Source organism: Myripristis murdjan, chromosome 16, assembly GCF_902150065.1.
Source record: "Myripristis murdjan chromosome 16, fMyrMur1.1, whole genome shotgun sequence".
In the NCBI taxonomy this organism is placed as follows: Eukaryota; Metazoa; Chordata; class Actinopteri; order Holocentriformes; family Holocentridae; genus Myripristis; species Myripristis murdjan.
This window is the reverse complement of record NC_043995.1, coordinates 15,023,255-15,144,529: the sequence shown is the minus strand read 5'-3', so window position 1 is coordinate 15,144,529 and position 121,275 is coordinate 15,023,255. Positions and strand designations below refer to the sequence as shown.

General features: G+C 42.1%; 6 protein-coding genes and 1 non-coding gene across 10 annotated transcripts; 4 read left to right on the top strand and 3 right to left on the bottom strand.

The window, feature by feature from the left end:
• The first annotated feature begins 228 nt into the window (after window positions 1-228).
• fez2a (fasciculation and elongation protein zeta 2a) lies at window positions 229-7,423 on the top strand. 2 transcript variants are annotated; one of them, XM_030073409.1, is made up of 10 exons: window positions 229-621; window positions 1,927-2,035; window positions 2,224-2,340; window positions 2,563-2,695; window positions 3,614-3,879; window positions 4,343-4,423; window positions 5,221-5,296; window positions 5,391-5,456; window positions 6,029-6,056; window positions 6,787-7,423. In XM_030073409.1, exons 1-9 carry the CDS (start codon window positions 302-304, stop codon window positions 6,037-6,039), a joined length of 1,179 nt encoding a protein of 392 aa, XP_029929269.1. In that variant the 5' UTR covers window positions 229-301; the 3' UTR covers window positions 6,040-6,056; window positions 6,787-7,423. The 2 variants fall into 2 exon arrangements, with proteins under 2 accessions (XP_029929269.1, XP_029929270.1); XM_030073410.1 differs by lacking the exons at window positions 4,343-4,423; window positions 6,029-6,056 and having other exon boundaries at window positions 6,787-7,420.
• A 1,864-nt stretch (window positions 7,424-9,287) lies between these two features.
• clec3ba (C-type lectin domain family 3, member Ba) lies at window positions 9,288-10,982 on the top strand. Its single transcript, XM_030073438.1, has 3 exons — window positions 9,288-9,467; window positions 9,641-9,739; window positions 10,222-10,982. Exons 1-3 carry the CDS (start codon window positions 9,371-9,373, stop codon window positions 10,620-10,622), a joined length of 597 nt encoding a protein of 198 aa, XP_029929298.1. The 5' UTR covers window positions 9,288-9,370; the 3' UTR covers window positions 10,623-10,982.
• Window positions 10,983-12,821: 1,839 nt separating this feature from the next.
• On the bottom strand, window positions 12,822-23,699 carry cdcp1a (CUB domain containing protein 1a). Its single transcript, XM_030073354.1, has 9 exons — window positions 23,479-23,699; window positions 22,102-22,317; window positions 20,374-20,727; window positions 19,844-20,209; window positions 18,525-18,716; window positions 17,656-18,024; window positions 17,190-17,546; window positions 15,163-15,250; window positions 12,822-14,355 (listed from the first exon to the last, which is right to left on the bottom strand). Exons 1-9 carry the CDS (start codon window positions 23,546-23,548, stop codon window positions 13,875-13,877), a joined length of 2,493 nt encoding a protein of 830 aa, XP_029929214.1. The 5' UTR covers window positions 23,549-23,699; the 3' UTR covers window positions 12,822-13,874.
• Window positions 23,700-25,606: 1,907 nt separating this feature from the next.
• Window positions 25,607-27,285, bottom strand: tmem158 (transmembrane protein 158). Its single transcript, XM_030073435.1, has one exon. The coding sequence runs from the start codon at window positions 26,967-26,969 to the stop codon at window positions 26,271-26,273; it is 699 nt and encodes a 232-aa protein (XP_029929295.1). The 5' UTR covers window positions 26,970-27,285; the 3' UTR covers window positions 25,607-26,270.
• A 10,448-nt stretch (window positions 27,286-37,733) lies between these two features.
• lars2 (leucyl-tRNA synthetase 2, mitochondrial) lies at window positions 37,734-79,515 on the top strand. Of its 3 annotated transcripts, XM_030073333.1 has the most exons (21): window positions 37,734-37,920; window positions 41,231-41,475; window positions 42,869-43,000; window positions 51,798-51,889; window positions 51,989-52,049; window positions 52,153-52,242; window positions 52,576-52,719; window positions 55,558-55,665; window positions 57,327-57,486; window positions 59,090-59,194; window positions 60,619-60,734; window positions 61,426-61,709; window positions 65,287-65,385; window positions 67,998-68,135; window positions 68,272-68,375; window positions 69,750-69,929; window positions 70,155-70,324; window positions 71,333-71,410; window positions 71,564-71,675; window positions 74,513-74,640; window positions 76,285-79,515. In XM_030073333.1, exons 2-21 carry the CDS (start codon window positions 41,242-41,244, stop codon window positions 76,462-76,464), a joined length of 2,715 nt encoding a protein of 904 aa, XP_029929193.1. In that variant the 5' UTR covers window positions 37,734-37,920; window positions 41,231-41,241; the 3' UTR covers window positions 76,465-79,515. The 3 variants fall into 3 exon arrangements, 2 of the variants coding, with proteins under 2 accessions (XP_029929193.1, XP_029929194.1); XR_003929617.1 differs by lacking the exons at window positions 71,333-71,410; window positions 71,564-71,675 and having other exon boundaries at window positions 76,285-76,422; XM_030073334.1 differs by lacking the exons at window positions 71,333-71,410; window positions 71,564-71,675; window positions 74,513-74,640; window positions 76,285-79,515 and adding an exon at window positions 70,912-71,266.
• Window positions 79,516-81,851: 2,336 nt separating this feature from the next.
• On the top strand, window positions 81,852-102,307 carry limd1a (LIM domains containing 1a). The gene is made up of 8 exons (XM_030073376.1): window positions 81,852-83,614; window positions 89,072-89,173; window positions 93,646-93,713; window positions 95,588-95,650; window positions 96,628-96,758; window positions 97,839-97,890; window positions 99,954-100,022; window positions 100,839-102,307. Exons 1-8 carry the CDS (start codon window positions 82,384-82,386, stop codon window positions 100,977-100,979), a joined length of 1,857 nt encoding a protein of 618 aa, XP_029929236.1. The 5' UTR covers window positions 81,852-82,383; the 3' UTR covers window positions 100,980-102,307.
• Window positions 102,308-114,599: 12,292 nt separating this feature from the next.
• Window positions 114,600-114,672, bottom strand: trnar-acg (transfer RNA arginine (anticodon ACG)). Its single transcript has one exon. It is a non-coding gene; the product is annotated as a tRNA-Arg (tRNA).
• Between the last annotated feature and the right edge of the window lie 6,603 nt (window positions 114,673-121,275).

Here is a 121,275-nt window from a genome sequence, read left to right as displayed (position 1 = left end):
TGGCCGTTTTTATTAGAATGAAAGAAGGCGACGGAACCGCTTCAGGGCTATGATGTAATAGACACAAATTATACAGCATTTGTCTGATTGGTTTGTGAAATGTACACTAAAATAAAAATATAATTGGTTAAGACTGGGGTAAATAACGCAGTGCTCTGTGTGTGCGTGCGTGCGTGCGTGCGTGCGTGTGTGGTGGGGGGTGACCGGCAGAGAGGATGCTGAGGCCTGCCAGTCGTCCGCCTGCACATACATCATTTATCCGGGGCGGACACAGGACAGGACAGCAGAGGCTGGCCGGGCTATGGCGGCGCAGCTCGCACATTTCGACGATCAGTGGCCGGATGTGAGCGACCTGACCATGGTGTCTGACCGGGGGATACCGCAGAAAAGCCGGGCGAGCCAGCCGGCCGAGCGTGCAGCGGAGGGCCGAGAGGACGGAGTGACTGAGCCGCACAACAAGAGATTCCCTGCGGGGGAAACGGGAGCCCTCCGCTCCATGGAGGACCTGGTGAACGATTTCGACCAGAAGTTGACCGAGTGCTTCCGACATTACAGCGGGGAGACAGACCCCGCGGCTGCGGTGAGCATTATTGCCGAGGACTCGCTGCTGGAGAAAGACGAGTGAGTGTTTTATTCAGTGTTATTACAAAAGAGAGCTTGTCAGTCGTCATTACAATGTGGATGGATCAGCTTTCAGCGGCGATGGCAACATGCTTATGTTGCAGACTGCAGCATGCCGATGCTACTGACCAGAGCTTATTATGGCGTTCAGACTTTCTGTGGTGCTTTTATTATGACAATACCCTAAAATGTGCCAGGCAGCTTAGAGTGTTTACATGCTGCTCTTTTCCCCGCTGGATCTGATTATGCTCAGGAAGGGCTCATTGTGGCTCAAGGATTGGTTCAGCTCGGGACACACTGTTATTAAAGATAGAAAGACAATTTCTGCTTTTTGTCTCTCGAGGGATTCCGTAACTGTCACCAGCACCTGAAAGCAGAGCCATATAGAAGGTCTGGCTGACAGTAAAGATATAGGTAACTGATACTGATCCCCAACACACACACACACACACACACACACACACACACACACACACACACACACACACACACACTTCCTTCCTTCTCTCTCTCTCTCTCTCTCTCTCTCTCTCTCTCTCTCTCTCTCTCTCTCTCTCACACACACACACACACACACACACACACACTTCCTTCTCTCTCTCTTTCACACACACATACACACAAGATCCAAATGATGATTAAATTACACAACACTAAAATTAGGCAATGCTACCATCCAAATGTTGTTTATTTGTCTGTATGTTCTTCAAAAATGTTTGCCCGTAAGGAAAGAAGGTCACTGCAAGCGTGTGCACTAACTCAGCTCATTCAGCTGACACATATTATGAATCTTTTTTGTCAGGGGCTTGGGCTTGCACTGTGGTCAGTAGATCACAATGTGGACAAAGCCAGTGGTTGGGAGGCTGTGTTTGTGCAGGAGGTGGTCATCGGGGTTTTAGTGATATCCTCAAATCTCCTCTAAAATGGTTTAGTGCAGTGACATTATCATTTCATAAACACCAGTGTTGGAGATTACAGGGGTGTGTCATGCTTTTTTGACCTCCTGATCAAAATTGTGTGGTCTGATTGTGATATTTTTATGGATGCTTTTTGTTTGGTTTGTTTTTTGTGGATAAACGTGATTTCTGCTGTATCATCCCATAAGCAGTCACCACCTGTGCTTTACTCATATACATAATGTAAGATAGTCATTTGAGAAGCTTTTTATTTGCATTCTGCGCTGAAATGTCACTTTCACTGGCAGAAATACACACCACACTCACTGAAACTGTGACTTTTGCTCAGAGTCAGGTGGATTAGAGGTTGAAAATGCTGTGATTGTCGTGTCCTCTCATCTCCCCACAGAATCTGGAACTCTTTGACCAACAACTACGGCAAGGTGATGCCGGTGGACTGGAAGCAGTCCCGGACGTGCTCCCTTCACATCCCCATGTTCAACCTGGAAGAGAAGCCAGTGTGTTACGCTCCACCCTGCCTCCTCCCCCTCCCCCTCTGCCCTACTCCATTTATTTTTTTTCTTCATCTAGCTAACCCCCCTCCCCCACATGTGCCATTTATTCCCCAAATCTCAGATATTCATTGTGCCAGGGATTTAGTGTTTTGATTAAATTCCCTCCCCCTCCTCTGCTCTGACCTGGCTAGAGAATGGGCAACGTCACGGCGGAGCTGTCAGACGATGAGGAGCTGAGGGAGCAGCTGGACATGCACTCCATCATCGTTTCCTGCCTGAACGACGAGCCTCTTTTCACAGCCGAGCAGGTAAGCTGGAAGAACATCATGCTGCGCCTTTCGTGTGGCTGTAAATACAGAGGAGCAGACGACACGGCATAAATCTATCTGTGTTTGGCTCAGACAGATTTAACGTCTGGGCTGATGTTCCCCGGACTGGGTTTGAGTGTTTGTTATCGGATGTGTGTTTGTGTTTGTGTTTGTGTGTGTGTGTGTGTGTGTGTGTGTGTGTGTGTGTGTGTGTGTGTGCAGGTTATTGAGGAGATCGAGGAGATGATGCAGGACTCTCCCGACATGGAGGCAGAGCAGAACCCGTCTCAGTCGGACCTGTCCATGCTCTCCCTGGACGTCCAGCGCTCCAGCAGCAGCCCCAGCTTTGAGGACAGTGAGTGTCCACTGATCAGGACTGTGCACAACAACGCTGCGTTCACTTCAACTTGCAGCGTGGAATTTCCAACTTCTAAATTTCCGACCGGCTGCGATGTTGCGTTCATGATGTCAGCTTGGGAAAAATTGATGCTAACAAGAGGGATTTTCATCCAGGGTGGAAACCAAAAGTGTGCAGAGCAGTTTTTGCTTAAATACCAACTAAACAATCTATTGATTCAGCTTTTAACACCAACAACAAAGGGTGCTTTAAAGGTTTTCATTTTTATTTTGTGCTGACTTTTTGTTACTAATTTCAGTTTAGTTCATTTTCAAAGCAAGTTTGCAAGTTTCGCTTAGTTTTTATTTTTTGAAAATGTGTAGTTGTAGTTTAGTTTTTATTAGTTCCAGTGTTCCAGTGTTTTACTCTTGTTTGTAGTTTGTAATATGAGGTATCTCTCAGGGGTGAAAAAGTCAGAAAAGTTTAGTAAAAACAAAACACCATACAGTTTTTTAAAAAAAAAAATGTATTTACTTAGGATAGATGAACAACCAAAACAAACAAACAAACAAAAAAAGCCAAAAACTAAAGAAATTTCATCTATAATTTTTGTTAATATTAGTTAATATTAGGGAAAAAAATCACAATACAGTTTCAGTTAGTTATTGTTTTTTCTATTAAAGCCTTGTTTTAATTTTACTTCACTTAACAAAAATGTTTTTTCACACCTAGTTTTTGTCATTTGACTCCCAGATTTCCATCATGTTTGTTTTCAGAGTCAAAGAGAGTTAAAGTGAATGCAGCATGAAAAGGACATGAAAGGAAAGAGAGAGAGAGATCCATCAGTGGGTTTGATGTGCTCGGGGTGTCAGATGTGTGTTTGCCTGTGCATAATGTGTGTGTGTGTGTGTGTGTGTGTGTGTGTTTCCTGCGCAGGGGTGAGGGCCATGAGCATCGCAGAGCTGAACGAGCGTCTGGAGGAGACGGAGACGGCGATCAGGAGGTTCTCCGAGGAGCTGATTCAGCATCTGGCTCTGCGGGACGAGCTGGACTTTGAGAAAGAGGTGAAGAACAGCTTCATCTCGGTGCTCATTGACGTGCAGAACCGGCAGAAGGAGCACCGTGAGCTGCTGAAGAAGAAGAAAAAACTTAAGAACGGAGCCGGGAGCTCCCAGGGCCGGGTGGAGAAGACACTCGCATCAGTCAGTACTTGATCTTTTTGATTTGCTTTTGTTTTTGTACTTGCAAAAGTAAATAATCATTAATCAGCCTAGTTAAACCCCTTCATCTTCATTTCTCATCTGTCTTTCATTTGTTTATTGTGATAAACTACTGACTGATTATGATGGTATTTTTTGTGTTTTGTTTTTGTTTTTTAATTTATTATCTCTGCTTTTGCGTTACGCTTCTTTCAAAAATGCATATCAGTATCAGCGATGAGTTGGAAAGTAACATATTGGTATTGTCTGCAAAACCCCTTCCATCTCTTATTTATCTGGTCACTCAGCTGCAATCAGCAGCGACTCCCTTTTTGAATCCTTTAATCTAAGAACAACTATACTTCTAACAAAACCAACCTGTGATATTTTCCTGCATGTTTCCCCACCTTTGACCTTGGCTCACCTCTTTCGTCCTGTTCTTCTGCTTTCCTTCCTTCCTCTTCAGCGTTTCAGCATGGAGGGACTCTCCACTGTCATACAAAATGGCTTCCGGCAAACTTTTGGGAGCGGGTGCACTGAAAAACAGGTTACTCTCTATCTCCCTCTGTGCCACTGAACACTGTATCAGCGGTTCTCAGCTGGTGGGTCGTGGTCCAAAAGTGGGCCACAGGTCAGTTCTGAGCAGACCTTCAGTGTGCAGGTGCACTTAGTGAAAAAAGGAAAAAAAATTAGAGGCAAATATCAACAGCACTTTTACCTTGGATTACTGTTTCCCAGCATAAGAAAAAAACCCATTAACAAAATTAAAGGAAAAAAAATCTCTTTTTACTGGTACACAAATAAGAAATGGAAGCAGCCTTTTATTATATATACATGTTTAGGTGGGAATCTGAAAAATTGCATCTTCATCAGCCAAAGCAACAATTCAGCAAACTTTTAGAAAGAAATAAAAAATAATTTGTTTTTGCTGTCAGATATTTAACAGTGCATGAAAGCATTGTGGATTTCAGTTTGTAAAAACCAAACTGGACGGCTCTTAAGTTAGACTGCAGGTGGAAATGTGACCTCATGACTGAAGACGAGCGAGGAGCCTGAGGCTAACTCAGCTGAGAACCGCTGCTCTACATCGATCTGTTTCCTGGACTGAACCGTCACTTTTCTTGTAATGAGTCACAGCTTGTCAGGATCCTTTTTCCAACATAATTACTTTTCTTTTCACAATCGCTCCCTAACTGGATCTCCCAATAAGATTAAAAACAAGTCCAACTGCATTTGTTGTTGTTCTAAAACTGTTAGAGGTGCATGGCATTTCCATTATACCTCAAATATTATCTCAATTTCTGTCTCTCTGATTTCCTCATATTTTCACCCGATGGCCCACAGTATCTGACCACCGTCATCCCTTATGAGAAAAAAGGACATCCTCCCTCGATCGAAGACCTCCAGATCCTGACCAAGAGTGAGTCTCATCATGTGATCATGTGAACTTGTTGACAGTTCAGATCAAACAGGCTGATCCGCCCTCTCCTCTGTGTGTCTCCTGTTCCCTTCAGTCCTTCAAGCCATGAGGGACGACAGTGACAAGGTGCCCGGCCTCCTGACAGACTACATTCTCAAAGGTGAACCGCTCACTGTCTTGCACATTTTTAAATCGACAGGTTAAAGTAGCAGTTCACCCAAAATGCAAAAAAAAAAAAAAAAAAAAAAAATTCCCCCGGTGCAGTCTTTCCTGATCTTTTCCAGATATTTTTTGTGTGGTTTGGGGAGGTTTTCAGTTTGCTGCCATCTTTTCTGTCTCCCTTCAACCAAATACAATAGAGGTGGATAGCTGTTCTTTTGTGGAGTTCAAACTATCAAAACTTTTTAATGTGAAAAAATCAACAGCAAATCCACACATAGATAGATACTTAGATAGATAGATGGATATTTGGGTGAGCTGTTCCTTTAATCTGTCTAGACTGTAATACATGCTTCACATAAACCACTGGATCAATGGCAGATCAATATTTTTCTAGTTTCCCAGTGACTGATGACCTGAACTCAAAGCTTCCTGTTAACAGTCGCCAACATTTTACTGTACTTTGTGTGTCTCTTTTCTTTCACATACATTCTTTTCATTCTTTTTATGTTTTCTTTCTCTACTTTCCATGATCTGCCCTACCTAAATCTATCGCTGCATTGCTCTCGCTAGCGCTGGTGTGAGAGCAGTGGAAGGAGAGGTTTGTGACATGCAAATCCCCAGGCTGTGACGTTCACTGTGTGGAGAGCGCCCCCTCTTGACCATTGAACCTTAGTGCAAATCTCATCCCGCCTTGTCCTCTTCACTTCCTCACTTCTCCCACTATGACACAGTGGCTGCTTACGGCATGAGAGATCCTCCTTTCTTGTCTCGACCAACCCTCACTGCTGATGACTCACTGCCACACCCACATCAGAGTCCGGGTGCACTCACCTCTTTCACTCTGCACTCACTAGACTTAGGATCACTCTGAAAAGATCGACTGAGAGATACTTAGTCTGTTGTTGTTGTTTTTTTTTTTTATAATTATGATGATGAATGTAGCAAGTAATGTTAGTCTGCCTTGTGATGTTCTCATGCCTGACTTCCTACAGTTTTTCCCAAATGGCCTCTACACTTCCCTTTAATGCTGTTTAACAAGCACTCGTCTTTCCTTGCCAAATATTTCTCCTTCAAATCACCCAGTCTGCTTGTGAAGTTGCTTTATAAGGTTTTTTACTTTAAATTTTTGTACATTTGGTTGTGTAGAACTGATGGATATAATTTGAACAAACCTATCTGTCTGTCTACCGTTAGTTATTAATCTATCTATTGGCTATGTGTTTTTCTGTACAATTTTTTCCTGACATGCCAAAGCCTCAGCTCTGGCCAGTCACAGTCATCTGGTCATTATTTTAGCTCATATTCTCATATGTCTGGTTTCACTGCAGTGCTTTGCCCAACATAGACCAGAAGGACGGTGCCTAAACACTTTGAAGAGGCTTCACCTAGTGACTGCTGTTTACCATGGCAATGACAAAGATGAAGAGGACTCGCTGTATTTTTATTTATTTTTTTGCGACATAAGCACACTTAATTTATTCCTGCATGTTTTCACCTCAACTTTTTCCCTTTGTTGTATTCTATTCTTCTCTTGGTTGTATTTATTTTGTGTTGAGCATGCCGATTTTACAAACCTAGTGTGTTCCTGCTTATTTACACTTTTAATATTCTTTCAGTGTTTTTACTTTTCTTGCACTGTATCCTAAAAATGATAAATCATGTAAGAAATATATACAGATACTGCAGATAAACTAATACGGGGCTGCAGTATTTGGAAACTGTAAGTTTTGCTGGATAGACTTAAGAGCAAAGCTATGCCTTTATTTGGCAAACTCTAACTGAAGCATTTAATGTACAATCAGAGTCCTCTTCATTAGGTCCACCTGTACAATCCAATGCAATGACATTGTGGAGAATGTGGAAATTTAACTGTGTTTATTATTGAGGTTGTAGTTTGCAGAAGTCTTGTGCTAGACTACATTATATTAAGAGGTGTTTGTAATTTTTTGTCCTCCCTATTTTTATACATGAGGGGGGACAGAATATTAGAAACAGCTCTCAGTAAAATGCAGTCCAGTACAACAGCAGCACTAACTATGAGCTCAATGCCAAACACAGAATTGAATGAACTCATCTATTACTGTGACAAAAAGAAAACCTGAGCATTATAGGCAGCAGAAAAGTAAACTTTATCGCCCAACAGTTGTATTAAATTGAACATGTGTACCTAATGACGCGGCCACTGAGTGTATTTACCTAAAGCATGTCAGGCTCCTGGACTGATGCAACAAAACACCAGTCAAGGAGGTTCAAAGACACTGTGAACACTGCATTTAGCCAGGAGACGTGAGAGCTCAGCAGCTGCAATAATAGGCAATAATAAAAATATTAGTTTTTGAAGCATCAAGTTTGTCTAAAACCTAAGAGTGCTGTATAACTCAACACAGCTCCCTGTGCCGATGCAGACAAAATGTACTGTATGCTTTCCTGCTTTGTGGTCATCTTAGCAGTAACCATATACACACATTATTATTACCACATGCAAGAAAAAGTGTTTATAGTCAAGGAAACATAATCCAGACTGTAACAGTTTAGCTCTCACACAACTAACTTACTAACAAACTATGCATTTGAGTGGCTACTGAAACGAAATATAACTCATGCACTGTCTTCTGAGACACTAACGAACTCTGAATCAGAGACTCGAGTGGAGACCTGCCTGTTGTGCACAGGGCAGCGCACATACTGAGTGGGCATTGTTTTATGTATTTCTATCTAGAAGAAGATGTCAAGCTGCCTTTGCCTTTGCCTGAACTTTTGTACATTGTAAATGACTTATTTTCAATGAATGTTGTATTACTGGTCTACTTATCTGCTGCATTATTTATTTGTTTTGTAAATATTTTGTTTCAAATATATTGATAAAATGACTTGATTTAAAAGAAAACGGTTCATTGTTGTGATTGAGCTGTTTGTGTTCATAGTAATAAGGCAGAATGTGTACAGTTGTTTGATCTAGAGTTAAATATTTGCAAGTAATATGCGGTAGTCCAGTTCATTGTTATTTTAGTGTCTGTCTTAGCTGCCTGTTCAATGTGTTTACAGCCAAAATGTGGTGATTAGGTGAAAGCATCTGCTTGGTATTGTGTTATAAAAATTACATATGTTCACAGTGAGTCAAATGTGGGATCAGCAGCAGTCAAGTCTGTGTGCTGGCACAAGTCACTGAAACCTCTGATCGAGACGAAACAAAAACAAAACTCTGCATTCCCACAAAATTGGTGATTCATTATGTAAGGCTCTGCCACGTGTCAGCTGTACCTCCTCCAGCTTACTGAGGAGAACCAGATGGAGAAATCCCAAAACATCCAACTTGTGGGCTGTTACAGCCATCAGCAGCACCATATCAGGCAGCTCGGACATCCAGCCAGGAGAGACTGACTCCACAGGTCAGTCACCAGACAACAATGAATTTTGATCCATTGGAGGTAAAGTAATATAAGTTGATAATTATTTGCAACACGCTTTGCAAGAGTTTACCGCCCCCTCCTCTAATAACAGTATAAAATAAGTTGATCTGAGTGGAAGAATCTGAGAGGGGGGCAGGCTTCCACAGAAAATATTTCCTCCTGTAAGACAAAAACAAATACAAAGTGCCGCCCCTGAGGTTCACCAGTGACCTGCACACACATGGAACCAAAGTCATGCCTGTCCTGACAATGTCAAACGCCATGCACAACCCTGTTCACCATCCATTTCAAAAGAAACACAAACAGCTGTTAAACATCTGTCAAACATTTGTTCTCTCTGAGATAAGACTTCCTCATTCAACTGTGTGCCGCTGCTCCAGGCGTGTAAAACACAGCAGTGTGATTCCGGCCAGCCCTCAGAGCTACACAGCGCTTTGCTGGGGCACTGTCGCGACACCAAACCAAAGTTTTACTGTGGCAGTAAAGTAGTTGTCAGAGCATTATGGATACCAGAGCTGTCTGCTTGGTGTTTTGCCTTCTCTTGCTGGCACACTGCACACTCCAGCAGAACCCGTCCAAGAAGAAAAATAGCAAGAAAGGTAGGATGCATGTTTACTTGATAGTAGTAAAAGGAATCAGTGTTACTGCTTGTTAAATCTCAGTGCCTTTTCCAGAATAGCACTACTGAGGAGACATTAAAGTTGATAAATAATGCTGAGTGGATGTTATGAACAAATGGTTGCTCATTTTCTTCCCTCTTTAACTTCAACAGATGCTGCAAACAATGCTGCAATTGAGGAGCTAAAGAAACAGATTAATGACATTGTAGCAGAGCTGAATTTGCTGAAAGAACAGCAAGCCTTGCAAACAGGTACTGTACCTGCAGAGAAATGGCAGCACAGCGGTCCTCTGTAATGTGTTGTAATGTGTTTACACTAAAATGCATCACAACAGAAGAAGCTGCTTTGTATTTGCAGTTCCACCACTGACCACTATTCCTCCAGTTTAGTTGTGGTAACACTTTATCTTGAAGTTGTGTTCATAAGACTGTCATAATTGTGACATGGCTGTTGCCTGCTGTCTTTAACACTGATGAATATTTGTAACTGTTGCCATTAAGTTTCATGTGGTCAGTTATGTTATGTTGACATTGTCTTGATTTATGTCAACGTGTCATGAGAGTAGAAACATAGTCATTTCTTCCACACGCAGTAGGTCGTATTGTGTGGGATGTGAAAGGTGATGATGGCTGTTATTCATTAGTCGGGGTGAGCGTCATGGAAGCAGTGGAACATGAGTGATGCAGAGCGTAGAATCTGTCCCACACTGACTCCTCATCATCCCCCCTTTCAGTTTGCCTGAGAGGCACCAAGATCCTTGGCAAGTGTTTTCTGGCTGATCCCGTGAAGAAAACCTACCACACAGCCAATGATGATTGCATCGCCAAGGGGGGCAGTCTGAGCACCCCTGTGACCGGGGACGAGAATGACCAGCTCTACGACTATGTGCGCCAGAGCATCGGCCCCGAGGAGCACATCTGGTTGGGGATCAACGACCTAGTGACCGACGGCCATTGGGTGGACCAGTCGGGGTCCAGCGTGCGTTTCAAGAACTGGGAGACGGAGATCACCCTGCAGCCGGATGGAGGCCGAGGCCAGAACTGTGCCATCCTCTCCACCACAGCCAATGGGAAGTGGTTTGATGAGAACTGCCGTGCTGAGAAGGCCTCTGTCTGCGAGTTCAATATTGTCTAGGCGCAGCCACTGCTTTGCTCTCATTTAACAGTGAATGCAGCTTGCAGAGAAACTGAAACATGTAGAGCATTTGAAAGCTATAAGGTACATAACTTGCAAGATCTTCAGGAATTATTGTATGTGCTGCCCTTTCTTAGCCATTAGCTCACTGTTATATGATGATTATCCAAAACAGAATGAATTTACACAGCGATTTGGTATGTGCTGTTAGGGAATGGCCTGTTAAAACTGTATAAGCTAAAACCATCATTGGATGATATATAATATATACATTGATGTATACTGTGGTTCAGTAGGTTTGTGTCCTCAAACACACTCAAACACTACATAGCCTTCTGCTCTGTACCAGCCTGTTCAATGTCGAGGAAAACACTACTGAATAGCATGCGTTTTGTACATGGATATTTTTAATTTTTAACAATATCCCAACATCTGCTGATCAGTTCAATAAAAATGTTTATTTTTACTGGGTATCAATCATCTTACGTTTCTTTTTTAGTGCTATTTTCCTCATGTCTCTTTGTTTCTATTTCTGAAGGTGTAAAATTATGCCGCTCTTATTATGTAGTATTAGCAGAGCTATGACTCCTCCTTAGCCTTTTCACTAAGTGTTCTTGATTATGCGAGACATTTTTCTTGGGAGTGAAAGGGCAGCTATCATTATAGGACTATTTTGTTCCTCAGAGGGAAAATTTTTGGCAGTTAAAAACGTACCCATTAGCTTAGTACAAAAAAAAAAAAAAAAAAAAAAAAAAAGGCTTGGCTGCAAGTTATTCCAACTAAATGTATTTAGTTTAATGGAGATATTTATCTGGAAGAAGAAAAAAAGATACTAGTGGCCTTTTGCTTTCATGTTTTTTTTTTTTTTTTAGGTCTGCTGTTTTCCTAGATGGTTACTTGGGCCAACAGCAGCCAAAGTGTTTCTACAAATAAGACCTAAAAACACAGGATGAAGTGTTTCATATATTTTTTATCTGCTCTGGCCTGTATAATAGCTGCAGTGTGAATGCATGCCGTCAGCTCAGGGATACTCAGTTGTGAGCTAATTCATATCAGAGATGTGTTTTCAGAGCTTTATATTTTAAGGAGTGTTAAAGTAAACTCACAGGCCAAGAGTAAGACCTGGACCAAGCTGCAAGACTAAGACCATGACTATTTTGTTGATGTTGTTTTCTTACTTTGTTGATTTGTCTTTTATGCCCTTTTCATGCTGGTGGGGTCAGCTGAATTACTGTTGTCAAGGGTGGAAACGGTTTAGCATAAGTCCAAAAAGTGACTTCATTGAGAAAAACAGTGACATTCAAGCCAAACGTGGTTTGCATCATATATCCTCCACCCACTAACCCACTCCCACACAGAGATGTGATGTCAGTGAGTATCTAACAGGAAAGGAGACAGAAATATTATTAATCATAGGATATTTTTCAGAAAGCCTTCACAAATGCAATAGGGGAAGACTGTCATAATTATAGTCCTGTGGGGCCAAGATTTGTAAGGTGTAGACATCCCCTCGCCTAAAAACGTGTGATTTCTGATTTCCTTAGAATTTACTGTTGAGCCTTTTGAAGGTGCTCACCTGTTGCACACCTGTGTGGCCATGAAGGGGTCTCCTACCTCTGTGGTCCTTCTCAGGATTTCTCAGGAGGTTTTTTTGCTCGCTATGATGACTAAGTTGAGGGGTGTCGTCTTGCTTGTTGAAAACTTGTGGGCATGTAGAGCCCTTTGAGACTTTAAACAGTGATATTGAGCTTTAAATACACTTGAACCTGAATAAAACATCAGTGCTGGAAGGTTAAACTTAACCTGTGCCGACTTGTGCTTTTCTGCAACATCCAACCCTGGTTTCTACTTTAGTCCTCACTTGTGTTTATTAGCCCAAGGGACAGACAAACCCTGTCTAAATGAACGCCTCCATTATCTTCACTGATCTCTGCACGGGTGTGTTTGTGGACAGAAAATACCTTCGGCTCAGTGTTTGTAACAGTTTGTTAAGCCTTTATGTAAAAATCAGTGTTTAACTGCATAGCTCTTAATTAAGAGCTTTCAATTTAAAAATGTTTTTGTGCCGACATCAAAGAAAAGGTGAATTTATTTCATCAGTTTGTATTTACAGCAAGACAGCAGCTTTCTACAAGCAGTGGCAAACATCTCAATCTAAAGTTTTATTTTCTAAATTGTATGAGGCAAGAACATCTAAGAGCATGGCTTCACAAAAAATTAATACATTTCAAGTCTGACTGACAGGAGCTCAGAGTACAGATATAATTACAAACAGATTAACTGAGAATACACCATTTATTCTGTGTGTGTGTTTGTGTGTGTGTGTTTTTCTCATATTTGCCTTAGAAATTTGACTTGTACTTTTCCTCTGGGGGAGCCTGTGGATTTTATGGTATCTTCCTAGTCAGTCTAATGTGGAAAAAAACTGCTCTGTGTAGAAACGTTTTGATACACTGTAACTGCTTGGCCGCTTTGCATTTTGTGCATACATGCCAGGTACAAAATACGACCCGATGGTGAGCCGATCTGTTCAGATGAGCAAAACAGCAGATGTGGATTTCCATGAAATCCAGGAAACCTGCAAACTGTGAAAAATGACAAATGACAAACTGTGAAATACAAAGTTGCACAAACACTTAGTTTACTTGAATGTAACACGGCAAAGAAAAAACAAAGTGGCATTTCTTTGTGAGATGTAACTATTTACACACTGACTGCACATAGACAGTAAGACAACTTCAGCTTCCTCTACTCTGTGGCTGTTGTTCAGGCACATTTTACTGTTTAATGATCAAAATGAAAATATTTGTATTTCTTAGACAATGACATATAAAAAACATCTGTTATATACACATGATGTTACTTTTATACAGACATACATGGTGTAACTAACAAAAAAAACTAACACCACACAATGTAGCTCACAAAAAAGACATTCATCACTTAAAATCAACTTAAAATCAAAAGAATATGAGCACTATTAAGGCATATCTGGCACTGAGAGAGTGGAATAGTACTGCCATCAGAACAAAGGTATCTTCATCTATGATGAAATGAGGTAACTAGCCGGGCAGGTTTGAACAAGTTTAACTTGTATGACTGGCTCTTGTGAAAAACTACAGCTGAAAATGAAAATAAAGCCTTTTTTGCACAGCTGAACTGCAAGATATCACATAGTCACATAGATGCCAGGGAATAGATATTACAGAGTGCATGTTGTCCAAGCAAAAAGGAGCAGGCCGAATCTTCTCTTCAGTTCCCTCCCTCTGGATCCAGCCTCGGACCCAGCTCTCTGCTCCCAGTAACATCTGGAAAATGACCCTCCTCACTTTGTCGCTCAGTGTGGTAAAGCTCATTGTGGTAAAGCTCATTGTCCACCATGTGTTGGCCTTGGCTTGGAGGCCTGTTTGGAAGTGGGGGAGCATGGTGGGATGGGGGCCTGAATGATCGGTAATCATTACCTTCCACCTTATTGGGGACGGTGGTCATGGAGACTGCTGGCTTGGGTGCGTCTGTGGGCCCTGTGAATTCCTGGTATGTGTCATGTTCTCCATAGATGCCCATCTCCTCCCCCTTTCTCAACAGGTGTGTGTACACCAGAGTGTCTTCAATGGTGGCATAGACATGCGAGTCGTCGTCGAGGGATTTGGGGATGCCGTTGGGTTCTGGCCATGAGCTGGTGCCATTAGGATTGTAGATGGACACCTGATGATGCAACTTTTTCTTCTTCTTCCTGATTGACAGGAAAGATAAAGGCAATGAGAAGGAATTAAATTCATATCAATCACAATGATCAGTTATACAGTTAAGAAAGGGTGTGCGCAAAAGAATGCCAAGTAATCTTCCAATATCAGGCTAAAATGGAGAATCTGTATCTGAGATATTTACCCAAGACTATTATCTAATACCAAAAGCCCTGAGTAACATGTCTAATTTTTCCATGTTTGGTACACAGAAGCCTGTATTCAAATCGATGAGTGCTACTAATTGTCAAATCAGTGCTTGTTGCACTCCTGGCCAGTTTAGGAGCAGCTTCCCTTTCTCTGTGATCTTTCCCAAGAACCTTTTCTTGCCCACTATGAAGGTTTAGGTGAGGGGTTTGCCATTTTGTTTTCTATCAGCTGTGGGCCTGCAAAGCCCTTTGAGACTGCAACTGTGATTAAGGGCTCGAAATAAACATGAATTCAAACTTAAACTTGAAAAAGAGGCGATCTATACCATTTATTTTGGCCAGTGACCCGAGAGTAATGGTCCACACCTATTCTGTTCAGTGAAAGCAACGGATGGGATCGGTACTTGGTTTTAGTCAATATTAAAAAAAATTGTATACAGCACTGGTGTCACAATCAAATCAATACCAGGTACACAAATGGCAGGATTTCTCTCTTGTCTTTCTTCCTGGTCATTCCCACTCGTTAATTAATCATTAATAGCTATTTCAGTGAACTTTTTTTTTTTTTTTGGAATGAGATAAAAAGGCATCCTTACAGACACAGAAAGAATTTACAGTGATGATACAGTACCAATCTGCTGCTCTCACCTGATCACCACACAAACCACTGCCAGAACGATGCTAAAAATGGCCAGTAGAGCAGCCACCACACTCAGGATGACAGTCAGCAGCAGATCTAGTTGACAGCAAACACACAGAGACAATCACACAGAGGCAGAGACAATCTTTTCTGTCCTGTAATGGATAACTACACTGTAAAAAATTACCAGCATTTCACAATAATTAACAGTATTATTTTACAGTAACTTGTTGCGATTAAGTTCCCCTGTAATATCCCAATGAATACCTGTAAAAACTACAGTATCCTTGGATTTTACAGCATTTAACTGTTATTTTACAGTAAAATCCTGCAAATCAAAACACCCGTTATATCACAACAAGGTCTGTAATATCACAGCAACACAGTAAAAAAATGCAAGGATTTCACAGCATTCAACATTATTATTACAGTGAAAGTTTGTATCCAAATATTCCCTGGTAAGTCACATGACATAACCAAACTCAGCACTGAACCTGAAGAGGCCATTTCCCTCTTCTCTTCTGGGCTGAATGGAGAAGGTGAGCTGCATGCAGAACGTCTGTTTGCAGTACACCCATGCTATTTTAATTAGCACTATTAGCTAACTAGCTAACGTTAGCTAGCTGTAGCATTTGCCCGTGTGGTCTGATATAGGCTAACTAATGCTAGCTAGCTAATGTTAGCGTTTGCTATTTACCACAGCCGATCTTATTATTTAAATTTGAATACCTAAATACTGTACATTATGCTTTTACTGAACTGTTGAGTTTGCATATGATAAGATTATGAAGGATGATGACTCAACTTGATGCAATACATAAGTCTATTTAAAACTGAAACTATCTTTGCTTATTAACAGGTACTTCTTGGGCATCAATCCTGAAAGAGGCTCAAAGACCAGGAAGCGGACAACAATGAACCCTCATATGAGCACCTTTTGAGGAAACTAATGAACTTTAAGTGGGCATCATGTTTTTTTTGCTGCAGCAGTTGTCAGGCTCAGTTTTGAGTAGTTCTTTTTGTACTTTTTTTTTTAAGACAACTTTGCACTTCAAGATTTTTGTACGACGCTGTTGCGTGTGGATTATAGAATGTTTGAGACTGAGAGGAGCACCTGACCCCTTCACGACATCCCTTCATCGCTCTCTCCCTTCCTCTCTTACCTTGCCATGTAGGCCTCATTCCCATCCTCTTACTGTTATTGGGACACAGCTGGGTGGTTGAATGGCATGTTTCTGCACAGTTTCTCTGCATTTTAAGATGGCTTTGAAAAGTTTGACTAGGACTAGGAAGTTGAATTTCTTGAATTCTTGAATTTCTTGGCATTTATATTGAATAACCCTTTATTTGTAAATAAATATGCCATTGGGCTAACATTGACTTTACCTCAGAGTTGTGTGTTGGTGTGTTAATTGTACAATGATTGTAAATTCACAGTAAATGGAAACTTCATCTGCATTACTTTCACAGTAAATTACTGGCCAATTTTTGCATGATTTCCACAGTATACATAGTAAATTCACAGTATTACTGTCAACTTGTGCATTACTTTCACAGTACACACTGTAAAAGTACAGGGCCTTGTTGTAATGATGTACAGCAAAAGGTTGTAATTCCCCAGTAATGTACTGTAATATCACAGTAATTGCTTTGTCATTGAAGCTGTGAAGTTACAGGACACAGTTGTGCTTTTACAGCAATGCATTGTAATATCACAGATGTGAATTTACAGTAAATTGCTTTGAGTACACTTCACAGTATATTGCTGTAATCCTTACTGTGAAAGTCATGCAAAACTTATCCAATAATTTACTGTGAATTCACAGTGAAAAATTTTGCAGTGTAAGAAATCTGTGTAATTCCATCGCTTTGATATCAGATTTCTTTCCTTAAAAAAATGGAAAATGTTTTAAGCACAGAGTTAGACAAACATTAATGAACTTCCCAGTGTTTGCACAGAGGTTAAGAGGTGGAAGAAGCTAAAAGTAAATAAAAAAGAAAGAAAAAACAACCTTGGAGGCGGGTTTCCTCTTACTTTTGTTCTTATGCAAGGTGATCTGTGTGACAACACTGAAGCTGTCTTTTTCAGGCAGACAGTTGGACATGTTGAGATAGAAGCTCTTGTAGACGGTGATCTCACTGTCAGCCTCCTCATCCTCCCTGCGGCTGTACATCTCCTCCTGGGAGCCCAGGCTCTGTACCCAGATACTGGCGTGGCCTTTGCTGCACTTGGGCTGGCTGAGGTTGGCAAACATTAAGTGAGCACCCATCCCAGAGGGCACAGAGACAATCCAGGAGACGGTGGAATGTGGCTTCATTCCTCCGGGCCAGCCAGGAGTGGCTACATGGACAGGAATGCCTTTCTTTGGAGACACCGTGAATATGTACCTATCTGAATGTGCATCAGAAAGAGGGGAAACTAAATATCAAAATATCAAAAGGCACAATACATTCATTCATGACACATGACTCAAAATACATGACTTCCAACTCCTTGTTACCTGAAATCTCTTCTCTGAAAAAGGCACTTAGCACAGGCTTAGGGGACATTTGTGCTTTATTCCCTGTACTGTAGGCAGTGACTGTCATGTTGGTGTGGATCTGGACCTTCTTGATGGCTCCCTGAGAGCAAAAGTGTCCAAGACATGTGCCATCATCCTCAGCCAATTTGACAACGATGCTGTCATTACATGGCTGCCCAGGTAAGGACTGTCTGAGGGTACCATTGGGAGAGCGGAGCTCTACGGTGCCATGTGGAGGTGAGCGGAGGGTCCAGGTCACATTGCTGAGGGGGGCAGGAAGGCAGTCCGGCAGCACAGGCACAGTCAACAGGACAGGAGCCTTTGGACAGTCTTTGAGTTGGTAACATTCTGAAAAAATGTGAACAATTACAAGACATTACAGAAGGTCATGAAGGTCTTGAGAGGTGTAGCAAGTGAAAATTAATTTCTAATTTTAAAGAAGTACCAGAATGTAAATTGGAACAGCTGAAAAGGAATAAATCTGGCCATTTCATGCTCACATGGGCATATTTAGCAAGTGATATCTGTGATGCACAGATACCGTCAGGACTGTTTGCAAGGAGTCAAAATACAATCGGTTAGAGTTAGGGTTATTAGAAATTCAAAGAAATGGATGATAAATTGGACATGACTGGTGAATTACAAAATGAGGTCAGTGGCTTTGATGAGCTAAAGCCACTTAAACTTTTCACCATTAGAGGTCAATTTAAAACATATACAACTACTATAGTAGATAGAGATAAACCCCAAAAATTTCAAGTCCTTTTTCAAGGACTCCATTCCCAAAACATTTCAAGCATTTTCAAGACCAGTGGGAGGTAGGGCTATATGATTCAAACAGGAGTTACCTATGACTGTCCTGGCAGTAATGTGCAGGTCTTCAGGAAGGCAGTCCTGGAGCGACACCTGAGTAGTGCTGCCTGGTGGAACAGTAATCTTCTCCTGGGTGACAGATTTCATCTTCAGCTCACACTCAGAGCCCGGTCTCTTCTTCTCAATGTAAAGGGAAAAGCCCTTCTGCGAAGCCACACTACACACCACTAAGGAAAACATCATTACAACAGATGAGCATTTCCTCTCTGTCTGCTAATCTCTGACACCCACACACACAGAGACAGACACTCATCAACATGTACGCAACTGCAATGCAAGTGTGTATCTCAGGTGAAATCATTATTTCGTCACAGCCAGGTACAATGGCAATTTCAGTTTGAGCCACAGCAGGGTGTGATTCCCCTTGGTTTGAGGAAATATTTCTTGGTGATCTGCCCTTCCATTCATGACTCGGTGATGAGGCAATCTCAGAGCTCCCCAAAGTTAAGACATGAGAGCGTAAATAAAGGCCACAAGATGAGTGAGTTGGTGAGCCACTGTGTAAATCATGGTTCCTATGCTTATTTAGACATCAAATCAGACATCAATCTTGTCAAGTCATGAAATCATAATGAAACTATTCTCTTTATAACTGAACAATTGTACTACATCAACACAAATTTCCATTGTAAGGTTTCCCCCAAGATGTGAGGTATTGTAGGACGATGGCTCAGATAACAACTGTGAGGTCCTTCCACACCATGTCATCCGTACTCACCGAACTCAATATGGCCCATCTTTAGATCAGTCAAAAAAGAGGGAACATCCTATCATAACCATTGCATAACCTCATCTACTAGCATCTATTATCATAACTGTCACATCTTGTACTTGCATTCTTTAAATGTATTAAAAAAGAAATAAATCTTTTAAATTAGACAGCATTCGGAGAACAAAAATCTCCACAGTACTGCACAATTCTCCATCTTGCTGATACACCTACATATCATTCCTCTCACTAAAACTGTAACCCTGCAAACACACCCATTATTTGGATTCAGATCTCTATCTCTGTTAGGTCCTTTCTCATAGCAAAAAAACAAAACAAAACAAAACAAAAAAAACAAACAAACAAACAAACAAAAAAAAACTACAATAATCTAACAGCAGAAATCTCAGAATTGTATCAACATCAAAACCAAATCAATTGCTCTCTGACCCCAAAGCCTACCTGTCCATCAAATTTCCTACGTCTTTGACATAGCCTACTGGCAGACAGACAAACTAACTGGCAGGAGAGAATACAAAATCCCTTTATCTTAAACCTGTATCATAACGTCCATAAGGAACCAACCTGGAGAATTCATCTTAGCAGCAGAGACCTTGAAGTTTAGGTTGAGTCCAGGAGAATTTTTATGCCTCCTGTCCATCTCACAGTTCCTCAGGATCAGGGAGAAGTTCCCCTCAGTTTGGACTGGCTTGGTGTCCGTCATCGAGAGTGAGAAGTTCACATTTCTTTTGCTTTGGTACTCCAGTGCAGGCTTCTTTCGGCATTGGGGTAGCATGTGGTTCGAGAATTGAACATACGTTTTGTGTTTGGCTGGAACTTGAAAGTCCCACTCTATCATGTCGTCATCAGAAAAACTGTTGGGGTAGTTCGGAGAGAACAACTCTGAAGACGAGGTCCCCTCTGGTACAAGCACTTTAATTATGGCAAGGGCTGAGATGGAAAACACAGGACACAGGACCATCAGCACATTTTTTTTTTGTCTATAATAAGACATGCAATCATCTCTATGGTGTATTACACTTCATTGCCATATTGATATTGTATATCAACACTTGTAAGAAAGAAAAGTCTGACAGACACACAAGAGAACTCACATTTGATTTTCTCCCCAGTGGACACATCAAACTTGGCATTTTGCAGCTTCTGTTTGGCAGGAACATGCAGAGAAAACCTGCCCTGATTCAGTACCTGAGCACTAATGATTGTGCCCTTTTTGCAGTATTTCCCGATGGACACATTCCCCCTGGCCTCAAGAGTGAAGGTGTGTTTGTCTGGACAGCTCTCTGAAGGATTTATCTGTCTCAAACCCATCTTGGTGAAGTCTATCTGGAAGGCTTGTGCCGTGGGAGCCTTCAGGTTCCAGGTGAATGTGCGGTCGAATTGTAGCAAAGGAAGGGAGTCAGATTCGGTCAGGACGATATGTCCATTACAGGACTTTGTGGTACACTCTGAGGACAAAAATTATTTTGGTTACATGAGGCTCAGTAGTCATTTTCAAAAACTGAAAACCCTGCAAGTGATGTTCATTATCTTAAATTCAGATTTCTTAATACCTTACAGGTTGAGGAAACTCCAGCATTCTGCGATTAAAAACCCTTTGTGAACCCATTACCAAACTCTAAAAAATATGATGATCAAGCTGAAGACAAGGCTGTTCTTTCTTGCTCCTAAAAAGCTACCATAATTAAATCCACTGTTTGTCCTTTACACATAGTGTTTCACCACTCCAGCTAGATACCATTCGGTACTGCACGAGGAAGCTGTCTTGGTCCCCGCATCTTCTCTGTACATGCTCCCATTAGATACATAATGTCAACTTCTGTAGTTATGCTGATGACACACAATTACATATTTCTATTTAGCCAAATGACACCGATCTCTTATGCTCCATGTCTGTCTGTCACAAATGGATAAGGCCACTTCCTTCTTTCAGCTGCTGCCATTAAGGGTCGCCACAGTGAATCATGCATTTCCATCCAACAAATGGATGAGTAATAACTTTTTAAAGCTTAATGAGGATGGAAATATTTCTGGCTGACCCCAAAACCAAAAGGGATGCACTTTTTAAAAACATATGGAAATGTAGCTTCCCAGATTAAGTCAGAAGAAACAAGCCTAGGTGTGATTTTAAACTCTGATTTAAGTTTTAATTCTCACAAAGACAAGGTGACTAAGACAGCACTCATTCCCCTGAGAAATATTGCTAAGGTACAAACAAAATGCTGAAAAACTAGTTCATACTTTCATTTCAATTAACTCTTTTTATTGGTCCATTTTCAATTGAGACACTGCAAACTTATTCACAACTCTGCTGCCAGACTTTTAGCTATGTGCTGAAACTGTGGAGGACCATCCCCAAAGTCACTAGAGGGGATCGCTCAGTGGCTACCTTTAATAACACCTGAAAACAAATCTATTTAACATAGTATGCATCTAGCTGCGCTTTAATTTGATTTATTAATTCTGTCCATTTTATTTTTTAATACTTTTTTATTCTATTCCATCTTTATACATATGTTATTGTTGACTTTTTAACATTTTAATGATTAGAACTATTTAAATTTTTTCATGGCTGACTTATTTTAAAACACCTTTAATCTGTCTTCTAAGTCTTTGCTTGCTACTGTTCTGAATTGTTTTTTATTTTTACATTTTTTTTAAACTTAGGCTTCATTTTGTTATGTAAAGCACTTTGAGCTGTATTTGATGTATCAAAAGTGGCATATAAATAAAGGTCTTTATATTATTCTTATTCTTATTTTTATTATAACACTGACCAAACATTACCCATCTTTTGCATTCAAACACTAAGAATCTCTTACCTATATTTCGTACAATTTCCACACTGAATACATCATGTGGTTTGGCACAGTTAAACTCCACTGAGTAAGCACCATTGTCTCTTAGCAGGGCAAATGGTCCACATTGTCGCGAACGTCCCGCCCCAGAGCATACAGTGCACCCTGACCCCTTGTCCTGACTCCTGCTAATGTTGAAGGTGCTGCCTTTGCCAGGGGTGATGGTCAACGTCTGGGCGCCTGAGTAACACAGAGGGAACATGAAATTTTTATGAAGGAAAAAAGAAGATAAAATAAAGGTAAAAACCACAGCGGCATCATTTCCCACCAAAAGTTAACGGTGATAATATCATGACAAAAATGAATGAATGTCAGAAGACTGTCTGAAATGAATGTCAGGAAGTCTTTGCCTCACAATGCTTTAGAGATGCTTTGCTGCTGACAAAGTCGTGTATGACTGGTTCGAGAGTAGAGATGAGTGTGATAGTTTGGCTTCACTCCCTCCATGACTAACCAGACAAGCCGTGAATGTACTGAGCGCTGATCAAACACAGAGTTGCTCACACAGCAACTAATGTGCTCACAAAATTTGCATGAAATCCCCATTGTCTCAGAGATCCCCCCGAGTGTGTGCCCCGCTGTGTCTAAAATGGACATGGCTCTATAATCAGTGGTGCAGTGGAGGGGATACACAGGTGTATGGACTGTACCCACCTCCTCTTCTGGCAATTTACAGAATACCCACCTATCAGCCAAAAAGCCAGTAAAATATTTAGGAGAAAATAACCAATTCCTCCTTAGTGATTTGTCAATCTACTACCTCCACAACTATCACTACAACCTTTCATCTGACAAATAGCACACCATAGACATCACCCCTCGCTGTGAATATTATGACAATGGCATTTTGTGTTCATTAAATATATAAAAACTGTTCAGTCCAGTCATGTTACACTCAGAACTGAGCAGTTCTCAGCCAGACTGGGACTCTAAAATGTTTTGTAGTCTTTCACTTCCACTTCTGTCCAGCTCTTGATACTCAGATGTTTGTGAGGATGGGAATATGTGTCAAAAAGCTGAATTAATAATTAGTTCACTCAGTTGCACTCATTCAGGTTCCAACAATTCATCATCAGGAATGTTGTTATGCACCATTTGTCACTGATTATGTTACACGTCTCTCAATACAACACCTCTCGGCTGTCATCCACCATTGATTTTCTAGGGTAAACAACACCAGGCCTGATGGTATATGGCAAATGAAAAGCCTGGTGAGAATAAACAATAATATAAGAGATATTATTACTGCTTCTCATGACAACAGTGAAATTAGCTGGATTTACCATATCAGATATATGTAACTGTAAACCAGGCTTACTTTCTGATTAAACTGGAACTTACCTGATGCGTTCAAGACGGCGAAAGTAAATAGGAAAAACTGGAGAGCGACTGTGACTGCTGATAAGGACATGCTGTCCGAAAATTAAAACTATTCCTGAGGGAAATCGGTGGAGAGCAGCGCATATTTTACAGCTTGTTTTCCTCCATACCCGGGACCATCCACCTATTCAACCGGATCTTTTCTTTTTAAACATGGAGCAGATGGTTGTGAAGTAACAATCTCACACTTCCGGTTTCTTCCAGTGTGTCAGCACCTCGTCCAGGTAAAGGCGTGGCTTTTTTTCCCCAGAACTGAATCAACTGTAAACGAGATTCAGTTTGCACATAAACATACTCTAGGTTTTACATGCCACAGCGGATTTTCGCGGTGCTGTTGTCAAACATATTAACATTAACGCCGAATTTCATAAGAATTTCTTTGACCATGCTACACTAAGTTTTTTTTTTCTTCTTCCCACTCACACCTTGATTAAAGAGTCATACAAAGGTTGCATGGTCTGTCATCTAGGTAGGAGGCAAACGGTTCACACTGAGCTGTGTTTGCTCAAGGTGATTACTCAGGATGATGAAGTCCCTCCTGCCTAGGCATGTCAGACGCCCTGCACTGCCAGCCAGAGAAGGATACACGAACTGCACGTGCGGGGATTACAGCAGCCACATTATTGTTAAATATGGCACACAAATGAAAACTGTTATTAAACATGAGATTACACCATTATTAGAAATTGAAATTGAGGTTAAATCACGGTTGTGGATCATAGTAATGTACTCTCATTAGCCACTTATTAGTTACACACTTGAACAATCTAATACAATACAATGCATCTGTTGGGGTATAAAGTTTGCTTTCATGATGTCTATAATGCTCAGGTTTTCTTTTTGTCACAGTAATAGAGGTGCTCATTCAGTTCTATGTTTGGCATTGAGCTCATAGTGGTGCTATTGTACTGGACTGCATTTTGTTGAGAGGTATTTCTACTCTTCTGTCCCCCCTCATGTGTATAAATAGGGAGGACAAAAAATTAGAAACACCTCTCAATATAATGTAGTCAAGAACAAGAACTCTGCAAACTACAACCTCAATAATAAACATAGAATTAAAATTATACATTTTATACATTTTCGACAATGTAGTTTGTACAGATGGCCCTAATAAAGTGGCCACTGAGTATATATTGAGTTCCACTTTGTTTGTGGAGGCAAAGTTGCTTAATTAATATTATCTGGAGACATGCTTTTTCACCACCATGTTGGAATTTTCCAATTGGTTACTACTGTGTTTGGGTAATAAAAATCTGTAATTGGTGTGAAAAGTCCCAGTGCAAGACTGTGCCTGATGTTAAGACGGAGAGAGGGAGTGAGAAAAAGACACCAGACTTGAGTCCCCTGACAGATGAAGGGGATAATTACAGCGAACAGGGGGGATAAACTGGTGAGAGCAGCCTGGTGGAGTCACTGTGATTTCTCTCCCTCCCAGGTGATTTAAGCAAATCTGGGGCAAAATCAGTCAGTGCTTGGGGTAAAGCTTATGTCAGGGCGAAAATGTTTATTTCTGTCCGTCCTTTGTCACGCACATGACTCACAATGGGTGGAGATTTTATTTGATTAGACTGAGATAATCTGATTATTGTTTCACTGGACGTCTAGAGGTATAATGGATCATTGCTGGGCAGTCACATATAAAGTAATCTACAACAGAATAATAAAAGAGTGAGTGGGGACTAATTAGGTAATAACACGGATATACCCCCCACCCCCCACCCAACACACACACACACACACACACACACACACACACACACACACACAGAGAGAGAGAGAGAGAGAGAGAGAGAGAGAGAGAGAGAGAGAGAGAGAGAGAGAGAGAGAGAGAGAGTTTCATACAAATGCCTACGTTATTCCTCCAGCATCGTCATTACACTGAAACATAGAAATCTATAGGCCAAATTTAATTGTTCATTTGCAGAGACGCTACTTCACCTCTTGCCAAAGAACTTGAGCAGGCCCGTAAGCTGACAGTGCTGACTCACGGCTTTTGCTCTGGGAACCCCAATCTGTATTCAACTAAACGAAATAAAATCGGAAGTGACTTAGACTACTGACAGAGTCTAGAGAACAGAGAAACCTATTAGATAGCCTATAAACAATTTTATTTTCATTTTACTCGGTGTAACATAAATACAAATAAGCACTTATATTGAAGTTGACGTTATAAATCTAACAATATAAATAGCTAAATTTACTCTAAGTCAATCATAAACAACATCTATTTCTGAGAATATATTGAAAAAACCTATCACATTTACTCTAAACGTGACTACATACCGGGTTATATGTCTGACGGCACGCCTTAAAGGCAGCCCAAACTTTCTTTGTAAAAGTCCTACACATGGGATAAGGCATAAATTTCTATAAAGATTAAAAACTATACAAACACCGTTTTAAGAAAAAACGTTTGCACAGTTTACGATGACCTAATTTATAGGAAGGCCTACACGGATAAAAAAACAAACAAAAAAAAAACAACAACTAACAAACACACTGGTGTAGTCCTACCGTTATAGCCTAGTTAAAAGGCGACTGGGCCAGTTACAAGAATACAGTAGGCTACTTTACCCCATAGGTTGTTCTAACGAGGACGTCTAAGGGTAAATTAACACCTTGAAACTAAACCATTTTGTTCAAAACGTTGTCCAAACCTCCACAGTCTTTTGTTCTGGTAACAGTTGGATGGCTACAATTAGTAGTATAGGCAGCACAGGGTAGTTTCCATGTAATCAAGAGCGTTTTAATTATCTCGGTCGTCTCTGCTCCATCCCATTGGGCAGAAATCCTGCAATGATAGGGACCGGCCATATGAGAGCAGCAACACTCCACACAATGATCACCAAAGTCATGAAACAAGCCACAAGTGTCGACTCGATGGGTTTTCTGTTCAGCCTCCAACTTTTGTCCCCCTTCAGCTCGTCCAGGCTGAAATCGACGCAGCAGAAGCTGACTTGATCCCCGGTCTGCTGGCCCCTCGACCGGCCCTGGCCAAACCTCCGGTAACGGGACAGCCCGCAGCCGACGCACAGCCGCAACTCCTGCTGACCTCCGGTGACCCCGAGGTGCTCGATGACGACAGGCGAGATCGCCCTGTTGAAAGACGCGGAGAAAAAAGCCCTTCCGTGGTTGTTGGTGGTGTAAATCAGCACATCACACTGAAAGCCGAAGTTGCTGTCCCAGCGGGCCACCAGCGAGGTGGGCAGCAGTCTCTGGACGCTCACATTGCACTGGGACAGAGTCTGCAGGGAGGCGTCGGACGAGGCTTCGCTCTCCTCTACGGATCTCTTGGAGAAGCGCACGTCCACCTCCAGGTTGGCAAGGAACCTGTTGGAGGAGTTGATGGGCGGCAGGAGGAGGTCTTCGTCGCTCCAGCCGTGGCATCGCTGGACAAGTCCGGCCACCGTGGTCAGCGCCAGCAGGAGAGTCGGAGAGTTGTTCAGCATGGCACAGGACGCGTCTCTCCTGCTCGCATGGTGCTCTGAGGACTGAGGATCGGGAGAGGCAGGCGATGGACGAGGGGTGCAATGTTTGAAAATGCCCGTCGCCAGTCGAGCTAAAAACGCAGCCCCGTTGGAGAGATCCAGTCCCCTACCCGACTGTCATAAATGGAAACGTCCAATGCCTGTCATATGCGCGCATCCCCCCCTCCCGCGGATTTCCCTCCTGACTTGTTCTCCAAATTTGCGCCGTTAGTATTCCATTACAGGAGGAGTGAGCGGGGCATCATGCATACTACTGTAAGATGCTGCCCTCCTCCCGTCTGAGCCTCTCTCTCCCTCTGACGCTTCAGGTGTGACCGCCGAGCGTCAAGACGAAGAAGAGCCACCTGCGCAGGGACATCACTGTCAAGCTAGAAAGAATAAAAAATGAAACTTCCGGAATAGGCTATTAGAAAAAAATCACACCCTACATATAAAAATAGGCCAGATAGACATATAGATAAGCTAAAATAATGTAACACAGAGGATAACATTGTTATTTCATCAAAGACCCATGTTTTGGTTGCAATAACAATCATATCTGGGCACATGGCTGCAGTAAGTCTGCATTATATGTGGCTCTAATAAAAGCTTGCAGATACCTGGTGTATTCTGGGAAGTGTCAGATCAAATGTGCCAGTCACTCTGCCCTCTTTGTTGTGTTGAGCTAATTGGACTGTGCTCACACAAACCTCTCTGGGCTCAAAGTTCAACAGGACATACTGATGACAGAAAAGCGAGCAAGAGGCCAGGATCGCCCCTCCTCAGCCCGTGCGGAGTGTCAAACCGGAGATGATATTTTAATAAGCAGGCCTACCTGCTTGCTGCATTCATCTTTGCAAACTGTGCACAGGGTGTGCGTTTAGCTGTTTGGTAGTTTTTAGAATGATTCTAACATAATTTGGCTTATGTATGCAGGGGGATACCTCTCTCTCTCGCTCTAAATAAATCAATATTTTTAGTAGGCAATATGAATCAAGTAGACCAAGTGAAAATCGATTTGAATCCCTCAAAACACGCACGTACACACGCGTCACTGCTTTACCATCTGCACTCGTGAGCCACTTACATTTCCTCCAAAGGGACGCTTTTATTTCGAAGGCGAAAGCCTATAATTTCCGGCACTTGTCTTTCTGTCTCGGGTGAATTGACCCTGGCGGAGGCAGAGCGTCTCCAGCTGTGCGCCGCGCAGCTAGACTTCCAGTGCGCGCTGGGAGCTGAGTGTGGATCAGGCGACCCCGGCAAACAAGAGGTGCTGTCATTTTATTAAAGCCCGACGCCAGTTACAGCGTACAGCACAAGCACATAGCCTACTGTGTGGCCCCACCCCATTAATTTGATCATGTTCACATCTTAGGCATTCATGGCTGATGCTCTTATCCAAGCCGACTTGTAGTAAATGTACCAGTGGAAGTACAATCAGTTCTCAGATCACCAAAACTGCAAACACTCATGAATAAGGATTAGGAGCCATAGCGCAATGTTCCTGTGAGCATCAAGCCACCGTGAAAGCAAGAAGTAGCAGACAGGGAAAACAAATAACCTAGAATAATAGATTAAAAGAGAAAAATATTGTTCTCCACGTTTGAGCATACGAGTTTTAAAATACAGGAAATTGGGAACTGAGGAACACCCTATAATGGGATTTTAGTCATCTGAGAAACACTGTGGGATTGAAGAGAAAATGGCAGAGAACTGAGGAAAGGTCACTTTAATTCTTTCAACAGAGGTTTTCCTCTGAGTGACGCTCTAACAGCCTGCAAGGTAATGCATTAAGTGTCTTTCCAGTGATACCAAATGCATCAACCACAAATCAATTTTATGACTGCAAACATCTTTTAAACATCAAACATCAGTAAACATCATTAAAATGTTCTTATAAATTTTGCACAATCTTTGTCTTCAAAGTGCCAATATTGACAAAATTGGTGCTTACACATGCCACTTACAGGGCATCAGGATTGGCCCAAATCCCACCCTATAAAAACACTGTATACACTCTTGTTGGTATTTATCCCTCACTCTCAATGATAAAACAACAAGATGTAGGCTTATGGATGCTGGAATTTTGCAGCCAACCAAGATTTTTTTTTTTTTTGCAAGGACAGACCTCCGTTTAAAAGTATGCATCTGTTGCTGCTACTTTTAGTATAAAATAATATCTTGATTTTTATACAGTTTTTCTTAATCTGGAAAGATTCATAAAATTATCCTTTCTATGTGCTTCATCGATGACTAGCCGATATAACAGCTCTATGTGAACAACAGACTGTTAATAGTTTATGCTTACGCTACTGTTCTGTAAGACAGAGTAAGTGATATTTAAGTTATATTAAATACTTGTGTGGTGAATTCAGACTATCAATTTTATATAATTACCCATTCAAACCAGTTATTCAGCCTTAAGTGATTGCTGAGTTCTTTTTCCCTAGTGTGCCCACTTCTTAGTAACAGTGCTCCATTACCTACTTAAAGGATTTTTGCACATAATAGCCATTTTACAGTAATTACAGAACTTGAAGAGGTTTGTAAATTTCCACTTTAGATTCCCATGAACAAGTGTATCAGTGCAGAAAGACAAAATTAATTTCTCTTGAGGCTGTGTAATCAGGTTATATGCTCCATAATCCCATTATGATCCCAGTTGTTACAGTACAGGCTAAAACCCAAGATCAGCTTGTAAACCGAGATTAGTTTATAACAGTTAACAGTTGAAGTTGATGCTTTGTTAATGTTTTCAGTGCCTATCCGTTTCTAGTTTGTATCAAGCACACATCAGAGAAGTAAACCCAGCAGTCTGTAATCCCTGGTGTATTTGTTCATCTGTCCACTGCTCTGTGTATTCCTGTGTGTTTGTGCTTGTTTCACTCGGGCACATTGAGCGCTCGGGGGTAGCCAGCCACATCAATAAACATGTGCTTCCACCGCGCTCCAGCAGCAGGGGTTTTGTACACAGTGTGTGTCACCTGTGCAGCGACACTGGCCTGCTGCTGTATTTGATACTGAAGAGGAACCAGCCACCCCTCCCCTTTTTTGTCTTTCGTGCACAGTGCTCTAGTACAAACATAAAATATGATTGCAATTACAGCTGGGGACACAGCTGCAGTTAATCTCAATTTTGTGCAGTTCTAATAAAAGTTTACACATTGTAGTAGCACACCTGGTCTATTTTGGCAAGTGGCATCTCAAGCTGCCCTCATGGTGTGCCAGCCACTCTGTGCTGTTTTGTGTTGAGCTAATTGAATTGTGTTCACACAAATCATGCTGGACTCTGAATTCGAGACAATAGCCCTGATGTGACCAAAATGACCAACACTCCAGCTGCCCATTCCTCCTCAGCTTGGTGTGGTTTTGATCAGCAGAATGTCAATGAGAAGTGATGCAGTAACGATGCTTTACTTATTTCATGCTTTTCTCCACACAAAAATTAGACTGGATATGCTGTTAAATTGTCTCTGTGTTTTATGATAGTATACAGTGAGGACAGTAGTCCTTCCTAGAGAAAAAAAAGATCCCCATTGGTCAGTCTTGTAATTGTCCTTGCATCTTGGTCATAATTTTCAATTAGTGAGTCATATGACACTTTATGAGGATATTGGCTTTATTTGTTAACAATGCTCTCTAGGGCAATATATATCATGCACCAGAAGAGATGAGTTAACCTATTGACAGAACTGGGTCATTGACTAAGGGCTAAATAATGATTTATTATTCTCTTTCATCTTTGCCAGGAAATATAAATGACACTTGTGTGAATCATTCTTTTCTGTGCTGTTTAAATGGCGTAATTTGCTCTGGAGGACTGCCTCCGTGCATTTGATGTGAGGACCAGCTGACGTGAAAGACGCCGGTCGCCTTTGGCCTCAATTTGCACCTGAAAGGCCCCCCACCCCCTTAATTATTAGACTCCACTGTACTCAATCTTTTCCTTAAAAACAGTCATGTACTTGTTTCACTCTCTTTCTATGCACTCAGACGGCTCAGTGTTGCACACAAACACTCCCACACATTTCCAGTTGCTAGCCCCTCCACATCAGATATGCTCTAGACAATGTGCTGGCGAACAGAGCAAAAAAATGTAAATGACTTTCTTGTTCATTAATTATGCTATAAAAATGTAAATTGCTTCGGTGCCAAAAATGCAAATGGGACAAAGATAAAAGTCTCTTGTGCCAAAGGAGAATGTATAAAAGATTCATTTTCTCAAAATGTGCCTCTTTATACAGGAAACCAAAAGGAAGACCTGTTAGTGGCCTCTATCAACTTTGAGCTGCAGCAGACACTATTAGTCTGACCCACCGGTTCACACAGACAACTGACTTAATTAGAAGTTGAGGATTGGGTAAATGCGTTTTCATAGCCTCCATGTTCGAGTTCGGCCCTTATATCTGAGCCTTGTGAATCCCCTGTCTGTCTCCAGTAGTCCCTGTCATACCACCAATCACTGCCGAGCCTCATCACCACGGTAACAAAATGTCAGACTCAGAAGTGGAGGAGGAGTGGGTGTCTGCTGATGAGGAAATATACAGTCTGTTAGCTGGCCATGCTGTTAACAATAGCAACAACAACATCAATAATAATAATAACAACAAAAACAACAACAACAATAACTATAATACTACTACTGATAATAATGATGATGATCATTACTCCCATTTGCTCATATTCCCAATAGTAGTGATGTGTTTATTTTGCTGTTCTTGCTTCACGTGGCACCACTTAATGTTTTTCATGGCACTCTGAGGAATCTGACTACTTATCCCGTTGATTAATGAGAAATGCTCACTTACTCTACTTTTGCACTAATTGGTAAGTTGCCCTGGATAACAGCGTCTGGTCTGCTAAATGCCTGAATTGAAAATGTAATTGTTACAGCGCTGTTGCTTATAAATTCAGTTTTTCTTTCATTTTGATACAACTGATATTTATCTCAAATTAATGAATTTATCCCAACTTCATAGTGCATGGGTGTAAATAGAATGAGCACAACTACTTGGGCATGGTGACAAAAAATTTGCCTCTGTACCTCACTGTTTACTTTTTACTGAGTGCAGCTACAGTGTACATTGATGCATACTGAGATATAAGCAGGAGATTTGCATCAGGCATAGGTGCGTAACTGTTAAATAACGCAGTTTCGGAGTCAGCACACTAAGAAAAAAACTCCACACAATGACAAGACGATATGAACTCTTATCTCCATCTGATTGCCACCTAAGCGCCCTTGCGCCTCTCTTGAGAGTACCTAGGAGACTGCTGAGGGGTCCATAGGACTGAAGAGGTGTGTGCTAATTAGCAGCTTGAATTACCAAGCAGCCTGTCTGAGAGCTGGCAAAGGGAAAGGCCTGTGGAAGAAAGGCAAAGCGAAGACAGGACGAATGTGTAGATTTATGGAATATTATACTGTATTTCTCACACATTTTTTTCCCAGCACAGATGAGTCTGACCTATATAATACTGCAAGACATCCTTACATTGATCACAGGAAGTGCTCATAGATCTGGCAGCTTAGCACCGACGTGTGATTGAGTGAAAAAACAGCATTGATTTTTTTCCCCCCCATGTCAACTGTGTTTTTAAGTCCGTTGATCGATTGGTATTTTGTAAACCATTTAGAAAAAAGCAATTCCTTTGATGATAGCATAATTAAGGGATGTCACACTTCAGGCACAGATGATGGAGCTCTAGATGAGGAGGAAAACACAGTTGTTAAATCAGAACAAGAAAAGAAAATTGCCCTCTAAAAAGAGAAACATTATTGGAGAAAATGGTATAAAGAGCTGTAGTTACAGATTCTCTTAGATCTGTTAACAACTCTAGCTCCGTCTCTCCATCTCCTCTGAGCCACCACACGTCTCTCTCAGGCCTTTGTCTTCCATGGGAAAAGATCAGTGAAGGACATCTCCTGCCTAGAGGGGCTATCAATGTGAAATAGTTCCTGGAAATAACATCACACTTATCAGCCTCTCTGAACAATGGTCACAGGCGTGCAGAAACCTATCAGCCTGCTCCTGGCTGGTCTTGGGGAGCTGAGATGATGCGAGATTGCTTCTCTCCGGCGCCGCCACCGGCCCCACTACTCATCGGAGCGGCAGCGGATGTGAATCACACATCTGTCCATGAAAGGTCACCTTGGACAGGTGAAGACAAGCAAGCCCCCTGCTCCCCTCATCTACTTCCTGCCTGACACATTGCTGCTTTCGCATACTGTGTGGTCGTTTGTCTTCTGGTTCTCTGCTAGTGAAATGTAATTGTCCCCCAAAAACAGGGAGAGAGTGGGTGATTACCATGGGTTGTTTGTCACGGTGGAAACGGGGAGGCGGGCATGCAGGGGAAGCGGATGTGAGTAGAAAAGGAGGATGATTGGTTGCTTTCAAATATGGTTACTTTGAAAAACAACAGCAGTCCTGCTAGTACCTGAGATTCAAAGGCAAAACTCAAAAATGTGTAACTCCACCAATTTGTTGACAGTGCAAACAAAAAAAAATCCCAGCTTGATCAAAAGAATTTGTCAAGATCAGTTCATTCCTTTCCTCTGCAGATGTAGAAAAGGTCATCCATGCCTTTATCTCCTCCACACTTCACTACTGCAATGCACTTTATTCTGGTATGAACAGGTAAAGTATACACAGACTGTAGCTGATACAAAACGCTGCTGCCCGGGTTTTATGGAGAAGCAATTATATTACACCAATCGCTGTTGTCTTTCACTGGTTACCTGTGAGTTTTAGAATTAAGTTTAAGATTTTACTGCTTGTTTTTAAAGCCTTGAAAGGTCAGGCTCCTTGTTTATTTGTTAAATTTTGGATCTTATAATGTGTATTATCTATTTTTATTGTAAAGCATAAGGTGCTACATAAATAAAGTTATTAGTATTATGAAATTAACGAATATCCAGCTAAGTTTGCCATCAGTTTAAATATAAAGAGGTTGAAGAGTGAGACAAAGTTCAGAGAAAAAGAGAGAGGAAGAAGGGTGTGTCTTGTATGAAACTAATCACTGGCTTTGTTTTAGTGTAGGGCTTTGTTTTAAATGCCGTCCCTCAGGATATCAGGCCTCCATCTGTTCACATTATAGGACACCTATCATTTTTTCCTCATATATGTCATATTGTCTTATTGCTCTATTCATTTTTTCTCAAGTACTGACCTTGGAGTTTCACTGAACACAGATCTCACAGCACGAAATCAGGGAATAAATTTTGTTCTTATGTTTGTGGCTTAATTACTTAACACTCAGGATCCCATTTGTCCCTTTACCCAGTTTGTTTATTTATATATATATATATATATATATATATATTTTAATGTTTGTAGGTCTTTTCCCCTCGTGGAATGGCATACATTAAGTATGGCTTCACAAATAGAGTAAGTCTGTTTTACCTGCTAAAAAAAAAACGATTATCTCTTAAAATACTGTAAAGTACATTTTGTTATTTTGGATGGCTCTGGCACATAGCTGATCACCACGGTGCATTGTTTAGTGACTGATCTGTAAAAGCTGAGTAGTTTTAGTCCCGAAACTCAAATTTGCCACATATTTAGGCTCAAGAAGGTTGGGAACCAGAACTGTAAAAGCTTGACCAGTTTTACAATTACAAATATTCCTTTAGGCTAAAAATAATTACATTTTTTTTTTCTAATGTAAGTGTAGAGTGTCCCTATAATTATATGGCACTTCAGGGAGTCAGTCAGACATGTAGGGTCTTCAATTTGTGATATCATCCATGTTTCTCTGATTTTTACATCTGTAACTAGAAAGCAGTTTCTGCAACAATACAAAATAGGCATAAATGAAGACCTACATTGAAAGGTTAATATTTATTACTCATTGCTCATTAAAATACATGGCCCAAGGGTTGCAATTTGATATTAAATATGTAATTCCACTGTCAGCACTGATATCAAATTATCAAATGCATCTGAATTAAATCTGAAGATGTCTGAAGATGAAGATGTCTCACCCTCTCCTGCTGGCCTGGTTTATATTGATCCTGAACATGAAAGCATGTCATGACGGATTGAGTTCAGGATTAGTTAACCTGTTCAATATCCCCAATCCACTTCTGATAACCCATCATTTGCGGAACCAATAGAGCATACACTCACTGTGAAATTCCCTTTAAAACAACACACTCCTTCTGTTTTAGGTTGACACATCTTGGCACAATGTTGAACTATATTTTCCAACTTCATTTAACTAATTACATACTTTATGAGGTGTTATTCAGGAGTAATTTATCCATTTTAAACATGGTATCAGAATTAGAGCACCCTTATTGTCACTGTACAATAAATTCTAACTTATTTTGCATAAAATAAGCTACAAATGCAGCACAAAAGCTAATGATGTCTTTTTTCAATTTGACCCCCCTCCCCAGTTCCACTCCTCCAACAACACCGACTGCATGAAACATATGCACAGCGGAGTGAGTATCAGATTCATTCATCAGCCAGCCTCCCTCTCAGTGCGCTGTCTGGCTGCGGTGCGATGACAGATCCTCGGCTGCATGTGGAGAGTCAGTGACTCAATAGTGTCAAAAACCCATTTCCCTCTCTCATTCCTCCTCTCAGCCACATCCTGTTGTGCCCTGGGCAGAGGCGCCCATTTAACTCTGATATACGACGGCAGGCCGGAGCACAGCCCCAGGTTTAGCTCACTGACGTCAGACTGAGGAGCTATTTTCCTGCTCACTGTACTCCACCCTGATTTTTTTTTTTGCCCTCACCAGCCCTGACTTTCTTTTCCCTCTATCTGTAATTCAGATCAAAGGTAGGAGCTATAAGGAAAAAGGCTCATAGAAAAGAGCCACTGATTAGACACTATCACCTCCTCCTCCTCCTCTTCTGTGGATCTCTCCTCTATGAGAGAAGATGCAAGTGAGTGGAAGCACTCTCCTTCAGTACAGTCAGCAATCACGCCGCACACTTCAGAGAAATAATGCATAATGAAAGCCCTGCAAAGTATCCCTGCATGCTTGTCATATCATGTGATTAAATCAGAGAAGGTAGAGTCATGTTTTATGTCCATTCACTCTATATGGGCATATGATTTGATGTGATTTTGATTTGATTTAGATGGAAGAAAATGGAATGAAATAAAAACAACAATTGGAGTATGGCAAGATAAAGTGTAACTTCAAACACTTCTTTACATTGTGGTCCTCGGTGGAAGATGTAACATACATCTGAGACACACACACAAAACACACGGCCATCAGTGTCACCTGCTCTGTGGAATTTGGGCATGCAGCTTCTGTTTCGACTTTAATCATGTGCACTAGATAACAAGAAGAGTGTTTGGAGGCAGTAATTTAACTGCACATAGAGAAGTCAGATTAAATTTTGATGGAAAAAAAAAAAATACTCCAGCTCTCCCTCCCTCCCACACACACACACACACACACACACACACACAAACTCATTCACTCAGTGATATTTGATTGTCAGTATAAACCCCTAAGCTTGGAAAAACCTGGTGAGAAGATAAAAGGGTTGCTAAGGTAACAAGCAGAGCCATCGAACAGTGAAATCATGCATGCAGCGATGCCAATGAATGAAATATGAAATTAGGAGTGATAAGATATCGCCTACTGTGTGTACATTTATCAGACTGACAGCTGTAGTTATTGCTGACTGATACAGATGCAGAAAGGGCTTCCACATGACATCATGTGAAACAAAATGTTAACACATGAGGAAAGTCAAAGTTTAGAGGCTGCAGGGCTGACGGAGAATGTCACAGCCTGGAGAGCGGAGCTGGAAAAGGACAGTGAAGTGCTCACAGCTCCGAGGGAGGGAGTCACACGCTGGAGGAACTGATGTGTGTACAAAGAGGTGCGTTTGAACTGAAGAAAATTAATATGAAATGTGTAATCCCTTATTTCCTCATCCTTTTGACTGAGCATCTTTGGTCTCCTTTTACTTGGACACACACACACACACACACACACACACACACACACACACACACACACAGGGGTGTAGCAGACATGGAGGATGTAGGGGGAATATGTCTAGATATTGTCAGAGGTCGCCCAGTTACTAAATTAACCTCCGTCTCATCCCTACTAAATCTTTTTTTTTTCTTTTGAAACTTCTTTGAAACCTTTTGAATTCGCAATAAATTACCCCCCAAAATTAGCAAGAAATTAGTCAAAAAATCTGTCTATCAATCTCTCTATTTATCTATCTATCTACATCTATATTTTATTCAAATTATTTATTTATTTTATTTTATTATGTAAGAATCTGACCAGAAAATGAGATTGACAACACTGAAAATAAAATAAAATAAAATAAAATAAAACAAAATAAAATAAAATAAAAAACAAAACATGCTTAAAATAACATAATAATTATTCTTAATATTGTAATACTAAATGTTTCATTCCAGGAAAATTACTACAAAATTACCCCCAAAATTTATATAAAACAAATTTTTAAAAAATCCTCACCCAAAAAATGAAAAAGAAAAAGCAATAAATTGAGAGGAGATTGAGAAGGTGATAATAAAAAGTGATAATAAAATTAATAGGCTCCTGGGTTAATATGCTGCATATACACATGCAATAATATTTTCATGTAAAACACACACACACACACACACACACACACACACACACACACAGGAAAAAAAAAAACGCGAACACTGTGAACCCGCACGGCTCTTGGATTGTTCCTGTCGAGGAAGCCGTGTTGATAAAGTTTCTTCAAAACCAAGATGGCGGCGCGCATGGTGGAGTCTTGAGCCATGGAGCCGGGTCAGTTTCAGTGTGTGTAGGACCCGAGGGAGATTTTATTTTAACAATGAGACTCACCGGCATTTTACTGTAAACACTGTAACGACGAAACAAGGATCTGGAAACGTAAGAGACAGCCGCTTTACACACGTGCGCTGCTGCATCCTACATTGTGTAAGTGATACTTGACACACACACACACACACACATACACACACACACATACACACAAGCAAGCACACACACGGGGCACACTTCCGAGGCTGAGAACAACTGACTAGCTACTTCCACTTTGAAACACACACACACACACACACACACACGCGCGCGCGCGTTTGTTATGAACATTATGAACTGCATGCTAATGGCGTGTGTGTAATGTCAGGCGTGTTTGCATGAGACTACAATGTCATGACTCATTTTGTCAGAATTTTTAAATAAAAATTGCTTGTCACCTACAATTATGGCATCTGTCTATCTGTCGCCCTCCCTCCACTGAGAGGCAATAAATGATAATATTGACTTTTGACTTATTGTCCAGCCCTAACGTGGAGATGAAGTGATTTCGGATGCACGCCGGGTTTGATCCCATGACAAAGCATCGCCTGGCTCTGCCGCAGCTCATTGCTCATCTGATGGTAGACAGGCAGACAGACAGACAGGCAGCAGTGTTTGCAGAAGCATTCAGCCAGCCGTTCCTGCAGACACTCCAGCGGATTCACTCAGTCACCATAGAAACATTTTCTCAGTCTCTCGCCTCAGCCCACTCACATGCACAGGCAGAGATGCACACAACCTTGAGTGCATGACTCTCTGAGCCCCAGCCTCGGGGAAGAGCGTTGGCTGCCGCGACGCTCGGCCTGCACTCCTGAGACTTTGGTGAGAAACACATTCCCACATGCAGGTGGGTGGTGCGGATCAGAGCAGAGATGGTTGCTGGTTGATTTTGCACACACTTGATGCAGCAGCGCAGAGTTATCCTGGCCAGCTCTGTGCACAGTGGTAAATGAATCCTGATTGGCTGGCTGGATTCATAGTGAGCTGTGTTAAAGCTTCACATGGGATGTTTTGTCGATCAGATTCTCATTTGTGTCTTATAAAGCTTCTTGTGGTGTTATAGAAATAATTTCATGATTTAACGGTCATTAAAAATAAGAGTTGCCTCCTCTTTGCTGAGTCTGTGTGACTCAGACTGGGATGGAAACCCTGCCTCTGCTGCTGTAGAGACGTTGTTGTGTCCCCGTCTGAGATTCACATGGTTTGTTGCTGAGGAAATATTCTCTTGATGAGGCAGAAATTGTATGAATGCCTCAGGTTACCTTGGAAACTGTGTGTCTGTTTGCGCTGTGTAAAAGAGGGAGATTTAGGTCAAATGTGATGTCTTGCGTGCACTTGAAGTATCTCACACTTTGACCCACATAACAAACTCTGGTGCTCGTACAAACTAACTGGAGCCTATAGCGAGTAGCTTAAAATAGATGTCATTATAGTGTTTAGGCTGTTGAGTGTTGAATTTTTCATTTTAGTTTTGGTTAATGTTATGTTTTCATCATGATTAAAAAAGCCCTCCACCCTGCCTCCCTACATGTAATGGCAAAATAAAGCCGCCATGTAAAGATAATTGAGTGGTTTACATCCCATCATGGTCATGGTCATGAAAACACTTGGCACACACTCACATAGCCATAATTTTGGCCACCGTGGCTCAAAGCGGCGTTAGCAGTGACTAATTCTGAATCAGTTGATTGAAATGTCAGTCTGAACTAACAAGCAGGCAGTTTTTATCAAGAACAGCCTGTCCAAAACCTCACAGAGCAGGATGCTGTGATCCGATCGCAGCGCTTAAATCTCTCACAACACATAAACACGCCGTTTTGTGAGTGACATGGTGCAAAGAGCACAGATGGTTGTCCACTGAGCTGCGGCAGAAAGTTGCATTATGGGGTGAATCACTGGTTCATTCTGCTGCTGTCAACAAGTGGACGTGTTTATGTGCAGCGATGTTCTCCACGGTGGAGGGTTGGGCTGGATCTGTTTTGATGTGGGGTGCATTCAAGTCCCCTGATTCCCTCGGATGGCAAAGGAAGTGTCAGTTATTACAAATACATTCTGAGGGATCATGTTTATTTGGGGTGTAATGGTTTGTATTGCTGTTGTTGGTTCTGTTTGCAGTGTACAGTAGGCCTAACATACATTTACATACATGCATACAAAAGCGAAAATACATCATCCAGCTCTGTGGAACTGTTAGCTCCCGATTCTTTTGTTGAAAGCCCAAGAAAAGACCGGAGTCAGTCTTCAATTTTCTGATGCAATATTTATTATGGTCACATATAAAGCAAGGCAGCGCTGGGCTCAGAGTGACAGAGCTCTCGCAGGATCTCAGTCAGAATGAGCCTCGATATCAGGAAATGATACACATTTATGTTCTTGGGCTGGGCCTGCCCCGTACAAAGGTTGGACTTTTAGACGCAACCGAGAATAATTGGCCAGTTAAGCGGACATGGACAGGCCAACCACTGTCCACGCCTTGTCTCTAGAATGTGTGATGCTATGTGTGTGAATGTTGACTGGGCGTGTATCTAATGCAACAGACCTAACTAACAAGATAGAGAAAGTACATCTGGCTCCTGCTGTGTCTATCCTCTTCTTAGCAGTCAAGCTGTCCTGAACTATGCAATACACTGGATAATGCAAGAAACATTGAACTATAAGGCCAATTGTAACAGAAGAAGTGCAAGCGAGACATCCACTTTCAAAATAAAATGAATCCTTTTCATTTTGATAGCAAAGTGCAAATGACTAACCCGGTGGTGGGAGGTACATTTCAGAAGTTACAAAGTTCTGTAAATCCACTGTGAAAACAATCCAGAAATGTGTTGATGTTACAAAAGAAAATGTACTTTTGAATATGGAAGTATTTTTAAAGCAACTACTCCAATTTGACTGAGCAACCTACACTTGTAGTGGAATAATATTTGAGCAGGTGTATCTATACTATGACTCAAGTGATGTGGTTGTGCATTTTGTCCACCACGGGTGATTTTCAAAATTGACATTTTTTTCCCATTCAAAGATACTTCAACATTAAAGAAGCAGACAAAAAACTTTCATCAATTATGAATGCTAAGTATCATGAATGATTCGATTCAAAGCATTTCATATTGATTCACACTGCGGTCAGAGCAATTTATTCTGTTTATTTCTTGGAACAGATTGATGTATTTTAATGGACAGAATGTATAATTGATGCATTATGGCAATGAATAAATCATCACATCCGTAACCCTGGTGGATAATTGCAGCTAAATATTGCATTTTGTTTTGTACACTTGGACAAAGAGCTTGTGTTTCCTGTATTTTTGGTGCTTACCTGTTGACAAAACACTTGAGGTAAGTAACTCGCTGTTAGTTACGACCCCACAACCCCACTGACCCGCCGGGCCGTCTGCCTACCAGCTCATAATGTTTGTCTTTGTGTCAGGTGACAGAATCATGCAGGTGTCTGTGAGGAGGCTGGCGCTGCACCCGCTGGCTTTGGCCCAGTGTGGACGACTCGGGGGTGCTGTCCCGAGACCTGCACCCCGCCTTCTGATCCCCGGCACGCGCACACTGTTCAGTGACACGGGAGTATGGGAGAAGGACTATCGAACAGAAACGAGACGAAAAGTAGAGCAGTGGTGGCACCCTCGCATCATGGAGCAGTGGCGGAGGGACACGCTGGAGGAGGTCAGAGGGCCTTTGTTACATTGCTGTTGACCTTATGAACTAACCACAGTCATTATCTTGGTGACACAATGCTTATGTAAATGAAGATCCCTCATACTGTTAAAAAAAACTGTCAGTAATATTAAAAGAACAGTTCCCTCAGATACAAAAAGGTATTTTTCCCACTTATCCCTAGTAAGCTGTCTATCCCGATGGTTTCCGAACCACAAAACAATGGAGCCAGATGGGTGTGTACGGTTTCATTAGGAGCAATTTCCAGTCAAGAAACGCCAGCAAACTGCAATTGTCAACTTCTAATTCATTCTTGCAATTGCGATTGAGTTTTTCACATGTAAATTTTTGATAGTTTGAGCTCCACAGAAGAATATTCTCCCAGCCCTATTGCATTGGGGTACCGGGGGACAGGGGAGGTTGTGGTATATTTTTTACTTTGTGTGAACTGTTCCTTTAAATAAATGAAAAGGGAAGCTTAAGTCTAAACCCGCTGTTACACCAATCAATTTTTGGCTAAGCATACCGTCAGCTTGGAGAAATACATTCCATTGAGAGACTGTCTAATGGAGGAGTGTTGAAAATATGCACATTTATTAAAAGCACCGTTAGCCTTTTATTGAATTTAGCTGAATCACCTACCAAAGGTCATTACGCATCCCTTCCAAACAGTTCCCACCGGCTCTGGCCCTTGCAGCTCACAGTCGACCCAGAGTCCCGGCTGATTAAATAGCCTAATCAGTCAGTGATCAGAGAGATTCATGACAGCCATGCTCCGAGTTCATTTGTTGAAAAATTCATGGCTCAGGTTTTCTATAATCATGTATGGCTGGGCCTTACCAGCTCTTACTGTGTTGCTGTGGTAACCATGTTGTGACCATAAAGTAAACCATTCATAACCAATGCTGCTGGGTCGTAGAATATGACACTGTAATCGGGATGTGTGAAAGGCCCATAATGCATCATGAGCCAGCGTCAGTCGCACTTCTCTTTAAGATGTTGCTCCGTGTTGACTGGTGAGTGATTAGTCTTGTTGTGACCTCAGCAGGTTAATGCGGCATCTCTCTCTGGGACTGTTTTTCCTGATTGCTTTTGCAAAGGACTTATTCAGAAACCCGACTTGCAATGGAGAAAAAAATGTTCATGCTTTTATTGTAGCCTGTCGGTCTTAATGAATAGGGAGTGTAGGATCTCACTTTTCAGCTCTTTCTGCATAAATAGCCTTGAACAGTAAACACTTACCTTTGTTTATGCTTCTGTTCTCCTCTATGGGTTATTGTATGTCATTACAGTCTTATAGAAGTCCAAGATCAGCCTTGCTCCCTCTTTTTTAAATGTTTTATCATCTTGTCATATGATATTGTTTAAGTCGTGTATTTTGACAACCTGTTCCTCTTCCTAGGGTTCCCGCAGGAAGAAGTTTTATGTCCTCTCCATGTTTCCATACCCATCGGGGCGCCTCCACATGGGCCATGTGCGTGTGTACACCATCAGTGACACGATTGGCCACTTCCAGAGAATGAGAGGGCATCAGGTGCGTCTGTTTTTATCAGCCTTGCCGCCATCACTGCCTCATCTCCACTAACAAGCCGAGTTAAAACGTGCAGCGCCTGAATTTAAATTAAATTAAGCCTGCGGCATTTTCATTTTGACTTAAGTGCTTAGATTGGAAAGTAGACTGGTTATTAAGCTTTAGGCTAATGATGTTGTCTTTGTCTTACTTAAGTGTCTCTTCTCAGAAGATAAGAGATGAGGAATGTTATTAATCCAGCTATGACTTGAAGCTCAAAACTTTTGATTTGTCTTCAGGTTCATCCTTTTGTTTTTATGTGTCATGTGTCTCACCAAGTGTCTTTTTTTTTTGTTTTCTTTTTACGCTGATTTTCCACGTCCCATGCGACTTCACTGTCACAACTCAGGCCCTCAAGCGTGTATAGCAGTGTAGAAGAGCCAAGGTTGCTTATCCCATGACTTTCTCTTTATCTGTTGCTCAGAAGATGCTGTTGCCAAGATCATTATGGCTCAGACATATATTGACGTTTCTGTCAGAATCACAAAGGCCGTCTCGTCATCAGAAGAACTTAGAAGAGCAGTTTTTGGCTCAAGGCTGTCCTCTTACCTCTGTGCAAAACTCACACTCGAGTGTCAAGTGGATTGCACTTTTATTTTTCACATTCAGGCAGTTTGGTCAATAGACTTGAGCATGAATCACTGACCCCACTAATTTGTGGAGTTGTAGACTCAAGTGTACACTCAAGTGAGAGTTATTTCATGACCAGGTTACAGGTTTTAAGCCTGATTTGATCACTTTGGCAGTAAAACCATCATCCTGTGCTGTGGCAGTATTCACCTAGTCAGCCACTCATTTACTGTCAGTCCAGCTCTCCTAAGCCTCTCCTAATCTCTCAATGACATCACAGATTTGCTCTTGCTCTTATCTCTAGTTGACAGACACTCATTCATGTTCATAATATCACACAATGGTGCAAGATAAGGTATTGTTGTTGCTTCTCTGCACACCTTTTTTCTCATTTTTTCATGCATATCAGTTTCCTGTTTGATGCTCTAACTGTACACAGATGATAATACACAGGCATTATTCACACTGCCATTTCCCTGTATGCATGGTACCATCTGTGGACTTCTGAAGACTATATGATGTGAATGCGGTGCACATTTGCATATTGTGTACATTGTTTATATTTGTCTATAGCTTGATTTTATATGGTCTTACTTTTTATCGTTTTGATGCAACAAACGAATTTTCTGGCAGGGATCAATAATGTATCCTCTTACCTTGTCAAGTGAAAACTCCACTTTTGGTCATGATCCCTTGAGTTTATGAACCCTCATTAGATAAAATCAGCAACGAATGATCATCAGTTTGAAAACAAAAAATGTTTTCTTGGTTCCTGAAAATTGGACATGTGGGAGGCACAAGGTTTTTAGCCAAAGGTGAGCTGTGTCTGGCTTTGAGGCTTGGTGGGACCTAATGGCAAAAGCACCTGATGCGATCACCATGCTATGTAAATTACTAGCTGTTTTTTTGAGACATGGTTGTTTGTATTTGCTGCATCAACAAACCAGTGAGAGCATACCCAGCTCTCTGATGTGGCGTGCCAACAGAGAGACTGAAAGCGGGTTTCATTCTCTGCATCTCATCCTTGCTGTGTTGATGCTTTGTTTCAAATCAAAGATGTAAGCAATATCGAGGCTCCGTCATTTTATTTTAATTTATTGTATTTTATTTTATTACTACTGTGTTTACAATCAGTTTCCTGTGAACTGGGGATGACACACACATCTCTCTCGAAAAGCGGTGACCAGTGTATGTCAGCCAAATCTTGCTCATGCAGTCACCCACACACTCGGTGACGACCTATGTTTAGCCCTTTTCTTTTCCTCTGTCTTTGCCGCTGCATCATCCATCCTTGTCTTTGCGATGATGAATCACTGAAGCCGGTGTGACAGCCAGCAGCTGCTGTCCGTTGTCCTCTCCTCCTTTCCTTTCCTCTCCTCTCCTCTCTTTATTGAAGACTTTATTGAGATAGGTTAATGGGCCTTGACAAAGTGTTGCTGGTAGCGAGTGTGTCATAGTAACATGTCTCCCATCATTGCTTTGTAATGAGTACATCTCCCTGCCCAGATGACAGGGAAACGGATAGGGAGTTAGAGGTCCCATAGACCAGAGGAGGCAAATTGGAGAGGAACAGTGATAAACATGATGGTCTACATCTTTAAAAAAAAAAAAAAAAAAACTTCCCTGTCTCCCAGCACCCCACACCCATGGGGCATGATGGTCTTTGGTTGTGAGACTGTCTTCCTTCCAGGTGTAACCCCGACCCCCCTCCACTCCTCCTCCAATCCCCCTTGCACTCCTCCTACCTCCCATTCTCTTCATCCCCCTCATCCTCTTCATCCTCCTCTTCCTGGCTGTTTGTGGCGGCCTTGTGGCTGTGTCACCTGCCTCGGTCAAGGCCTCCTGCTGCTTTTATTGTCTTTTATTTTGTGTGTTTTCTTTTGTAATTCAGCTGTATTGTTTGTGGTTTGGCCACCTACTGCACACCTGTCTGTCCATGACGGGTTGTCCACTCTCTGTGGTTCTTCCATATTTCCTTGATCCATCTGTGGGGGTTTTCTGTAAGCAGTGACTTTAGCCTCTAAATAAACTTCAACCTGAAACTTGGAGCTCAAGTCATCAAAAATATAGACAGACACTCGCTCCTCTGGGATAAAGACTTTTGTTGGGAACTATTTCCTGATAAAGAACACTAGCGAATTCTGAAGTAAAAGTGGATGGATACTGTTTGTCACTGCTCTCTGGCAGGAAGTCGTTCCCACCAAAACTTACTTATGCATAATTACGGCACATATCTGTGTCACTGCTTTTGAAATAGCTGTTGCTGCTGAGTTTTTACATGTTGATTTTTGAGGATATCTATCCAGCACCATTGTATTTGGGTGAAGGGCGACTGGAAAGCTTATGGCAAATATGCTTCTGGTATTTTGGGCGAACTCCTCCTTTATTTCCCTAAAATTGGGCATGTGTCAGCGATGACTGCAGTGAGGTGTTTTTGACTATTGATGACTGTTTGTAGGCACATGTGGTGGCATGCGTAGGTGCAGGTTTCCAAAATTTGTCCGTTTGTTTTTTTGTGATTAAGCTGTAGCTTTGCGCTGACTTATACTGGTTAAACCTTCAGAAACTCACAAACACGCAGCACACGCACAGTAAAAGACACTGTCCCATCCGTATTTCACCATAAACCAGTTTCTTTTCCTGGTGGATTTTGCTCAGACTAAGCGGTGTGTCTCCCTCACCTGAAGAGAGACTCCCAAACTACATCACTCAGTGTCCCCAGCCGTGGTTTCACATGACTGCCGACTGCTCGCTCCCCAGCAGTCTGCTTTCTTCCAGCATCTGTCAGGAAGAGAACGGCGCTCCACTGTATGCACACACAGTTTTATTCACTAGGTAATTAAGGAAGTTACACATTGTCAACCATCACACTGTAGATGTTTTCTGGTTTTCAATATTTTAACCGTGAGACTTGGCTTTCTTCTCATAAAGTATAATTCTGTCTATCTTCTACCTAGACCAGTTTTTTTTTTTTTTTTTTTTTTTTACATAATAGTGATCATTTGTCAGTTGTTCCACTAGAGAGCCCAGGCACAACTTCGTAGTACTCTAGGTGCATGAGGAAAAAACAGGTGAGAATAAAAAATTCAGCAACACTGGAGTAAAAAAGACCATACAATTTATTGATAAAACCAACATGGTTCTGCAAAGCATTCCTCAGCGTTCGAACATCAAGCGAAAATAGCATCAGCCCTGTATGAAGGGTATAAAACCTTAAAATCAACCAGTGGCCATGCAGGAAGATCCTCATGTGGCTAATTATCCAGTGGTGTTCATATACAGCCTTGGGAAATTGTCTGGCCTTTCTTATTCAAATGTGGCTGGATTCTTTATCCTCTACCACAGAGCTACTTATATTTTGCTCGGCATGGTGTGCAGCTCGACGGTAAATTCCAAAAGCAGCCAAACCATGTGTTTTTCAACACACCGGTTGTGTGCTCTGTCTGGCATTTCAGCAAAAGGATGAAAATTACCTGAGGTCCGGCCTTTCTCATGCAGTTTTTATGCTAGCCGGTGCTATAGCTCCCTGTTCAGATTAGTTTGTAAAGTGATGAAAATAAAGATAGTAATGCACCGATACTACTATTGTTATTGGTGTCCAGTCCCAAAAGCCATGAAAAATGTGTCAGAAATGAAAGCAGAAAAGAAAAGAACGTCTTCATCTTACTCTTTTTTTTTGGCACAAAAACTTTTTTTTCTCAATTATTTTGTCCACTAGCCTTCAAATTTATTCCAACCTACACTTTTCAGTGAAAGCATTGCATCTGACTGATACTTGGTATTTGTCAGTGATTAAAATTTGCCAATACAATGCATTAAACATATATTCGTCCTTATATTTTGAGTGCACATAGGCCTGTATTCAAAAAGACAGGATTCATGTTGGGGTTAATTTGTATTGGATTGTCCTTTGCCTTTATAGCCATGTCTCTTTATTCTCATCTTCAGTAGTCAGCGTATACAGTACTGCTGGTTCTCTCTCCTGCCAGCTAATAAATTGCATTTTTCTGGCAACCCATGTGTAAAATAGTTCCCGATTTGATGGCTAGAATGAAAACCAACAGTGGTCTGGGTCTCATGGACCAGGGTGGAGAAGCACTGAACTGTAGGATTGCATTTGAAAACCATGCACTCAAGCCAGCAAGACATAAGTAGCTGTACTAGCTCTAGCAATTGATATGAATTTGGTCAGAATGAGTTGGTCTGATGGGAAATGATGAGAAAATAGGACATTGCCAGAGTTATGTTTTAAAGCTGCCCCTCATAAATGGAGTGGAGCCTCTGGGTGGGGCTGTGTGGGCGGACGCTGCGCTCAAATCAGTCCCTTGGCATTTCAGTCCTCCCTGTCTGCAAACTGAGTGGCTGAGATAAGTGTATTGATAGATGCGTCTCAACTTGGCATTTACTCGCTCCACCTTAGACAGGTCGATGTAAAGTCACCCTGGACCCGCTCTTGCGCCCTCTTCCCACCGCCTCTTGTCACTCATGTCCTGAAATGTAAGTGCTGGTAATCCCCGCTCAGGAATGCGTCTTTGAAGGTTAGAGTTGGGGGAGTTTTCATGCGTTGTGTGGACCTGAGGATGAGAGGAACTGCAGCTATTAGCAGTGAAATGATAATGTGCCTCTGCCACTTCTCTTTGAACTTCACGAATTGAGCTCACTAATGCAGCCTGTCCATCACAGACAGTCCCCGTAGCAACAGCTCATCATTTCTCTTTTGCTTTAATGGACTATTTACACTGAAGAAACAGTGTAGTACCGAATCAATTTTAATGAGCGGCATGTTTTTTTTTTTTTTTTTTTTTTTTTTTTTTTTTTTTTAATTTACGTAGGCAATCTCTGGCTTTTGTCTCACTTTCAGTGTGTCTATGTTTCTCAGCAGACAGACTCGTCTGCTGTGCCGTGCTCACTTAGGCTAATGCCATCCAGCACAGGGCTTTACAAATGAGGCCCAGCTAGTTACCAAGGATACGGATTCGTCTGAAACATCAGACCGGTTGGAGTCAGCACAATGATCCTCTCCAGTCCTCACCTCTTTTTCGCTCTGATTCTTCTCTCCTTGACTTCACTCATCTTTTCCACTTCTCCCTTTATCTTGTTCCTTTCTTGGTGATATGAGAAACACTCAAAGAGCTAAACCAAATTAATACAGGTGAGAGAGACATCATCTTTGGTTGACGTCACGAGACTGGCACGGAGACAGACACACAAGCATGCTGGAGGCAGGGAATACATTTACTGTATGTGGGAGCGTTGTGTTGCAAGGGGCAAAAATTGCTGAGGTTCCAAGGTAGAGAGGGAGAAATGGAGCAACCAGACCATGTGACAGAAGATGCTGCTGCTTGGGAATGACATTACAAAGAGCTTGGTGTTTTCAGTGACTCCAAAAACGACATCTATGTTCAGTTGTTTAGATGTTAATGGACGAAAATTTAAAGCTGTCACTTCCTCATGATGCGGATGCTAAAAGGGGGCTTGAACCCCATTACTGCCCTCCACCCTGAGCCCCGCTGTGTGTTCACTTTCTCTTTCACTATCACACATTCACTTTCTGTAGCAACCGCAATTACATCAAAATATGTTGTCACTCTGCATATATTAAGCAAAGTGTGTTATATGGGAGGTAAGATCCCTGAAGGAAACATGCATTATGGTGTGGGGTTAGTGTAGCAACACCATTTTGTGGATTGCCTTCTAGATAGGAATGCTGGATATTAGAATTTTTGCCAATATCCGATAAGCAGATGTTTTCCAATTTTTTTTTGCTAATTGCAGATATGTGCACGTGTTTTTTCCAACTTAACTGCAGAGAGCATCAAGTCTTTCCTGTAGAGGAATTAACATATTATTATGCATACTCTTATCGTAATTTTAAAGCCAATATTGGCTGGTACTGATACCGATGATGTACAGTACAGGCCAAAAATTTGGACACACCTTCTCATTCAATGCATTTTCTTTATTTTCATGACTATTTACATTGTAGATTCTAACTGAAGGAATCAAAACTATGAATGAACGCATGTGGAGTTATGTACTTAACAAAAAAAGTACATAATTACATATTCTAGTTTCTTCAAAATAGCCACCCTGCTCTGATTACTGCTTGTTGGCCCCTTTGCCTTCACTCTGCGGTCCAGCTCACCCCAAACCATCTCGATTGGGTTCAGGTCCGGTGACTGTGGAGGCCAGGTCATCTGCCGCAGCACTCCATCACTCTCCTTCTTGGTCAAATAGCCCTTACACAGCCTGGAGGTGTGTTTGGGCTCATTGTCCTGTTGAAAAATTAATGATCGTCCAACTAAACGCAAACCGGATGGGATGGCATGTCACTGCAGGATGCTGTGGTAGCCATGCTGGTTCAGTGTGCCTTCAATTTTGTATAAATCCCCAACAGTGTCACCAGCAAAACACCCCCACACCATCACACCTCCTCCTCCATGCTTCACAGTGGGAACCAGGCATGTGGAATCCATCCGTTCACCTTTTCTGCGTCTCACAGACACGGCGGTTGGAACCAAAGATCTCAAATTTGGACTCATCAGACCAAAGCACAGATTTCCACTGGTCTAATGTCCATTCCTTGTGTTTCTTGGCCCAAACAAATCTCTTCTGCTTGTTGCCTCTCCTTAGCAGTGGTTTCCTAGCAGCTATTTGACCATGAAGGCCTGATTGGCGCAGTCTCCTCTTAACAGTTGTTCTAGAGATGGGTCTGCTGCTAGAACTCTGTGTGGCATTTATCTGGTCTCTGATCTGAGCTGCTGTTAACTTGCCATTTCTGAGGCTGGTGACTCGGATGAACTTGTCCTCAGAAGCAGAGGTGACTCTTGGTCTTCCTTTCCTGGGTCGGTCCTCATGTGTGCCAGTTTCGTTGTAGCGCTTGATGGTTTTTGCGACTCCACTTGGGGACACATTTAAAGTTTTTGCAATTTTCCGGACTGACTGACCTTCATTTCTTAAAGTAACGATGGCCACTCGTTTTTCTTTAGTTAGCTGATTGGTTCTTGCCATAATATGAATTTTAACAGTTGTCCAATAGGGCTGTCGGCTGTGTAGTAACCTGACTTCTGCACAGCACAACTGATGGTCCCAACCCCATTGATAAAGCAAGAAATTCCACTAATTAACCCTGATAAGGCACACCTGTGAAGTGAAAACCATTTCAGGTGACTACCTCTTGAAGCTCATCGAGAGAATGCCAAGAGTGTGCAAAGCAGTAATCAGAGCAAAGGGTGGCTATTTTGAAGAAACTAGAATATAAAACATGTTTTCAGTTATTTCACCTTTTTTGTTAAGTACATAACTCCACATGTGTTCATTCATAGTTTTGATTCCTTCAGTGAGAATCTACAGTGTAAATAGTCATGAAAATAAAGTAAACGCATTGAATGAGAAGGTGTGTCCAAACTTTTGGCCTGTACTGTATATGAGCATCATCATCATCTCTGTCACACACTGTTTAGTACAGTCCGCTTGTTGTTAAAAGACTGCATCGTTTAGCTCATCAGTCACCTGACCTAACAATTAATGCTGCTAAAGCTTTTATATGCATTATGTTAAGTAAATGGGACATGTGCTGTCAGTGAACAACAGCTGGAAATATCCCCAAAACAGCCTGAATTTTACTTGACAGTGGCACTAGAAAGATTAAAGAGTTTTGGACATATATAGTTCATATCCAGGATCTGCAATGGTCTGTGCGAATTTATTGATTTGTATTATTTGTCCTGCAGATTTATAATTTCTGAAAACACTGTGTCAGTCTTGATCATCACCGAAGTCCATTATGAATTGCACAAATAAAGTTGAGCTGGCTGGCTAGCTTTGCTCCCTTCCTGTGTAAAACAAGCTCTACAGTTTTCCTGGGATCAGCATTGTTTTGCAGTTGAAAGTGCATCTGTTTGATTTTACCAGTTCCCTTTACGTCATGTTTTGACACTTGTCAATAAAATGAATGTGTCACCCAGCCTAAGAGCCAGCACAGATTCTCATTTTCTCACTTTTAGGCAAATGCTAATCACCAGTGATTACCTAACATAAAGTATGCGAAAGCAGTAGCATGTTCAGTGCAGAGGATTTTGTCATCAATTCTGTCATCCCACATTGGTTAATGTGACCAACGGGCCAAACGTGGGCTCGGGTGTAAAGACCTCAGCTAGGCCTGATGCAGCACTCCTGCTCACATTCACAGGTGCTGAACCCGATGGGCTGGGATGCCTTTGGACTTCCAGCAGAGAACGCAGCCATTGAGAGAGGTCTCGACCCAGAGGAATGGACTAAAAGGTACATGCAATATTAGATCATTTCTCATCGGCTTTAACCATTCTCTCATTCCTTCTGAGTTCCCCACCTTACATTACCCCAATGCGTCTCTGTCCTCAGTAACATCCAGGCCATGCGGGAGCAGCTAGACAGCCTGGGGCTTTGCTTTAACTGGGACCGGGTGAGTAGACAGAGGAGCTGATCAGCACCTTTAGGTTAGCTTTGAATCTGTGTGGCTCACTGGTGTATGTATTTGATACCGAACACCACTGATTTCTTGACAGGAAGTGACCACTTGTCTTCCGGACTACTACAGGTGGACCCAGTACCTGTTTGTCAAGCTCTTCAAAGCAGGACTGGCCTATCAGAAAGAGGTAGGATGGCCATTGAGATTTAATAAAAATAAAAACATATTCCGGTTTTATTTTGGAAGGAAGATTTTAATGTGTGATGTCCTTGAAAGCCTCAGGAGCCATAGAGACAGCCCACCCATGACTCTTGGAAAGAAATGAGTGAAAGGAATAGGAGAGAATTTTGCTTGAACCTGTGGATTATGTTTAATGAATTGGGACGACCTTGAAAAGGGTGTGGGGGCTATTGAATTCATGCTACTTCCTGAGCTATGCCAGAATTCTTTTTCATTATGTGTGTGTGTGTGTGTGTGTGTGTGTGTGTGTGTGTTTGTGTGTGTGTGTGTGTGTGCCCAGGCCGTGGTGAACTGGGACCCTGTGGACCAGACAGTGCTGGCTGATGAGCAGGTGGATGAAAACGGTCGCTCCTGGAGGTCTGGCGCTCTCGTGGAACAGAAGCTGCTCAGACAATGGTTCATCAAGACCACAAACTATGCCAAGGTGGGGCTCTTTGGCGTGTGTGTGTACATGTGCATCCCTCCTGTGTGTTCGCGGATATGTGTGCACATGGCAAGTGGTGCCTGATTGGCTGGCCTGCAGCTTTTACAAGGGTGAGGGTGAGCAGCAGACCCTGCTAATGTCAATCATGGTTGGCACTTCAGGCGGCAGCGGCAGCAACCCTGCTTCCCTGGCTCTGGTTCTGCAATCAGACCCCTGGAGACCGTCATTTGTAGCCTGGCCTCCACAGGCCAAGGAGAGAGACCAGCAGAGTTGCCGCCGGCTGATGAGAAACCTTCACCCTCCCAGCACTGAGATGAACAGTCACACAGCTTGCTGAAATTACCCCCTCTGGACTTATTGAAATTTATATGAGTCACCCACAGGAGGAGTTACTGTATGCCTTTTACATACAATATATACATGTGTGTTGTTACACAGGCAGGCAGGCTGACACACACATGATGAGCAGGGCGACTAGGTTAGGCTTTGTATACTCAGCACTGAGCCAGTTTGATGTTGCATGCAGGCACACTGTGATGCAGTTAGATAGAACTGACCCAAAGTCCATTTGCCAAGCAAATGACTTAATCTAAATCGGCACAAACATTTTCATTTTAAGGACTCCTAGATAAATATGCATTACACCCTGCACTTGTCTCCATCAGGGAATATTTTTGTTGTTAGATATGACTTTTAATATTTACATATTAAGTCTTGATGTTGTGGGTAGAGGAGTAAATCTACAGTGAAATTTCTGTACAAAATAAGCTCCATAATGCAAAACCTCATGTTGCTGAGCATCAGCTGGAACCCTGCCAGGGACCCTGGTGGTCCTCAGACCCCACTTTGGGAACCACTGAGTTGATTAATAATTTGAAAGTAAATTATGAATCTAATGAATATTATGTTTTTATTACCTTCAAATAATGTGATAAATTAATTGGCAGCAGTTGCAGAGAGGAGGAGGCAGTGCACCATAGTTAAGAGTAAGGCGAAATTCCTTGCTAATTTTGTCGTTGCAATGAAAATCATTTTTTGCACAATCAGAAACACGCCAGTTTCAGCAGCAGTGCTTTGCTCGCCCATGTGTGCCCATGTCAGAGGTGTGAATGGAGGTGGAAGTGGCCTGCTGCGACCGTGCGTTCCTGCATTTCTAATTTTCTCTGAACGGAGAAGTGGGAAGGATGGAAGAGGTGTCAAGGAAAGAAGTGAGAAAGAGAGAATGAGAGAAAGGAGGACAGCTCGGTGTCAAAATTCAGTGTGGCACGCCCGAGTGCTGTAATTGGCCTGTGATTCCTATGTGTGTGTGTGTGCATGCACAGTCTGTGACTGCATGCACATGTCAGTAAGTATGTTCAGCAACATTAAATTTAGACAACACTGAATGGTCGTGAGGGTCCATGTCTTGCTCGCAGCTGTTTCTTGTGCAAATGGAGCCATATTTTTCCATCTAGGACACAGGCGAGTGCATATTACTCCGAAGATGATTTTCTTCCGTGCGAGGAGTGCAGAATGCAGAGTTGCAAAACACAGTTTTCAATTTCATGCATAATCACACATGTTGGACTTCTGCATATATAGCACCTGCCACTTACACTGCCTTGCCATCTAAAAAGTTCACATACTTGCTCACCTTTGGTATTGCACAAATATGAACGCAGTGGATTCAATAACATGTTTTTACATGGACACACTACATGGACAAACAACTTGTTTATTTTTCGTGGTAAACTTGTGCCGTGAAGGTTGCTGATTCAAATCCCAGGACCAGTGTGGAAAATGCATTTATTTTTGTGGCTGTATAATATACTATCTCATCATTATGTATAGATATTGTCTCTCACACAAACAAACCTTTGCCACCCTTCCTTTATACCATGCTATACCATGCTTTTGCTCTTATGGCTTTTCTTTGTTGCCATGGAGACTCCTGTCCTTAGTGTACATCTCTCTGTTGCACTTGCCTCTGTGCCAAACCTTATTTTCTGTTTCAGGAAAAGTAAAGAGATTTCCTCCCTCACACTTTAAACACCATCATTAGTGTGTCATCATTGCTTTCCTGCTTTGCTTTGTTACTGGTAAAAATTTTTTTGTTTTGCCGTGACGCCTCCTAGAGTCTCCGAGACACAGAGATTGCTGACAGATTCACCAGGATTTATGTCTTCTTGCTCCCACTCTGAACCAAACACACAGTCTAGAAACTGACACTCTCGGCAATCACGCTAGTGATGAGTATAGTTAGTGTTGGTATTTGTATTGATATTGCTGTGATGAGGTATCGCATGCTGGGAGGCGTTGTGAGGGAGAAGTTGGGTAATAGATTGTGACAGATTGAAAGAGAGATAGAGAGAAATGTAACATCTCTGGCCTCAGCCCAGCTGTGGCTTTTTGGCCTGAGCCTCGTTGATATGCATAGCCTCCTTTAATCATGCAGACTAACTGTTTTGCTGTGTGTGTGTGTGTGTGTGTGTGTGAGAGAGAGAGAGAGAGAGAAGGAGAGAGAGAGAGAAAGCGAGCACTTTATAGGCGATTGCTTTGTGATACCCAGGAAAGTAGGGCGAGTAGAGGTCAGGATTTTTGAAAATCCCTCTTTGTCTGTATAATATGACCTGGTCTGCTCTGCTGCTTTGTCTGAATAAATTGGCTGGGCTTTGAAAGGCCATGCTCTGTGACAGAGTTGAAGTCGGTGGCATTATTCCAGATAGCCATGTACTGTGTTCCTCTGTACAGCAAAATGATCTCTTTTCTGCAGTGAAGTGGAGAGTTAGCTTTTGACGAACTTGTACGAACTAAACGATAATGTGGAGTAAACTTGTGTCTTGTGTCTCTGTCCTGCAGCCCCTCCTGGACGCCCTGTCAGACCTCCCAGAGTGGTACGGGGTCAAAGCCATGCAAGCAAACTGGATCGGAGACTGCACCGGCTGCTACTTTGACTTCAGCCTCAAGGTGGGTCTCAGCTCCCTTCCCCTTGCCTCTTTTCACTTTCTTATTCACCTCTCTTTCATAGTTCCTTCAATCTGTCAGCCTTGTCTATTAGCTTCATCTCTCTCTCTCCCTCTCCTACCCTGGTTCCTTTTTCCTCTCCCTTTTTTGGGTCCCCAGGCACTGATTGCTCACTTTATTTTAGATTTTTAGATGTCTTTTTTGTTTTTTTAAGTGAAAGCATGTACCAAAACATAGAAATCTTCTCTAGGTAGTGACATTCAGTGGGTGCATCCATCTGCGAGCGGCAATTTACCCAAACAAATGATGTCAGAAATTAGTTTGTATTGAGTGTTCTCGGAGGCATATTTACAATCCTTCACACTCCTGCCATTTCAAAGAGAGTGCTTGCAAAAAGCCCGCCGAGAGCTCTCTGATCATCCTTATTATACAGCTCTCCTTGAAAAAGAATCACAAAAATTATTGCTCGAGTCAGTTCCTTAATTCAAAAAAAATATTCATTTTTACACTGAGAGGGGGGGTTAGAGGCTGTGAGAGAGCGCTTGCATTTGTGCATATGTGTGTGTTGTGTGTGTGGGAAGTGGTTTCTCATAAATCAGATGTAAGCCTGGCAGAATGGGTAATTAAAACTAAGACCAGGGGTCATTTAGTAGATGGGAAGGAGGAACGTGCTGTATTACATCTTCAATATTGTCAAGGGCTGTCTTCACTGAATCATCCCCGGAGGAGCAGAACATCTCTATTAGTATGTCTTTTATAACAGCTTAACACACCATCCACTTAGGATCATCGCATTATATCAGCTTTACCCTGCTTTAGAATAAGTATGTCACTTCATTATAAGACTATATACTATATATTATAGAGGTGTAATGATTCATTAATTGCTACAGTTACAAATCCTGATGGTTAAACTGCATTGATAGGCTAAAAGAAATAAGTGGAAAGAATCGCTATGCCTTGAGCCTGAATCAATAAGACATGCTTTGAATTTATTCCCAAAAAGAAAAGATCTAACATGGTGATCAGTATACCATGAATGTTGGCCTTTTTTGTCAATGAAGTTTTCAGAAAATAAATACTGTTCAAGTAATTCTGTTGTCTTTTGTCTTTTTTTCACATTTCAGAAGAAAACGGATAACCTTGAATTATTGCATGTGTTTATAAATGGATATACATTTTTGGGGCTAACTGAATTGAATCATTGATTTGAATTGTGGTTTACAAATTTGAATTGAATTGTTCCAGAAGAGAAAAACTGCTCACCAACACTATTCACACGTCTAGTATGTTAGCACCTGTATTACTTGTACTTAATTGCGTACCTATATTATATCAGAGAGTTACCTATTTGTTTCCTATGCCTCAGAGTCCAAGATTGTGACTTATTCCATAATGCTATGTATCCATTTTATAAACAAAATATCAAATAACACGTAAACACTAAGAATAATATTTCAGAAACACAGGCTTTGATGCCTAAAAATAACATAATAATGTAATAATTTGTCAGGAGTGGTTGAGTGATTTTGGACTGAGCCTCTTCATGCTCTTGGTCAGCCGTACGGGACAGCTGGTCAGCCTCGATAACGAGGCTGCAGAGCAGCTGTTGACACATGGAAGCAGAAGGTCCTCACTTTGCTTTTTTCCTCTTCACCTCCCAGGTGAACAGTGAGGAGACGGGGGAGACCCTGGCAGCGCACACCTCCTCTCCAGAGGCTGTGTTTGGTGCAGCTTACCTGGCCATCCTGCCCTCCCACAGACTGCTGCATGGCACCAGCTCCGTCCGCTCCGCCCTGGAGAAACACTTCCAGCCCGGCAGAGGTAGGCGGCGCTCTGCCTGCGTCAGGCCCATCCATAACTGTATTAATTGTTTTTGATGCAGCAAAAAGCATTTTAATTCCTTCATTCATTTTTGTGGAAATATTTCTCATTAGCAACAGCTTTTCATAGTTGTTTTGTAGTTTATTCACACTGCTGGCCCAAATCTGATTTTCGGCATATCCAGATTGGAATCAGATTGATGAAATCAAGTCTAAACAGCAAATACACAAAAAACAAAAATTAAACACATGGAAACCAATTAAAAAAAAAAAAAAAAGATTTAAGCCGCATTCTTATGTAGTTTGAAACGTGATGCTGATCAGATTTCTTCAGATTAATCTGAGTTCGACTGCTCTTGCCACTCAACACAGTTTTCAGACTATCCTTAATGTCACTTGGACTTGCAACACGACACGACAGTGGAGTTGTGTCGGGAGAAACAAACGCTGAGCAAGACTGAGAACAGCAGCTCTCGGAAAGACACAGAAAAAACAGGCAATAGGCAGAGACTTTCTTTCATTCAGCAGCGTTTTGTTTTGCTTCCACTTGTGAAAATGTGCCATCGGTTACTGTATGCGCACATACATGTTCATACCTGTGAAATAAGGCAGATTGCTTGATGGTGCCTGAAAAAACAAATTGGATTTGATGGTGACTTTCAAGCAGTGTGGACAATCAAACCCAGTGGTCAGATTTCAGAAATGGATCAGATTTGCCTGCAGTCTGAACAAAGCCAAAGAGGCAAATTTAGGTCAGTCGGGAATGAGATATTGAGATACTTCACAGCTTCAGTCTGAAATGCTGCATCACTGTGCAACATATGAGATGTTCCAGCAAATCCTGTGTTCTTTACTGAACATTATCTAATTAGTAAAAGGGCATAAATCCGGTGCTATTGCGCAAAAAGAACAAACTATAAACCTTCACAATGGCTGCAGATTTTCTCCTAAATCCCATGATTCTTTTCTCCTAGCGGAGATGAGCTTTAATGCTGCTTTCAGTTCAACTCAAGTCTCAATTTCCGACCTGCGAGAAAATTGTGTTCACAGTGTCAGCTCTGGTTAAACGGATGCCAACAAGAAGGAGAAACTGCATTTTTCCTCCAGGGGGAATACTGTACTAAAAGTGTATGCAGCAGTATTTGCTTAAGTAGTAAATAAACACTCCCGTATTGATTCAGTTCTTACTGGAAAGAACATAAGGAGATTTCTTTTTACACTGTTTTTGTGCACTGTAATGCCACTTGAACCGCCAATGGAACCTGAGCGGATTAGCAATTTCCATTTATGATTAAGATTTTTTTTTTGACAGGTCATAGCTTGTTTTTGTTAAATGAACGCAGCACAGCCTGTACTAAAATTTCTGTGAAGACATTTTCCCTTGTTTATTAAAGACGACACGTGCACAGTGTGACTGTCCATACATAAACGTGTTTATTAACCCACTTATCCTCAGGGCAGGGTTGTAGTAACTGGGGCTGTCTGTGTATGTGTGTGTGTGTGTGTTAATTGGGATTCCCTTGAGCTTCCCTCTCTCTCTCTGGCGAGTGATTGTTGATAATTGGCTGCTCCCTCTCTCACGCCCCCTGCCCTCTGCTCTCCAGACTCCCTCACCGAGGTCACCGCCCGCAACCTGCTCACCGGCCACGAGATTCCCCTGGTCATCTCACAGAAGGAGGCGTTCGACGGCCATCTCGACACTGTGATCGGTGAGCTGTCAGTGTGTGTGGGCGCACATCTCACAGGAAGAATATTTGGTAGCTGATATGGGATTGAGATGCACTTTGTGTTGATTTACTTGTCATCTTACATACTCTTGTTGGCACTGATTGACCCGTCCCCAAGATTGATTGTCTGCTTGATTGACCTTGTGTGTGCGAATTTCAGTGTACATTTACATATCAGCTACAGTTGGTTTGGTTTGGTTTGCTTACTTACACCTATAGAGAAACTTTATTAAAGATACAAAATAAAATTAGAAGGGAAATGTGAAATGAGGGAGAATGACCTAAAAACCCTCAAGGGGCTTGAAAAGTGTCATTCTCCAGGCTGCATATTACTGGAAATAAGTCTACACAATATCTATGTGTCATACCAATAACTTTATAAAAGTAAAAGAAAAAAAATTATAACATAAATAGCATAGCATCTTCATAACAATGCAACCCACCTGTACAATCCAATGCAATTCAATGCAACAGCTCTGCTGAAAATTCTGCCTTTATGGAGTTTATAATGTTCAGTATTTTTTTTTTTTTTTTTTTTTTGGACATTGTCGAGAGCAAGTACATTTAATTCTGTGTTTATTATTGAGGCTGTAGCTTGCAGAGGTATTGTACTGGACGACATTATACTGAAAGATGTTTCTATTTTTTTGTCCTCCTTAATTTATATACATGAGGGGGGACAGAATATATGAAACACCTCTTAATAAAATGCAGTCCAATCCAACAGCACCACTAAATATGAGCTCAATGCCAAACATAGAATTGAACGAGGACCTCTATTACTGTACTGTGTATTAGATTGTGAGGCTGTGCCTAATAAAGCGGCCACTGAGTGTGTGTGCGTGTGTGTGTGTGTGTGTGTGTGTGTGTGTGTGTGTGTGTGCGCATATCTTAGCTGGTATTACACCCTGAATGTACAAAATGTGAAGGAAGTACACAGAAGGTGAATCCAGGTAAAAGTCATTATCCTTTTCCAATTTTCCTTAAATCCACAGCAACCGCAAAGTAGCAGATGTAGATAAAAAGAAGCAGGTGATTTAGAGAGGGATTTGCTTTAAATCAATGGTAGAGTAAGACTTAGACTTTAGGCTGTAGGCTGCAAAAGAGACTGTAACTCGGTGTCAGGCAGTCGTGTGATGTGTGTGTCTTTTAAGTGCATATGATACAGAGCACATGCCATAATGATGTAAGACCTCGGGGTGTTATTATCACAGTGGGTGGAGGTGGAACCCATGAGGCTGTTAGCGATTAGTTACATCACAACATGCTTAACATCACCACAGGGAGTTTTTCTTCACTCTCACACTCAAGAGATCCCTTGTGCGTAGGTGTGTGTTGTTTGTGTTTCTGTATGTGTGTGTGTGTGTGTGTCTGTGTTATGTTCATGCTGCACCTGTGTCTCCCAGGTATCCCGGACAGCAGTGAGCAGGACCTGTCTGTGGCGAGAGCTCTGGGGCTGAAGTGGACCACCGTGCTGAAAAGCCAGGATGACGGCACACACACTCTGATCAACTCTGAGGAGGTCTGTCAACACATCACAGCGCCAGTAACACTCAATCCACTTGTGATCACTAAACTGCGATCTGACCGCATAAGCCTAATACAGAGAAAAACGTATGATTTTATCATTTATATAGAATAATTTACAGGTGAAGAGTTGTTATCGCCTTTAAAGGAATGCTTCACCCAAAAACTATATATCGTGTACCATTTACCCCCCCCAACATGTCTCACATGTGTGACCAAGACAAATTCAATCCCATGCCTAACAGAGAACAAAGGTTAGAAACAGTGTGGCCATTTCTGTCAGCATGGAGATGATCAACGACTTCGACAAACAGCAGCAAAAAAAGATATACATGTCTGTTTCAAAATGTCAAACTTTCCAGAAGTCGTTTGTTAAGCAAGTTTTTCAGCCAAAGTATATTGATTTGGTAGGTACTAAATGTACAAATGGAGAGGCAGAACCTGGGTTACGCTGCTCAACGAGTTTTAGAATTTGACACAGACGTTTTCATATCCTTTTTTTCTGTTTGTTGAAATCGATCAACTCCGTTCTAACAGACATGAGTAGTTTTTGAAACATTCTCCATGAGACACGTGATTAAAACTTTGTTGTCCCACATTCAAGACAACGTGTGAGTAAATGATGCAGAATACATGGTTTTTGGGTGAACTACTCCTTTAATTGCCTTGTTCTTGACAATGTCCAGTTCACAGGCCTCAGCAGAGAGCAGGCGTTTCACTCCATCACCCAGAAGGCCAGAGAGCAAAAAGTGGGCGGCCACCTCACCAGCTCCAAGCTCAGGGATTGGTTGATATCAAGGCAGCGGTACTGGGGCACACCCATCCCCGTGGTGCATTGTGGGTCTTGCGGTCCAGTGGCAGTCCCTGAGGAGGAGCTCCCTGTCACCCTGCCGAAGCTGCCCTCCCTGACAGGAAAGGGGGCGTCTCCTCTGGAGGCTGCTCATGACTGGGTCAGCTGCCGGTGTCCCAGGTGAGGACGCGCCACGCTCACCTGATAAACCTCAGTTGGACAGAAGATTGCAGATTGTGGATTTGAGAAATATAAAACAAAACCTTAAATATTTTTCCTTGTTTTGCCACAGCAGCGGTTTTAAATATTTTTACCTGAATTTCTTGATTTGACAAGATAACGAGTAAAAAAGTAAGTCTTCTGTGATGTCTAAATTTGATTGACGCCATGTCTTGTCCCAAAATGACGTTTCCTTGAATTTCCCCAAACAAGACCATAAGAGTCTTTGCAACGTCCTTGAATTTGATTAGGTCATCATGGGAACCCCGACAACAATTTATCTTTACGTATCTATGAGAGGAAATAAGTGTCTGCCTGTGGGATTTCTGTGACTGACCTTCAAGCAGAAAACTCGTGCTCCACACTGAATCTCGCCGTTCTTCTGCTGACCCTGACCTCTGACCTCCCCGGAGGCACGAGGAAGCCAAAAGAAACCGTTTTTTAATTGCAGATTAATTGCACAATATACACAATATAGATGATAGTGAGAAGAGATCCTCTGCTTTTTGTTTGTAGATGATGATCTGCCTCGACTCTCTACATACAAACTATGTCTTTTCTAGTGACATCTTTCTCACTACTGCCTGCATTTCCTCAGGGGATCATCGCTGAGAAATTAGTCTACTGGCAGGCTAGCCGAGACAAGTGACGGCTTTTACACGTACACTGAGTTTTGAGAAAAGAGTGTGAATTGTGTGATGAATACTTTTGTTCTTATGGGGTTATGTAATGAGTGGCAGCTGTGAGAATAGCAGCATGAGATGATGGTGGATGTTGCATAAGCCAGCTGTGCCCTGAGACAAACACACGCACAAACACACACACACACACACACACACACACACACACACACATATTTTCCTTTGAACACACGCACAGCAGTCAGCAGACTTGACAGTGAGTCGTCTGAACGAATGTGTCTGAAAATGTGTGACAACGCAGAATGCCCATTAGGTGCCGTCTCCAGCGTCCCTCACTGGCATGGGAATTCCTCTCTGAACAAGACTAATCACGCCGTCACGGCTCCGTGTTGATTAAAACAATGGCTCCCTCACACACAGATGGCACAAGTCATCAGATTGTGTTCACTCACTTCCACAAATTCCTGCCATCAGCGAAGATTGATGGCCATAATCGGGCAGGCGCCGTTATCTCCTCTCTTCCATCTCACCTCCGTTGTTAAGTGTCTGTGGAAATTTGTTCTCTTCACTTGCCGACCATGTCCAATTAAAGTTTGAGTGGAACATGGAGGAAGTGTGTGATGGAGGTGAGGAGGGGGGAGAGAAATGGAGTTTTATCTGTCCTTGAGGAAGTCATTTCCTGTGCGCTCATCTAGTCTCCGGCCCTCTGCAGAACTGTAAATTGGCCTGCCAACTGAACCCTGCCTCAGATTAGCCAGGCTGTGTGTGTTGCTCCATAATTCACAGGTAAGGAGTGGAGGATTACACACACACACACACACACACACACATTCACATGGTACTCACACAGATAAACTACAGATTTAGGCCTGTTTTCCATGGGAAGTGAGTTTCCACAGAATGGGCAGCTGCTTCTCTTGCCTCATCTGTTTGAGAGCCTTTTACCTCCTTTTGGCTCATTCCACCAAACATGCACACACACACTCTCACTCACTTACACACACACTCCTACTACTGCCTAGTTGTGATGTTAGGCAGCTTTCATGGCTGAAAGGAGGGCTGTCTCCTGAGAAAAATTGTCAGTGTGTAGTCTAATCTGATCCTTGGGGGTCTGACTGTAGCCCAGTACCAGCTGTCTGTCAAATGACCGAAATCCGGCTCCTGATTGGCTGCTCCAGCCTCACAGAGGAGGTGAGAAATCACTCAGGCATTAAAGCCTTTCTCCATTTTGCGAGATGGACGGGGGCTTTGTTATATAGCAGGGTTTTCATCTCACGAAATAACACCTGGCTTTCAAATATTAACCTTGCTACACCTTAGGCTTGTTGCTAGGCAACCTCCAGCGCTTACCTCATCTTCACAGTCCTTACTATAGTCTGGCATGGTGGGTGGTCGAGAGGGGGTTGTAAAGAAGGGAGTGTCACCTCCCAGTGTGTGTCACTGTCAGAGAGCAATGTGTCTTATAGTGAGGGAGTTAGCAAGTATTTTTATATTTATTTAATTTTTATATTACATTTTTATTTCTACAGTGATTTATTGTTTTATCTTTAGTTATTTATTTATATTTTTTGTCCTCTTTATGTTTCATAGAAAGCAGTGTGTCTGTTAGTGAGTAAGTTGAGTTTTTGATATTTCTTTCTTTATTTTATTTTTATTTTTTATTTCTATTCTTATTTATTTAGTTATTTACATCTTCATTTTTCATAGATGATCGATCTGTCTGTTATTGAGTAAGGTATTGAGTATTTTTCATGTTTATTGTATTTTTTACTTTTATTTCCTTTTGTTTTGTTTTTTTTTACTTTTATTTATATATATATTTTTTACTTTTATTTATTTGTTTGTTTTAATCTTTATTTTTCATACACTGTTACTATATTACTACAAAAATTATTGCCATTATTTTTTTCATTCCCTTGAGCTCTTTGATTGTCACAATTAATTTTATCCCTGTTGTTTACGACCAAAGCTTTGGCAGCTGAATTACTTCATGCCAGTAAAGCTCACTGAATTGACCTGGGTTGCAGCACAAATTTTAAGTTTTGCCATCCCTTTAAAGCCAAAGTGAATTGAATTGAATTGAATCTAACTGAGCTGAACTGAATTAAGAGTGAGACAAAGATGAGGAATGTGACTGGCAGATGAATCTGTCTGTGTGAGTGAAAACATTGTCGTCAGGCTCACAGACACAAAGAGACAGTAAAACAAAGTGTAAATATCCCATAAGGTCCAGGGAAAGACACCTGCTCTGCTGCACAAAGCAAATCCCAGCGCTGTGCTTCTGTTTAGTTTTCCAGGACACTGATTTTCTGTCAGTTTAGACTCATTACGGAGCGAGAGGCAGACGCTTTCACCGTTCCATTAAGTCCTTCAAATCTGATCAAAAACTACTTCCCCCAAAAAGTGGTCTCTTTTTTTCCCGTGCCTTTGTGGATGCCCTCTCCCCCACTGCGCAAGTGATGTTGGCAGATTTGCGTTGTGTCCCCAGTGCTGTTTGGTTTGGATAAAAAAGGGGCGGGGTGGCATTTCCAACACAAACACATGATCATGCATGAGGCCTGCCAGTTTGCTCCCTGTTGGCTCAGCCTGTTAGTCAGGGCACAGGAACGGGGCGCTGGTGCCAGTCTGGCTCCGGCTCTGCTTCTCTACAGGGATGTGACCCCCACAGCCAGATGGAGCCAGCCAGCCAGCCACACACACACACACACACACACACACACACACACACACACAAATACAAAAAAAAAAAAAATCATAATAATAGGCCAGTTCTCTAGGCATACAAGGAGGAATGGTTTATTTATTCATTTTCTGATTTGTCAGTCTGATATTGATTTTTTTCTTCCACTGTCTGTCCTCTGTGTGTGTTTGTGTGTGTGTTTCTGTTCCTACGTTAGATGCAAAGGTCCAGCGAGGAGAGAGACTGACACCATGGACACATTTGTGGACTCAGCCTGGTATTACTTTAGATACACAGACCCTCATAACCCAGACAGGTATGAACAAGGCTCGGCTGCAGCCTCTGTCTGACTTCACTCCTCTGTTTCCATCAGTCCATGATTGAATGAAGCCATCACATGGAAGCTTTTAGAACAGTGTCTACGTGATGCTCCCACCAAGATGATGATGTATAATAGTATAATCTGCTGCCAGACCCAGGAACACCTCTTTTGTTCATTTTTAATTTTTTTTTTTTTTTTATCATTGTTTTCTCACAGTCAGTGACAGAATTTAGCAGGACTTGCCCAGATCGCATTTTCAGCCTATTAGTCGAAATGAAATTGAAATGGAGAGAGCACAGAGTCAGACACGGTTCTCCAGCAGTGTTTGTATAAACTAAGCTGTCTGTTTTCCAGTTATTAAAAAAAACATTTCAATCAATTTAATCTTAGGTTCGCAAACACTGGCAAACTCAGTTCCCTTTTTTTTTTTTTTTGCCTTGCATTCTCATTTCCACTTCAACACACACATGCACACACACTCACTCAACGACACTGTGGCACACACAGTAACAAACACCCTCTCACAAAATTATAGCCAAACACATAATTATACCCACTATGAGATCCCCCACTATCCTCCACTTTCCCATTTTGAAGGTACACACACTGCCTGTGTACATATCACTCTACGCTCTTTCCTCCCACACACACTCACACACATGTTTGCCTGGAGTTGCATTCCTTGCTAATGGAGATTATAAAGCCATAGCTGTCACCTGCTGGGATGGTGGCGATACCCTGAGCTTGACAAAAGAGATTAATTTCCCAGTGCCCTGACCTTGCTGTAAAGCTGCTTTAAGAGAGGGGGGGGCGGTCTCCCCATCACTTTTCTTAGTGGGACAGATTATGGCACAACAGAAAAAGCAATTACACTATTTGTGCATCCAGTTGGCCTGCTGAGCCTTGTGTGTGTTCCCGGGAAAAGATGAAAACAGGAATTAGGGGAGGTTGAAAGAAGCGAGTGAGAGGAGTGAAATGGGCAGCTGCACATAGAAGTGTGTGTGTGTGTATGAGGTTATACATTAGAAGTGCCTGGCCTGGTGCCAACAAACAGGCTAGATTATTTTCTGCCTAGTGAGTTCATAAGTTGTTTTTTTTCCCCCCTTTTTTCTGCAGTTCAATTATCCCCAGACTCCATCAGCCAGTAGGGAGGCAGAAAGTGAGAGAGAGGAGGGGGTTGGAGGAGAGTAATGACTAATGTGAAAGGTGACACACAGAGATAGGAGTCGGCTCTAAAAAGCATCATTATTAGGCAGAATCCCGGCCCATGCTGACCATCATGCCAGTCACACTAACGGAGGGCAGCCATCCTGTTGAAAATCTAAAATAAGCAACCCAGATATTTTTTTCATCTCGGATATTTTTTTTTTCTCTCTCCACAACCAGCCACTAAAGAAGAGATTGAGGAAAGTGAGCATGGAGGAAGTCTTGAAGCTGAACTCTAAACTCACACTTCTGTTGTGTAAATTTATTTTTACGTTGGCTTGCCGGTGTGTGAGAGTGTGAAGCCAGCGAGAGGATGGTGCCTCTGTAATGCTGCTCGCCTGTGAGCTCCCCCAGCGGATCTCTCTGTGTCAGATTCAGGCTGCCCCCTAGAGGATGAGTGTGTGCATAGCCACAGTAAGACACCACATGAAAGCCACTGACATCTGACAAGTTTTTCAAGTAACAGCTAGAGCCCGACTTACACTGGATTTTAGGCGCCAACACCAATATTGATATTTGTTTTTAAAAATGTCTGATAAAGATATAAGTATCCCCAAACTTGGTAGTAATAGTTGTAATCAGGCATCTTGCAATATACAAGTATTGATGATACCTGTGATATTTTAGAAATGAAATACTGATATCATGTTCATAATAGGCACATGATAATATTGTGCAAATAATCCAGCACCTGTTAAATTATTTCCATTTCTTTCCATTCTCGCTTTGTCTCCCTCCCACAACCACACAAACACACACACACACACACACACACACACACACACAATTATCTCAGGTACTTTTTATTACAATATATACTGTCGTTTTTTTGTATATTGACTGATATAATATATTTTTGATGAGCCAGTATCAGCCAATAAACAGCCAGTATATCAGTCAGACTCCACTAATAACCTGTGACATATTTCTATAAACAAAAATCTGTTTCGTTGCTCTGTTCTGCTGATTGACAAAACACAATAGTGATTCAGCCTATAACTAGTTAATGGGAGCTTTTATATGACCATAACCATCCTTACCACCAATTTCCAAGCAATCCTTTCCTGAAAGAAAAATCCTCTGGCCCACGGGAAGTGATGCATTTTATTTTACCAGAAACAACAACAGTGGTTTGTCTGGAACAAATAGGAAAAAAATGACAGACAAAAAAAAGAGCACCACCTACGGAAACTCAAACTTCATCAAAAGAATCTGAGGGAAAAGACGCCACAGCGCCTGGTGCACTGATTGTGTTCTCTTGGAAGTGCAGTGCAAAAAAACCCCAACAAAAACCCCCCCCAAAACACAGCAGTGACCACTTAGCACCCAAGACTCCACCATGGCTCCCACGGATTGCCACTTGAAAGCCTGACCTTCCTTTCCCCTTTTCCCGTCCTCAGACCTTTCGAGCGCCCCTTAGCAGATCACTGGCTGCCTGTGGATGTTTACATCGGAGGGAAGGAGCACGCTGTCATGCACTTGTACTACGCCCGCTTCCTCTCCCACTTCTGCAGGGACCAGGGTCTTGTGGCTCACAGGTAGCATGAATACACACCGCTCCTTGTCTGCTCTTGCTGTATGTGGGCTTCCTGTGTGTGTGTATGTGTGTGTTTGTGTTGTTCTGGTGCTTGCTTATGTATTTATCAACCCTGGAACCCTCCCTCTGCCTTTTAGAGAGCCCTTTAGGAAGCTGCTGGTCCAGGGTCTGATCAAGGGCCAGACTTTCAGACTGGCAGACAGCGGCCAGTACGTGAAGAGAGAAGACATAGACTTCACAGGTATTCACTGACTGAATCTGCACTGTGTGAATGTGATGTGTGACACCGAATGTTGCTGTGCGAGGTAAAACAGCACATGAAAACACCAAGGTCACAGGTGAAAGAAATCGGCAGCAGTGACATTGTGTGTAGAGTTTTTCAGCACAAGATGTATTGAAAACAATCCATCTCATTCTTAATCTGCTGCTTATTGCAGTGCTCCATAACCTCCTGATACAATGAGCAGGTAACCGGCTGCTCTGAACAGCAGTCCAGTATGGAAGTCTTGTAAAGAAACGTAAAAGATCCATTTTCTTTTAGCATTGCAGTCTCTTTGAATTGGGTTCTTGCCTAAGGATTTTCAGCTCCTCCCTATTGCTAAGTAACAGGGTAAACAGGAGCCGATGGCGGCGTACAGACAGAGGGAAGCCTCTCGCTCAGCATTAGAGACTCAGATGGACTCAGTCTAACATTTTCTTTTCTGAAGTGCCTCCGACAGTGAGATTCGTCTAGTCAGATCTGCCCCTGCAGTGAACCTATTGATCCAGAAGTGAGCTGAAACTATGGCAGATCAATCCACCGCCACCGCCGAGCTGTAGATTCTTAGAAGCACGGAAATAACCTGTCCAAAGAATACATACAATATCCTTTTTGTGTTTGCAGGATATTAGACTGCTGTGGAGCACAAAACTTTGACTATCCTATTCCTGCTTTTACTGAAAATAAAAGCAGGAACAGGAGAAGAAGAAAGAGGAAACATTATTTGTATAGCATTTTTCAAAGCAGATGCAAAATACCTTACCAACAGTAAAATCATCCAAGAGCCAACAGGAAATATTAAAAATGACTTATGCAAATTGAAGAGAGGGCTACAGAATAGTAAAATATGCCAAAAATAGATATTATGTACTTTTTGAGACACATTGTCAATGCTGGTAACCTTCATGTGCAAGAACAAACTTTGATGGAGTAAAGTAACATTATGTTTTGTTTTATTTCATTTCATTTCATTTCATTTCATTTCATTTCATTTCATTTCATTTCATTTTATTTTATTTTATTATAGTTATATTTTTTGTTTTACTTTATTGGATTATTATTGGTATTAACTTATTTTACCTTTTATCTTGTTTCTATTATCTTGTTTTGTCTTATTTTTATCTTGTTTTTTTATTTTTTATTTGTTTATTTGTTCATCTCTGTACACAGTGGATAGGAATGGGTGATGGGAGGAAGAACAGGGTGAAACATATTTGCAGTGTCCTATATAATTGTTATTCATCGTGCAATTGGAAAAATGGGCATAGGCAAGTTTGTGGCTTACGAGTGAGGCCAAGTGCCCCTGTTGCCTCTGCCTCTCTTCTGACCTCTGACTCCTAACCTTTGCCCTTGTAGGTGAGGAGCCGGTGCCGCTGGGAGGCGGGCGTCTCGAGGTGACATGGGAGAAGATGAGTAAGTCAAAACACAACGGACTCGACCCCCAGGAGGTGGTGCAGCAGTACGGCATCGACACGGTCCGGCTCTACATCCTTTACGCCGCGCCGCCTGAACAGGACATCCTGTGGAATGCCAAGAGTGAGCTGAGACGCCACAAGACACCACTAGACCTGAAACCCCAGGCAGAAAAAAATACTATTTTTCTTCTTATGTTTGGCTTATAGTTTAAAATCTGTAGTTCTACTTTTATGCTAGCAACCATTTTCAAAAAAAAAACAACAACTACTTTTCTTGTGATGTGTGTCATTTTGGAAGGAGAATCCTCCTATATAACCATATTTGTGTGTGTGTTGTCCCTCTCAGCGGACGCCCTCCCCGGGGTGCTGCGATGGCAGTCTCGCCTGTGGCAGCTGGTGACCAAGCTGAGAGGGGCTCGGCAGCTTGGAGACGTCCCCAACCCCTCCCTGCTCAAGAAAAAAGAGCAGACAGAGGCCCGCAAGATCTGGGACAACAAGAACTACGCCATCGAACAGGTACAAGGCCACTGCATGTGTACGGCGTGAACGCTTTTATTATTTTAGTACTCAGTGATTATCCCTTATCTGTAAATGCATGACTCACAATGTTTCACAGGAGCAGATTTTTTTTTTGATGATATACAGCACCAATCTGGACCAGTAGGGGTCACTAATGGACCCACTGTTCAACTAACAGAGTTTCCCCCTAAGTTTGAATGAGCAAATTAAAAAATGTAGATCCCACAGTGAGTCAGGTGGTGGTTAGTCATCTTGTTATACCAGTCATTTCTCTTTTAGTCAAGTCATGTGTAGTCTTATTTTTAGTGTGCAATTTGAAAGACCCTCCCAATGTATCAGATTGTGTTTTTGTAAGTCATGATGCATAACATAATCGAAGGTAAGATGCCACTCATTGCACCATCCTGCTGTGACAGAGGTCCAGCCATTCCATGCTATGCTGAACATCCATTGTAACCTGAAACCCCCAGAGTAAAGAGCAAGGGAAGAGGGGAAGGGAAATTGATTTTAAATCCACTCTCTCTTCTTTCACACTTTATAAATAGCCTGCTTTCGCTGCCAGATTTGATTCTCTCCCCCCTCAGGGCCGGTGCTTTTAAAGGACCTCAGTCTGTTTACCCTAAGCTCCCAAAGCTGGGCTGTCCTTTGATTTGCCCGTCAGAAAAGCCTCAGTCATCGACCGCCTCCCGAGGGCCCTTCCCAGATGGGCTCTTCCCAGAAGGCTAAGCGGTGGAATGCTCACATGCATGGTGCTCTGTGCCTTCAGCTGGCACACGAGGTGATAACAGGGATGGAGGCTTTTTTTTTCTGGGCCTCTCATTGTTTTCCAGTAATTCTTCAGAGACACACGGGCTGACTAAAAAATATTTCATGACGCAGACTTCCCATCAGGAAGCGCCCATTTGTCCAAGGCAGGCAGTGGATGAAAAGTAGTCCAAAAAGTGTAAAGGCAGTGTTGTGCTAACTCAGTGTCTCACCAGTCTTTCTTTTTGGTGCTGGTTCCAGGTCACAGCTCACTTCACAGGGGACTTCCTTTTTAACGCAGCCATTTCTCGTCTTATGGGACTTACCAATACACTGACTGTAAGTGGGCACTGTGGTAACTGGAAATAAACACACTACACTTATCCTCACCATATGCTTATTATACGCTCTGAGAATCACATTTTTAACTCTGTGTGTGTGTGTGTGTGTGTGTGTGTGTGTGTGTGTGTGTGTGCGTGTGTGCGTGTTCAGAGTGCAACAGTCAGGGTGGTGCAGCACAGTGCAGAGTTTGAGGAAGCTCTGGCTACGCTGGTTTTGATGACAGCACCCATGGCCCCTCACCTCACTTCTGAACTTTGGGCAGGTTTGTGTTATTTAGATTACACACAGATAATTCACTGTGCACACACAGACACACACACTGTGCACACTGAGAGGAGAGTGTGTGGGAGGACAGATGAGGATGAAAGTTAATAAGAGAGCAGCATAACTCGTTACTTATCACACAACAAATCCTAGATATGACTACTTCGGTGCCAGATGTAATATGTTTTAATAACACAGCAGGATGCCAAACGTCCACTGACACCTTTGATGAAACGTTAGAGCCACATTTCAGAAAGACAGCGACGGTGAGACGTGAAGTTTGGGGTAAAACGAGGTGGTTCTGCGGATGTTGCCTCAGATGGATGTAATGTTGACACTGCCGCTTATCTAATACCACTGTTTTCACAACGCCCTGCTGATGTAATCAACAGCCATTCAGTCACTGAGCATGAGTGTGACACTGAGCGTTTACCAGGGCTGAATAATGAGATTAAAAAAAAAAAAAAAAATCATGTTGCGATTAATTTTCTGATGTTGTGGTTGCTGTATGATCCATGATTTTAATAGGAATGATCATTGTTTCATTATCATTTTCATTTTCACTCAAAGTGCTGTTAAAATGTTAGTGTGACTTCAACTACAAACATATTTTCTTGAGTATCTGGAAAATACTATTTGTTGGCAAGTGCATCTCTGCAGCACCATAATGCTAAATTTGTGATCATATTTTGTCACATTTTTTACCTTTTATAAAAAAAAAAAAAAATGGAGCCCCTGTGGTTTGGATATTGCACTTGGCCATATTGCAGTTTTGATAATCTTTTTGATCTAATCTTTTCTAATTCTTCAGCCTTAGTATATACTTTTACGCTCATTTGTAATATTACTATACCTACCACCAAACCAAATTTTTATGTCCAGGTCAGCTGAAATGGCCTCAGCGTCTTTCAGAGGAAACTCAATGGGATTTTGGCTACTTGCCTTGTATAGAAAACAAATGTCAAGCCAACAAACAATAAATGGGAGGACGTACAGCCAGTTTAGTGGCTTCTGTGGAAGTTTGCCCCTCGTGCTCGTGTCCCTTTAGTGCCGAAGCCACACGTACGCAAACCTTCTGCACACAGCAGAGCAAGGGGTGCAGCAGAGGTCTCCGGAAAGCCATATCCTCCAGCTGATAGCCGCATTCAGGGAATCTGACAGATGCCTGCTGGTGGGAGGAGGTGTGTGAGGTTGTGTGTGTTTATGCTCTTGTATTTTTGTACTTTCAAGTTTAGAAAAATAAGGCAAATCCTCCCAAGTGAAGACGTTTTGCCAGAGCTTGCATCTATGACGGGCTGTTTTTTTTTTTTTTTTTTTTTTTTTCTTCGTAAGATTGGCCGTAAGGTTATAATTTGGATTAAATTCAGGTTATCATAAGGATTCAGGGCAAGCATGTAGTTTAGAGGGTTAAAGAAAATGTCAGGGGGAAAGGAATGAATGTAATCAATAAAAGAATAGTAATGCAAATATTTATCAGTGAGCGCATGCAACATTTGCTTTTGTTTGTGATTGTGCATCTAGTTTTTTTTTTTTTTTTTTTTTTTTTTTTTTTTTTTTTTTTGGTTGAGATCAAATGTGAAACAGCAGGCTCATAAACGGGGACTTACAGTTCAGGGACATGTGACCCCTGCCGCAGTCGACCTCAGCATACGTTATACTTTTGGTTGCTGTTTGTGTGCAACATGCATACACACAGCGCAGGATAGAGGAAGTTCACATCCTTCCCGTGTGCCTCCTGTGGGATGTATGCTTGCTTGTTTTACTGAGAGTCAGGATGAGGGGGGTCATTTTTCAATAATAATAAAATGGGAAAACAAGCTGAAGTGGAGGCAAAGGGAAAGGCAGTCTTAGTGCTTTCTCTGGCCTGCTTTTATTTAAAGATGGGCAACTGAGATTTCCATGTAAACAACATGGATTTGTTTATAAACATAATTTCACCTGTACAGATGTACTTTCTTGTGAGAGCCTAGTGACAATGTTGAGTAAATTTATTACAGTACATTCAAAGATGTTCAGAAAGTCCCAAGTTTAAGTGCTTACAAAACACAAGTTTACATCCAGATGTCACTGCAGAGGCTTGGAGGAAGCCCCCACCACCCTGTCATTTGATTGACAGCCGTAGTTGGTAAACACTGGCTACTGGACATCATTTACAAGAACGTCCAGCTCAGTTTTGGAGACAAATAACTTCGAGACTAGCTCACAAGCTAACTTCTCAGTCAAGTAAGAAGAATGCTATGGCCACTCTGGTGCAAAATCCTCTCTCTGTCTGACTTGTTTCCACCAATGAAAAACTTCTCTTTAATTGATACAATATCTTTTTTGTCCACTCAGCATCACTATCAGGAGTTTGTTTTTTTTCTCTCTCAGTCTCAGTTTTGTCTGTCCTCTGCCAACATGCTTAGTGAGTGAGCCGTGAGGAAAAGAAACCTGCAATGGCTCCCTCTGTGCACAGTGTTGTGCACTGCTTCACCTCCCTGCTCGTGGTGTGCTCATATGTCCTTGTGTGCGTGCTTTAAAACCACGTGATAACTGTTTTGGTTGTTGTCCGGGGATTGACTTGACCTAGTAGCGCTACTCGTGGCCAAAAACTCTGTTGGTCATCTTTACAGGCGGCCAGTTTGACTGGTATGGTCTGTGTTCATGCTGTATTTTTCAGCCGCTCCATGGCTGGGAGGGTGTTACAGCTGTTTGGTTCACACGAAAGCTTTATAATGTGCAAGACAAAATTAGACGCAGTTTGGAGTGACCCTGTAGTGCAGTGGAAATGCCCTCAGTACTGTGACGGCTGTTGTAAGTGTTGTTATCCTGAGTTTCCTGCCGGGTCTGTCTCAGGTCTTTGCCAGGTGAAAAACCCCCTCAGCCCCCTCCTCTCGCGGGGTGGAGATGTCCTGCAGCAGCCTTGGCCAACCGTGGACCCAGAGTACCTTGAGGTCCCCGACTTTGTGGAGCTGGCCATACGGGTATGACCACACACAAACACACACACGCATACAGATCAGATAGAAGACGCTGCCGTCTGCCTCATTTGCACACTCACGAATTTAGACTTTCTTTTTTTTCTTTGCTTACTCACATATTCAGAATTATATACTTAGCTATATTAATAGGCATAGGCACACATGTTTACTCTTATATGAGCTGGCATTTTCGCTCGAACTCTCCACTCTTTAACTCAAAGTTCTAGGTCCATGATTACATTCATACTCTGTAATTTTCAAGAGAGCCTATGATTAGCTTGTGTGTGTGTGTGTGTGTGTGTGTGTGTGTGTGTGTGTGTATGTGTGCACGCCTGCATTTGTGTGTGTTTGCGCATCTGCATGTCAAGTGGTCGGCTTCAGGCGAAATAGTGAAGTAGTAAATAATTAGAGACCGGGCGCAGAGCAGCCATGTTATTCCTGACTCTCTGTCACTCTCTTGCTCTCGTTTATTTGTACATTTTTCTCCCTGTGTGCTCATTCACAGAATTAGTGAAAGTCCTCAGTTTGGGAGTGTGTCATCATTACACATGGAAATCTGCACGCGTGTGTGTGTGTTTGTGTGTGTGTGTGTGTGTGTGTGTGTGTACTTTCCAGGGTACACAGCCAAGCAGTGAGAGTAACCAGCTATGGTTGGACTGGTTCAGAAAATCAGCTGTGGACACATCAAAGCATACCGAGCACATACACACATGCTAACACTCCCTTATGCATGTACACAAATACTCACTCATCTGCTCACACACTCATGCCAGTCTACACGTTGCCCTACACGCTGGTGCAAATTCCAAATATTGACTCGGTTAATAGCTAAAAGCTGAACCTGCTTTAATCTGGCTGCTCTCTCGAAGGGTCTAGCGGGTCCTCTCCCCTGAGAGCACCCTCTAATCCTTGCAAACACATACGAGGTGTGATGACAGCAAACACAGTCAGCTGACTAATAGCACCTGTCTTTCACCAGCTGCTCTCTGCCTCTGCACTCTCACGGGGAGAAAAGAGGAAAAAGAGGGAAAAAAGCGAGTGTGCCGTGTGTTTGTGCTTGATAAAGATGGTGTTGGTTTTGCTCAAGTCAGAGCTCTTTCTTGTGGCCTTCCTCAGCCCTGCGGAGGCAACCTCACTTCCTCTGTCCTCTAATCATCGCCCCGGGTTTGTCCCAGAGGGCAGGCCAAGGTCGAGTGGCCTCACAAATGCACAAACGCACACACATTTATTTTTCTAAAAGATGCTCACACATCCAGCATTTCTAGATGTGCTCATAAACAAGCCCTTGTGCGCACACGTGGGCTTGTCTTTCCATCCGCTGTGAAATACAGCTTCTGCTTCGGCTTGACCCACTTGTCTATAAACATACAGTACAAGGCATGAAGACTCTTCACATTGTATTAGAGAGCATCTGACTGGCAGGCCTTCCCATATCTACCACTAACTACATGTTCTAAATGCTTCAGTGTACATGTATAGTCTACACAGAGAGCTGGAGGAAAACCAACGTCTGTCACATTTTTGGTCTTTTACGTCACCGGAGAGAGTTTGGGTGCCTCTCGTCAGAGCTGGAGACGAGTCAAAAGCAGGTAATTTGACGAGATGCGGCACTTTTGTCATCCCTCCATCTCTGATTCTGACCCTCAGATCAACAACAAGGTGTGCGGGACTGTGACAGTGCCTCGGCAGATGTCTCAAGACGCTGAGCAGGTACAGCGGCTGGTTCTGGAGAGCCAGCTTGGACAGGAGCTGCTGGGTGAGCGCAGCATCAAGCGAGCCATCCTCTCACCCAGGACTGCCCTCATCAACTTCCTGATAGATGAGTGATGCCAGTGGAGCCGGCGCAGTTTTTGTAGCTATTGTATGTTTGCCAATTTCTGTCAGTGACCGAGCACAGAGGGATAAACAAGGAGATGTTGATGTTTTTATGTCACAAGTTCAAATGGGATGAAAGAGTGGATGTCTGTTTGTATAAAATGCCATCAATGAAATGTAAATATAATAAAATGAACATTTTATTTATATTTTTTGATTGTCATAAGTTTAATTTTTGAAATGAAACATTAAGTATCTACATTTTTTTTAATACAGAACAAACCTGTCTATTGAGATGTAGCGCCTGTCTCTTTTACAACATCCTCCATGTTACAGTCAAATCCTCAATGATTGGATGTAGGTCTGGAGAATATATCGCTATTTGAGTATTGCAATAGGAGACTTGACATTGTCTTCTAACTGTTCTATCATTTGCCTCTACCTGCTTAGTCATCACTGCTAATGATTGTTAATCAACAGACTCTTGTGTGTAAATATCTTATGAAAGTGCCTGTAACCTACAATACCACCATAGCCCCCAGCCCTGACTGGATGTAAGCCCACACACTTGAGGTTCCAGTCATCATTCAGATACATCTGTTCTCCTGTAACACCACTTAAAGCATCGTGCCATGCTCGACATTCAGACCCACAGCTTCACACCTCACTGTCTGACATGCCTGCATGCCCTGTGTCTCGACTGACTCGCTCAGCCGTGATCCTGCCTTATCAGTGTTTGCCGCCGCCTCTGTTTGTCCCTTTCAGCCGTCAAGCTCTTTTAAACACTATACATGGACTGCTGTGTGCTTACCCAACACAACGGGGCTGTTTCAATACAACGTGATGGTCTGCTTGGCCTCTCAGCTTGCTGTTGTTCTGGGTTCGTCGCCATCAGATCCTCTGTTGGAAGGCACTGAAGAGCCTAATGTGTTTGGTAGGGACTTATTAACTCACCAGCACATCATCATTGTTCTCCATCTCTGTTCTGTTTTGTGTAATCCAGCTGCAGTGCTGTGCCTCACCGCTGCCAGTACCTATTCATTAGCTTAATGTCAGTGAACACACTGGCTGAAAACTCGAACTACATGTGCGTACAAGTTGCCCCTCTCAATTTTGGGCCAAAATGAGTCAGCCATTAGCATTATCATGGAAGACCATTAATGCCAACAGCACTGGAAAGTATCTTTGTATACACCCACCGGCCTTTCTGTGAAAACTGAGTGAGTAAGCAGCAGTTTATCTGATACACACCCGTGATAGTCCTTCATGATTTGCAGTGTCTCTTAACACAGCTGTTCTAGCAGTGTCTACTGTGTTGTACAGTGTCACTTCACTGTGAATGATTAATGCAGATTGTAATCTCTTTGAAGCTAATACAGGAGGATATGCGTTACGGCCTGAAAAGAAGTATCAGTTCAGTGGGTGTGCCAGCTTCCCCATGAGAAAATGCTTTCATACTTCATGATCAGGTTGTGACTACTAAAATAATGCGGGATCACGTATGAATAATGCAGGGCTTGAATTGGTTTCGACACTGAAATCAAGAAAAATGTGGAGGCGCCAGGGAAAGGAAGCCTTCCTTGCTGAACCCCCTAATCTTTTTTCCATATTTCTATGCTCTATCTATGACCATCAGGTGACAGGAAATAGGTCAGAGGAGAGACAGAATAACAGGAAGAGAAACCACGAATAATGCGAGGGGGCAAAGAGCCATGGCTCTGTTAACTATGTGCTCTATTGTCTCCCTCCTTTGTGATGGTTTTATGAAAGTATAACCTGAAAGAGCAAACAGACACTCTTTCTACATCCACTAGTCACTGCTACCTCTCAAAGAGGAAAATGTGTTTGTGAGCTCTCGAGAGGGATACAGACACATTTTTTTAAATCTTGTATCAACTAATCTCTGTTGTGTGTGACATGTTTTGTTTCACACTCTTAGGCCACTGCGTGAAACAGAAAAGATTCATGGGAGGTGGTTGTGAACACCTGATCCCATTCACTTTGTGTTACTGCTGCAGATTTTTTTCTCACCTCCCTTTTCACTTTCTTTGCCAAACACAATACCAAATAAACGAGCCTGAACTTGAACTGACTTTAACAATATTTCTGATGGTCTTTGATCGCAGAAGTTGCTGTATCATGTAAAACAGGAGTGCTGTAGACCTTTTTTTTTTACAGGGGGTCAGACATAACAATGTTCTCCTGGCTAATTTCACTTTATTTTGGAATAAATAGCTCAGCTGTGGGTATTAGAACAGCAATGCTGGTAAAATAAAGTCTGATATGTAATGGTGCATTTCCTGTACTAATTAATTTGGTCACGGATAGCCCCTGAAGTCATTTGACACTTTCGTCAGCTCTGCAGTTTCCATGACGACTAGGATTATTGAATAGGCAACAGTATTCCTCTGTGACTCACTTTCCGTTCAGACCACAGCCTTCGTAGTCCCTACCCTGGAGATGTACAGCATGAATTCACTTTGATGAGTTTAAAAATCACCCCTTTCCTCTTGAGAAACTCATCTGGTGGAAACGAGGGTGGAGTACACAGCGCTGTCACAGTCGCCCTCCATTGCACAATGCAAGTCCCTGGACTGGTCCTCGTTTTCACAGGAGGACACAATAATGCCAGGCCTCATTATCATGGAGACTGACCTCAAGACTGGCAATTTGCTCATCCATGGATATATTTTCTGTGAGGTCACTGAAAAAAGATTTTCACTAGTCTTTTAATTGTTTTGAGGATTAAACTAAGCGCTTGGTATTTATGTGAATGAACCACGCTTGCCAAAGTTATTCAATTGTTTACCTCTCCATAGTAACAGGCATCTAGGCTGATGGATGCTGGAGAGCCTACAGCCCTGAGTAAGTGTATAAGCCTATGGTTTCTACAAATCCACTCACAAGCGTGTAATACATTTTGATGTAAAGGGTTGTATGTAAATATTTGTATGCATGTATGGTACTTAAAATACTTTGTGTTGTGCACAATACTATGTACAAAATTATTAGTGACAATGTGCTGACATTTTCAAGGCAGGGAAATAAAAGATAAATGTATCACTTCTACTTTTCCTCCACCTCAACCTTAATGAAGTGCTAATGACACAGGGGGTTCATTAACATAATCAGTGAAACCAAGCTGGTGATCTCAACTTTTCCAAAACTCCTGCTGTTGTTTACCACATCTCCAAATTAACTAAGGGCCATTTTATGAAGGTAGTAGTAAAGCAAATCACCTGAATCACATTGCATGTTTGAATTACTCTCACAGAAATCAAAATGCACTTAATACAGATAGTTAGTTAATTTTTCAATCAGTGTAATGAGCAGCCAACATGTGTACATGTGCATAATATTTTGCTCATGTTCTTTTTTTTCTTCTTGACTGTTTTCCTAAACATACAGCTCTGTAGTTACAGTTCCTCAAATCTATTTTTGTGACCTCAGATGGTGTTTTATATACAAATAATGGTCCATTTTGCTGCAAAAGTAATTGGCAGACCTGCAGCTGCCAGCAGTGTGAACTAATTGTTAAAAGTTGACATGTTATTGTCATAAAGTGCCATAATGGATTTGATTATTTCTGGATTTACCAGAGGTCCCTTCTCATGCATTAGTTTGCTTGTTAAACTTTGTTAAAATGGATGCAACCTTTTACATAGCAAAGGCAATTAAACTGCCATACTGTTGAATAAGGACTTGTAAACACTGAGTTGTACTAGGAGCAACAGCTATGGAGTAATCAGTGATTTGAGCAAGTACATTTAAAGTTTGTGGTTTCCATTCATTCAAATGTTAATTTACATACTTATAATTCATTATTCAATTGAAGCCTAGGCCACCTGTGTGTGTGAGTGTGTGTGTTTGTGTGTGTGTGTGTGTGTGTGGGCATATTTGAGTGTGAGTGTTAAATTCCAGCATGCAAATTCGGAGGTGTTTTTCTGCACTGCTACCTTCACAACATGTGGGTTGGTGGGGGTATATCTCAGTGTAAAGCAGGAAGTAAGTTAGGTCTCTTACTTGGAGGATGCCTATGTTGTGGTGGCTGCTTCCCCATTGTACAGATGGTGATGCCTTATAAACACTCTGTTATAATTGCAACACCACCGGCAGCCTAGAGCCCCCCTCAACACACTTTCTAACTGGCTCCATATTTCCTCACATCAGTTGCTGCTGCCAGACAATGGGGATATAATAGTCTACACTACCAGGCTCCATCCAGGACTCAAATAAAAAGGATCAGATCCGACAGTGTTTGCCTGGGAGTCCTGTCTTTTTCCATACACATCCATATGACCTCTGCTGCATGTATGGGCTTAACTACTGTACTCTGGCCCCCCTCGCTCCGCCAAACTGGCCAAACAGGGTCAGGAAAAAGTGGGGAGCAGGGTCCTCGGGGAGTTAGGGGGGGCAGGGGCACTGGTTCCAGGAGCCCATGGCCCAAAGCCTGTTTGTTTTCCATGGACACTGAGGGGAGCAGGAATGTGTGACATCATTCACCCAAAACAGAGGGGGTAGGGACTGTTAATAGCCTCCTCCACCACCGGCACATCCAAAAACAAGTATTTGATGCTATTACCTGGTGTATTCCATTGTTATTAGGGTTTATGGATGCAAGAAAACTCTTAATAATTGAGTCAGGGTACCACACAATAAACTGCATGCTATGTCTGAGTTAGCCTGTACTTTAAGTTAAACATTAATTCACAACGACACAAAAAAGTCCCAGGTCAAGGAAAGCTTTAAGTTCACTCCTGACAATGGTAAAGGGCCTAATAAGGCTTCATGGCCTGGCGGCTAAATGTCTGTCGTCATATTTAAAGTGAGTAACAGCGCAGAGTTCTTTTCTGTCTCTTTTAATATCACCAATCTAAAAATAAGCTGTGGCTTTTGTCTCACCTTTTTTTTTTATTGCGCCTAATTTGAATTATCGTTGAACTATTTTCCACCCCCACCCCCATCTCACTTTCTTTTATTAGTTGTCCTAACTCAATATAGGAAATGTTTGATAATATCACTCTCCCTGGGTGGAAGTATTCCACCACAATTTTTTATCGACTAAAAGTAGAAAATATTGGATTGAAAAGAGAGGTAGCTGGTAATATATTACAGTATCTAGCTAACGACTCAGTTTTTGAAAATATCAATGTACTAACAGTATATTTCGGGGCTTGTGTACGTTAGTAGAGAAATAACAGAACACGTTAGGACATGGACCACCCAAAATTAATGATAGTGCGCTTTTGAAATTACAAGACATGCAGTTTTGCTTAACAACATCCCTCACAGCATTCAAGTGTAACTTAATTGCGGCTCCTGTTGGTTTGAGCGCTGCGCCTTTAAAAACAAACTGTTCCCTTTAGTCCAAACTGTCTACCGGCCACGTACGGCTCCGTCCTCTCTGCGTTTAACCCCGCAGTCTCGTCGTCAACGATACTTTTAACAACCGCGTAGCCGTGAATGCTACGTCCCGTGGTTTTCGGCGACTTTAAATCACTTTTAACGATACAAGTTGCGCGGAGGAAAGTTTTGAATGGAGGCTCCCCGCTCAGCGCCATAAGCGGGCTTGTGAAGCGGGAGGAAGGGGGCAGTGTGCGGGGTCGTCCCGGCTATCGGATCTGGGATCTGCCTTCTGCCTTTATAATCAGACAGACGGCGGCTTGTCGAGGGCAGAGCTGGACGCGCTCACCGAGGACGAGGAGCGTCAAACTTTTCATTTTTCGTCCGGAGTAAACAGTCCGGGAAAGTTGGGACTAGCGCTTCAGCCTTGGTCTGGATTAATGTGAGAGTTTCTGCTGTCAGACTGCGAACTGCTGGACAGTAATATTTCATTCTCTTTTGTGGACTGCTGTGATTTTGGCTGCAACCTTTGAGTAAGCTACTTGTAACTCTTTTTCTTTATTTAAAAAAAAGACAAAAACTTTCAGAATGGATAAATACGAAGATTTGGGTCTAGAGGCAAGTAAATTTATCGAGGATCTGAACATGTATGAAGCCTCCAGAGATGGTTTGTTTCGAATGAAGAGGGATGCAGGTAACAATCCCGACTTTGAAGAGACCAGGAGAGTGTTTGCCTCTAAAATGACTAAGATCCACATACAGAAGCAGCAAGAGGAGATGGCAAAAAACAACCTGGCCATGAAAATGAACGGGGGTCATAACAACACGTATTATACTAAGGACAGGCCGCCGATCAACAGCTACAGACAGCCGGGCGAAGCGGCAGCAAAACCCCCCATACTGTCTGGCCCTGTCCCGGGTCAGTACGCACAGTATGACGGCCAGAAGCACCACACAGGCATCCAGTCTGAACTTCCAGCCGGCAGGACATACGGCTACGGAAACAATTACGATAATAAGGAGCGCCTTGAGCCACATTCATATCCACACCACACCCCGGCTCCCCCCAGCCCAGGAAGCACGTCTCACAGCGCGCCCACACATGCGGGTCACCCAGTCAGCCCCTCGGCCTCTTGGGCCCCCTCCAGGGAGAGCCAGTTTTCCCCCTCACTGCCTGGAACAGTCTCTGCCCCTCAGCAGCAGCCACAGCGCCAGCCTGCATCTCCTTCCAGCCACAGTCTTCCATCTCCGAGTCCTGGTTCTCAGCAGAACCCGGCTGTCACCCCACCAGTGAGGCGGAGTCCACCGTCCTCTGCCGGGCCATCCAGGGGATGGGCTGGAGAGGCTTCCGGCCCAGCCAAACCAGACCTCATCCCTGCCCTGCCTCTGAGTGCCTTCACTGGTGGAGCTGACATCCATGTGCAGCAGCCCTCTTCCCAGCCTGCTCCTGCTGTCCACCACTCACCACCCTCTACAACCTCCAGACCCTCTGCCACCCAGTCAGACACCCATCAGAATGGCCTTGCTCCTGCAGTCCCCTCACCTGTTCTCCCTTCACCGCCTCCTGAATCAGCTCAGGTCAGACCTCAAGGCCCTGGCAGTGTCTCTAAAACTATCAGCCCGGGTCCAGCATCCACCCCTGGACAGGCTTGTGCTGAACCTGAGGGTCCCTGCTCCAACAAGCCTGTCAAACTGCCCTGCCAGTCTCTGCACGTACAGCCTCCTGAGCAGGGACCTTCTGCAGCTGAATTAAAATTAGAAGCCATCACTAAGCGACTGGAAAAAGAGATGGATGCCCAGCCAAAAGCTGACTACTTTGGTAAGAAAGTTTAGACTACCATCATCAACAGCAGACTTCTGTCAGCTGGATAAAGCAGTCAAAAAGATGACTGCCCACCTACAGTTCAGAGGATAGTTTTAATTTTAGACATATGCACACTGTCTCAGCCTTTGTCTACTTTTATCTCTCTTTCCCTCACACATACGCACACACACACTTGCATGTCACAAGGTTGTAGCAGGATTAAGTGGCATAGTTTTGAGGTCGCCTCAGGTGTCATTGTGGTGTCCTTGATGGTCACTGCTGATATGATCGCTATGAAGCATGAGGCCTCTCTTTTTTTCTCTTCACTAAACCTTTTGTGAAACCGAGGGTTAAATCATTTTCTAATTTGTTTAATCTTGTTCTTAAGTTCTTCTGTGTCTGCGCTCTTGGCAGCCGTAACGAACTAACAATACAAGCTGGGGCCAAGGCCAACCATGAGAATGTTGCCCTCTCACCTTCTTTCAGCTTTCAGAGGTCTAATGGATTACTGTGGAGGCCTCATGGGTAACTGAAGACATTAGAAAGAGCATATTGATTAATTTTTTTCAAATCTCACATCTGTGAAAAACTTTAATTTACTGTTCCTTCCCTTGTCTGGTTTGTTTGGCTGGGAATTGGCATTCACTGTTTTCCAGATGACATCATCGCCACAGACCTGTGCTTGCACATTCCTCATTACTCTTTATGTGAGCATGCCATGCATGCTTGTGCACGTGTGCACACACACACACACACACACACACACAAGCACAAATCCACTGGGAACATGATAATGAATGACAACACCTGTGACTCTTAAAGTTCTGGCATCTGGAGGCAAATTACAAAGTACCAGCGCTATGCCTCTGTGTCATCTTTTAAAGATTTTCTTCTTTCGAAGGCACCACTTCTAATTCTATTGGAGATGACGTCACCTTTATATTAGATGTGTCTTTTATGAACTAAAACATGAGAAGTGAAAACTTGCCTCTGAAGAGTAATTAATACATGGCAAGTTTATGGCAAGAGAAAGACAGGCAGGTAGGGCTGGAAGTATGTCCACTATCAGCAGAGTCATATTCATAAATCTGCCCAAACACGCTTGTCTCTCATATCAGTGTGTAGCAGTTCTACTGGCTCTATCTGGACAGTGGGAGCTCAGTCAGGAAATGAATGTAACATTGAAAACAAAAGTGCTTTGCTGTGAGATCAGCTGACAGGGCGCTGTCACGCTCTCCAGTTTCTATCACTGTACTTTACTTTTCGTCTCTCTGATTGCCTGTGCTTTTGATCTTGATATAATACATACTGTAGGTTCTGTTCCCTTCCATTCAGGGGCTTAAGGTGTGTGATATATAGGTTATTACAGTGTGTGAGGGTGTCTGGTGCAGAGAATGTTAGTGCTCATGTGTTGTTGGCTGTGCATTTGGAGCCAAGGCAGGGCATCAAAATGGGACGTCCCACCTCGGCGGAGATAAACAGCGGGAGAGACCAGAGCGTGAGAGGCGTGATATCTTGTTTGAAGGGCTGTGAAGCTCACCCCCCCCCCACCTCATACACACACACACACACACACACACACTCCACCCCTGCCTCTTCATTAAAGGAATTTCCTGCTGGAATGTCACGGTGGTAATTCACAACCTTCCAAAGCCCCCTGGAGTGCCTACATTTGCTGTGTAAGGGAAGATGTTCTGGCGTACGTCACCGTCACGACAAGGCTCATAAAAGCACATAGACATGAATAATGTGGATATGTGGGAGAGCAGAGTGTCCAATCAGTAAAGTTTTAACATTTTATATATAGCATTAACACACACACACATACTCCCACATAGCCTGCACACATTTCCTGTGTGGACTTTCCCACTAGACCATGGCTCATCATCTGAGTCATGTTTTTTTATGCCAGAAAATAGCCTGCATGATGGACAGAGTCAGCTTTTTACATGCTCATGAACTTTGTCCTCTTTCCTGCAGGTTTCATTGATTTTAACTTGTGTAGGCATTGGGGAAGGGATTTGAGCGAAACTTCTTATTTCACTATGAAAGACAGTCATTTAAAGAGTTGAGCATATGTAGTTTATTTCATATTTGAGCACTTCCAGGCAGTTTTTTGTCATATTTTTAGATCTCATCTTTGTTCGACTGCTGTTATATAAGCACACATTCTTTGCGTCTTAAAGGACTGCAAATAATGTGCCTTTATATTTTTCTGCCGGTATCATGTCAGTATTTACCCTATCCAGTGATCTGTGTCCATATGCAGGGCTGGGATCCATCAGATTCCCAACCGTACACCCGGTGCAGATTGGCAGAACTGCAGCTGGAGCCTCTGGGAAAATGAGTCCGGTGCCAAATGGCTGCACCAGGGGAACACTGAGGAATGTCTAGAGAAAGAGAGCGCGAGGAATTTAAGAAATGAGTTCTGGAGATAAAAAGGGGAGGGGAGACCCAGACGAGTTGAGAGGTCCCTGCGGCGCAACTGAATGGATGACTAGACAAACGAAGAGATCCAGGGAAAGTTTGTGCTGGCTCCTTTTGTCCTCGGGCTTGGGAGAGGGCTTGAGTGGATGCGTAGATTTATAGCTCAAGTTCATCAAAGCTCTGGGACTTCCCTTTGTGCCCCCTTTTCTCTTCCCCTGTGTTTCACATACACAGTTGAGCCTAGGCGTTTAGTGTTGTGTTAAGATGGAGGATTAATTTATCCCATCTGGCTGTTGACTGGAAAGCTTCATCTTAACTCTTCCCAGGGATTCTTGGCTTCTGCTACTGCGAGTTTTATGTTCGTGTGTGTATGTGCATGTGGTCTGTTCATGTGCGCGTCTCTGTGTGTATCAGCTGGTCTATGAATATATGGGCTGTGGTATTTGAATGAAGTCAACGTGCTATGTCATTGCTGGGTGTGGTGTCTGCCCAGTGGGTATGAGTTTGAAAGCGATGCCGTAGACGTAGATGACACGGCTGCTGGCTTAGTTTACAATCAGACGTTTATGATGTGGTTGGTTGGTTACAAATGGATCTAATCTTGCATTTGGTGACAGAAGCTCTCTTTTATTGCTCACACCTCAAAGCTATCTTTACTAAGAAACCGTACACTCTGGGCTCACTGGGGGAATGATAGCAGTCGGTGTGGTACAGTGTGTGAAGCGGGGTTGGTTTTCAGGCAGTGAACCACTGGCCAGGGAGAGGAAAGCAGCTATGGACAGGGAGTTTTGACTGCTGGGAAAGGTGAGGGGTGGGGGGGAGAGGAGGGGTGAAGCTTTGGCTCCATGTTTTGACCCCCCTCACCCCCCTGCTAAAGTAAGCAGTCCCCTGAATAATCACGGTGTTTTGGAATATGGGACTCCAGCCAAAGGCAGATTTGTAGAGGTCCAACCAGAAGGGAGGTTGTTACCAAAACGAACACTGTTGGCCCCAAACAGTAAAAGAGAACAAAAAATGACTTGAAGTGCATATTCTGCTCTCTTTGGGCGTAGGTACAAATAAAAGCCATCAAAAACTGACCAGCGTCACATATTAACGAAATCACAATTAATTTAGGCCGAATCCATCCCCAGTATTTCATTTATGTGAGTTGTGTAGTGATTCCTGCTCCTTCTAAATTGAGAAGAAAACAGAGTGTGATTGAAAGGCACTTCCACTCAGGAGTTACATGAGGCCAGGACTACAATTTGTCTTTTCATGAGACCAAAATTACTTACATAACAGCAGAATTCTCTTGATTTGTAATAATATTATCCCATTGCACTCAGATTGTTCTTTCCAGCCATTTGGCCTCACTAATGTAGGCTAGGCAAAGTGTCCTCTGTTGTTGCATTAGGAGAGGCTTAGTTGAATTAGGTATATATAGCTCGGTTGTATATTGTATTACAGTCGGCCTATGAGGAGTCACTTTTGAACAAGGTTATTATGTGTGACTGTGTGTTTGTGGAGGAGGCAGACGCGTGATGTGTGTTGGGTTCAGTGGGAAACAGAAGTTTCTTTGACAGTGTTCAGGGAAGGACCAGGGCTGGGACAGGCCGGGCTGAATTTGGAAGAGGCCCCTTTCTTTCCCCTGAGCTTTCACACGCAAACAACACACACACACCCTTTACAGTTCTCGGTGCAATCTGCCGCCGCCCTCCTCCTCTGTCGCTGTCATTTAAACTTAATACTTGATGACTGGATGGCCATTTTTATACATGATGGATTTAGTAGCGAGCTGACTGCTCATCAGAGTCAGCAGTGATGGAGTTGTCACTTGTCATAGTCCATATGTCAGTTGTCATATCGTGTGGTGTCATACATGGCGTGCCTCCACCGACAGATCGTGTATGCGTATGGCTGTGAGAGGCTGACATGCGAGAAGAGAGATGATACTTTAATGTCGGGTCTCAGGAAAATGGCGTTGCATCCCCAGCGGCTGCAGGTCCCGTAAGAATGCAATGCACATGTGACAGATCACACAGACACCCCTGATTGTGCAAGATGCATCTAAAGTTTAATGAGCTATGAGATAATTTGTGATTCGTAGAAGCCTGACCTGTTGAACCCTGAATTACCTGTTTTAAGACATGGAGTGATTATTGTGCATACAGCTCACACAGGGCATAGAGAGAGAGAGAATAGCTTTTGCTTTCATGTGTCTTGGCCTTTTATCTTGATTCTTCCCTTTGTCTTTCTTTGATTTTGCCTTTGTGCATCTTGTGCAAATCTGTTCTGGGCGGAAGGATTGATTAATATTTAGGTAGCTAGAGTGCCAGGCACCTGTGTGTGTGTGTGTGTGTGTGTGTGTGTGTGTGTGTGTGTGTGTGTATCTGTATGGTGTGAATGTAGGAACACTTGGATTTTATCAAAGTATTCATAGGACAGACTTCTCAGTCTCTGAGCCAAGTCAAACAGGCAAATAGAGATATATTTCCCCTCTCAATGATACCGCACACTAACCGGCTTCCTGACTTTTGTGTAGTGATTTTTTTTGCTCACTTTCCATTGTTTTTGTCTAGTTTAATCTGATCACAGCCTCCGTGCCCGGCAGTCCTCCTTATCCTACAATAATAAAGTAATGGCATAACCCTCTGCTTCTGGTTCTCACTGACCTTTGTGTTAGAGTGCCGATGTGTATCTTGAACTTACAGCTCTGATTCAGTACACATTGCTGTGCAGTGTAGGGTGACTGCAGTGCTCATTGCAACTCAGAACGTTTTATTTCCAACTTGCACATTTCTGACCAGCGATGAAGAAGAAACCCCACCTTTTTCTCCACAGGGAAACCAACAGTGTATGCAGCAGTGTTTACTTAAGTAGTAAATTAACACTCTCACATTGATTCAATTCTTAAAATAACCAACAAAAGGTGATATGTTTCTGCCATTTTGCACGCCCTGACATTCTTTGAACTGAAATTGGAGTAACTGAACTCCTGAAATGATACCTGACTTTCCTACTTGTGTGGCTAACTTGCTTGTTCTTTGTTGTTTTGTCTTGCAGGGATCTGTGTGAAGTGTAACAAGGCAGTATATGGAGCCAACCAGGCCTGCCAGGCTATGGGTAGCCTCTACCATGACAACTGTTTCACCTGCAGTGCCTGCAGTAAGTACACACACACACACACACACACACACATGCACACACTCACTTACTCGCTAAGTGACTTTTGCCCCCATTCAGTGTCTCTCACCTTTCCTTTCTGGTCAAGTCACCTGTAAAGCTCATGTCACCACTTGACTAACAGGCTGCCAGAGCGCCTGTTCTGCTGAATGGAGGTGGTACCTTGTTCGTCAGTCACTTGCTGCCCCGAGCACAAACACACAATCATTTGCGGATTAGGGTCCTGTGTTGCTGGTGTTTGGTTTCTGGGTGTGTCAGACACTCCTCCAGCCCACACAAAGAGTGAGGAAAAGGCTAAAAAATAGGGAACAAGGTCATTCGTGGAGTTCAACCATTCATCCTGTTGGTCAATGAAATCCTTTCAGTATGACTCAGTTACAAATTTTGGTTCTTTTTTACTGTTTGAGAGCATTACTCATTGCAGCCCTGGACAGTCTTTTTGGATTCACTTCCTGTGCAGACTTGCTGTACTAATTATGTGCAGCCAGACTTCAGTTGATGTTCATTACCCTGACTGTTCTCATATAAGACTTGCCTGTAGTTTCCTGGTTGAGCAGCAGTGGATATCCCAGGCATATCTACCTCCTTGGTTTGGATGAACCCAGCCAATTAAAATCTCTCCTCCAATTACCAAGTGATGGGTATCTGGAACATGTGTGCCAGTGCGGTGACCCCTGCTCAGGCCCATTATTCTCAAGCACCTTTGACCTCAGTGGTCATGCCCCAGATTTGTGATTAACGTCACCATGTTTTCCTTTATCAGCCCTGTGTGTGTGTGTGTGTGTGTGTGTGTGTGTGTGTGTGTGTGTTTGTGTGTTTGTGTGTTTGTATGTGTGTGTGTGGAGTGGGTGGGGGTTAGCTATACTTGTGAGGACCAACTAATGAGAAACCACTGTTCTTGTGAGAACAATTCAGGTTGTAAAGACATTTTGGGTTGTCCTCACATGCTAGATCTGGCTTATTGGTCAAGTTTAGGGTTAAGGTTAGAATTTGAGTTTGGTTAAGGTTAGGGTGACACTGAAGTTGGTAATGGCTAAGATTAGGGAAAGGCTTTTGAGAATGAATGTTAATCAATACATTGTCCCCACAAATGTGATAAAACCAATCTGTGTCTAGGTGTGTGTGTGTGTGTGTGTGTGTGTGAAAAAGAGTGCCACTGATGCATGAAGAAGAGACTAATATATGCACCACATACCTCTCATAGCTTCCTCCATGTGAGGGCATAAAGGTTGTGCCTGCTGCGCCTGGCCCCAGGGGGGAAAGCATCCCAGCTGGGGAGGAATGCAGGAGCAGGGGCCCTAAGGAGGCTGGAGGCCTCAGGCGGACAGTAGGTGCTGTTATGTCAGCTGGGCCCACAGAGCACAATGCAGGACAGGGAGACCATTCAGTGGGAGCACCCACCACACGCAGCTAGACGGTAGGAGTACACAGGCCCACGTGTACATGCACATGCTGATGTATGCATGCATGTGCCCACAAACTGACACCTACAGATGAAGGACAGAGAGTCATCCTCATACACACAGTGCCCTCTTATTAGGCAACCCCTCTCATCTTCTTCCCAAATCTGTGTCTTGACAACCTCCACATTGGTGAGTTTCATAACAAGTCTTTATGACCGTGAACTTCCTCTAAGAGTCTCCACACTTCAGCCCCTCGAGGTGCCTGAGAGGCAGGGGAACATTCCTGGTGTCCAGGATTCAGTCCCTCTCTGCAGGGGGCTTCACACCAGGCTAATCATTGACTGTTTTCGAGCAGACACAGGCACGGCCTTCCTAAGCACCAATGGGAAGACTCAGAGCAGCCCTAAGCTGTCGTTTGGACCGGGGGAAGTCCAGTGGAGATTATGCCCTGTTTGTAATCAGGGACTGAGCTTACACAGTAGCCAAGCCAAATAATCTGTTGAGCAGGAAGGGGCGCCGTAGAAGGAAAGAGAAAGCGAGAAGCTGAGCAAAGAAAGCACAACCCGAGTTGGACTGCCAGTCCCAGAGGAGTTTAACTGGGAGAGAGAGCTTTAGGGGATGTAGATCTTTAACTCTGATCAGTAGACGCCTGAGAAAACTTGTTAGAAGGGAAATTGTCTGTCCTTATTTGAGATCCTGTTTATATGTAAAAAGAAACAGAAATGGAAAAGATTCGGGAACTGTGCGGACCACCCTGAACACTAAAATGAATACTACAAACACAATGTCTTTTTGCTGAATAAAACTGCATATGACTTACGAGGTGTGACTGGAATTTACTGTGAGAACAGTGGTCTGATTATGATGGAGCCGTATGAGGACAGAGGGCACATTTCTTCTCACATCAAGCCTTCGTAACATCAGGCCCTCGTCCCTGCCATTCAGTGGACTTTTAGGGAAAGCGACCAAAGATCTAATTGGTCATGAATGCGTTAACAGCTGCCGGATTGTTGTTGAAAGTCTTGACCAAAGCACCCAGGTGCTATTCACAGTCAGCAAATTACTGTAAGGTTTTTCTTTAGACATATGTGTTTTCAGAACAAGGAAAATGACTTGAAGCTTTTGAGATTTCACATCGGTGTGTGAAATTTATGTATTATGATGTCTTCAGTGAAAGTGTGATCGTGAGTCGCTTCTTCTCTGCATGGGATTAATAAAAGATAATTCATAGGATGTTTTGATTAGAAAATGGCTTTTGTTCTGTCCCTCAGGTATTTAACATTTTCATGAAAGAGTAATCGTCACAATTCTTTCCTGTGCTTTTTAAACAGTCAGCCCTGACTTCTGACTTTAATTAAGCTCTTATCTTTCCACAAAGCTCACAGCCTTCCCTCTCTGAGTCACTGGAAAAAAGACAGGAATGTGAAGAAGAGGAATGGCCTATATCTCCCTCTCACCCTCCCATCCTTCCCTGTGTCCGTAGGGACACGGTCCCCAAACTGTCTGTCAGTAATTACCCAAGGCCATTTCGACACCCTGGCTTGATCAAAATGTCTTGTCTCTTCTGAAGGTAGTTATTGTGCGAGCCTCGGCTAGAAACTTGATAACCGCGTCACTGCATTATTCTATCAAAGATAGATAATGTAATACTGAAGCAATGGTTCGGAGAATCTTGTGTGACGTTGATTTGAAAGATGAATCATGATGTCGGCTGATGTTTCTTTTCTTTTTTTTTTTTTTGAGTCTTTGTTCTTGCTTTTGTATTGTCTGTATTATTCAAACTCGAACAAGAACAAGTGGGATGCGTCTTTCTTTGGCTCCTCAAGGGGATAAACCTTAGACACTCAAACTCTCATAGGTGTCTTGTTACTCCTGATTTAAACACAGCAACAGGACTTTTGGGAGAGAAAAGGGTTAACCCTCTACCCTCAGGAGAGAGATGACAGGTCAAACTCTTTGGCTGAACTCTGTTTGTCCCTCGTTGGACTAAAATAGCCTCTTGCTTCCTGATGGCACATCAGTGTTTTTTAGGGCCCGTTTTTTGTTAACCATGCTTATCTTATTGGTGATTGCACTTTCCTCATATTAAACAGGATATTTGTGAGTTTATTTTCTGGTTTGCCTAAGCCTACACAAGCATGTGGGAGCTGGGGAGATGAAGAAGGCTCCTATTCACCAAAGTTAACCCCCTCCTCTCTGCTCCTGTCCCCTCCCTCACCTCCCCACTCTGAAAATGTGTGGAATGTTCCTTCTTCCTGTGGGACCTGGGCAGGAATAGCGATGTGAAGTGAGGTGTGTGTGTGTGTGTGTGTGTGTGTGTGCTGCTATGAGGCAGAGGATACATAGGAAGCCAGATCCAGACTATAGAGCAATTACAGTGCACAGACAGGCAGGAAGTGCACGCAGCATGTGGAATGACAGTGTGGAGGGAAGAAAGAAGAAGAACGGCATGGGCCTTGGCCCGTCTGTGCCACGAGAGCCAGTGGAGCAGAGTGTTTAATCAGTTACACCTGCCTGATAATTGGATTCAATCACACCATTTTCCCCTTGCGGTTGCGGCCGCGGCGGCAGTCAGATCCAGATGTGTTCCCAGTCCAGCCGCAGCCCGGCTGGACTGGGACTGTGTCTCAGCAATATTACATTAAGACATGGAGTCGCCGTAGAGCCATCCCTGTGATTTATCTGCCTTGGATTTTGCTGGACATAATGAATTCTGCAAGAGAGTACATTACCTTTGAATGGCTGTAATTAATCACCTCAGTCTCGCTACATTGTCGGAGCAATTTATTTTCTGAGACTGGGCACAGGCACGCGTAACATTTTCCACAAAGCTCTCACAAATATGTCTACGCTCTGTCATTGACTTACCTTTAGGAATCTGCTTAAATCCACGCATTGTAATTCAATAATGCAAAAAAAAAAACAGATTGGTTATTTTTCTTCTAAGAAGCCAGGTTTCAGAGAGCTCGAAGCCGCGGTCTGCTCTTTGTTTCTTGAGAGAACTGAATGAAATGTTGTTCTGTCTCTGATTGGCTCTGTGTGTTCCCGCAGGTCGAAGGCTGAGGGGGAAGGCGTTCTACTATGTTGGAGGAAAGGTGTTCTGCGAAGAGGACTTTCTGGTGAGTGGTCAACACAAAATAAGTAAATACCTTTACTGAGGTACGTGTGTGACAGCTGGGTGTCCGCAGGAAAATGTTAGACGTCATTAAATAGTCTAAAATTTAACTTTATCAACTTTTATCAAATTTCATTTTTCTATCTTTTAGTTTCATTTTGTAAAAATTGATCATGTACAGGTCAATCAAAATACAATTTAAACTCTGAACCTTGTAGCTTAACCTAGCTCACTTTCTACGTACTCTCATGTTACACTTACTGAACATCCACACTAGAAACCAGATCATTTTCTTTAGAGAGAAACAGACAAACTCACAAACAATCCTTGGCCTTAGTAAACAAATAAAGGAGTAAATTATATAAAAACAAAATCCTTGTCTTTTCCAGAAGGCAATTCTTGAGACAAGTGAGGGAATATCATAAAATTTTGCCAGTTAAGTTATTCACCAAACATAATATTTATTTTCACTTAATGTTCATTTTCCTGTCTGAATAATATTACATATAAATGTAAAAAAAAATACCCTGTAATGTGTTCAAAATTTTGATCAAAGAAAAAAAAAAAGACATCATGTTTATATAGGTTATAGAAATACAACTTAAATGATGGAAAGTGACATAAAAGTCAGGGAATTTGCTTTTTCCTTTTGTTCTATGTGAGTAAAAGTAGACAAATTGAAGTCACTGTCACACAAAATCATGTATGAATATCATCAGTATGCTGCTAATCTGTAGCCCATAATCTGTCAACATACAACTTAAATATGAAATTGAAGGCGGAGGCTTTGACCTTGTGGTCTAGTTTCCAGCATCTCGTGCCGCCATGCCATATCAGTTTGCTCCCTTGGGTGGCGTTGGAGGAGGCGGGTCAGTAACCGGAGAGTTATGATTACATGTTTCAAAAATGTTCAAGTTTCAGTTTATTGATAAACAGAGGCGGCCACTTTGCTGTACAGCTGAAAACCTGTGTGTGCTGTGATAGAAAATCCATCCAGTTTAGTTTCATGTTGTTATCTGAAAGTATTTCCAAAGTGTTTTTCCACATTGTCCCTCTGGTCACACCTTCCGCAGCACTGGGTTTGTTTTTACCCTTGGAGCCCTCTCAGAATAAAACCCTCATCTAATCTACCTCCCGGCACAAGCTCTCTTTAGTTGCTCAATTAAAATATAAATTTACATTGAATTAAATGTTCTTTTATTCCACTCTCTTCTTTGTGCTGTTAATTGCCTCTCCTCTTCTACCAGGCCTTACAGTGTGGCCTCTTTTTCTCTCTGACACTGGTCATGCTCATACACTAATAAAGCTTCTGCTGATGGTGTATGGATCTTGTATCCCATTTGCAAATTTGCCTTGAATAGTTTTTGCAAATAGATGTGCCTTTAACATGCTTGGAGTACCGGATGGGTGGGGTTTGGCACTTTAAATATTAGGAAGATGGCAATCACTAAAAGGTACACTAAATTGACTTCCAACTACTTTCCTGTGATTACCTTAATATCCACACATCCATTATATTGTCCTCTGTGGCAAACCTAGATTAATAGTAAATTGCTTTTGGATTTTTGAGCCAGGTCAAAAAGTCACACAACACAAAGGATGTGCTCCGGCAGCTGACTGGAGTTCAGATACGTTCTAAATATGTTTTTGGGGCTGATTTCACATGGGATTTTTCCTGAGAGACATCATAGAGCTGCAGAGTGATCAGTCTGGTTTCATCAAAAAACGATCTGTAGGTTCTTGCTACAAAAAATGAGCTGTATTTTGGACTGACACACTGAAAGGACTGAGGATGACTTGTCTTATCCACTGAGGACCTAAATGCTCTTCTTTGTCTTGTTGATATCATCACTGTTGTGTCTTCTCTGTCTGTTTCAGTACTCTGGTTTCCAGCAGTCTGCCGACAAGTGCAACGCCTGTGGACATCTGATCATGGATATGGTGAGTGTCCCTGTGTGTGTGTGTGTGTGTGTGTGTGTGTGTGTGTGTCAGAGGCAGATGCCCTTAGTCGAAACATGGAGTCACTTCACTCTAAATGAGCTTCCTGTGAGCACATCTGGATAAAAGCTCTGGAGGAAGTGGTGGCTCTGCATGTCTCTCTCTCTCTCTCTCTTTCTCTTTCTCTCTCTCTCTCTCTCTCTCTCTCTCTCTCTCACACACACACACACACACACACACACACACACGCACATGCACATGGGGCTCATGGGTAACCAAAACAGATACACACACAGGATGTCATCACAAAGTAGTTGTGGAAATGTAGCAGCATATGAGGGATTTCCCATGACATGAACGTACACATGTCTTCCATACAGACCCAGCAGACGGAGATGAAGGAAATGTCTCCATTTTTATTGCACTGCCTCCCCCTCGCACAGCCACATTAAAGATGGTATATGTTGCTACAGGCAAATGTGCTGTACATGATGACTGGGAATGTTCTTGCATAAGTTATGGAAAAACTAAATAGTTGCAGAGTACATTGTTTGCCTATTAATGTTATTCACATTTCATTTTCCTATTCGTTTCTACCTGAATGGTTACAATTCACGCAGCTCTGTGTATTTAACGGTAGCTGTCATCCACCTCAACATGAAATCACTCATTTAAATAGCAGTGTCTATTTATTTGCTGTATTTTTCTTTCTTTCAGTGCATTTGGTGGACATGGTTACTTGTTCTATTATCCTCATATATTGTCCTCATTGCGCTGTATGGACTTACTCTTTGCCATGTCCTATTCTTTGCTGCTGAGATGACCCAATTTCCCCACAGGGATCATTAAAGATTCATCTCATCTAAAAGCAAAATTTTTTTAGAACAATGGCTGAACAATGGATACAAATAGAGGAGAAAAAATATATTAAAAAGGATATTGATCCCCTAATATTCTGTACTCATTTTTTCTCTTTATAGATCCTGCAGGCCCTCGGGAAGTCGTACCACCCCGGCTGCTTCCGCTGTGTCATTTGTAATGAGAGCCTTGATGGAGTGCCTTTCACTGTGGACACTGAAAATAAGATCTACTGTGTCAAAGACTACCACAGGTGAGCTACTGCTCTCTTGTTCTCGCATTTATAGTCCATAGACCTTAAATTATCTATTAAAACATGAATTCCTTTAGTTTAATGCCAAATTTTTGATATTGTTTGATATTGTAAGAAAAAAATCACAGCACAGCGCCTTCAGTTTCCTCTGCTGCTACAGCATCAGGTTGAGAACATCTGCCCAGCTTGACCGAGTTTCTCTGCCACGTGTGGCAGACACTCGAGAAGCATGCCGGGAGGAAGGGGGAAGGGAAGGGAGAAAAGATCACTGTCCAGTGAAGGGTGGCAGCAGTGGCATTTGCTCCTCGCAGCCAAACTCAACAGAAACATATTTTCCGGAAGAAATCAAAGCATGTGGCTTCTGAGTGAACAATCAAGGTTTTGTGTGTGTGTGAGAAGCACATGGATTTTCTTCATGATAACCATCTGTACAAACTGGAGTAACATCAAGAACACTTTAAGTGCCTAAACAGTAACTCAGTTCAATTATACCCACTCGTCTCCCTGCTTGGCGCTTCTCCTGCTCAGTCAAGTAGCTGGCTGATGACCATCTAGCTGCTGCACATATAATCTTAATGCTGATTCAATTAGGGCAACTTTTGTGTGCATATGTATGTGTGTTTGTCTTTTGGCCACAGTCATGCCTGTCTACGCTGAGAGGGCCTTTGTTATTCCCTCAGACATCCAGGTGCCAGCCATCTGCCGACGTGTGTGTGTGTGTGTGTGTGTGTGTGTGTGTGTGTGTGTGTGTGTGTGTGTGTGTGTGTGTGGAAATAATGAATTCATTTTGCTTTTTGTTTTTCTAGTCTTTTTTGGGACTGGGGGAATCACATGTGTGAGGGAGAGCCAGCACATCTGCAAACCTGGCATCTCCTTAGTCAAATCAGGAGCTTAGATTTAGAGAGAGGAAGAGGGAGCAGCAGCTCAGCTCGTCTAAGAACTGAGAACGACGCCACATAGGAACAATAATCTTTACATTCAGTGTTCACGTGGAATGAAGTTCAGTCGAACAATTAAATTCACATTGCTTCATTTCAAACAAATGATTGAAGTTTTTTATTTTTTCGTCCTCTCTCCCAGGGTCTTGGCCCCTAAATGTGCAGCCTGTAACCAGCCCATCCTGCCCTCAGAGGTAAGCCCACATCAGCCTCTGCTATATGTATTTTGGATGATTGTGCTCTTTGCGGTCCAGGCCATAGTGTCGTGTTACAGCAGCACTGTGAGGTATAGCTGAAAGTCTTGTGGACAGTCTCAGCTTCGGTGTTTTGCAGCATGTTCACTTATTGCTACCACAAATGTCGCCTGCCTCAGTTTATAAGCCACTCTGAAAATTTAAAAAAATATATAAATCAAAAAAACATATTACGAAGGCATGTTTAGTCTATTTAGGAGATAAATGCTGGGTTTTTTAATGAAGGCAACTTTGGTAAATGTCCTGTAAAAGATGACAGAAATTTAAATCTAAATGTACCAGGGAGTTTGGGTTTTTAAAAAGGTCTTTAAAAAATCTTCGATTGTCATAAAATGTCTTAATTTCAATCTTATAAATATTAGGCCATAAAAGTCATTAACTAGTCAGTCTTTTGAACTTATGACATCTTAATTTAGACATTTTATCTAATTCCATTTATGTATCTATTTCTTCAGTCAAAATCAGTCAGGTTTTTCTGCATCAGAGTCGACATTTTGGATGTTATGAAACTCTAAGCCTGCCACAGAACCTAATACTGCCTATATTATTGTCGGTTAACCCAAATCACTTGATACTTATCTGTAGAAAGAAATCCAAGAAAAGCATTGTTCCTCTCCCAGGTTCTGTGTAAAAAAAGAAAAGATTTAGATTTATTGTAGTAGCACCTTGCTCCTTGTTATATAGCCTAGAGGAAACTTTTATAATAGTTTATAGAATTTAGTAAAAAATAATTAAATAAATAAAAAAAATGACCATATTCCCACCTAAAATTTACACCTGTGGAGGAACAAATGTGTAATACTTACCTTTATACCTGAAATGCTGAATTGGGTTAGGGTTATCAGTCAGTATTTAATCAGTCTTAAATTTTACAGTTTGTTTTAAAAAGGCCCCCAGAAGCAGTACATGTACCTTTATAATACCTGTAGAGACCCCCTGCCTGCCTCGCCGTATAAACTCGTTCAGCCCCCCGACCCGCTTCTCTCAGAGGCACTCGGTGAATCTGAGTAGAAAGCCAGATGTGAAGACAGAGTTGGTCGGTAGTGGCATGTATCAGCTGTCCCTCCTAGTGTTTCAGGGTCGAGCCCTGCAGGAAGAAGTGAGGATGATATAATGTGTGTCACATGATCAGGTAACCCTTTTAAGACACTGTTTAGATGTAGAGAGGCCAGAGAGGCATTTTCAGCATGCATCATATGAGCAGCTGTATGTCTTTTGTCTGGTAAGTCTTTCACCTTGACCTGTTGAGCAGCCAGGAGATATGAAATCCATATCTGCTCACATTTACTCAGCGTGTGCCAAAACAAACAAACACTTCAATATTGCCATATTTCCCACTAGACTATAGGTCAAGACAGTGTGAGACGCAGTAGGTCTGGGCTGGCATTTGAGGTGGTGTTGAAGAAAAGGAGATGGATAAAAGCTAGAAGCACGATTTACACTCAAGCAGAACATGATTGCAGACGTAACCCTACTTCTTTAAAGAAATGTCCTAAATTAGAGTTGACTTTGCTGGAATGCCCCCTGCCTCCCCTTTTAGCAAGCAGTGAGGCTGGTATTCAGGGAAGGGGCAGTGTGCTATATGTATGTGTTTGGTGCAGGATGATCCGTGTGTGCTGGCGGGGGGGTTGGTAAGTTTATCTTGGGCTTGAATGCAAGTTGTTTTGAGGAAGTCCGATTGAATTCCCCTCACAGGCTCATATTGTAACCGGGAATTTGGAAAAGGAAATACAAGCACCTCCTCGCTTTAGTTTAAGTTCCAAGTTTATTTAGACCACCAGATCTATGTTTGAGGACAAAATCTATCCAGTGGACTGTTTTATTTTCTATATGTGCAGCTTTACATGCCAGAATGTAAATCATAATTCATGAGGGTGAATAGCTAATTTTCCATTGGGTTATTTCATAAATTATGGTGACATTTTATTTTGACAGACTGAGGAGTTAAACAGAGGAAGTGTACTGGAGTGTTTTCTCAGTTGTCTGCCTGCATTTCTCTCCAGGGGTCTGATGAAACCATTCGAGTTGTATCCATGGACAAAGACTATCATGTGGAATGCTATCACTGTGAGGTGGGTACAGGCAAGCCACATTTCTCTCTTGCAAACGTGGCATTTCGATTCATTGGAAAACATTCACGCTCATTGGCCCTAAGCTAAGCCCTTTCTGAATGGCTCATTTAAAGAAAAACTAATGAGGAGATCCCAAATCTTAATTGCAGCCATGCTGGTAATTATGCACCGCCAAGGAGAGCAGGTACACGACACCTCATCACCGCTATCTTGCCATTTTACTCAAGTGCCTCTCCTTTCTCGCCAGAGGCTGATTGACAGCTGGAATTCCTCCTGCTCATGAAAACAAAAAACACTGAGTTGCAAGGAGACGAGCATCTTTGATAACAGCTCCCCATTAAAGAAGCATTTAACACTTCAGAATGGCTGAGACTCGGAAGTGGCGGCGACCTTGTCGTGCTTTGTGTTTATCTTTCAAACTAGCTAATCAGTCCAAAGTTACTCTAAATGAGGAATGCCTTAAATTTATTTTTGTCTTTAAAAACATGTACCCCTGCCAGTACTTTGAACCATTTGCAGAAAAAGAAAAGCTTTACTATACGAACCAGGCCAGGTTTTAGGAAATCTCAGTATGGGTATATTGAACAGCTGTTAAATTTACTCCCAAGTCGGTTTAACTTTTTTGGAAAAGTATTAATGGAACTGTGCTATATAAAGGCTGGATCTGTCGCTGCAGAGGCCCTTAATGCTTGTCCATGTGTTCAGCGTTTGGAAATAGTGTGACCACTGAGTGGAAATCAGACAGTTCTCCTGTTTAAATAACGTTCCAGGGGATACGTTTCTTATCATCTGCATTCCTGTTTTGTGTCTGTCCAGGATTGTAAGATGGAGCTGAACGATGAGGAGGGTCACCGCTGCTACCCTCTGAATGGTCACCTTCTCTGCCACTCCTGCCACCTGAAGCACATCCAGCCCGGCAGCTCCTCACCCATCACCACCGCCTCCTTCCAGCACTAGTTGTAGGTAGAGGGCGCCACCTTGTGGAAAACTGAAGGAAAGGCCAGACATTGACTTGGGAACAGACAGAGAAATTCTTGTTGTAGAGAAACTGATTGATGTGTGTGTGGTATGACCTATATTTTGACAGGAATTTTAGCAGTCTCCAATTATGCAAGGTATCATTATACCCAAAAAAGGTGTAGAACCAAATGAAATAATGCACCAAAGCCCCATTTTGAATGCAGTGAACATTGCATTATGCCCACTGAACACTGACTTTGCAGAAAACTCGCCCTATGATTTTTTTGTGTAAATATCAGTTGCATTGGCTTTGTAAATATCTTAATTCTAAACTCATTTTAGACTCTGTGCCTCGACTTCAGTTTCAGTTTGCCGTTACACTTCACAAATGCAGATGGTGCGCTCACATATTTAAGTGATCTGTGAGCGCACAATTTAAAATATGTGTATAGCCTACGTAGTCTACTCAGAGGTTCCAGTAAATGAAATTATGTGAATTCCATTGTGGGATATGACACAAAACACAGGTACCATACATCGATGGCTTGCTGGCTCACTAATGAAGCTGCTTGAAACCAAAACCTTTTTTTTTCTTTTTTGAAGTGTGAAATACACTGACTCCCACAAAGCACATAAGGCCAACATTGTTATTTGTTTCTTATATGTAATAATGCCATAAGTTATTTCAAATACAAACTTTAGAATACATTAAATTAGTATACTTGAACCAGAAAATGTCACTCTCTTGTCGTGATGGCACAGTGGGTGAGAGTTTGCCAGCCTCCGCCTTGTTTATGCCACCATGTGCGAAGGACTGGTAGTTCCACTCTCATGCATACAAATCAGTATTTTGATTTTGTTATGTCAGCGGGAATGCGGGAAATAGATAAATTATGTATTTCTGTAGTTAAAGAACTACTATCTTTTTGTCACACAAAGTGTGTTCTTTCCAGCACTTATGAAGACTGCAAGATGTATGAGTTTCTTGGGCAAGCGTAAAGAAGTTTACCAAACATATGACAGTGTACCTCTACTGGTATTGCGCCCGTAGATCTATATATTTTGTTGAAGTTTTGAAATAACACATTTGCAAACATGTATTTAAAAAAAAAAAAGTATTATAGGCCTACATTTACTTATTTTTGAGGTATTTCGATTTTTGTGAATAACCCCTTGAACACTAATTTGTTTTGAAGTGTAAAGTGTACATGTCTGGTTCAAATTGTATTCATGCCCTGTAAGTTTACTAAAATAATTGAAGGAAGATGTGCTGCAGAGCAATTCATAGCCAGATGTAGATTAGGATAACAAGCCAACGTATACATATGTGCTGTATGATTGTTTAAATAAATAAATAAATGCGTTGCAAACCATGTGTATTTGTTTGTTGGTCATATAAATCCATTGCTATTATTTATTCAACATCACACTTTTAAGTCACATCAGAGAGTAAAATTGTTTCAGTGTCACATTGACAGGCAGATGGTTGCACTGATCTGAGATATATCTGAGCAGCAGGTTCACACTGTATTTTACTAAGTTGGGTACTAGACCTTCTTGTCTTTCCTTTCCTTTCGTCAGCCTTTGACGTCATAGTCCGATATTATGCATGCATGATAAAGTATGCATGATGTTACATACGTCATAATATTGGACTATGATGTCAGAGCCCACAGAGTAAAGGGTCAACTCGGGTTTGATCAGTGGTAGATTCTCAACATGAATTGTGTGAAGAACTGGTTTTGCACCAAACTTTTCTACCCAAGGAAAAACAACAAGGTCCATCCGGAGTCTCCTCCGGATGAGGCCACGGCGGCCACCCCCACCGAACCGCAGAGGCAGTCTCCTGCCCACCCAAACAGCACTCACCCAGGCGAAGACCGGTTGGGTGCACACAACGCCGTGCTGGACCAGCATGGCCAACAAGAGCCCGAAGGCAGCACCCCGCTCCCCTCACCAAACACATCTCCCGCTGGACACAGCAGCGGGTCCGACCCGTATGCCGCTACAACCAGGACTGAGTGTGTGATTAATACTCTCCACGCCTACACGAACCGAAACAGGCACAGCACCACTGAGTTTGTGCAAATCCTTGAAGCCACCATGGAAGAGGTGTCAGGTATGATCTCCCAGCTGCAGGCCGGCCTCCCCTCTGGAAACATAGCGCCAGCTGAGCAAAGCGGAGCCGTGGACACAGAGAAAAAGGCCAAAAAGTGCCGCGATATCATAACAATCGTGATGGAGTATTGTCTTGAATTATCACACGTGATATCTCGCGGTCAGAACAAATCCATGGAGCTGATGAAGCGTCTGGATGTGGTATCGAACATGGCATTCACCTGCAGGAAACAGCTGGACGTGTTAATCACACAGGACAAAGACAAAGCCAAACGCCCTAGCCTGTGGAAGAGGGTCCGCTCAAGAATGGCTGGACTTTGGAGTAGCGCCAAAGGATGCCTGAAGACACTGGGCCGCTGGTTGGACGAGAAGATGCAGCGGGTTCCTATGGACGCTCTTATGTTTGTCGTGATTTTTTGTGTGGGAGTAGTTACACTATCAGTACAGTTAATTCTTTTCGCTACCATTTGGGCCCTCTGCTGCGGACTTGAAGAGCTTGAACGTAAAATTGTTGATCTCCAGCAAGAAAATCAGGTAATTATTGAGGCACAAAAATGCACCATTACCGTTGTAAATGTCTTGTTGAGGCGCGCAGGCCTTCTGCCTAGTCGGCATAGGCAGTTGCCTAGGGCCTCATCTGCTAGAGGGATGGGCGATGCAAGGGCGCAGGGGAGTAATTAGGCTATGCCTAGAGCGCCAACATAGGCAGGCACTGGCCACAGCCTAGGCATGCATTTTGAATCATCTTTAATTAATATATGTTCATATTCACATGTCGTTATTCACCAAAATGACATTTGCATCTAAAATACGACCAAATAAATGTTATATTTTTATCAAATCTTTATTATTTTCAGGAGTAGCCTACACTCCTGATCAAAATCTTAAGACCAGTTGAAAAATTGCAAGAATTTACATTTTGCACTGTTAGATCTTAGAAAGGTTCTAAGTAGAGCTTCAAAATGCAAAAAGAAGAAATGGGAGTGAGACAAAAAAAAAAAAAAAAAAAAAAGAGTAAGCAATTTATTGCAAACAACCATTAAACTGAAATAGGCTGTTCATCAGCTGATCAAAAGTTTAAGACCACCGCCTTTAAAAGCCCAAATCTTCGCAAAAAATGTGGATTCAGTGTCATTTTCTGTCAGGTATCCACACTGTCATGACCTCTGGCATTTATCTGGTCTCTGATCTGAGCTGCTGTTAACTTGCGATTTCTGAGGCTGGTGACTCGGATGAACTTGTCCTCAGAAGCAGAGGTGACTCATTCCTTTCCTGGGTCGGTCCTCATGTGTGCCAGTTTCGTTGTAGCGCTTGATGGTTTTTGCGACTTCACTTGGGGACACATTTAAAGTTTTTGCAATTTTCCGGCCTGACTGACCTTCATTTCTTAAAGTAATGATGGACTGTGGTTTTTCTTTAGTTAGCTGATTGGTTCTTGCCATAATATGAATTTTAACAGTTGTCCAATAGGGCTGTCGGCTGTGTAGTAACCTGACTTCTGCACAACACAACTGATGGTCCCAACCCCATTGATAAAGCAAGAAATTCCACTAATTAACCCTGATAAGGCACACCTGTGAAGTGAAAACCATTTCAGGTGACTACCTCTCATCGAGAGAATGCCAAGAGTGTGCAAAGCAGTAATCAGAGCAAAGGGTGGCTATTTTGAAGAAATCTTCTAAAAAAAATTAAAAAAAATTGATCAAATTACATACTTTCTATTGATGGTTTCCAAAAAAGGACATTTTACTAGTAGGAAAACATTAGGTTTTTAAAATGTATTTCATGTATTACTACTCAAATGGTGTAAATATTGTCCATGGCAGGGTGGTACAAGAATGGCTCCCATGTCTGAATAAAAAGGAAAATATTAATAAGGATTTTATACCTGAGGTGGGAAAATATGTTTTTTTTTTTTTTGGAGGTTTAACATACCTTTCATGTGGTGGATATAAAATTTAAGTTTGCTGTTGATGAAAAATTTGAAATGGACTGGATTTTGAAATGGCATGGACTCTTTTTTTTCCTTTTTAACCATTTTTACCTTTTATTGTGAATAAACAACCCTGATTTTAGTTATTGGTGTTTGTCTGTGTGCTGATTGAGACAGAGGGCTCCTCAGTGGGACAGTAGGAGTTCGGGGTTTTTAACCCCCGTTACACGGTCCTCATGTGAGCCAGTTTCGTCATGGCACTTGATGGTTTTCGTGACTGCACTTGGGGACTCATTCAAAGTTTTTGCAATTTTCCGGCCTGACTGACCTTCAGTTCTTAAAGTAATGATGGACTGTCGTTTCTCTTTACTTAGCTGATTGGTTCTTGCCATCATATAAATTCTAACTGTAAGTGCCATTTATTATTGTTTTGTTACTGCACTGATTTATAGTGATGTTTTGTTGAAGGAATAAGTTTAAGTATGTTTTTGAATTTTGAGCCACCTGTGTTACGGTTGATGTCATGTGACTTCCGTAGAGAAGGAGGAAGTAAAGTTTTGTTAATGAAAATGTGTTGAATAAATGAGACAGCTGCGGAGTGACACAGTCGTTTTACCGTCTGCGTCGGCACCCAGCCAGCTCGACGAGTAAAACAGTCTCCAGTTGCTTCATCAAGAGTGGTTAAAAGAGTAAGAAATGAAAACTAAGATAAGAACTTAAGATAGCCACTACATTAAGTAAAACGACTAGCTCAGCAACACGACGGCTACGTCGCCATGATGTTCCGAGAGCCTAACACAACGAGACAAGCATGTTGGGTCTTCAGAAGATGACACTCATATAGAAAGCCATTCAGCGCTTTGTGTCATAGACCGTTTCATGAACACTTGTTGAATTTAGACGTTGTGTTAACAAGAAACATGGCGGACGACGGCGTCGCTACTAGACCAAGAACACAGACCTGCGACAGCAGGACCTACCACAAGAGGGCGCCAAAGCCCACCGAAAAGAGGCTTGAAGAGCTTTTAAGCAGATTTCTAAATACAAGAAGGTCGAAACTATCACAGTTAACATCAAAAATGAATAAAATTAATGGACTCATGAAAGACAATGAGAGTCCAGACATTGTTGATGAACAGTTGAATGAATGCTCAGAACTTTTGAGAGAGTTTGATCATGCAAATGATGGTGTACTCAGACTGTTGCCTGATGATGAAAAAGATGCAGATCAAACATTTTGGTTCAAACCAAAACATGAACAATTCAACAAATTCATTAATGAAGCTGAAGAATGGATTTATGCATCAAAGCAACAGCATCAAGAAGAAGTGAGTCCAGATGACAGCGTATCTGCAGTTGCTGCACCAGTGAAGGATGAATCTGTGCTCCATGTGGCACAAAGTACAGCGACTGGCCATTCTTCGAGACTGTCCAGATCTTCTAGATCATCCAGATCGTCAGGATCTTCAAGATCATCCATTTCACACATACGGCAGAAGGAACAAGCAGAACATGCCGCCTTACTAGCACAAGCAGCATCCCTGAAACAGAAAGAGGCATTAGAGCTTGAAGAGTGCAAGTTAAAGGCCAAGAAAAATCAGCTTGAGATCGAGACAGCAATTGCTGCATCTTCAGCTAAAATAAAAGTGCTGGAGACTTGTGAGTTTGAGAACCAACAATATGCAACTGCTGAGTGTAAGACAAAATCAGTGGACAATCTGCTACCCAAACAAGAGTTAGCAGTAAAGTGTGAATACACTGAAAGGTCACAGGTAAATAACAAAGTGAAACAAGAAAATGAGACACAGTACACTAATGTCAGTAATGATGCTGTAAACCTATGTGAAGTGATGTTGAAACAAAATGACATTACTGAAATGTTAGTCAAACAACAGAAACTGACCCATTTGCCCCAAAGAGACATACCTGTTTTCAGTGGTGACCCCCTTGAGTTCAAGTCTTTTATAAGAGCATTTGACTATACAATTCATGATAAAACCGACAATGACAATGATAGGTTATACTGCCTTGAACAATTCACCAGAGGTGAGCCCAGAGATTTGGTCAGGAGTTGCCAACATATGAGTCCATATGAAGGCTACAGTGAAGCAAGAAAATTGCTAACTTATCACTATGGCAGTGAGTTAAAGATCTTATCTGCCTACATGAACAGAGCTCTAAATTGGCCACAAATCAAGCCAGATGACGCTAAGGCTCTCCATAGTTACTCCCTGTTCGTAACCAGTTGTAACAATGCAATGCAAGACCTTGATCAGCAGCAAGAAATGGATAATCCCACTAATCTTAGAATCATTATCTCCAAGTTACCATATAAAATGAGAGAGATGTGGAGAGTTTCTGCATTTGATATCCAAGAAGCTAGTAGAAGGAGACCAAGATTTGCTGATCTGGTCAGATTCATAAACAGACAAGCTAAAATAGCTGCAGATCCTCTTTTTGGTGACATAAAGGATACTGAAGATAAGGGGAAACATTTTGTAAATATGAAAACAGTTAGAGCAAGCAGGCCAAAAGGGAGTGCATTCGCTACAAGTGTAGCTCCAGCTACAAATAAGAATTCACCTGAAAACTGTAAAGTCTCCTCTCGTCAAGTCGTTAATGCCTTTCAGAAGCCATGTACATTCTGTGAAAAACAACATACCTTGGCAGAATGTCTCAAAATCAGAAACCTGCCCTATAAGGAAAGACTAGAGTTTCTTAAAGGAAAAGGACTATGTTTCTCATGTTTGACTCAAGGTCATTTGAGCAAGGATTGCAAGAAGAGAGCTTCATGTGACCACTGTTCTAAGAAACACCCAAGCATGCTTCATATTGTAAGGGAAGATGATGATGAAGCTGCTACTAGCAGTCAGAAAATCAACACAGAAAACATGACAACTTGTGAAACAACACACATCTCAAGTGGACCTTGTTGTGCCACTGGGGCCGGAAAAGACAATTGTGTCTTGGCAATTGTGCCTGTGTGTGTTAAGGTAAAGAAAAGCAACAGAGTAATAGAGACTTATGCATTCATGGACAATGGAAGTCAAGCAACTTTCTGTACTGAAAAGTTAATGAGACAGCTTGGCATTGAAGGCAGAAAAACACAAATATTGCTTCGAACAATGGGCCAGGAAAAGTTAGAGCCAAGCTACCATCTCTCAGGTCTAGAGATTTGTGGTCTGAAAGAGAACATTTACATAGACTTACCTGAGATCTATACACACACAGACATTCCTGTGTCTAAAGAGAATGTTCCTGTGCAGAAAGATTTGGAAAAATGGCCACACCTTCATGGTATTGAGCTGCCACAAATAAATGCAGACATAGGACTGTTGATAGGTTGTGATGTTTACAAGGCCATGGAACCGTGGGAAATCATCCACAGTGAGGACAACGGCCCGTATGCAGTTTGAACAATCCTTGGTTGGGTCATAAATGGTCCCCTCAGGGGTGATGGTTGTGTTACTCCATCTGAAAGTGGACAAAGTGTTTCTGTCAATCGTATCTCCATTGCCAATGTAGAGAATTTGCTTGTACAACAGTTCAACTATGACTTCCCAGAGAAAGCCAGTGAAGAAAAACATGAAATGTCACGAGAAGACATACAGTTCATGGACTCTGTTAATGAGACAGTGAAAAAGGTTGATGGACACTATAGCATAGGTCTTCCCTTAAGAAACAAAGCTGTCAAGATGCCTAACAATTACAGTGTGGTTGTTCAGAGAGCAGAAAACCTGAAAAGGAAACTTGTCAAAAACAAAGACTTTCATGAAGAGTATCAGAAATTCATGTCTGACCTGATCAGTAAAGAGTATGCAGTGGAAGTGCCAAAGAAAGAGACTGTGTCTGAAAATGATAGAGTGTGGTATATACCTCATCATGGGGTTTATCACCCACAAAAAAGGAAACTTCGCGTGGTTTTTGACTGCGCAGCATCATTTCAGGGCAAGTCATTGAACACAGAACTTTTACAAGGCCCAGATTTGACAAATACACTTATAGGAGTGTTAACAAGATTCAGACATGACCACATTGCTTTAATGTCAGATATAGAGGCAATGTATCATCAAGTGAGAGTACCACTAGAGGATCAAGACCTCCTGCGATTCCTATGGTGGCCAAATGAAAACTTGAATAAGCCCTTGAAAGAGTACAAAATGGTTGTGCATTTGTTTGGGGCAACATCCTCCCCCAGCTGTGCCAATTTTGCATTAAGGAAGACAGCTGAGGATGCTAAGGACAAAATGGCACTTGCTGCAGTGAAAGCAACTCTGCACAATTTTTATGTAGATGATTGTCTTTTGTCAGTGTCAGATGAAACCCAAGCAGTTGATCTGGTCAGAGACTTGACAGCACTGTGTGAGAGTGGAGGATTTCATCTCACAAAATGGATGAGTAATAGCAGGACTGTTCTAGCCTCCCTTCCTGAGTCAGAAAGAGCTAAGGAGGTTAAAGATTTGGACCTCAGTCATGATGCATTACCTGATGAAAGAGTCCTTGGAGTGAACTGGTGTACAGAGTCAGATGTATTCAAGGTCAGAATCAATGCAAAGAATACACCACAAACTAGACGTGGCATCCTGTCATTTGTAAGTGCTGTATATGACCCGTTAGGGTTTTTGTCACCTGTCATCCTTCCAGCTAAAATGATCTTGCAGGAGCTGTGTGGCAGGAAAGTCTCCTGGGATGAAGATATTCCTGCTGAATTGGCTAAAAAGTCACAAAAATGGATTTTGGATCTTGCAAAACTTCATGGTTTCACAGTGGACAGATGTTTAAAACCAGCTGGTTTTGGAAAGGTCACATCTGCACAATTGCACCACTTCGCGGACGCGAGTGAGAAAGGCTATGGAGTCGTCACCTACCTTTGCATAAAAAATGAAACAGGTTCAGTTCACTGTTCATTCATCATTGGAAAATCCAGAGTGTCTCCATTAAAACAAACAACGATTCCAAGACTGGAATTGACAGCTGCTGCTGTCGCTGTAAAAATGGACAGGCTCATGAAAAAAGAGCTGCAAATGCCACTGGAACAATCCATGTTTTGGTCTGACAGTACTACAGTGTTGAGATACATTGCTAGTGAGAATGTAAGATTTAAGACTTTTGTAGCTAACAGAGTGTCACTTATTAGAGACAACACTAAGCCAAGTCAGTGGATGTATGTGAACTCGGAGTTGAATTCAGCTGACCATGCATCCAGAGGTATGAACGCAGACACATTCAAAAAATGTCAGGATTGGATTGGTGGGCCAGATTTTTTGAAGAAAGATGAGAAACACTGGCCAGTTTCACCTGATATCAAAGAGATACAGAAAGATGATGTTGAAGTTAAAGCTGCTTTGAGTGTGAATGCTACAAACGCACATGAGAATATGCTTAACAAGCTCATTTGTCATTATTCAGAATGGCACAGATTGACAAGAGCAATTTCCTGGATGATGAAGTTGAAACAATTGCTCCACAAACAGCACACATCGCAAATTGCTCATATCACAAGCAAGTGAGAGACTGAGGCATGAGAAGAAAACTGAGATTGTTGCAAACCAGATGCAAAAGTTTAAAAGAACTATCAGTGGGTCTTTGCTCACTGCTTAAGATATTGCACAGGGAGAGATTGAAATTATCAGACTGTGTCAAATGCAAGGCTTCTGTGATGAACTAATGACTCTTCAGAAAGGTGACAAGTTGAAAAGAAGCAGTCATATCATCAAGCTTGATCCTGTTGTGCAGAATGGGATTTTAAGAGTAGGAGGAAGGCTGCATCAGTCTGCACTTCCAGCAGATGCTAAGCATCCTGTGATTCTTCCCAAGAACCATCATGTATCAACTTTGATCCTCAGACATGTTCATCAAGAAACAGGACATAGTGGGAGGAATTATACATTGTCCAAGCTAAGAGAAAGATTCTGGACTCCTCAAGCAGACTCTGCTCTTAGAAAGATACTTTCAAAGTGTGTAACATGCAGAAAAATCTCAGCCAAACCTGGTGAACAGAGAATGGCAAATTTGCCACAAGATCGCCTGATACCAGACAACCCTCCATTCACTAGTGTAGGAATAGACTATTTTGGACCTTTTGAGGTCAAGTGTGGGCGAAGTATGGTTAAGAAGTATGGGGTCTTGTTTACGTGTCTCACAGTCAGAGCAATTCATATAGAAGTTGCTAATTCTCTTGAAACTGATTCCTGTATAAATGCCTTTAGACGATTTATAGCCAGGAGAGGCCAGGTGTCTGTAATGAGGTCAGATAATGGCACAAATCTAGTGGGAGCAGAGAAAGAAATGCGTGAAGCAATCAAAAGCTGGAATCAGTCAAAGATCTCAAATATGCTCATGCAGAAAGGAATCACTTGGATATTCAACCCACCAGCAGGTTCACATTTTGGAGGCATCTGGGAGAGGCAGATTCGTTCTGTGCGGAGAATTCTTAACCAGATAGTGAAACAGCAGCCTCTTGATGATGAACGTCTCCACACATTGTTATGTGAAGTCGAGGCTATTGTAAATGGCAGACCTATAACAAGAGTGTCAGATGATCCACATGACATTGAAGCTCTCACACCTAACCATTTACTTCTTTTGAAAAGACAACCAGTGCTGCCTCCTGGAGTGTTTCAGAAAGAGGACTTGTATGCCAGAAAACAGTGGAGACAGGTACAATACCTGTCTGACATCTTTTGGAAACGCTGGACCAGGGAGTACCTGCCGCTTCTGCAGGAGAGGCAGAAGTGGACTAAAATCAGGAGAAATCTAAAGGAAGGAGATGTTGTTCTCATAGTGGACGACAGTTCACCAAGAAGTTCATGGTTGATGGGAAAAGTTGAAAAGTTTTTGATGCAAAAGGTCTTGTTAGACGTGCTTTTGTAAAAACTAAAACTAGTGTTTTGGAAAGACCAGTAGATAAGTTGTGTTTATTGCTTGAGATGGAAGAATAAGTTCATATTCTATGTGTGATAAAGCTATGTTTAAAGCATGTGATTTATGCTTCACTAAACTTGAGTGATAATTGATGCTAGATAGATGTGTACTTGAAGTACTGTAAAGTAAACTGAAGTGTTTATTTAAAGAAATTTATATTGGTTCATGTAAACAAAGGGACCAAAAAAGAAGTTTATTATAGTCAGTGTTTCAGATTAAATGACGCTTTATTGTGTAGAAATGTAATTGTTATGCCTCAGCAGTAACAATTAGGGGCCGGAATGTAAGCGCCATTTATTATTGTTTTGTTATTGCACTGATTTATAGTGATGTTTTGTTGAAGGAATAAGTTTAAGTATGTTTTTGAATTTTGAGCCACCTGTGTTACGGTTGATGTCATGTGACTTCCGTAGAGAAGGAGGAAGTAAAGTTTTGTTAATGAAAATGTGTTGAATAAATGAGACAGCTGCGGAGCGACACAGTCGTTTTACCGTCTGCGTCGGCACCCAGCCAGCTCGACGAGTAAAACAGTCTCCAGTTGCTTCATCAAGAGTGGTTAAAAGAGTAAGAAATGAAAACTAAGATAAGAACTTAAGATAGCCACTACACTAACAGTTGTCCAATAGGGCTGTCAGCTGTATACCAACCTGACTTCTGCACGACACAACTGATGGCCCCAACCCCATTGATAAAGCAAGAAATTCCACAAATGAACCCTGACAAGGCGCACCTGTGAAGCGAAAACCATTTCAGGTGACTACATCATGAAGCTCATTGAGAGAAGGCCAAGGGTTTGCTGTGCTGTCAACAAAGCAATGGGTGGCGACTTTGAGGAATCTAAAATATAAAACATATTTAGAGTTATTTAACAATTTTTTCTTTGCTACATAACTCCATATATCTTGCTTAATATATTTGATGTCTTCAGTATGTATAAATAAAGAAAAAACATTGAATGAGAAGGTGTGTCCAAACTTTTGACTGGTAGTGTACATACATACATACATACATACATGCATACGTACATACATGCATTCATACATACATCACATACATACAATCATACATAAGTAAATAATTAGTGGCTGTGGCCTCGAGGTCAAGGAGCCGAGGTGGGCATCCTTCAAGGGCATCCTGAAAGGTGGCAACCCTAGCTATGCATCTAAGTAGTTTTTTCTGTCTGTGTGAGTGTGCTTACTTTTTTGCACCCCTGGAAATCTACTTGTGTCTTTAATAAGACCCATGTAAAAAAAATAAAAGAAAGTGCATCTTATTTCAGATGAAGGTGTATTAATCTCTTTACACTCATTATAAGTTATATTCACCTGACAAATCCAGATAAACATCTTATTTCAAGATATAAACAAACAAAAAAAAGCCTTAATTGCTTGAAATGAGTCAAAATATAGCTGTCAAAGCACCAAAATGCAAAATGTTCTCAAATTGTTTAAGTTAAAGACCCATGTTCAGGAAACCTTGCTGATTTTTTTTTTTTTTTTCACTTAGTTCATTTAATTTAGGCCTTATTCCTTTTTCTTTTAATCTTTCTTTATGAAATGACATATTTATCATTGCTTGACAGGTCAATGCAGTTTTAAAAAGTATGATGGTGTACTTTTTACAAGAAGTCAAACAACAAATTTCCTTAGATTTGCGTTTTGTTTCATTGTGCTGGTTAGAAAAAAACAGCAGAGTTTGTTTTTGTTTTTGTTGCTGTTGCATTTGTTTAAAAGCAAACTTAGTTTAAAAGAGATACCTGTCATTTTGTTCTATTTATTTTTTGATGTAGGCTATACGGCCTTGGTCTCGTCTCGGTCTCAACCTCCAAATGTATTGGTCTTGTCTTGGTCTCGTAATCTCTAGTCTCGGTAATGTCTTGGTCTCGGTTGGTGCAGTCTTGACTACAACACTAGTATTAAGTGTATTTTATTGTAGGTTGTGCATCTGCCCCAATCTGCTCCAAACTTTACTGAAAATAAATATATCTACAGAAGGCTGACATAGTAGTGCTATTTAAGTCTCCACTTAATAACAAGTTTAGCCACGGATTGTGTGGTTGATGCAGGGGCCCGGGATGGTGCTCTGTCTGCTTGCATGCTTTCCTGCGGCTAAGTTTCATTTTCTGATCGAAAACCAATAAGGAGTCGAATCAAGACGGTTCGGATCTTGAGTCTGACCATGGACTTTCCATTGAAGCTGGACGCTGAAGCCCGGCGTTTTGGACAGGTAAGAAATGGACATAAGGTCACCTTTGATGCTCTAAAAATGCACAGATGATTTATTATGTTGGTAAAGTGGAGAGAGAAAAGAGAAAGGTGGAGATGCTTCATTTGGTATTGATAATAAAAACGGACACTAGAAAAGTCCAGTGTGCTGTTGGGTCGTGCCACTCGCCGTCGACTACCAATTAATCTATCAAATTGTGTTTTTATGTACATTATTTTCAAGAAAACATCTCATTGTGCCTCCAGTTATGTTTAAAAAAGACATACAGGTGTGTTGCATCTTTTAATGAAACAGCTTCAAGCGTATGTACGGGCGAAATGGGTGATTGGAGCAATATGAACACACTCCAATGGCGGAGTCGAAGCCCTTTTTCGGATCTATCATTTAGATAGTAAAGTGTGAAATAGAAAAAGAATCGAGCCAGCCAGGAGTCGAACCTAGAATCTTCTGATCCGTAGTCAGACGCGTTATCCATTGCGCCACTGGCCCTTATACTACATCGAAAATTACACTTTAAATATATTTTTGTCCACCATGTACTATCAAACCCTAGAGGTATTATGACTTTTCCGATACTGTGAAAAGCACAGGACGTTTGTTGACGAGTGTTATATGCTTAAATGTCTCTGAACATCGATAAAAAAACACAATAGAAAAGGTGTTACGTCGTTTTCTTACGTTGATTTGACTTCCGTGTTATATAGCCGTAATGCGGCAGTTCTTCCAGGACGATGCTTTCATACATTTAGATCCGATATAGTTAGGGCAATCAACATAACAACTCCACAAAGAGAAGGTTTCGTCTGGGATTTGAACCCACCACCTTTAGTACTAACAGTCAGTAGAGAGCATGGCAAGGCTCCCGGTCGCTTGCAGTGCCTCTTTTGTCCAGCAGATGGCAATGGACACTGTTAAACTGCTTTGCTCCACATGGACGACGTGTTATGCCGTGGATTGCTGGGGATTCAGGTGCACACTCAAATGCCCATAAGTCCTGTTCACTGAATCAGAGTGTGGGAAATAGTATGTGAAAGCAAACAGAAATATCAGTCCAGTTAAGCAGAGGGTCGCAGACCACAGAGCAGAAAGGTTGTAAATATAGTAACTGTGTAAATCTGTGCAACTGACAATAAATAGCCCAATAGTTGAGCACACTGCAGCCTTGAGATACCAATATGTATTTTTTTTAAAAATTGTATTTATTTATTTATTTATTTATTGAGGGAACAATATAGGGTAATTACGCTACCATTTGGACATATATAAAATTGGCCGGGAAATTCCATGAGTCTTCATTTCTCTGACAGAAGACCAGAGTTCTCATGAGGTGTCATGCCGCCATGTGCAACATTTATGAGGTCAAATTTCAAAAACAAGCATATGGCTCTGAAACACTGAAATACATACTACTTATCCAAAACAACTGACCGTTTTCAATCACAATTTTGATACTGGACCAGGGCCGCCCCTGGCCAAATTGGGGACCTATGCGACATATTATTTGGAGGCTCCCCTCCTCCAGCCAAATCAAAAATTACCAGATTTTTGGCATGACACCTCCCACCGACCACACAATCCCAGATGTATAAAGGAATAAAATGACGGCATAACGACATTCCATTAAACTTGACAAGCTTTATTAGTAAGAACAAAGTACTGTAAGTGGAATAAGCAGTACTGTATGTGTCAACTAAAAAAATAACTTCAAACTAGAATAAATAAATAAATCTGAGTCACAAATAGTCATCAATGACAAATATGACAAATATCTGAAAGCAGGTCAGTGAACTAAACAAGCATGTGTGTTATGGATTAAATAAATTCAATTCAAATAGCCTTTAACTGATCTTCTTTATTGATGCATAGATTGATAGGCTATAAACTTAAGCTAATATACGACCACCAACTGGTCAATTTAGCACTCCTTTTTCACAGAGGTGAATGCATATGCAGACAAATGCATTAACAAGTCATTCAAGAAATGACAAGAGGGCTGCTGGAAAATGTTTTTGTTTGTTTGTTTGTTTGTTTGTTTGTTTGTTTGTTTTTAGACATGGGATTTGCCTTCCCACCTCTATGACCACACCCTCTGCAAGATGGACCTCAAGCAGCAGGACACTGAGGTGAAGGTTGACCAGGTTGCTTTTACAGTAACATGAAAATAATGAAACTTGCTCAACCATGTCTTTATGGACCTGGCTTTGTGCACTGGTGCACAGTCGTGTTGGAACAGGAAGGGCCATCTCCAAACTGTTCCCACAAAGTTGGGAGCATGGAATTGTCCAAAATGTTTTGGTATGCTGAAGCATTAAGAGTTCCTTTCACTGGAACTAAGGGGCAGAGCCCAACTCCCGAAAAACAAGCCCACACCATAATGCCCCCCTCCACCAAACTTTACACTTGGCACAATGCATTCAGACAAGTACCGTTCCACACCCAGACTCGTCCATCAGATTGCCAGACGGAGAAGTGTGATTGGTCACTGCAGAGAACACGTCTCCACTGCTCTAGAGTCCAGTGGCGGCGTGCTTTATACCACTGCATCTGACGCTTTGCATTGCGCTTGGCGATGTAAGGCTTGGATGCAGCTGCTCGGCCATGGAAACCCATTCCATGAAGCTCTCTGTGCACTGCTCTTGAGCTAATCTGAAGATCACATGAAGTTTGGAGGTCTGTAGCTATTGACTCTGCGCACTATGCGCCTCAGCATCTGCTGACCCCGCTCTGTGATTTTATATGGCCTACCACTTTGTGGCTGAGTTGCTGTCGTTCCCAGGCGATTCCACTTTGTTATAGTACCACTAAGAGTTGATTGTGGAATATTTAGTAGCGAGGAAATTTCACGACTTGACTTATCGCACAGGTGACATCCTATCACAGTACCACGCTGGAATCCACTGAGCTCCTGAGAGCGACCCATTCTTTCACAAATGTTTGTAGAAGTAGTCTGCATGCCTAGGTGCTTGATTTTATACACCTGTGGTCATGGAAGTGATTGGAAGACCTGAATTCAATGATTTGTATAGCTGCGTGAATACTTTTGGCAATATAGTGTATATTCTGATCTCCAAATGCAAATTTATCAGAACAATATAGATGCATTACATATGCCAAAATTACACTCCCTGAATGTTTAATAAAAGGCTAAAGGTTAAAAAGTAAAAAAAAAAAAAAAAAAAAAAAAAACTTTCTTTTATTGTCTTATTTGTCACTCAGTATATCAAATATTAGGAGCATTTACTCTTTTCTTGATGTACACTGTTGTGGCTAATCTTTGTAAAAGCCATGCTCTCTCATTGATATTCCATAGTAAAACTATGCCATTCACAAAGATGCCAATGTAAAGAGTTGCAGAGTACTTCTTTTTTTTCTTTTCTTTAAATTTTAAGACAATGTGGATTATGCTAATGGGGCTGCAGCTCAGTATCAAGAGGATGTCCCTCATACTGTGGACTATTATTTGTAGTAGACAAATTATATGGTGGTATGACGGCTCAAGACTAAGAGATCTGGCAGTAGATTTGTTGTTGTTTGGTCCTCCTGGTCTTCCTGTCGGGAGAGTGAGGCCCTGTCACACTCATGTCCAGCCTTTCCTGTTGGCTCCTCTACCTTTCTATAGAGTGTACTTGGTTCTGTTGAAAGTGGAAGTTCAGCAACATGGACTGCCCCATTCCGCTGCTTGGCCAAAATGCCAGGGAAGGAAGCAGGCTGGATGCAGAAAGCAAAGCTCCCGGTGGATTCCTATGTCTGGAACGCCTCCAGACTCTTCTCCGAAATGTTTTTTTTCCCAAGCTGCAGGACTCCTCTCTTGGCTCCGAGGTGCAGCCACATCCAGCTTGTGCTGTTAGTCCAAACTGCTGTCCTGCTAGTCTAGACCTCTCACCTAAACCTCAGTCCTGCTGGTCTAAACCTGCCTATTCTCAGACTGAAGGCTAGCCATCAGTGCTTCTTGTTTAAACATAAGTCCTGCTGGTCTAAACTTCAGTCTTCCTGGTTTAACTCAGTTCTAGCCTTTTCTTGTATGAGTGTTGACCTTTACTCCTTTTCCCCTCTGTATGCAAAAGGTTGAGGAAAGGAGACAGAGGGTGGCAGAGCAGCAGCAGACCCTGAGGGCTCTTGACGAGCCCCTGAATGAAAGATTCATATACAATCCTGCTGTCCTGCCAGACTGGTGACACTCTCATGGAGCTGGACGGCAGAGAGGAGCCCCAGTGTTTGCAGCCTCCTTAGAGGAGGGCCAAGGGGAGTTGTCACTTGACTGACTACATTTTTAACTTGACTAACAAAGAGCGCTGAAAGTGAAATCAAAACAAATGTGCTGTTGTGCATCCTTTAAAACAAATTTTCAACTTTGTGCTGCCTCTCAAAACCATGTTGTTTTCCAGTCTCTATCTACTTCATTCATTTTAAAGCAGCATCCTCTTGGTGAAGATTTTGTTTTCATGACAGGGAAGGAGTTAATGAACCAAACTTGGAGGATGTGTCACACTCAAATAGACCAAACAAATTCCACTCTATGTGTAAAAATCCAAACTATAACTTTAATCCCTCTGTCGCCGTTTGTACGACATCTTACATGCCTTGATCTTGTAACTTTGGCATGTTGTCCAGTGCAAGTGCTGCTGCCTTGTTGTGGCATTGTGGGTCTGTTCCATCACTGATGATTGTGGTCATATGATCAGGCCCTCTCCCTCTACTTACAGTACAGTTGTCCTAAGCCACCGGTGTGTCTTCTGTTGGTCTGTATCTTCCTCAAACATCCTTTTTTGGTACTTCCTGTGCATTACCCCAGTTTTTTTTTTTTCAGTTGTTGCTGATGATGGTGTTTTGCATTTGCTTCATTCATTTGGCATAGATGGTATTTGCCTTGTTTTCAACTGGTTGTCATCCTGTCTTGAGCGTCGTCCATGTGCCTAAAGAACTTACTCCACGTTTTGAATCTTGCAAGCCTCTGTGCCTTTGTCTGAATCTGCTGTTTCAGCATCTCTTTGGCTTGATAAATCCTCCTTCTGTTGGTTTGTTGAGCCGTCGTTCCAGTTGTTTATTTTTGTTTATCATCATCATTATTATTATTGCTTTATCATTAATAGTAGTAGTAGTGGTAGTAGTAGTATTGTCATTCTACTGTTAGTAACAGTAGTAGTTGTACTCATTGTAATAGTAGCAGTAGTAGCAGTTGTAGTAAGATGTAGTAGTAGAACTACTTTTTGAGGGAATTAGAACGGTGTGTGTGTGTGTGTGTTAGTGGAGGTGAATAAAAATACAATTTCAGTAAAAGGATCAATACATTTTATCTTTATGTCACTGAATTTGAGTAGGTGAGAATTAAAAAGCCAGTAGGATTTAAAGCTTCACACACTCACACTCACACTCACACTCACACACACACACACACACACACACACACACGTCGGCAGATGGCTGGCACCTGGATGTCTGGTGCCAGCCATCAAAATGAAACCATTAATGGTGATGGATAATTTCTATATTACCAATGTCTGCTACAAGGTGACTTCCTATAAAACACATCTACATGCTGTGGACATACATCAGCACATATTTTACCTCTGTCTGTTGAACAGCTTACATATCTGCAGACATTTCTGTGTATTTTGTTGTACGACCTGCACACTTAATAATATGGACAGCTGGCCATACATACTTGTACATCTACATCCACCTAGATAAATAAGGTATAATAATTGTGCTTGGTTATCTGCAAACAGGATATCTTAAAAAAAAACAAAAAAAATGTGATTTTAAATAATTTCATGGAAAATGGGCCGTGGGCCAAGGAACCATTGGCTATATTTTGGTCAGGACCCAGATCTTGGATTTTCAGTATTAGATTATATTACTATTTTGGCCACTATGAAACAATGAAACTACCACTTTCAAAATACTATGGATATGTCTGTATCAAGAAATCAACAGAACTCCAACTTTAAGTGACAGGAATGATGTCTTTGGATTTAATGGCAAGTCAGAAAATTGTTCATTGTTGGTGGAGGTTTGCACTATCTGAGTAATTTTTACTTTTGTTATTGTGATTTTTGTTGTATTTCTGTATGCTCAGCACTCATTTCTTCCCTCTTAACCGTACCTTTTTTCTTGCTGTGATGACTCAATTTCCTTATGGGCAGACAACTGTTTTCACTGGAGGATGATAACAAAAGGGAGACTGAACCCCCTGATATAAAAACCTCTTTTGTGTCTTTGTATATTTGTATATCAAAGGTCAAATTTCTTGTGCCCCTGTTGTACTTGAAAAAAAAAAAAAAAGCTATTCAGAATGATCCTATGCTTTATTTTGTTACGAAAGCAGCTACTACATCAGGAATGGCTCTGATTTACAGCAAAATCAGGAGGTGAACTGGATTACAGATTTAATTATAGCTGCTGCGCAGCAATGGTCGGGGCCGGGCAATTTTAGGCAATTCTGAGCAACAAGTAGAGAATAGGAAGATGAAAAGAAAGGTGGCATTTTGCATCAGTTGAGGCTTGAACTCTCAGTTTCTGGCATAAAGGACAAGGCTTTATCTCACTGAGTTAATTGGCAAGTGTTGATTCATGTGAGGCTGCACAAACTAAGTCAGTCACATGATAGCAGCCGCCTAGCATGGAAAGTCAGATTTCAAACCACTAAAAAAAATCAGTCATCAAGACAAAAATCTGACCATGATGATCTGGCATGGGACTGGACCTTTGAGCAAAGTTTGGTGAGTTTTCACACATGGGAATGTTGCACAAGCTGAGGCTTGAACTCGCAGTCTTCGACACCGCGGACTGGCGTCTCTCTGAGTTAAAACTTCACACGTAGCTTCACAAACTGACTTAGTCAATCACTGATATGCAGGACAGCAGCCAGCCATGCATGGAAAGGCAGATTTTAAACAGCTGTCAAAAATTCAGTTATTAAGACAAAAATCTGAAAATACACATATTGCATCTAGACAGCATGGAGATGTTGGTAATTTGTTTTTAACAATGATTGATTTGCTCCAAGTGAAAAACTGATGTTTAAAAATGCCATTCTTGCATTGACTCCAATTGTTCACGAGAGCAAAAATCAAAATGCTGTCAAAAATTGAG

Coding starts and splice junctions, on each gene's coding strand:
- fez2a (XM_030073409.1), top strand. CDS start 302: ATGGCGGCGCAGCTCGCACATTTCGACGATCAGTGGCCGGATGTGAGC. Junction 2,341..2,562: donor CTCTTTTCACAGCCGAGCAG/GTAAGCTGGAAG, acceptor GTGTGTGTGCAG/GTTATTGAGGAGATCGAGGA. Junction 2,696..3,613: donor CAGCCCCAGCTTTGAGGACA/GTGAGTGTCCAC, acceptor TTTCCTGCGCAG/GGGTGAGGGCCATGAGCATC.
- clec3ba (XM_030073438.1), top strand. CDS start 9,371: ATGGATACCAGAGCTGTCTGCTTGGTGTTTTGCCTTCTCTTGCTGGCA. Junction 9,468..9,640: donor GAAGAAAAATAGCAAGAAAG/GTAGGATGCATG, acceptor TAACTTCAACAG/ATGCTGCAAACAATGCTGCA. Junction 9,740..10,221: donor ACAGCAAGCCTTGCAAACAG/GTACTGTACCTG, acceptor CCCCCCTTTCAG/TTTGCCTGAGAGGCACCAAG.
- cdcp1a (XM_030073354.1), bottom strand. CDS start 23,548: ATGTCCTTATCAGCAGTCACAGTCGCTCTCCAGTTTTTCCTATTTACT. Junction 18,025..18,524: donor TACTGCCAGGACAGTCATAG/GTAACTCCTGTT, acceptor ACATTTTTTCAG/AATGTTACCAACTCAAAGAC. Junction 14,356..15,162: donor GTGGTTTGTGTGGTGATCAG/GTGAGAGCAGCA, acceptor CCTGTCAATCAG/GAAGAAGAAGAAAAAGTTGC.
- tmem158 (XM_030073435.1), bottom strand. CDS start 26,969: ATGCTGAACAACTCTCCGACTCTCCTGCTGGCGCTGACCACGGTGGCC.
- lars2 (XM_030073333.1), top strand. CDS start 41,242: ATGCAGGTGTCTGTGAGGAGGCTGGCGCTGCACCCGCTGGCTTTGGCC. Junction 57,487..59,089: donor ACACTTCCAGCCCGGCAGAG/GTAGGCGGCGCT, acceptor TCTGCTCTCCAG/ACTCCCTCACCGAGGTCACC. Junction 65,386..67,997: donor GACCCTCATAACCCAGACAG/GTATGAACAAGG, acceptor TCCCGTCCTCAG/ACCTTTCGAGCGCCCCTTAG.
- limd1a (XM_030073376.1), top strand. CDS start 82,384: ATGGATAAATACGAAGATTTGGGTCTAGAGGCAAGTAAATTTATCGAG. Junction 83,615..89,071: donor GCCAAAAGCTGACTACTTTG/GTAAGAAAGTTT, acceptor TTTGTCTTGCAG/GGATCTGTGTGAAGTGTAAC. Junction 100,023..100,838: donor TGGAATGCTATCACTGTGAG/GTGGGTACAGGC, acceptor GTGTCTGTCCAG/GATTGTAAGATGGAGCTGAA.